General features: G+C 36.1%; 1 protein-coding gene and 1 pseudogene across 4 annotated transcripts; one reads left to right on the forward strand and one right to left on the reverse strand.

Annotated features, from left to right (window-relative positions):
• The first annotated feature begins 6,522 nt into the window (after positions 1 to 6,522).
• SCAF11 (SR-related CTD associated factor 11) lies at positions 6,523 to 100,838 on the forward strand. 4 transcript variants are annotated; one of them, XM_020973688.2, is made up of 16 exons: positions 6,523 to 6,612; positions 28,182 to 28,335; positions 45,200 to 45,280; positions 45,476 to 45,633; positions 62,032 to 62,109; positions 70,990 to 71,090; positions 71,879 to 71,943; positions 84,913 to 84,971; positions 85,075 to 85,181; positions 86,162 to 86,263; positions 90,414 to 90,520; positions 91,544 to 94,249; positions 95,309 to 95,655; positions 96,770 to 96,940; positions 97,295 to 97,414; positions 97,716 to 100,838. In XM_020973688.2, the coding sequence occupies exons 2-16, from the start codon at positions 28,305 to 28,307 to the stop codon at positions 97,860 to 97,862; spliced, it is 4,380 nt and encodes a 1,459-aa protein (XP_020829347.1). In that variant the 5' UTR covers positions 6,523 to 6,612; positions 28,182 to 28,304; the 3' UTR covers positions 97,863 to 100,838. The 4 variants fall into 4 exon arrangements, with proteins under 4 accessions (XP_020829347.1, XP_020829348.1, XP_078012584.1 ...); XM_020973689.2 differs by lacking the exon at positions 28,182 to 28,335 and having other exon boundaries at positions 6,524 to 6,612; positions 96,770 to 96,988; XM_078156458.1 differs by lacking the exons at positions 6,523 to 6,612; positions 28,182 to 28,335 and adding an exon at positions 6,777 to 6,870 and having other exon boundaries at positions 96,770 to 96,988.
• Positions 7,196 to 19,977, reverse strand: LOC144455917 (uncharacterized; annotated as a pseudogene).
• Positions 100,839 to 112,155: the final 11,317 nt, after the last annotated feature.

The following is a 112,155-nucleotide window of genomic DNA, read 5'->3' on the forward strand; positions in this document are numbered from 1 at the left end:
TGGCAGGTAGACTCCCAAATATGGAACTTTTTTTTCTATCTCTTGCTGTTGGGATTTTTTAGTTATATATATATATATATATATACGCTGATGGTTTGTGTGGGTTTATTTTATGTCCTGCAACTTTGCCAAAGTTGTTTATTATTTCAAGTAGTTTTTTTACTTGATTCACTAGGATTCTCTGAGTATCTCATGATTCTCATCATATCATCTGCAAAGAGTGATAGCTTTGTTTCTTCTTTGCCTATTCTAATTCCTTCAATTTCTTTGTCTTGTCTTATTGCTAAAGCTAACATTTCTGGTACAATATTGAATAACAGTAGTGATAATGGACATTCTTATTTCACCCCGATCTTATTGGAAATACTTCTATCTCATCCCCATAACATATAATGCTTGCTGATGATTTTAGATAGATGCTGCTTATCATTTTAAGGAAGACGCCATTGATTCCTATGCTCTCTAGTGTTTTTAATAGGAATGGATATTATATTTTGTCAAAAGCTTTTTCTGCATCTGTTGAGATAATCATACGATTTCTTTTAGTGTTGTTGTTGATATAGTCAATAATGCTGATAGTTTTCCTAATATTGAACCAGCCCTGCATTCCTGGTATAAATCTTACCTGATCATAGTGTATTATCCTCATGATAAGTTGCTGTAATCTTTGCTAATATTTTGTTTAAAATTTTTCATCTATATTCATTAGGGAAATTGATCTATAATTTTCTTTTTCTCTTTTTGGCTCTTCTGGGTTTAGGTATCAGCATCATATTTGTATCCTAAAAAGAACTGGTAGGCCTCCTACTTTGCCTATTTTCCCATATAATTATATAGTATTTGAATTGTTCTTTAAATGTTTGGTAAAATTCACTTGTGAATCAATCTTGTCCTGGAGATTTTTTCTTAAGGAGTTCATTGATGGCTTGTTCAATTTCTTTTTCTGAGATGGGGAAATTTAAGTATTTTATTTCCTCTTCTGTTAACCTAAGCAATTTATATTTTTGTAAATATTCTTCCATTTCACTAAGATTGTCAAATTTATTGGCATACAGTTGGGCAAAATAGCTCCTAATTTCTGCTTTGATTTGCTTTTCATTGGTGGTGAATTCACCCTTTCCATTTTTGATACTGGTAATTTGGCTTTCTTTCCTTTTTTTTTTAATCAAATTAACCAATGGTTTATCTATTTTATTGGTTTTTTCATAAAATTAGCTCTTAGTTTTGTTTATTAGTACAATAGTTTCCCTAATTTCAGTTTTCTTAATTTCTCCTTTGCTTTTCAAAATTTCTAATTTGGTATTTAATTGGGAATTTTTAATTTGTTCTTTTTCTGACTTTTTTAGTTACATGCCCAATTCATTGATCTCCTATTGCTTTATTCTATTTATGTAAGCATTGAGAGATAGAAAATTTCCCCAAAAATCAATTTGGCTGCATCCCATAAGTTTTGGCATGTTGTCTCATTATTGTCATTCTCTTGGATGAAGTTATTGATTGTTTCCATGATTTGTCATTTGACCCACTCATTCTTTAGGATTGGATTATTTAGTTTCCAATTAATTTTTAGTCTATCTTTCCATGGCCCTTTATTATATGTAATTTTATTGCATCATGATCTGAAAAGGATGCATTCAATATTTCTGCCTTTCTGCATTGAATTGTGAGGTTTTTGTGCCCTAATATATGGTCAATTTTTGTGTAGGTGCCATCTACCTCTGAGAAAAAGGTACATTCCTTTCTATCTCTATTCAATTTTTTCCAAAGGTCTACCATATCTAACTTTTCTAAAATTCTATTCATCTCCTTAACTTCTTTCTTGTTTATTTTGTGGTTAGATTTATCTAGGTCTGAGAGGGGGAGGTTGAGATCCCCCACCAGTATAGTTTTGCTCTGTATTTCTTCCTGTAACTCCCTTAACCTCTCCTCTAAGAATTTGTATGCTATACCACTTGGTGCATATATGTTTAGCAATGATATTACTTCATTGTCTATGGTACCTAGTTTCCTTCCTTATCTCTTTTAATTAGATCTGTTTTTACTTTTGCTTTGTCTGATATCCGTCTTGATACCCCTGCTTTTTTTTTTTTACTTCAGCTGAAGCATAATATATTCTACTCCAGCCTTTTACTTTTATTTTGCACATATCCCTCTGCTTCAAATGCATTTCTTGTAAAAATTTATTTTAGGCTTATGGTTTTTAATCCACTCTGCTTTTTGCTTTCATTTTATGGGAGAGTTCATCCCATCCACATTCACAGTTATGATTACTAACAGTGTCTTTCTCTCTATCCTATTTCCTCCTATTTATGCTTTTCTTTCCTTTCTCCCTTCCCTTCCTCTCTAGTATTTTGCTTCTGACCATTGCCTCCTTCAATTTGCCCTCTCTTCTATCAGCCCTCCATTTTCCTTCTCCTTTCTCCTCCTACTTCCTATAAGGTAAGATAGATTTCTATACCTGAGTATGTTAGTCCCTCTTTGAGCCAAATCTGATGAGAGTAAGGTTCAAACAGTGTTCATCTCCTTCCCTTCTTTCCCTCTACTATAATAGGCTTTTGTGCCTCTTCATGTGATGTGATTTACCTTTTTCTGTCTCTTTCTTTCCTTTTCTCCTAGTGCGATGTCTTTTCACACCTTAGATTTTTTATCATCACATCAAAGTCAACTTATACCCAGGCCCTCTATGTATACCCCTTCTAACAGTTCTCAAGAGTTACAAGAAACATCTTCCCATGTAGGGATCTAAACAGTTTGCCTTTATTGAATAACATTTTTTTTTCTTTCCTGTTTACCTTTTTGTGCCTCTTTTGACTCTTGTATTTGAGGATTAATTTTTTTGTTGAGCTCTGGTCTTTCCATCAGAAAGGTTTAGAAGCTCCCTATTTCACTGAATATCCATCTCCTCCCTTGAAAAATTATGTTCAATTTCTCTGGGTAGCTGATCCTTGGTTGTAGTCTAAGCTCTTTTGCCTTACAGAATATTATATTCCAAGCCCTCTAATCTTTTGATGTAGAAGCTGTAAGACCCTGCATAATCCTGACTATGGTTCCATAATATTTAAATTTTTTCTTTCTGGCTGCTTGCAATATTTTCTCCTTGATCTGATAATTCTTGAATTTGGTTACATTGTTCCTTGGTGTTTTCAACGTGGGATCTCTTTCAGGAGGTGTTTGGTGGATTCTTTTGAAGACTATTTTACCCTCTGGTTCTAGGACCTCAGGGCAGTTTTCCTTAGTGATTTCTTGAAAGATGCTGTCCAGAATTTTTTTTTTCTCATTATGACTTTTAGGCATACTGATGATTCTTACATTATCTGTCCTAGATCTATTTTCCAGGTCAGTTGTTTCTCCAATTAGGTATTTTACATTTTCTTCTATTTTTTTCATTCTTTTGATATTGTTTGACTGATTCTTGATGTCTTATAGAGTCATTAGCTTCCACTTACCCAATTCTAATTTTTAATGGTTTTCTTCAATTACCTTTTGTGCCTCCTTTTCCATTTGGTCTCTACTTTTTAAACAATTGTTTTCTTGAGTGGACTTTTTTCCATTTGGCCAACTGTATTTTTTAAGGAATTGTTTTTTTACAGTCAATTTTTGTCCTTCCTTTTCCAAGCTGTTGACTCTGTTTTGCATACCTCTCATTTCTTTTCCCTATTTTTCTTCTCCCTCTCTTATTTGACTTTTAAAGTCCTTCTTGAGCTCTTCCAAGAAGGCTTTTTGAGCTTGAGACCAGTTCATAAACCCCTTTGAGGTTCTGGATGTAGGTATATCGACAATATTTTCCTCTTCTGAATTTGTGTTTTGATCTTTCCTTTCCCCACATAAGGGATCTATGTCCGTTTCTGCTTTTTTCTCGTGATGTTTGTGTAATTCCTAGCTTTTAAAGTTGAGATTTCCTGCTGGAACACAGGGAACACTATCCCATGCTTCTTGTGCCTGAGGTCAGAGGCCTAGTCACTGGCTTTATGCGCTGGGGCCTCAGGCACTGGCAGCTGGAGGCCATAGGGGTCTGGCAGCTTACCTGGTGCTAAGCTGTGTCTTAATGGTGGTGGCTGGTGTATGCTGAGGCCAGGTAGGGTTTTCTCTGTTTCCCCAGGGCTACACTGAAGCTCTTGAGGTAGAGGTTGGGGGAGGGAGGTGTTGCCGCTGGAAAATGCCTGCCCACTGGGGCTGGGCTGAAGCAAGGGGAGGTTTGGCTGTTGGAGGCGGCACGTGGTGGTTCTCCAACCTGGAGTCTGCAGTGTCCCCTAGCTGTTGTGCTTGTCTGCTCCACCACCCTAGGGCTCAGAATCTCCCACTGGTTTGCGGATGTGGGGCTTGAAGCTGGATTGCCAGGATGCCTCCTGTTCTGTACTGCTCCCCTTCCACCAGAGTAAGAGGGACTCCTGTTTATTCCCCAAGCCTTCCCAGATAGAAGACTGCTTCACTTTGTGTTTCTGCTGGCTCAGCTGTTCCAGGATTTTTCATGGAGTGATATTTTCTAGGTTTTTAGAGGTCAATAAGAGAGGGTGAGACAGACTTACTGCTTACTCTACCATCTTGGCTCTGTGATGTCTGTAAAATCACTTTCATGGCTGGAGAATGAGTTGGATTAAGGAGAGACAAGGCCAGCCGACCCACCAAACTGACTATCGCCTGCTTGAGGTGGTGAGAGACTGCTCTTCAGTGGTAACAGTGTCAGAGGAGAGGTGGGAGCATATTTGAGAAATGTTATAAAGTTGAAATTGACAGACCTTGGCCACAGTTTGGATATGAAGGGGGTGGAGTGGAAGGGAATAATGAGGAGTTTGGGATGTCTCCTAGGTTGCTAGCTGGAGGAACTGGGAAGATGGCACTGCCCTCTACATTAACAGGGAGAGAGTTTTAGGGGGAAAGATAATAAATTCAGTTTTGGACATGTTGGATTTTAGATAACTAGTGGACATCCAATTTGAAATACTTGGAGACGTGAGAGTAGACCTCAGCAGAGAGTTTGGGACAGGAAAGGTAGATTTCAGAATCATCATACAGAGATGCTAATTGTTTGAAGCATTAACTTGCCTTCCTACTTTTGAGACCTACCTGTTCATATCCTTTATTGGTGGATGTACCTTACACATTAATAATTATTCCCTACATATCTTGAACATCAGATCTTTACGAAAAAGTTGCTTCAAAGATTTCCCCCCTAATTAAGAGTTTTACAAATTTAAGAGCATTTATTAACCAACAAGCATTTATTAAGTTCCACATGCATCAGGCACATAACAGCTAATGACATCAATTTGCTAACCAATTGTGTAAACATTGCACATATAAAACTACAAACATAGGGATAGGGACTGGACCTGTTATTTCAGTGACATAGGAAATTACTGGAAGAAGAAACTATAATTTCAGGAAACTGGCTTCTTGGAGTTCCTAGTGCATGGAGTGGTTAAGTGACTGGCTAAGGGTCACACTTGAATCCAGTCCTCTTCTCACTGAGTCTCCTATAAAGATTAAAGTAAAGATTTATAGTAGGGGGATAAGAAGAGCCCTCATGTAACAGGTAAGGCTTGAAGTGAATTTTTGGAGGAAAAAAATACTAAGTATTTTAAGATTTGCAGGTAAGAAAGGTTTCCATCCCAGGCATGGTGGCAGTCTGTGCAAAAACACCCTGAGGAAACCGAATAGTGCCAGAACGTGCACCTCTTGGAGGCTGGTGGTACTCTACTTGCTTCATTTTTCATGAAGACAAGAAACCCCACTTTGTCAAGCTCTTCCTTCAAAGTCGCTACAAAGCAGCGTGAAGTAATTTTGTCCATTTTCAGAGTTTTCCTGCAGCTTTAAATTTCCCTAGACTCCTCCCTAGCTCCAGGGACCATTTTGTTTTTGTCGCGAAGACCCAAGCCAATCAGACATCTGCCCGGGCCAGACACAGACAGGAGAAGCATTTGCAGAAGGCCCAGCCGCTGCAGAAGTGTACGTAGCTGTACAGGCGCAGCTCGCAGCTTCTTCCTCCTCCCTCTTCCTCCCTCCTCCTCCCCCCTCCCTTTCTCTAGAGTACAGTTCCCAGAAGCCTCCGCTCAGCCCTCCTTCTCTTCCGCTCCCAGCTTGTGTGACGCGACTACGTTAGCTCGCCACGCTATCCTTTAGTCGAGGTCGCAGCGCCGCCTTGCGGTCTCCTTGGGTGTCGTAGAGCAGCCCGAAGGGGAAGACGGAGGCCGAAAGCAAAGGCGGACGAGGCGGTAGCGAGGTCCGGTGGCTACTGCGTGCCGACATGTGGTAGCGTAGCTGAGCGGAGCGAAGTTGGGGGGGGGGGGATCGGCGGGGGGAGGGAAAGAAGAGGAAGAAAAGGAAAGCAGGGGAGACGAGGTGGGGAAGCAGCAGCAGCGGCGCCCGCGCAACAGAGAGGTTTAGCCCTGCTCTTGTCCCTGTTAACCCCGCCGCCGCCTCCTTCCGGCGCGGCCCAGCTCGTGCAGCCTTTAGTGCTGGAGACTCGGAGGTCGCCGGAATACCTCACGGCAGTGGAAGTGAAGGAGTCCATGTTGGGAAACTTGGTGACCGAGTGACGGTGACCGGGAGACTTGTGTGGAGGAAACACCCCAGCCACCCCGCTGTGAGCGGGAGCCTCTTCTGCAGCCTGAGGTAAACATCGGGCTCGGGGGCGGGGGGGGGAAGGGGAGGGGGAAGGAAGAGTCTGAGCCGCTCGGAAGGCCCTCGGAGCTGCGGGTGCTCGGCCGAGGGGAGGGAGTGAGGGATTCAAAAGCTGATTGGGGGCGGGGGCAAAGTTTCGGCACCACGCGCGGCCCACTGAGCACCTGGCTGGTAGTGGAGAGAAAAGTTGCCCTTGCGTGTCTCTTGCTCTCTTCCCCCTCACCCGGGAGGCTGTAGGCTGCCGTACAGGTACGCGGAGTCCGTATGCCGCCCCAGTTCCATTTCCTTCTTGAGGCCTACTCTCCCCTTACCGCCTCCCCCAGCCTGCAGCGCTAGTAGCCGGGGTGGGGGGGGGGTGGGGGGATGAAGAAGAAGCGGGTGCAAAGCCAGACCCTTTCATTTCCTTTCTTTCTTTGGAAGCCGACCCTGGTTCTGTGCTTGGTTGACTTTGGGTCTTTTAGGGCTGCGGTCGTCGATATTTTCACAGTTTTCTTGAGAAACCAAACTTTAGACTGTGACCTTTCCATGTGGGTAAGGAACTTCGGAGCATCAGTGCGTATTTCCCTTCCTTTCATTACGGCCCGCCCCCCCCCCCCCCCCCCGCCCCGCAACTCCTGCCTAGCTGATTCATTGCTGTGATAACAAAAGGTCCAGATTGCTAAACTTAGTGGGATCTCTGTACTCTGCTCCACCTCCAAACTGGAAGCCTTATCCTTTTTTTATGAACGAAAAAAAGGAATCTCTTCTCCCTTGTTTTTTGTCATCTTAAATTTTCTTTGGAATAGCCTTTTAAACTTAAATTTTTGAATTGGATTAATTGCTGAACATGTTTGCAAAATTAAATATTTTGTTTTTTAAGCTCATCAGTTTGTATCTAAATCAGTATAGATTATTTTTCAAGGTTTGACCAAGCCACTACTAACATTATTTGTGTTATGCAGTTGGACTGGAGAAAATTTTTAAAATATGACAGTAATTTGTTAAAGCCAACAACATTACAAACAAAAACCGTAAGAGCAAAATGAAATTGATCTCTTTTGGAGGTTGTAAACACTCTAAAGAGCTTATGGTTCAGTTATGAATTTCCAGTAATAAGTTTTTTGCATACAAAAAACTTGAAAATTTTGAACTAATTTCAGGCTTGTAATTGTAATTTTTCTTTTGCATGAGCGAGACTGTTTCTCATCTCAAACCTAGGAATAAAGATTTTTAATATGGAAAATCCTTTTTGAACTTTAAAGCTGTATTGCAACTAACTTGAAGATAGAGACAAAAGTAAATTTTTTAATTTAAAAAAGATATATATTAATACAAATCTTAGTAACTGGAAATTGGAAGCAAAAGAATTTCATCTTAAATTTAATGGTTTCTGATGCTTGATAATTTTGTAAAAACTTTTTTTAGTGCAGCCACTTCACTGTCTTTGAATTTTCCTTCTGATAAATTCAAGCATTTGTTAGCATCTTCCATTGCAGTATTTTACATTTATCAAATAGTTTTAGTATTCCTGAAAAAGTTGATTCAGTGAGATGTGAGCACTATCTGGCATTTTTTTCTTACTTTATCTCTTATTATTGGCAATATAGAGAAATTGAGAGAACATCATGGGGGTCTAATTTCAGCTAAAGATCAGTTACAATGTAAATATTTTAACAATCATGGTATTGTCTTTTCATTTCAGAGATTGACTTTTTGCGATGACTTCAGTGAATTTAACTATGTAAAATTGTTCTAAGATTTAAACTTAAACACTATGTTGGTAGGCTATGAATAGAAGACATCACAATCACGGATTTGACAGTTGGAAGGGAACTCAGTAGCTTTCTAGTCCAACTCACATATAAAAGGAATCCCCACGATAACATCTGAGAAGTGGTCATCAGTTCTCTTCTTGGAGTGATATAATAAGGGGAAACCCACCACGTTCCAGGTAGTTCCTTCCAGTTTTATACAGCTCTAATTGTTAGAAGGTTTTTCCTATAGTAAAGCCTAAACTTGACTCTTCATAACTTCTACCTGTTTCTCTTAAGTTCTAACCCGTGGGACCAAATAGGAAAAAAAATCTGACTCCCTCCTCCACTTTCCACGTGAACAACCTTTCAAATGCTTCACAGAAGCTATTATATCCCTCCTAAGTATTCTTTTCATCTTACACTGCCCACTAGCTCATGAGGGTAAATATTTCTCTTGTTTATTCTCCTAAGATACTACCTTGTTACTATGTTCTGAATAGAGTAAGTCAGTGATCTCCAACTGATTTCATCCATAATAAGTTGATCATGACCAAAATGTAGTAACCATCAAGAATTCATAACCCCATTGAAAGGGTTTAAAAATAAATGTCAACTGCAAATCTTTAAAAGGGAATTAGGTTCAATTTTATCTATTAAGTTTTCTAAAGCTCTAATTTCTTAACAGTAATTTAGAGAGAATCAGTACAAACAATATGAAAGTGAAAAGTCAGGTATAACTTGGGAGAAATAAATTTCACCAGGGAAACTTCGGAATTCATCTCTGCCCTCAAATAGATTCAGTTGTATTGTAAGCAGGATCAGACTGAATGCTTTTGGGGCTTAGGGTAATGAGGTGGAGGATTATGAAGTCAGAAGGTATGTGGGACTAAGGACATGGCAGGTACTCTGTTGTTTACATCTGACAGAGTTCTTGTGTGCTGTTATATGGGGCACCATTTTTTAATTCAGTCTAATCTCTGTGCCCTTCTAGTTTGTTTTTCTTCTCTTCTAAAACATGGTCTCCTATAAATAACAAATATCCATGAAGAAAAATGGGGTCAGCACAAAGAGGCATAAACCTGGTTTTCACATTTTATTGTCTGAGTAACATACTCATTATTTAGAATACCAATGTTTGAATGCTCCCTTCATACTAGCTGTGCAAATCACTTAAATCTCTTAGCCTTAGTTTTTTTCTGTGAAATAAGCGTAACTACCCACTTCATAGTTTTATTGTGAAGAAAATGCTTTACCAAACTTAAAACTATTATATAAATGATTATTGATTAATGTAATTGAACATTTGTTAGGGTATTTCATCATCAAAATCCTACTTTGTGGAGGGAGTACCCACACTGATGAAATCTGTATCCCTAAAGTAGAGAAGTATTAATTAAATGACTATCATACATTTTTTTTATCCCAATCTTTTTTTTGTTTTGTTTTGTTTTTATCCCAATCTTAAAGGTAAGAAAATCCAGAGTAACTTATCTCATGGACAGAAATTTAATTTCTTGGCCTGGATCATAAGAAGAGAAACTATAGATTGTAGAATCTTGCTCCTGAAATTACCATGTATTTACAAGTAGTAATAGAGCGCTGGCTTTGGAGTTAGGAAGACCTGGATTTAAGTCTAGACTTAACAGTTCAGCTATGTAACTATGGACAAGTGGCTTAAGTTCTCAGTTTGCCATGGAAATTCTAAAATGGTAAATTACAGAGACACTGATCTGCTTTAGTGGAAGGAGTTTACAACATGGCCATACCCAACGTAAATGAAATTACTGATTTGTACTCTCCTCACAAAAAGTACCCATTATATCCCCTCAATAGAACGTCAGCTCCTTGACAAAAATGATTTTTATTTTTGTGTTTGTATCTTCGGTGCTTATAGTAGGTGCTTAATAGATGTTTGTTGAATTCCTTTTTTTTTTGGCTAGGCAATGGGGTTAAATGACTTGCCCAGGGTCACACAGCTAGTGTTATGTATCTGAGGCTGGATTTGAACTCAGGTTCTCCTGAATCCAGGTGAGATGCTCTATCTACTGCGCCACCTAGCTGCCCTGATGTTTGTTGAATTCCTAAACATGATTGAAGATTGCCAAAACATTGTATGTGCTTGTATTCAAATGCAAGTACAAAAATTTGGCTTAAAACTATATATAGATGTTTTTGATTTATGCATTAGGTTCCTTTTTTATTCTGGTTTGGCTCCCTCAGGTTACTTTCAGTTTTGAAGTTCAGTGAATGTTAGAGGGAAGTAGATTTAGGCTCAGTTTCTGACAATTTGAGTTCAACAATGGGATGAGTCAACATGTCTCAAAGCATTTATCATACCTACTCTGTGCTAGGGGAAACAAGACTTAAAGTGAAAAAATACAAATATATACAGATAAGCTAAATATAAGGTAGTTTGAAAAAGATGGCACTATTAGTTGGGGGATGTGGAACATGCAGAAGAAGGTGCTTCAGCTGTTTCTTAAAGGAGTAGATGTAGAAGGTACAAGTAAGGAGGTCATGCATGCTACACATGGGGATGTCCAGTACAAAGGCTTTGAGAGAGGAGATGGTTAACTGGATCTCGGGGTAGAAGTAGGAGAAATGTCCAGTGAGGTTGATAAGAAAGCTGGGGTGAGTTTGTGTAAGGCTTTAAAAACTAAACACAGAAGTTTGTATTTTATCCTAGAGATAATAGGAAACCTCTGGAGTTGATTTGAGTAGGGGAGTTTAAGCAAAATTACCTTTTCAGTAGTATGCAGGTTGAACTGCAGTAGTGAGAAACTTGGGGTTGGAAGACCAATTAGGAACTGTTGTAATAATCTAGGTGACAAATGGTGAGGGTTATACAAGAGATGTTGTGGAACTCAAAATGGCAGTATTTGGCACCTGTGGGTTTAGAGGGAAATTAAAGAATCCAAGATAATTTTAGGAAATTGGAAGGATGGTGGTGCCTTTGACCGAAATTTGGAAGAAGTGAGCTGCTAGAATTAGGCAAGCAGGTGGATAACTAATTTGTCAAAGATATCTTCAGTATTTACTACTTTGGGAAGGAGCTTGGACTAAGTAACCCTGATTTTCCTTCCAAACCTAAGACTGTGTGGTTCTGTGTTAATGTTAATAGATTATAGTCAAAGATGCTTACTAAATGCTTTTGTGTTAAATGTAGAATTAAAATTGAAGATTTTTTTAATGTGCGTATTTCTTTTGCTGTAGATCTATACTGACTTGTTTGGTTAGTGAAATTTAAGGGAAAATGAGCCTTTGAATTCGATTAGCTAGGTTTTATCTAAGCAGATTCATTAAAAATCTTGAATCACTTGATATAAAATATTAAAGAGTGGTCACTTTGGTTTTGTGAGGAGAAAATCATGTACAATCTAAGTTGCTTTTGTAATAAAGTGACATGTAGATTATTTTTTGACATAGCCACATTTTTCTTGGTTTTGGGGAAAATTCTGATTCTTTCTCCCAGTATTCAAAGGAAGTATGTTCTAGTTAAGGGGGTGATCAGCTACTTTGCAGGCTAGTAATTCAAGGGTATAATTATCAATAGTGTGATAGTAACAAAAGGGCAGCATGTTAACCAATATTTTCATAGGGATTGATGCTAGCATAATTTGTTAAGCATTCTTTTCAGTCTGTCTTCCAAACATGTCACTCAACTGCAGTTGCTCTCCACATTTTACACACAAATCTATCTGTCACCTCTCTATAGCAGGTGGGTAGCATTCTTTCCCATCTGCCCTCTGGAAACATGGTTTCCACTCCTCTGACTCTTCTTTCCCCCTCATCCAGATCCATATCATACGTTCTTATCCTTTCTTTCCTTTTGAGCCCCTTTTCCCTATACCCTATTATGCCTAGTCCCTCTCTAGATTTACTATCCCTGTATTCTTCCTTTCCCCTATCTTTATTTCTTCTTCTTTTCCTGTTGAGTTGAATGTCTTTCTGCATCAAGCACTTTGTGTATGTGCATTTGTATGTTCTACCCTCCTTTGACTAGAGTGACTTCCTGCCCTCTCACCCCTCCTCATTTGTACTTGTACCTCTGATTATCTGAGATAAGTTCTCCTACTCTATTCCTCTCCTTTTTATCTCTAGTATTTCCTTTTTCTACCTCCATTTCTTCTTTCATTAAGATCATCGAAACACAACAAAAATCACTCTTAAGGCTCTCCATTTTGTTTGATTCCAACATGACCCGTCCAGTTGTAAGTTCTTAGTGGATGATTGTTTCACCCCTCCACCTGTTAGGAAGCAAACACTTCATTCTTAAGTCTTTTGTTGCTTACTTATATTTATCTTTTTATGTTTCATTTTACTCCTGTGTATTTCTGTTCTGGTCTTTCCAACAGGAATGTTAGGAAATCCTCAATTTCATTAAAAGTCTATTTTTTTTCCTCTAGAGTATTATACTTAGTTTGGCTGGGGAAATTATTCTTGGTTATAAGCCAGCAAGCCTAGATCCTTTGTGTTTGGGAATATCATATCCATGCTCTCTGAAGTAGCTGTGAAATCTTGCATGATTGTAACTGGGTCCTTGGAGAGCCTTGAGGAAGGGCAATAGACAAGCAGGCTACCTGTCCAGAAGTAGTAAGGGACTGCATGGGATCATGGTATTGTCTGAGGATAGACGAGGACGTGGAATGTATGGGAGAGATGTTACAAAGATAGAAACAGCAATCTAGACAACTGATTGAATGGGGGGGTAACATGGGGGGAATAAGAGAGTTTGAAGAGTTGAGGATAACAACATGGGTGACTGGAAGGATTTTGGTAACTCCAATAGAGGAGAAAGTTTTAGGGAAAAGATGAGTTCTGGTTTTGACATGTTGAGAACTTTGTGTTTTGCTTCTCTCTGTGTCCCTCTGTCTTTGTCTGTCTGTCTCTCTGTCTCCCCCCCCACCAATCCAAACCATTAAAAACAAAAAACAGCACATATTTGCTCAGGTTTGAAGCCACAACTTAGCAACCACGTCAGCTCCTGCATGCTGTAACCAGGCCTCTTGCTCATCTCCATCCACACTGCCAGACTTTACGTTATATCCTATTGCTTTCCTTATATAGAAAACAAAGCCGCTTGCTTCTTGGTTATTGGCTTCCCTTTTCTCAATTCCCTAACTCCCTGTCCCTTTTCTCCCTACCAAATCGTAGACTTTCTCCCCTCATGAAGCTTTCTGAACATTCTGAATCATATATGATCATGGATTGAGAGCTAAGAGAGACCCAAAAGATAGATAATTTTTAAATGATATAATCCTTTCACTTAACAGCCCCTTGGCCCCATTCTTCTCTATACCTTCTCTCCAACCCCACCCCTAACCCCCTCCCCGAAAAAAAATTATTTTCTTGAATAGGACTTGGCATCTGTGTGGAAATGAAAAGTTAAGAAGAAGAATGAGTTAAAGATCTTAAAGTTAACATTTAATGGCTTTACCTACTATCTGCTCATTTTCAGTAACTTTAACAAACTATACTTATTATACATGAGAATCATACTGGGTGCTGATGAAGAGAAAAAGATTAAATTAGACATATCTGTAGCTTTCATGGAGTTCAAAATTTAGTAGGGTGATAACATGGCCAAACAAATGTAGCATAAAAGGGGAGGGAATCAGCGTCATAGATCTAATGCTGGAAAGCACCTCAAAGTCCTATCCTCTCATCTTACAGATAGACAACCTGAAGCCCAAAGAGGTTTATTGGCTTAGTTACACATATCTGAACTCAAGATCTCTGACTCCAAACCCATCACCTACCATTTTGTCATCTTGAATGCTCCATCATTTTCTTCCATTAAAATGAGTGGAAATAAAGTTTTGCTAAGGATTTTTTTCCCAGTAGAATTAAGTTTTATTTGAAATGAGAGCAGCCTTATGGTAAATTACTCCCACAGATGCCACTTCAAGATTGTAAACTATAATCTGCTTAGCCTGTATTCCAATACTAACATGTCTGTGAGCAACAAATTCTATAACTAAGTTGCTATGTTCAATAAATAAGGGTTGTCCCTCACCGATAAGGGAACATATAAAATGAATAAGATTTTTTAAAAAGTAGGAAAAACCAAAACAAACATACTTTAATTAAATTTGCAAGACTTAACCAAATGCAATCAGGTATGTAGAAATTTACAAGTTTTAAAGTTTACACTAATTTTTAGGGTTCAATTTTTATTTCCTTTCAAAAGAAATGATCAACCATCATTTTTCTTTTACAGCTTCAAACTTTCTACACTCAACTATTTGTTCCATATCAACCTCACATTGAAATTTGTTATTTCTAAAAAGTTTTTGGTAGATTACTGTGTTTCTCAAAGTAAGTGGGCAGTTAATCAGAATTAAACAAAATTACAAAACGCCAAGTTATTTGTAAGTGAAACTTTCTGTTATGATATATGTAAAATTCATGCAAAACAAGTTTTTCAAAAACTTTTTTTCTTCATTTGATTAAATAGGAGTTTTTTTGTAAAAACAAAAAAATTTATTAACTGAGGTTTTTCTTTAAGTTTTGTTTAAGATATATAAATATTCGAAGCCAACAATAATTATATTGTCACATATCAAATGTTAAAGTAGAGATTCTAAATAAATGAAAGAACTTTTTAAAGGTTCTTAGAAGGAGGAGAAAAAAAAAGTTGGGGAAATCTAGGGGAATTTTTAAAATCCAAGTCCTCAGTAGTCACTTTTCAATTTTTCAATATTGTCTTGGACCATAGGAATGAGATATCAGATCTATATCAACTATAAAATGAAAGTAATCTTTTGCATTGGTAATCATATTCTCCATATTTACCAGTGATATTCTTTGTATCTATCATAGTCATGGTCTTAATTAGAGTAATATTTGCTACTACCTCTTCCACTGAGTAGGTCTTCCCATATAAGAATCCTATGGTGTAGTTGGGGTATGCTCTCTTAGTGATGGAATAACCCATATGGATCCTTCTACTGTCCAGTTCTATTCCATTTACCTTTTTATAAGCCTCTTTTGAAATCATCTTTTCTCACAAAATAAAGGCAGATCCTTGGGACCATCCAATTTGTTGATCATATACCACATTGACACCATTCAAAGGACCAGAACAGAAAAATGTTTTCCAAAGACTTTATTTCCTTTTATATAAACTGAGACTAAACTCTCCAAATACATTTTGGATCTGGATTAGCTCTACTGCCTCTATGTCTTCTGTTAGACATTGGATAGTGACTGTGGCTCTTAGAGGGATAATTTTTTTGCATATGACCTATTTTGTGATTGTCTCCCATGAGAATGAGAGTGCTGGATCAAATATGGCATCAATGAGAATGTCTCTTTGACCTCTACTGGGATTTTGATCTTGATTGAGAGGATGATTTGGAATATTTTTGAAGCCTTTGGTAGACTATAAGATCCTGACCTTTTCTTGGATTGTACTTGAGTAAGACTCCCTGCTGGAAATTTTAACTTAGACTGAAGCTGTCTCCCTTTTGAAATGGTTCTCCTCAACCTTACTTATGGTGGCTAGGCTCTTCCCACTGGGGCTTAATGAGAGGCAAGACTGGACTGGAATGAGGTCAGAGATGGTAGTAACAGCCAATCCATTTTATTCCTGCTGGCTCCCAGGCTTAGGCAAAATGGCAGCTATCTACCACAAGGGTTTTAACATTATGGACGGTTTTGTCAGATGTATTTTATCCATAATGTGAGGGGCAGGTCCATATATAAAATGCATATATAAAAATAAAACTACTGACTATCTAGAACTCTGAAGGTCATTGCAACTAGTCATTTTTTTAAAAAATATATTACATTACCTTATTACATAGAAGATACTGAATATTGGGAAGTGTTAAACTAAAAGGGAGAGGTATCATATTGTAGTGGATAGACTACTGGATTTAGAGACTAAAAGACCTGGATTCATATCCCAACTCTGACATTTAACTAGATGTGTGTCCTTGGACAAAAAGTTAACTCTGTGGCCCTTGATTTCTTTCCTCTTTGATGAAATGAAAGGGTTAAACTAGATGATTTCTTAATTCACTTCTACTTCTATAATATAGAATTCTATTTTTACCAGACTGCCAAAGATGTTTTTGTGAGACACACAAACATTGAGAAACCCTGTTCTTTAGTATCCTAGTTTAGGAAATGACTTTATCCAATATCCTTATCTACTTGTTTGTCTCTTAACTTCTTTCCTGACCTCCATTCTCACGTCTCTGGTTGCCTATTAGATATCTTAAACTGTAGACTTCTTGAACTCAGCATGTCTAAAACTAAATTCATTGTTTTTCCCCCCAAACTGTCCTCCATTTCAAGTTTCCCTTTTCAGTGGAGGACATCTCAGTCTTCGGTTACCCAGGCTTGCAACCTAAGTGTCCTCAACTCCTCACTCTCCCATATCCAGTCATCAAGTCCTGTTGGTTCTACTTTATAACATCTGTTATTTTCACCCTGTGCCCCTTCTCTTCTGACAACTGCTGTCACCATGGTTCAGGTCCTCAGCAGCTCATGCATGGACTCTTGCTGCTCATTGGTTTTCCTACCTTAAGTCTCTCCCCACTGTAGTCTATCCTCTACAGATCTGACCTTGTTATGCCTCCTGTTCATTAAACTCTAGTGGCTCTCTTAGATTAAATATAAAATCCTCTGGCTTTTAAAGCCCTTCATAACCTAGCTCTTACCTTTGCAGTTTTCTTAGACCTTAGCTTCTTTCCACATAATCTGTGATCAAGTGGCATTGCTATTTCTTCCACAGCACATTCTGTTTCCCAACTCTGGGCATTTTCACTCATGCCTGGAACTCTCCACTTCCTCGTCTCTGCCTCCTGGCTTCCTTGGCTGTGTTCAATTTTTAGTGAAGTCCTACTTTCTTCAATCAGCCTTTCTCTGTCATCTATAACGTTAGTGCATTCCCCCTGAAAATTTCTTAAATTTATCTTATATGTTGTACATAGTTGTTTTCATGTTATTTCCTCCATTAGGCTTCTTGAGAGCAGGAACTTTTTTTTTCTTTGTATTCCCATTGCTTAGTGTACACAGTGCCTGGAATATAATAGAAGCTTAATAAATAGTTACCGTGCCCAATTTAAAATCTAATCTACAGCATTCAAGTCAGATTCTTTAGCCTCTGAACGTTCTCAGTGACAAAGAACCTAATTCTCACACAATATAGTACATTTCAATTTTGGGGTGCTTTAACTGTTAGAAAGGGGTTTTTTAAGTATATATTGAGGTGAGATTAATTATTTTATGGCATTTCATGGTTTATAGACCAACACTTTAAACTAGACAGTGTAAGTATTACTCCATTTTGCAAAGGAACAACCTTCTGTAAGTCCTATTCTGATGTTTAATCATGGCATGGAGGTAATGGCCTACTTATGGCCAACTTGTCATACTAATTCATTAATCAGCAGTCATTTATTGAGTGCCTGCTATTTGCCAGGTACTGTGCTTGGTGCTGGGGATACAAAGACAAAAATGATAATGTCTCTGCCTTTAGGGAATTTACATTTTATTGGGGAGACAGCTTTACTCATCAGATTTCCCCTTGCCTCTTGCTTTGCTTTTGGTTTTTACTTTTTTAGAACCTTAAGAGCCAGGGGTTGAATGTAGCATATATCAGGACCAATCCTTGGTTGCTGTGTAATCTTACAGGCGCTGGAAAATAGTGGTAGCAATATGGAAATAATAGATTTTAATTGATCTGATCCTGAAGTAGCTTGGGGCCATAGAGTTGCTGCCTACCTTTGTCAGGCAGGAAAAAGGACTGTGAAATTTTTTAGTTTTTCTTTATTTTAATCTAGGATCTGATTTTTCTTTCCTCTTATATAATATATATAGAATATAATAGAAATTTGAAGGTTTTATATTTACAATTTAGTTAGTAAAATCTTTAAGCAAATGCTTGAGTGTGTACTATATGAAGGAAAGATGTGATGTAATTAGAGAAATATTTTCTAGTAACTAAGGACTGGAAAATTTTACTTCTCTTTCAGAATATAGCTTTTATAGCTTATAGTTATTAAGAAATTAATGCTTTGGAGAAAAGGGTAGGTACAGTTATTAGTCAAAGCCCCGTAGATTACTTTATGCCTGAGGATTTTCAGTCTTAAGTTTTTCAATATGGTAATATTCTTTGAGGATTGTCTGAAGTATATTTCCACTTTGGGTGTTACTATATGAAGTTGATTTTGTTGTAAGGCATGACTGAGTTAAATTTACTAGTTACTTAGTCAGGATATTGAATTCTTTGTACAGCTAAGTGAGGCACTCTGTGTTTTGCTGTGGAATTTGGTGTTCAGACTAGAAAAGTTGAATGTGGGAAGATTACTAGAAATCACTGGTACTAAGCTACTGAGTAGAGACTAAACAGCAAATACACAAATAAGTGCAATAGAACAACTTTCTGGGTTTAGTAATTATTAAAATTAAAGATAAGGTAACTTTGCTGACTTTGTTAAATTAAAGTTGTTGAATAGTCCTTTTACCTATTAATAACCAAATGAATTAGAATCAGAAGATTAAGTAAGCTATAAATCTTGGCTGTTTCTTAGATTTTCCCACCATAGATAGCATGTATATGTAATGGCTAAATACCATGTGAATAGATCTTTGTTTAGAATTGTTTGTTTCTTTGTAAAAAACAGACAAAAATCAACATGAATTAGAATATATACTAAACCATCCTTATGTTTTTGTAAATATCTTTTACTTTTCAGTTCAGTTTACTCCTACTTACAGTATTGGCCTGAGGATTTTCCCAGGTGTCTTGTTTCTCTTCCCTCTTGTTTACTTGATTCTGTCTTCAGAAAGAGAAAGATCTAATGATTTTTGCATTGTTATTTAACCTGGGTTATTTTGGACTTTGAGCTGTTTTCATCGTGTTTGAGACTTTGATATGTTGTCTGTGTTGCAAGTAAATATTCCCTACCCTCAAACTCTAGTGTTCACTAGAACTATTCATTGATTAGTAGAATCCGTGGGCATCAGACTTTCAAAGGAAAATAGTAAAATTGCAAAGAATTTAGTAATTAATCTGAATGAAACTGATAGTGTATATGTAAAAATTATTACTTTGAATTTGTGATTATTTATAAGATATAGCTATAGGATTCCAGTTTTCAAAAATGAAAAAACAGTTGTTTATGTAGGCCTCTTTGATGCCTGCTGTTTTTGCTATTTTGATACTCATTAATATTTCTTGTAGCTGACATGGGGGGTAAATAAAAGGTAAAGCTGGGGCTAGTTAATGTTGCTATTAGTTGGAAGCCCTTTATACTTTTTTTTGAAGATCTTGGCTGTAGTGAAATTTTTGTTTTCTCTTTATTGTGCTTGAGAGTTTTGTTTTTGATGGAGCAGTTTTGTGACTGTGGAGAAAAACAATTTTTAGTCTGGCTTAGATGAAAATCACTGGCCCTCTTTTTTTCCTCTTTATTTTTTTCTCTCTACCTGTTGAATGAAGAATTTCTATAGTGAGGTTGCCAGAATAGTTGCAAAGTGGGTAGAAGGTGATAAGAGCTACATAGACATCATCAAAAAACTTTAATTTGACTGTGGTATTCTGAATGTGAACTTCTTGTCTAATGAGCAGTGAGGGGGCATATGTTAGAGGAACTGAATCATATCTTGACATTCTTGCAATAAGTAAAATCAGAAGAAAGCTGCTCCCAAAGTGTGGGACAAGAAAGGCATTGTTAAAGGGGTTTTTATTGTATGCTCAATGGTAAAAGAAATATTTCTTGGAATATTTATTTATCATATATTTCAGTAATAATATTTTAGCAATAATGTTGTAGTAGTATTTGCAAAGAGACCATTTTGTGGTGTGCAGCTTGTATACCAACATTGGCTGCTGAGGCAGAAGTGCCAAATTAAATCAGTGTATGCTCTGATAGTTGGTTATTTTCATGCAGAGGTGGAAAAAAGGTCGAGGATAGGAATATGGAAAAGAATGCTTCAAGGAAAAAGGAATGAGAGACTTCAAAGGCTCGTTGATTTCACAGAAGCCTCATTCTTCTATATCAGGCCTGCACAACCTGTGGCCCTTGGTATAACAAAACATATATTAATCGACAGGAAAAGACTTATTTATTTGGGCGTTAGCCCTGAGTCAATAGTTGTGGACATTCAGACCATTGACTTGTCAGAGCTAAGATTAGAATTCTTTTAAAACAAGAACAGTAATGAGAAAGGGATATGATACACAATTGAAACATATAAACCTTTTATTTAACTATTAAGCTGGTTAACTATATATAGTGAACTATTTAAGCAAGTAATTAAAATTTTAAAATGGAAAATGGATCTCAGAAATAACATTGACACTGACCATAATTTATCCAGAAGTTAATTTATCCAATATAAATACATTATAATAATAATAAAAGTAGCATTTATATAGCTCCTGCTATGTAGCAGCTGGGATTACATGGCGCACAGACAAGAACTTATAGAAGTTCATATAGAAAATATGTAAAGAAAATAAATACAAATCAGTTAACTATAAAGTAGTTTGAGAAGAAGGGCACTAATATAATAATAGCTAGCATTTATATAGTGCCAACTATATGCCAGGCTCATAGCAACCCTGCTAGGTAGGTGCTATTATTATCCCCATTTTACCATTGAAGAAACAGAGGCAAACAAAGGTTAAGTGATTTGCCCAAGGTCACACAGCTAGAAAGTGTCTGAAGTTTATTTTGAACTCATATCTTCTTGACTAAAGCCCAACACTCTATCCACTGTACCACCTAGCTTCCTGGAGAAAAAGAACCGAAGAAGTGTAGTCAGGAAATATTTGATATACCGCTAAGTGGAGAGAGACAATGGTTTCAGGCTACTCTAGATTAGAAGATGAATTTATTTGTAAAGTCCTGAGTGGACAATTAATAATAATAATATTATCTTATAAAGTAGAAGAAATCAATGGAGGGTAATCTAGTTAAGAAATAGGTTGGCATGATATCCAAGTAAGCAAAGTTTTCATCCCAAGGGCATCCCTAGCTGCAGGAAGTTTTACCCTTGGGACAGTGGGGGGGTTGGCATCTGAGCTGGGAAAGATTGAGGGAACCTCTACTGACAAGGAACATGGTAGGGACTAGAAGGAACCAGCACACATACAGTAAGGGCAGAAGCAGTGGGGTGGGGACACCATTGGCTGTGTGGGCATTTACAGGAGGCTGAGGGGTGGAGGTTCCATTTCCAGGCTAGAGGAGAGAACTGAAGGAACATCTGAGGCCAGGTGACTATCCTCCATACCCCAGAAGCAGAGTTGATTATAAAAACTAAGCTACTATAAATTAAAAAAATGTACAAGCAAAGGAGAAAAGATCCAACCAAAGACTGTTACTGTGGAAATAGAGACGACTGGAATTTGTCCTCAGAGGAGGATACTGAAGCAAAGAAACCCTCTTCTACCCGAGAGAGTAATGTGAAATGGTCACCTGCTCAAAAACAATTCCTAGAAGAATTTTAAAAAGACTTTAAAAAACCAAATGAGAGAGATTGAGGGAAAAAAAAAGAACAATCCAAGAAAAACAAGAAGATTATGAAAAGAAAGTCAGCCAATTAGAAAAGGAGATCCAAAATCTTAAGGAAGAAAATGACTCCTCGAAAATAAGAATTAGACAAGGCAAAGCCAACAAAGTTACAAGAGATCAAGAAATAATAAAACAAAATATAAAGAATGAAAAAATAGAAGAGAATATGAAACATCTCATAAGAAAAATAGCTGATCTGGAGAACAGATCAAGAAGAGAAAACATAAGAAAAAAGGAAACCTGATACAGTTGTACAAGAATTAAAGGAAATCGTCTTGAAGTGTTAGAACAAGAGGAGAAAGTAGAAAAAAGAAAAAATCTACTGACCATCACCTGAAAGGGATGCTATGAGGAAAACTCATAGAAATGTTACAGTCAAATTCCAAAACCCCAGCTCAAGGATAAAATATTAAGAGCAGCAAGAAAAAAGCAATCTAAATATGGTAGTGTCACAATTAGAATCACGTGAGACTTAAGAGCAGTGACACTAAAAGACCACAGATCTTAGAATATTACATATTGAAGAACAAAAGAACTGTGGTTGCGGCTGAAAATATCAACTGTCAGACTTTCAGGACTTTGTTTATTTAAAAAAAAAAAACCAACCTGAACTCAGTAGAAGATTTGACATACAGGAGCCAAGAGAAATGTAGGGACTTAGTAAGGACAGATTGTTTACCTTCGATATATAAAATGTAAAAAGTGTGTTTAAGATTGTTATTAGTAATTGGGTAGTTTGTAAGAAACATTAGGGCAATCTTGAGTATAATATGACTTTAAAAAGTAAAACCATTTAGGAATAGCTAAAAAGAGTAATTATTTTGTGCAAATAAGGTCTGAGAGGAAGAAGCAACACAGGAATTAGATGGGGGAGGAGAGTTGTTAGTTCTAGAAACCTACTTTCATCAGGAATGAGTTCAAGAGGGAATAATACATATACATCTAGAAGAGTATAAAAGTCTTCTAAATTTGGAAAGAAATAAAATGCTGAGGGGATAGGGTGGAGGGAGAGGATGAAAGAGGAATCTTTAGTGGGGAGGCTGAGGGAGTAGGTTAAAGGTGGAATATAGAAGGGTGTTTAGATTTATGGGAATGGGAGGGTAAGGGAGGGATCCTTGGAGTGGGGTAGGTTAAGTAATAGGGCAAAGTAGTGGAGTTAGGAGGAATAGGAAATATGAGATGCACAAACATAAAAACAAAGACCACAAATAGAATTTGTTAGGGAGAGTTTATGTCTATGTATATATGTATGTGTATATATGTATATCTACATATATAAATGTATACGTGTTTAATTCTAACCTTTGGGGAGAGGGGAAAAAGAGGGGGAAAGAACAAAGTAAAAAGTGCACAGCAGAGAACAATCGAAAATTAACAAGGAAGCAAAGAAAAAATGGACAGCTCTCAACACAATGTGCAGTATTTATTATATAGGCTTTCTTGAAATGGAAATTTATTGCTGTATATTTTGAATCCTGTCTTACTTTCTGCTGTGCACAGCATGCTTTTTTTCTTTTCTCATTTTGTGTCTAACTTTCAATATTTAAGTTTATAATGTTTTTTTTTCTTATTATGTATTTAAGTTTCCATAAGAAAAAAAAATTCAGTATGTGGCATGCAGGGATCCTTATGTACAGTTAAGTGACCCCTATTTCTAATGAGTTTGATACCACTGTTTTAACAGGACTATTCATGGGCAGTACTAAGGGGAAAAAAAGGCGGGGGGGGGCAGGGCATTAACAAACAAAGCAAAACAAAAATGTGGAGGCATACAAAAGCTGGAGGTCCTGTGTTTTTCCTTCCTTCTTCAGAAGGACTAAGCTCAAAATCTCATAGTCTGGTCCATGTGATGAATGATGCCATGTCTTCGAAGTTCACAGTGGGTTGCCTAATGCAGAGTGGTGATGATGGACAAAAGCAGCACCAAGACCATCAGAGCCACAGCACAGATGGTGACACCCCGGTGTAGCTGAAGATTTCTTCTGAGGTAAAGTGGTAGGAACAACTCCAGGAATATCAGGGCCTCTGCACAGACTCTTATGATACAGTCAACAATTCTTATCCTGCATCAGGTTCATCTGTAGTAAAGTGATTAACAGGTCCTAACAGCCTCTTGTAGCCAGTCTATCTTGGGATCTCAGTAGATACTGAGGCTATTCCTGTACCATTACCCAGTTATTATTTCCTGGTCTACCTGCCAAAACCTTCCTCTGTTTGAGAGCTACATCAGGAAAATAATAGAAAATCTTTGCTCCTTTAGAGCAGGGCTTCTTAAACTTTTTCCACTTATGACCCCTTCAGCACTCCTTGAGCACTTTTTAAACTGTGGGTTGCAACCCGTATGGGGTTGCAGTTTAACAAACACTCTCATTCTTCTATAGTGGCTAAATATAAGTACTCTTCCTCACCCTCATCCATTATCTCAGAGTGTCAGCTCACCGAGTCAACTAAGGTCTTTCCTTTCTTACAGGTAAATACACATCTACCATAATATATGGCAAGACTTTTTACCTCTTCCATACTATTAGAAAGCAAGATATCTCTCAACCGCCCCTTGTTACAGGAAGGAGTTCCCTAAGCCATATCAAAGTATGCCAGGGGAGGAGACCTGAACTGCTTTTCCAGGATGTATGGAACCCTTTGAGGGGGCAAGGACCTTGAAGCTAAGGCAACTCAGTTCTAGGAAAGGAGAAAGGAAGAGCTTGAGAGGATTAGCCAGAAATATGTCCAAAAACATGCCATTCTTAAGAGATAAAACTTCCTGGATATTAGATCCAAGAAATCACTGGACAAGGTATTTCCTTTCTCCTTTCCAAGGAAGCATCGACTTGTTATGGACGTGGCTTCTGGGAGCTTTCCCACTGATGTGGGTAGTCAGTACTAGCAACTGTTTTACCCTGAGTTGGGAAGAGTTTCATTTTACCAGTTGGGGACAGGTCGGGGGTCACTTGTGTTAGGAATAGCTAGTAGCTACCTTGTTGTTAGTGAGGGGGACCATATGGTCATGTGCCTAGTATAATATGATATTACCATTTAAGTGTTCACATTGACACTGGACCCAATTCCTGATCTCTGCTATTCTTGTAACAGTTCCAGCCTGGTTTAGCATATGTCTCTAATGGTTGCTGATATCCCCCACAAATAACTATATGCAGTAGGTGGCATCAATAGAAAATTCCTCCATTGGTCTGGGTATTGAAGGAAAGCCTTTGATTATTCATTCGTTCTTGTGCTTTCCAGGCCCCAGACCACTTGACCTGATTGAAGGCCATTGCCAAGAAAATTATGTAGGTAAAGGTCTTTTCTGACCCATCCGTCAGATGCCAGCCATGCAGCTTTGAGATCAGCCAACTGGAAGGACTTGTTGGTATGCCAGATAACCAGGCAAATTGACATTCCTCAGGAGCCAGGTCCTTATGGGTTGGCTATTGCTGGGTCAAGGGAGGAGGAAGAGTTCTCAGGTCTAGACTGGAAGCCTTAGTCCCCAGAATAGTCAGCATCTCTGTATGAAAAGCACAAACACCAGAGGGACCCAGGGAAGTATGATTTCTAATGGATAATTTTCATTTGTTAATAGAAGTTTCTTTTGCTCTGTCTTGCTGGAAGTGCTCCCAACCAATAATAGTCAACTCTGGTTATAATCAGTGATTTCTTGCATGGATTTTTGTAGTCTGTTTACCAAGATTTTATTTGAAAATTTTAATTGATATTCAGTAATGATAATTGTTCTATAGTTCTCCTTTGCTTTATCCTTCCTTAGCTTGGGATTATTTTTGTCTCATAACAGAAGTTTGGTAGAATGCTTTTTTCCTCATTTTTTGAGAGTAATTTGTGTAGTATTGGTATTGTTCTTTAAAAGGTTGATATAAATCACTTAAGATTCCATCAGGACCAGTTCCATTTAACCTCCTCTTCACTCTCGTTAGAAGTTCTCTGTTTCTGAGTTTGGAATGTTTAAGATCTCTCTATGCTCTGTGAAATCACTTTGGGTATTTTATATTTTTTAAGGTAATCCTCTATTTTGCTTGTGTTAAGTTTTTTTTTTTAAAGCTTATAGTTGCATACTGTAGCTTAGGTTAATTTTTTCATTTCTTCTGGTTTTGTTGTGATTTTCCCTTGGTTATTTTGATATGTTGTATGAGGCACTGATGTAAACCTAATTCCTACCACACTGCTCTCTGGTTTTTCTGACAAGTTTTGTTAAATAATAGTCCTTGCCTCAATAGCTGAGATCTTTGGGTTTATGAAATATGAGGCTACTGGATTGGTTTATTTGTGTCTGTTGTGTACCTAATCTTCTCCACTAGGCAACCTCTTATTTCTAAACCAATACCAAATCATTTCCATGATTACTGCTTTATATATTTGAGATCTTGTACTGCCAGGCCCCTTCTTTCCTCTTTTTGATTATTTCCCTTGAGATTCTTCACTTTTTGTTACTCCAGATGAACTTCTTCATTATTTTTTTCACTATTTATCCTGCAACTTTGCTGAAGTTATTGTTTCAAATAATTTTTGGTTGACTCTCTAGTGTTTTCTAATTAAACCTTCATATCTTCAAAAAGTGATAATTTTGTTTCTTCGTTACTTGTGTTTATTCTCGTAATTATTTTTTGTTGTCTTATCACCACAGCAGAATTTCTTTCATTTTTTAAAAATTATTTGGTTTTGGTTTTCAACATTCATTTTTTTTCTTTCTTTTTAGACAATTGGGGTTATGTGACTTGCCCAGGGTCACACAGCTAGTAAGTGTCAAGTGTTTGGTCCGAGGCAGGATTTGAACTCAGGGTCCTTCATATTTCAGGGCCGGTGCTCTATCCACTGTGCCACCTAGCTGCCCCTCAACATTCATTTCCATAAGATTTTGAGCTTTAAATTTTCTCCCACTCCTTCCTCTCCTTCCCCTCCCAAGATGGCGTGCAGTCTGATACAGGCTCTACTTATACATTCATATTAAGTGTATTTTCCCATCAGTCATGATGTAAAGAACAATTAGAACTAATGGGAGGAACCATGAGAATGAAGCAATTAAAAAAAAATCAACAAAGGAAAAGGAGAGCCGGTAGTATGCTTCCATCTCCATAGTTCTTTCTCTGGATGTGGATAGCATTTTCCATTGTGAGTCTTTTGGAGTTGTCTTAGATCCTTGCATTGCTGAGATAGGTTAAGTTTATCAATATTAGTCATCGCACAGTGTGGCTGTTACTGTGTATAATGTTCTCCTTGTTCTGCTTACTTCACTCAGCATCAGACCATACAAGTCTTTCTAGGTTTTTCTGAAGTCTTCCTGCTTATCATTTCTTATAGCACAATAGTATTCTGTTACATTCATATACCACAACTTCTTCAGCCATTCCCCAATTGATGGGCATCCCCTCAATTTCCAATTCTTTGCCACCACAATAAGAACTACTATAAATATTTTTGTATATTTGGGTCCTTTTCATGTTTTTATGATTTCTTGGCACTACTGGGTCAAAGGGTATACACAGTTTTATAGTCCTTTGGGCATAGTTCCAAATTGCTCTCCAGAATGAATAGGCAGAATTTCTAATGCTGCTTCAATTTGTAATAATACTTAACATCATTGCTTTACTTCTGACGTTATATGAAGATGTCTGGCTTACTCTTAGTGTATGTATAATGTTGCCTCTTGTTTTATACATTTGCTACTTATTGTATTAAGGAAAGGTCCATTTAGTCTGATGTGTTCTAGTGTTTTTAGCAGAAATAGATGTTATAGTTTTGTCAAAAAAGTTTTTTCTGTATCTGTTTATATAGTCATGTTTTTTCTTATTATTCATAAAATGTATTTTGTTTATGGTTTTCATAATGTTGAACAAACCCTGCATCCTGTCTGGTCATAGTATATTATCTTTTTGGTATTTTTCTAGAGCGTCTTTGGTAGTATTTAAAAGTTTTACTTCAGTGCTAATTAGGGAATTGACACAAACTTTTCCTCTTTATTTCTCCCTGTTTTAGGTATTAAGGTCATATTTGCCTCATAAAAGGAATTTGGTAAAATAACACTTTGTGTAATTGAATGTTTGCTAGAATTTGTTTGCAAGTCTACTTGTTCCTCATTTTTTTTCCTTTTTGGAATATATTTATGACTTTCTATATAGTTTGGCAACATAGTTTCTAATTATTTCCTCCATTTCTTCATTTGTTTTGAATTTTCCTTTTTATAAAAATTGTTAGCTAATTGTTTGACTGTTTTACTTATTTTTGCTTCAGAAACTAGCTCCTAATTTTATTTTTTTCTTTCTTTTTGTTATTCTTTTATTTAATTTTTCAGAATTCCTGTTTTGGTATTTAATTGAAGGTCTTTACGTTGGTGGCACTTTTTCCTTCCTCCTTTCTACTCTTTTATTGATGAAAGTGTTCAGGGTTGTGAACTATCCCTCTAAAAACTGATTCCATGGTCTATTTCCTGCACCACACACATTTTGGTATGTTGACATTGCCTTTAATGAAATTATTTATCATTTCTGTGATTTGTACTTTGATAATTCTTTAGAATTAAGTTATTTAATCTTCATTTTATTTTTAATAATTTTTTTCAGTCACCCTTTGTTGAATACAATTTTATTGCTTTGTGATCAATAAGGAATGTTTTTTAGTACTTTTGCTTTTCTTTGTTGGTTTGTGAGATTTCCCCTAAATTATGCTCAATTTTTTAAAAGCTGCTACTATGCATAGCTGAGAAATATATGTCCTCTTTTCTCTTTCTACTTAATAACATTCAATGATCTAGCACTTAATAACTTTTTGAAAATTCTATTCAGGTCCTTAAAATATGTTGCCAAAGTGATTTTCCTAAAGTACAGATCTGACCATGGTATTACCCTCCTATTCAATAAGCTCCAATGCTGCCTATCACCTTTAGGATCAAATACAAAATCCTCTCTTCAAGGCCTTTTATAAACTGCCTCCTTCCCCCCATCTTTCTGTTCTCTTCTTCTCTACCCCCTACATACTCTACTAACCAGTGATGCTTGTCTTGCAGTTTTTTGAACAAGACACTCCATGTCTTGATTCTGGACATTTTCTCTGGCTATCTCCTATGTTTGGAATGCTCTCCCTCCTTAAGAGGAGAAGTAACATGCAAACAGATGTGTATGAGCAAGTTATATGCAGGATAAATTTAAAATAAGTATTTAAAATTTAAAAAGTATTGGGAAACACTTCCTTTAAAAGGTGGAATTTTATCTGGGACTTAAAAGAAGCCAGAGAAGCCTGAATATGAACAAAATTGAAAGTAAAAAAAAAGGTAGACTGAACCATGAGCCAATCTGTTAAATGGAGAAAAAACAAATTTTGAATATCAAAAATGAAAAACAAGGATTCACAACAAATGAGGAGAAAATAAAAGAAACCATTAGAATCTATTTTTTTCCAGTTTTATGGACAATGGGCAACTTAAATGAAATTGAAAAATATTTAAAGAAATATATCCACATTGACAATCAGCCAACCTGTAAACACTTATTGAGTGCCTGCTACATGCTAGGTACTGTGCTAAGTATTGAGAATATAAGAAAAGGCAGAAAATAGTTCCTGCCCTCAAGGAACTTACAGTCTAATGGGGAGACAACCGAATTAGAAATAGGTAACTAAAATAACTCAATCTCTAAAAAGAAATTGAACAAGATATAAGAAATTTGTCAAAGGGGAAAAAAAACTAGGACCCGATAGATTTACAAGTGAATTCCACAGACATTCAAAGAATAATTATAATTGCATAAATGACAAAAGTAGAAAAAGGGAGCCTGTGAAATACCATGTAGGAAATAAGTGTGTTTTTAAACCAGAGAGGCCATTTCTCTAATAAATTTTGATAAAATATTGTCTAAAATATTAACAAAGAGACTATAGCAACATATGAAAATAATTATTTATAGTTGTCAGGTTGGATTTATAACAAAAAACTCAGGGTTGATTAAATATTAGGAAAACTAGACAACATTAGTAACAAAACCAATAAATATCAAGATTATTTCAATAGATAAAGAGAAAGCGTCAGACAAAATACAGCACTTATTTTTGTTGAAAACACTAAAAAAAGAGAGGATCAGTAAAGATAACAGAATAGTAGGAAGTACCAAGTATTGGGAAGTATAGCTCCTCCCACAGTTTAAAAAAAGGGTACTAGACTGAGGAATGATCAGGTAATCTAGGAAAAATCTGCAGTGGGTCATTGGTTCTAACCCAAGTCCCATAGGCAGGAATTATGGTTGTTTGTTTTTTAATTAATTAAAATTTCTTTGGGGTTATATTTTAAGTTCTGAACTATCTTGGTCACATTTGACACAAGGTGGGGAGGGGGGTGTTTGTGTTTGTAGAAAACCATGCTATGCATACTTCTGTTTATCAGTTCTTTTCCTGGAGGTGGATAGCGTCTTCTTTCTATTGTAGTTGATTGAGTACTTGTAAGCAAAATAACTTAGTCGTTCACAGTTACTCTCTGAATGATATTGCTGTTATTGTATGTAGTGCTCTTTTGGTTTTGCTCATTTCATTCTTCATTTTTTCATGCAAGTTTTCCATGTTTTTCTAAAATCAACCAGCTCATCACATCATATATCACAACTTGTTTAGCTATTCCCCAGTTGATGGGCACCCCTTCAATTTCCAGTTCTTTGCCCCACTACAAAGAGAGATGCTATAAATATTTTAGAGTATATCAGTTATTTTCTTTTTTTTGCTGATCACTTTGGGAAATGCATCTAATTGTGATATTACTGTGGATTAAAAGGTAGGCGCAATTTTATAACTCTTTCGACATAATTGCAGATTGTTCTCCAAAATGGTTGAATGAAGTCACAGTTCCACCAGCAGTGTACTAATGTCCCAATTTTCCCCCATCTACTCCACACCTGTCATTTTCCCCTTCTATCATTTTAGCCAATCTGATAGGTGTGAGATGATGCTCGAAGTTGTTTTAATTTGCACTTCTCTAAAGAATAATGATTTTGAGCATTTTTTATGTGATTATATGTAGCTTTGATTTCTTCCTCTAAAAATTGACTGTTTGAACCATTTATCAATTGGGAATGACTCATGTTCTTATAAATTTGACAAAATTCTCTATATATTTGAGATGAAACCTTTATCTAAGAAACTCTCTATAATTCTCCCTCTCCTCCATTTTCTGCTTTCCTTCTAATCTTGGCTACATTGGTTTTATTTGTACAAAAACTTTTTAATGTAATCAAAATTAATACATTTTATACCTCACAATGTTCTTTATCTCTTGTTTATTTATAAATTCTTCTCCTATCTTTAAGTTTCACAGATAATATGTTCTATGCTCTTCTAATTTGCTTATGATATCACCCTTCATCTAAATTGTGTATCCATTTTGACCTTATCTTGGTAAATGTTGTAAGGTATTGGTCTGTATACCCCAATTTCTGCCAGACTGCTTTCTGGTTTTCCCAGCAATATTTACCAAGTAGTGAATTCTTACTCCACAAACTTAAATCTTTACATTTTTCAAACACAAGGTTACTAGTAATCATTTACTACTCTGTATTATATGTCTGCTTTGTGCTACTGATCCACTTTCTATTTCTTAGTCAGATAGTTTTGATAATTACCATATAGTTTATAATATAGTTTAAGAGTTGGTACTGCTAAATTCCTTCCTTTACATTTTTTTCCATTAATTCCTTTGATATTCTTGGCCTTTTGTTCTTCCAAATGAATTTTGTTAATATTCCTTCTATTCAATAAAATAATTTTTTGTTAATTGAGATGTCATTGAATAATAATAATAATTGGGAAGTGGTTAGCAGAATGGATTAAAAACCATAATCCCACAATATGTTATTTACAGGAAACATATTTGAAACAGAGGGACACACACAGGGTAAAGGTAAAAGGCTGGAGCAGAATGTATTGAAGTGAGCTTAAGTAAAAAAAGAAAGCAGGGGTGGCAGTCCTGATCTCAGACAAAGCAAAAGCAAAAATAGATTTTATCAAAAGAGATAAGGAAGGAAACTACATCTTGCTAAAAGCACCATAGACAATGAAGTAATATTACTAAACGTATATGCACCAAATGATATAGCATCCAAATTCTTAGAGGAGAAGTTCAGGGAGTTACAGGAAGAAATAGACAACTAAAATATATTGCTGGGGAACCTCAACCTCCCTCTCTCAGAACTAGGTAAATATAACCACAAAATGAAGAAGAAGTTAAGGAGGTGAATAGAATTTTAGAAAAGTTAGATATGGTTTACCTCTGGAGAAAATTGAATGAGGATAGAAAGAGATATACCTTTTTTTCGGTGGTACATGGCACCTACACAAAAACTGACCATGTATTAGGGCATAAAAACCTCACAATCCAATGCAGAAAAGCAGAAATATTAAATGAATCCTTTTAGGATCATGATGCAGTAAAAATTACATGTAATAAAGGGCCATGGAAAGATAGATAATAGGAAACTAAATAATCTAATCCTAAAAATGATTGGGGCAAACAACAAATCATGGAAATGATCAGTGACTTTATTCAGGAGAATGACAATAATGAGACAACATACCAAAACTTATGGGATGCAGTGAAAGCAGTTCTTAAGGGTTTATATCTCTAAATGCTTACATAAATAAAATAGAAAAAGAAGAGATCAGTGAATTGGGCATATAACTTAAAAAACTAGAAAAAGAACAAAATTGAAAATCCTTAATTAAATACCAAATTAGAAATACTGAAAACCAAAGAAGAAATTAATAAAATTGAAATTAAAAAAACTTGAAATAATAAATAACACTAAGAGTTGGCTTTATGAAAAAAACAATAAAATAGATAAACCTTTGGTTAGTTTAATTTAAAAAAAGAAAGAAGAAAACCAAATTACCAGTATCAAAAATGAAAAGGGTGAATCTACCACCAAGTAAGAGGAAATTAAAACAATAATTAGGAATTTTTTGCCCAACTATATGCCAACAAATTTGACAATCTTAGTGAAATGGATACATATTTACAAAAATATAAATTGCCCAGATTAACGGAAGAGGAAGTAAAATACTTAAATAATCCCATCTCAGAAAAATAAATTGAACAAGCCATTGATGAACTTCCTAGGAAAAAAATCTTCAGGGCCAGATGGATTTACATGCGAATTCTATCAAACATTTAAAGAACAATTAATTCCAATACTATATAGACTATTTGGGAAAATAGGTGAAGAAGGAGTCTTACCAAATTCTTTTTATGATACAAATATGGTGTGATTAAACCAGGAAGAGTCAAAAGAGAAAGAAAATTATAGACCAATTTCTCTAATGAATATAGATGCAAAATTTTAAAAAAATATAGCAAATAGATTGACAGCAACTTATCACAAGAATAATACACTATGACCAGGTAGGATTTATACCAGGAATGCAGGGTTGGTTCAATATTAGGAAAACTATCAGCATCAATTGAGCATATCAAACAAAACACACAAAATGATCATCTCAATAGATGCAGAAAAAGCTTTTGACAAAATACAACACCCATTCCTATTAAAAACACTAGAAAGCATAGGTATAAATGGAGTCTTCCTTAAAATAATAAATAGCATTATCTAAAACCTTCAGCAAGCATTATATGTAATGGGGACAGAAGCATTTCCAATAAGATCGGGTGAAACAAGGATGTCCATTATCACCACTGTTATTCAATATTGTACTGGAAACATTAGCTTTAGCAATAAGAGAAGAAAAAGAAATTGAAATTAGAATAGGCAAAGAAGAAACAAAGCTATCACTCTTTGCAGATGACATGATGATATACTTAGAGAATCAAGTAAAAAAACTACTTGAAATAATAAACAACTTTAGCAAAGTTGCAGGCTATAAAATAAAACATAAATCATGCATTTCTATATATTACCAACAAAGCCCAACAGCAAGAGATAGAAAGAAAATCCATTTAAACTTACTGTAGACATTATAAAATATTTAGGAGTCTACCTCTGAAACAAACCCAGGAACTCTATGAACACAATTACAAAACACTTTTCACACAAATAAAATCAGATCTAAATAATTGGAAAAACAGTTGCTCATGGGTAGGCTGAGCTAATATAATAAAAATGACAATCCTACCTAAGCTAATTTACTTATTCAGTGCCATACCAATCAAACTACCAAAAAATTATTTTATAGAGTTAGAAAAAATAATAACAAGATTCATTTGGAAAAAAAAGGTCCAGAATATCAAAGGAACTAATGAAAAGAAATGCAGGGGAAGGTGGCCTAGCAATTCCAGATCTTAAATTGTATTATAAAGCAGCAATCATCAAAACTGCTTGGTACTGGCTAAGAAATAGAGTGTGGATCAGTGGAATAGGTTAAATATGCAAGACAATAGACTATAGTAATCTATTATTTGATAAACCCAAAGACCCCAGCTTCTGGGATAAGAACCCACTCTTTGAAAAAAACTGCTGGGAAAACTGGAAAAGAGTATGGCAGAAACTAGGCATAGACCCAAATCTCACACCATATACCAAAATAAAGTCAAAAGGGGTTCATGACTTAGATATAAAGGCTGATAACTATAAGCAAACTGGGAGAAGAAAGAATAGTTTACCTATCAGATCTATGGAGAACAGAAGAATTCATGACCAAACAGGAGATAGAGAACATTATGAAAAGCAAAATGGATAATTTTGATTACATTAAATTGAAAAGTTTTTACAAACAAAGCCAATGCAACTAAGATTAGAAGGAAGGTAGAAAATTGGGAAAGAATTTTTACAACCAGTCTCTCTGATAAAGGCCTCATTTCTAAAATATAGAGAATTAAGACAAATTTATAAGAACACAAGCCATTCCCCAATTGATAAATGGTCAAAGGATATGAACAGACAGTTCTCAGATGAAGAAATTAAAGCCATCTATAGTCATATGAAAAAATGCTCTAAATCATATTGATTAGAGAAATGCAAATCAAAACAACTCTGAGATACCACATTGCACCTATCAGATTGGCCAACATGACAAAACAGGAAAATAATAAATGTTGGAGAAGATGTGGGGAAATTGGAACACTAATGCATTGTTGGTGGAGTTGTGAAATGATACGACCATCTTGAAGAACAATTTGGAACTATGCTCAAAGGGCTATAAAAATGTGCCTACCCTTTGACCCAACATTAGCACTTCTAGGCCTGTATCCTAAAGAGATTATACAAATGGGAAAAGGACCCACATGTACAAAAATATTTATAGCAGCTCTTTTTGTGGTGGCAAAGAATTGGAAATTGACGGGATGCCCATCAATTGGGGAATGGCTGAAGAAGTTGTGGTATATGAATGCAATGGAATACTATTGTGCTGTAAGAAATGATAAGCAGACAGACTTCAGAAAAACCTGGAAAGACTTGTATGATCTGATGCTGAGTGAAGTGAGCAGAACAAGGAGAACGTTATCCACAGTAACAGCCACGTTGTGCAATGACTGATATTGATAAACTTAACCTGTCTCAGCAATGCAAGGAACTAAGACATCTCCAAAGGCCTCATGACGAAAAATGCTATCCACATCCAAACAAAGAACTGTGGAATTTGAATGCAGATCAAAGCATACTATTTGCTGTTTTTTTTTCCTTCTGTTGTGTTTTGTTTTCTCCTTCTGGTAGTTCCTCCTATCGGTTCTAATTCTTACTTACAACATCACTAATGTGAAAATATGTTTAATAGGAATGTATATATGTATAGTCTATGTTAGATTGCATGCCATCTTGGGGAGGGAGGTGGGGAAGGAGGGGAGAAAAATTCCCTTGTTGATAAATCAAAATAAATTAATAAAAAAAAGAAGTGGCAAATTCCATCTCCTTTTTGCTCCTTTTTACAATGATGTATTTTTCTTTAACTTTCCTCCTCGAAACAGAACTAGTTCATCCCCTAGACTTTTTGTTTTTCTTATTTAACTCTCTAAATTCCCTTTGAAGGCATTAAGAGACACTGGTGTAAAAAGCCAGTCATTAGAGATTTCTATACACTTGCAAAGTCTCAGCAAGCCATAGCCCAAACAAGCTTTTTGGCTAGTTTGCACATTAAAACAATAACCAAACTTTTTGTTGTTGTTGTTGTTTTAAGGATGGAGGGGACATGGGCAGTTTGTAGGTAGTAGGGAAAAAGCCAATAGTTAGCAAGAGGTAAAATTTAGAGAGACAGTGAGGGCAGTATGCTGGAGGAGATGGGAAGGGTGATGGACTCAAGAGGACATGTGAAAGAGTTGTCCTCAACACAAAACTGTCTTTATGTGAGATAGAGTGAAGGAGGAATAAGTTGGGAAAGATGGATACCCAAGTAAGGTGAGAGGAGAAAGGGGAGCTCTCAGCCAATGCGTTAGCATTAATTTTTTTGGGGTGGCCAAATGATGTTAGAATATCACTAGATATAGTCATTAATGATTTGCACTTTGGTAATGAATCCATTTGTCAGTGGATAGTATTGCTTCATTTGGAATGTGGTATGGAAAGTTAGAAAAGTTTTCAAAAGATGTGGAACTACCTCAACACTTCTAAAAATGTGGATCCTGAAAAATTCCTCTTAGTATATAGAAGACAGAGAATGGTATTCTTGGATTGCCTGAGTTCATATTTAAACTTTTCCATAAGCCTTCCTGTGAATGTCTTAAAATGGCTTGGTTAATTATAAAACAGAATTGTAGGTATTAAAACTGGGATCATAATCACACCTCCAGGCAACTGTATTCTCTAAATTTTCTTTGAGAACAGACCCAGAGATGATAGATTATTTTTCTAAATTGACAGAGCTATTAAGTGCTAGGAAAGCGATTTTATTTCCTAGTGCAGTGTTAATTTTTCATTTAATTGATATGTGTATGTTATTTATACATAATATATACACGTAATTAGGTATGTATCAATATATGTAATTATGTATACTTGTATGTGTATGTCCCTTGTATATGCCTACTAGAACATATATGTAGTTTGAATATATGTGTGTATATACATACATACATACATACATATGTTAGAGTATATGTGGGAAGTAGAGCAAAGATGGCAGAGTACAGGCAGCAACCCATGTGAATTCTCCCAACACTTTTTTCCAAACAACTTTAAAATAACTCTTCAAATCAAATTTTGTAGTGACAGAGCCAACAGAAGGTCAAGTTGAGGTGTTTTTCTAGTGTAAGACAACTTAGGAGGTCAGCAGGAGAGGTCTGTGACAACCGGGTAGAAGCCAGCCTAATGTGCATCAGCTGCAGCAGCAGCAGCAGCTTCTGGAGCTCTCAGCTCAGAGACATTAAGGGGTAGGACAACTGGTCAGAAAAAGATTGCAGAGAACCTTTTGCTGACACTGGATGCAGCTAGTATGAATTGGCATCTCTATTGTCCATACCTAGTTTTGGGTTGTAATTCCAGGGCCAAGAGGAGTGCTTGTGGCTGCAGGGGAGCAATGGGCCCTTCTTGAGTAAAGACCAGAAGGTAGACCAGGAGAGCAGTGATCACATTTCTTACTGGATTACACCACCTTGGAATCACCAAAAACTTGCAGACCCCCCAGAACTAGCTGTGAAAACATCAGTATTAAAAAGCCTGAAACTTGGGACAGTGTTTTACTACCTCTAGGTGAGTGGAGCTCAACTTTCACATAAAGTTCAAAGTTAATAGGCTAAAAAAATAAGCAAGCAACCAAAAAAAAAGTTACTGTGGTGACAGGGAAGACCAAGCCATAAACTCAGAAGATGACAACAATGTGAAAGCAGCTACAAGCAAAACCTCAAAGAAAAATGCTAATTGGACACAAGCTCAAGAAGAATTCCTGAAAGAGTTGAAGAAAGAGGTAAGAGTGGTAGAAGAAAGACTGGGGAAAGAAATGAGAGTGATGCAAGACAGTTATGAAAAGAGAATAAACAGCTTGGTAAAAGAGACACACAAAAAATTTTAAAAAAAAAGAATTTGCCTCATGGAAAAGGAAGTGCAAAAATTCACTGAAGATGAGGTCTCCTTAAAAAACAGAATTGGCCAAATGTAAAAAGAGGCACAAAAGCTCACTGAAGAAAATAATTCCTTAAAAATTAGAATTTGGCAAGTGGAAGCTAATTGACTCTATATCAAGAAACAATAAAACAAAAGTCGAATGAATGAAAAAATAAAGGGGAATGTGAAATATCTCATTGGAAAAACAACTGACCTGGAAAATAGATCTAGGAGAGCTAATTTAATAATTATTGGACTACCCAAAAGGAATGGAGGACTTAGAATATAATGTTCTGGAAGGCAAAGGAGCTAGGATTACAACCAAAAATAACCCACTGAGCAAAACTTGAGTATTATCCCTCAGGGTAAAAAATAGATACTTAATGAAATAGAGAACTTTCAGGTATTCCCTATGAAAAGACCAGAGCAGAATAGAAAATTTGATGTTCAAATGCAAGATTCAGGAGAAGCATGAAAAGGTAAACAGGAAAGAGAAATCATAAGGAACTCAATAAAGTTAAACTTTTTACATGCCTATGTGGGAAGATCATACGTGTAGCTCCTCCTAAGAATTTGCTCATTATTAGGGCATTTAGAAGGATTCTGCTTAGACAGAAGGTACGAGTATGAGACAATTATATTGGAATGATCTGAAAAAAAAATGTAGGTGTGAGAAAGAGGGATGCACTGGGAGAAGAGGGAAGGGAGAGATGGAATTTTCTCACATAAAAAAGGCATGTAAGGAACAGCTTTTTCAAAAACATTGATTCTGAGGCACTCAACTTTCGTTATAGTCTGACTCTAACAGCCATACATTGCTACTAGAAAAACCATAGCTTTGATTATATGGACCTTTGTGAGCAAGATGCTGTCTGTTTTTCAATATGCTGTCCAGATTTGCAATAGCTTTCCTTCCAGGCAAGCATCTTTTAATTTCATGGCTGCAGTCACCATCTCCAGTGATCTTTGAGCCCAAGGATATAAAATCTGATGCTGCTTCCATTTCTCCTTCTATTTAATTTAAATAGGAATTTTGCCATAAGAAGCTCATGATCTGTCTCATCAGGTCTTATACAGAGCTTCTGACTGCGTAGACCTTCTTCACCTTCGACTGCAAAGTATATAATCAGTCTGATTTATATCTTGGTTATCTGGTGATGGCCAAGTGTAAAGTTGCCTTTAGGGTTGTTCAAAAGAGTATTTGCTGTGACCAGCAAGTTATCTTGACAAAACTCTGTTAGTTCCCACCCTGCTTCATTTTGTACTCCCAAGGCCAGATTTGCTTGTTGTTCCAATTATCTTTTGATTGATCCTGTGTTAGCATCCCTATCACCTATGATGAACGTGACATGTTTTTTGGTGTTATTTCTAGAAGATGTAGGTCTTCATAGGATTGATCAATTTTGGCCTCTTAGCCCCAGTAGTGGAAGCGTAGACTTGTCTGTAATTTTGAATGGTTTGTTTTGGAATTGAATGGGTATCATTTTGTCATTTTTGAGATTATTCCCAGTACTGGCTTTTCTCACTTTTTGTTGACTTATGAAGGTTACTCTGTTTTTTCTAAGAGATTCTTGTCCACAGTAGTATATATAATGATCACCTGAATTAAATTCACCCATTCCTGTTCATTTAAGTTCATTGAAACTGAAGATGTTGGGCGGAGCCAAGATGGCAGAGTGAAAGCAGTGACTTGCTTGAGCTCTTCCCCAAACCCCTCCAAATACTCATAAAAAATGGCTCTAAACAAATTCTGAAGCAGCAGAACCCACAAAAAGGCAGAGTGAAACAAATTTCCAGCCCAAGACAACCTGGATGATTGATCAGAAAGGTGTATCACGCCTGGCTGGGAGCGCAGTGTGGGCGCGCAGGCCACAGCAAACCTGGAGCAGGCCTCAGAGGACTGAATCGCAGGCAGCTGTGGAGGTTTCCAGACTTCTCAATCCACGTATGCCAAAGACAACTTAGAAGGTCAGTGGGAAAAGTCTGTTTCTGTCAGTAGTCAGAGAGGAAGGCGGGGTCTCGGCTCCATTCCCCAACAGCCTGGTGGGGGGGGGCAGCTGCTTCCCAAGCTTCCAGCCCACAGACTGAGGGGGAATCCAGTGGCTGATCAGAGAGGGACTGCAGGGATCTGTTTGCCAGTGCTGAGGCAGGAATCTCTTGCTTTGCCTGTGTGTGGATCTGGGTCACAGTTCTGGGCGGCAGTGCTGGAGTGAGGAGGAGTGCTGAGTGGAGGTTGTAGTGGCTGTGGAGAGGAATCCCACCTCACAGTTATGGGACAGAAAGGAATACTTGTGGTCATAGGCCAGGAAAGGAGTAAACACCTCGCCCCTTATCATACCACCCTGGAAGAACTGAAAATTTACAGGTCCCTATAGGTATCTCTGAAAACAGCTACACAAACCCCTGAAGCTTGGGACAGTACACTCTCCACATTGGAAACAGACTCTTACCTTAACAAGGAGTTTGAACTCAAAATATTGGCTGGGATTATGAGCAAGCAGCACAAAAAGAGTCAGACTGTATTATCTTACTTTGGTGAAAAAGAAGATCAAAATATACAACCAGAAGGAGACAACAAAATCAAAGCTCCTACATCCAAAGCCTCCAAGAAAAATATGAATCAGTCCCAGGCCTTGGAAGAGCTCAGAAGGGATTTTGAGAAGCAAGTAAGAGAAGTAGAGGAAAAACTGGGAAGAGAAATGAGAGTGATGCAAGAAAGTCATGAAAAACAAGTCAACAGTTTGCTAAAGGAGACCCAAAAAATACTGAAGAAAATAACACCTTAAAAAACAGCCTAACCCAAATGGCAAAAGAGGTCCAAAAAGCCAATGAGGAGAAGAATGCCCTAAAAAGAAAAATTGGCCAAATGGAAAAGGAAATCCAAAAGATTACTGAAGGAAATACTTCCTTAAAAATTAGAATAGAGCAATTGGAATACAATGACTTTATGAGAAATCAAGACACTGTAAAACAAATCCAAAAGAATGAAAAATTAGAAAACAATGTGAAACATCTCATTGGAAAAACAACTGACCTGGAAAATAGATCCAGGAGAGAGAATTTAAAAATTATTGGACTATCTGAAAGCCATGATCAAAAAAAGAGCCTAGACATCATCTTGCAAGAAATTATCAAGGAAAACTGCCCTGATATTTTAGAACCAGAGGGCAAAATAGAAATTGAAAGAATCCACAGATCTTCTCCTGAAAGAGATCCCCAAAGGAAAACTCCTAGGAATATTGTAGCCAAATTTCAGAGTTCCCAGGTCAAGGAGAAAATATTACAAGCTGCCAGAAGGAAACAATTCAAGTACTGTGGAAACACAATCAGGATAACACGATTTAGCAGCTTCTACATTAAGGGACCGGAGGGCATGGAATATAATATTCTGGAGGGCAAAGGAGATAGGATTACAACCAAGAATCACCTACCCAGCAAAACTGAGTATAATCCTTCAGAGGAAAAAATGGTCATTCAGTGAAATAGAGGACTTTCAAGCATTCCTGATGAAAAGACCAGAGCTGAACAGAAAATTTGACTTTCAAATACAGGACTCCAGTGGAACATGAAGAGGTAAACAGGAAAGAGAAATCATAAGAGACTTATTAAGATTGAACTGTTTACATTCCTGCATGGAAAGACGATATTTGTAACTCATGAGAACTTTGTCAGTATTAGGGTAGTTGAAGGAAAAAAATTGTATGTATGTATATATAGATAGATAGAGGACACAGGGTGAGTTGAAAATTAAGGCGTCATATCTGGAGAATAAAATTAAGGGATGAGAGAGGACGATACTCGGAGAAGAAAGGGAGAGATAGAATGGGGTAAGTTATCTCACCAAAAAAAAAAAACAGAAAAGAAAAGTCTCTCACAGTGGAGGGGAAACAGGGGAAGGTGAGAGGGAATGAGGGAATCTTATTCTCATAGGATTTGGCTTAAGGAGGAATAACATACACATTCAATTGGGTATGGAAGTCTGTCTTACCCTACAGGAAAATAGGGGGAGAAGGGGATAAGAGAGCAGGGGGGTGATAGAGAGGAGGGCAGATTTGGAAAGAGGGTAATCAGAAGCAAATACTTCTGAGGAGGGACAAGGTCAAAAGAAAGAATATAATAAATGGGAGGGCAGGACAGGATTAAGGGAAATAGAGTTAGTTTTTCACAACATGTCTACTAAGGAAGTGTTTTGCATAACTGCAACATGTACAACCTATATTGAGTTGTTTGCCTTTTCAGTGAGGGTGGATGGGGAGGGAGGAAGGGAGAAAATTTGGAACTCAAAGTTTTAAAAACACATGTTTTAAAAAAACATGTTTTCACCTGCAACTGGCAAATAAGAAATACAGGAAATGGGGTACAGAAGTCTATGCTGCCCTACAGGAATATAGAAGGGGAAGGGGATAAGAGAAGGGAGGGGGGAGAGATAGAAGAGAAGGCAGACCAGGGGAAGGGGTATTCAGAATGCATGCCATCTTGGGGTGGGGGGGAAGGGTGAGAAATTTGGAACTCAAAAACTTGTGGAAGTGAATATTGAAAACTAAAAATAAATAAATTTATATTAAAAAAAGGAAAAAAAAAGAAACTGAAGATGTTGCTCTTTAATCTTTCCAGTTTAGCTTGGCTCATAGATTCCAGGTTCCTGTGCAGTGATCTTTACAGCATTGGAGTTTGCTTTTGTCACTAGACACATTAAGTCCAAAATCCTTAATCTGGGATTCACATTCCTTCATCATTTGGTTCTCCCTTACCTAACTATTCTTCCCTCTATTCTTCAACATAGAGTTTGTCCAGTGATCCTCATTTCTGTGATGTGACGCTGAAACACTCTGCTCATTCCAGTCTTTGCCCCCTGTATTTCTACTTTAAATCCTACCACTTTGTAGGGCTCAGTTTAAATTCCTTTTCTTTCCTGATAGTTCCAGGCTATATTTATTTCTCTTTTCTCTAAACTGTTACTGTATTTACTGTTGATAACCTATAGTTTAATACTTTATGATATGTTTCCCTTCATCTGAAACTTCTTTCTCTCATATACTTTCTCTTTTAGTCTTCATAGGGACCTGGCTCCCCTCTGCCCCTATATCTGCTTTTTCTCCCTCACTGGCTATAGCATCTCTGACACCACCATCTCGTACCACCTCTTCTCTACTTCATTGGTTCTGGAGGGGAAATTGTAATATTCTTTGCTTTCCATCTTTATTTCCAGACTCTTCCTTTGTCACTTTTTACCCAGTAACCATTCCTTCTTTTAAGTGCAATTAAAATTTAAAATTTTTAAAAATGAAATTGAAAATTTTGCATATAATCAAAATTTTATCACTCTCAAATCATTCTTTTTCCTTTTTTAGTACCTACCTCAACATTTTCCTGTTTCCCAGCTCCTGCCTTTATTCTGAGGAACTTTAGTATTCATGTAGTTTTACCATCTAACTCCCCAACCTTCTGATACTCTTCAAGTTCCATGAGTACCACTTTCATTACACTTCAGACACACGTGGGAATAGTCACTGTTGAGCTTACCTTTACTCCCAGGTGTTTCACTTTACATACACTGACATTATACTGTCTTACCAAAACCTCCTATCATTATACTTCTTTTGTGTTTTTTTATACCTGTTCTTCATCCTTAATGAGACTTTGATTCTTTTTTTTTTTTAACAAGTTACTCTTTTTTTTTTGGCTAGGCAGTGGAGTTAAGTGATTTGCCCAAGGTCACACAGCTAGTAAGTGTTAAGTGTCTAAGGCCAGATTTGAACTCAGGTCATCCTGAATCCAGGGCTGGTGCTCTATCCACTGCGCCACCTAGCTGCTCCTGAGACTTTGGTTCTTTCGCTTCCACCTTTTTACATGTACATTCTCTTTAGCTCCTATATCCCTTGCCTCCCTTGTTCCATTTTCCATTTTTATTCACAAACTACTGAATGAAGCTAGAGAAAATCTCACACCTGTCTTGCCTGGTCCATTACAAATTCACATTATCCAATTTTAACTGGGTCTCGCTCTGAAGCAAGGCAGTTCTTTAATATCTCCCTGATTCCTTCAGTTCTCCCCACAGAAACTTCTAGATCTTTCTTTCCCTTCTGAAACCTCTACTTACCCAACCCCTTCTTTTACTGAAAAAATTAAGGCCGTCTGACACGAACTCACTCTTATGCCGTATCTCAAGACTCTTTTGACTCCTTTTCTCTAGTCTTTTTCTGCCAGAGGCATGTCTCTTCTTCTAAGGCCAGCCCTTCTACATATGTGTTTGATTCCTACCCTTTCTTAATCTTCTCCAGCAAATTATATTCTTAATAATTCCTTCTCTTTTGAATCTACAACCTTCCCCTATTTGCTTGTTCCTAATATACTGCTGTAAAACATGCCCAAATCTCCCCCATACTTAAAGAATCTTTATGACACCCTGTGACTCCCCTCTGACTCTCTTTCCCCCCGTTTTCATCCAAACACCATAATAATGTTTTCCATCCCTACTACCTCCACTTCTCCTTTCACTCCTCAGTCCTTTGCAACTGGAGTTCCGGCTCATCACTTAATTGAAACTGTTCTTTCAAAAAATTACCAGTGATCTCTTAATTGCCAAATTTGGTGGTCTTAATTCTAATTTTTTTTTTTGCCTTATCTGCTGTATTTGATATTGTTGACTACCCTCTCTTCCTGTATACCATTTGTGTTTTTATGACTTTCTTCTGTTTTGACCCCTGTTTGACCCGTCCTCAGTCTTATCTGACTCATTATCCACATCTTTTTCCCTAACTGTGAGTGTTCTCCCAGATTCTCTCCAAGGTCCTGTTCTCTTCTCTCCCTCTCTGTTCCCTCTCCCTCTATTTCCTTTCCCTCTCTGTCACACATTTCTCTTTTCTCTAAACTTTTACTGTATTTACTGTTTATATCCTATAGTTCGATACTTTTGATATGCTCCCCTTCACCTGGGTCTCCTTTTTTTCATGTAATTTCTACTCCTTTCTTCTCTCCCTTCCTTCCCCTCCTGCTTTCTCCTTTTCCTTCTTTTTCCTCTCCCCCAAATTACCTTGTATTTAACCTCTGTTTCTCTCTTCTCTCCCTCTCAACTTAGGAGCTTATTATGACTAGGGATTGTACTTAGTAGATGCTTAATAAATATTTATCGATTGATGCTATCTTAAATTGTTTAATTTGTGTGTGTCTTATCACTCCTAGGTTATAAAAACTGTGAATGCAGGGACCAATTTTTATGCATGTACAGAAATACATACATACTGTACTATTCCTACTGGAAATTTCTAATTCCTCTCCTACTAATGGTAGAGGCAAAAGAATTGTAAATGTGAGAAAGCAGCCATTAAATTGTCTCTCCTTATTGATCTTTTAGGAACTCCTTTCCAAGAAGAAATGAAGAAGAAAAATAACAGTATTTCAAATTTGGGGGATGAGGAGCATAAAGACGTTGAAGGTATGTTTGTTTTTTTAATTCCATCCTATTTAGCAGCAGAACCTAGGTTACAGAATCAAGGTAAGGTTACTTACATAATAGTTTTTCAAGTTGTTGCTGTCCTCAAAAGTGCATTCTTTTTATATTGACTTTTTAAAAAAATTTAGATGTGAAATAAATGTGAAATTGAGATCACATCAGTGTTCTTATTATTAGGTGAAGAAAATAGAGTGTGTCCTCATTCCATTGTCATTCCATATGAAGAAGCTGATAGATGCCCAATATGTCTTTCCTGCATGTTAGAGAAGGAAGTTGGTTTTCCTGAAAACTGTAATCATATCTTCTGCATTACCTGTATTCTTAAATGGGCAGAGGTAAGTCTGAGAGAAAAGCTAAAACCCTGAATGCTCTAATATTAATCAAAGTTATTAATTAGTTAGACAATTGTTCTCTTGGTATTAATTTGTTTTAAAAAGTAATTTTATTTTTGTTAATGCTTTTGAAGTAGGTCTGTCTATTTGTAAAAATAAACTACATATTGTAAAAAGTTTCTGAATATCGGTCAGATATTTACATTCACAAAAGGAGATGCTGCGTTTCAGGTTTTTTTTTCCCCCAGCTTCATTGTTTGAATATGATTTTTCATTTCCTTCAAATTGTCTTTTGCTCTCAAAACTTTTAATTTTTTTGATTAATTGTGGAACTGTTTATACAGACCTGGATATTTCATCTGATGAAAGTATAGTAAAATTGTCTTATAGTATATGCTTAACTGACACTTTTAGCAAAGTATATAAAAATAAAATAAAATTAAAAAAATAAAGTATATAAAACTTATAGTTTTAAAAATACTTTCCATTACATTATTTTATCTGTTTCAACAGTTTCTGAGGTTGGCACAGTAGGTATTGTTGTAGCCATTTTACAGATGAGAAAACTGAGGTTCAGAGTAGTTAAATGTCTTTTCTAAGTACGCACAGTTAGAAGATAGGATTGTTCCAGGGTCTTTTGCTTCCTGTTTTCATCATTCATTTCATCATTCTGTTAATCAGAAAAGCGTTCACTAAGTACTTACTATGTATTGAGGATGCACACAAGAAGCAAAATCAGTCCCTGTCCTCAAGGAGAATTAAATAATGCATGTTCTAAATGATAGGATACAGTATAACTTCAGAAGAGATGGAAGGCAGCATTAATGGGTATGGTTCTAATTAGTGGAACCAGGAAAGGTTATATGGTAGTGGAATTTGGGCTGAGGCTTAAGGGAAATACCAGGGTTGAAGGTTAGGAGAGATGGCATACCAGATATGGTGAACAGCCAGTGCAAATGCAGGTAGATGGGAGATGGAGAGCTGTTTTTGAGGAAATACAAGTAGCCAGAATGGCTAGGTCGTAGTTTCAAGAGCAGTGGAATGTAAGAAGGTAGGAAAAGTAGAAAGGAGCCAGGTTGTGAAGAGCTTAAAAGGCCAAAGAAAGGATGCCATATTTAGGTTCTGAGGTACTAGGGAGCCACTAAAGTTTATTGAGTAGGGGGCAACATGACCTATGCTTTAGGAAAATCATTTTGAGTAGAGGATAAATTAGAAGGCTATTCACAAATAAGTGATGATGTGAGAATGAACTAGAATGATGGCTGTATAGTAGAGAGGATGTTATATGCAAGAAATGCTGTAGAGAAAGAAATTACAAGATTTAGCAATCATTTAAATTATGTGGCGAAAGAGAAAGTGGGAGCTTGGTGATCTGAAGGATGGTGGTATTCTTAATAGTATGAAAGTTAAGAAGAATTTTGGGTTTTAGAGGAAAGATAATGAGTGTTTTGGATATGCTAAGTTTGAGGTGCCCATGGGCCATCCATTTGGAAATGCCCAAAAGTCAGTTGTGATTGTTGATTAGAATATGGAAGAGAAGCTTCATCTGCATGGACATGTTAACTGAGCCCAGAGGGAGTTGATGAGATTTCTACATTGAGATTGTAGATAAGAAAGGGGGCTCTGGGCAGAAACAGAGGGCAAAACACTTTGAGGAGTGGTTAAAGAGGTAGGAGGAGATCAGGGTCACCAGATCCAAGAAAGGAGAGAGATCTAGGAGGAGAAAGTATTCAGCAGTGTCAGATGCTGCAGAGAAGTCAAGGAGAAAGAGAATCAAGAAGAGGCCATTAGATTTGTTGTTTAAGAGATTGGTAGAGATTGATAACTTTAGAGAAAGCAGTTTCAGTTGAATGATGAGGTCAAAAGCCAGATTGCAGAGAGTTTGGAAGAACATGAGACAGGAAATGGAGGCCCTGAGTATAGAGGACCTTCTCTTTCATAAAGAAGGGGAGGGGACATAGCTGTCTTCTAATAAAACAACTTAGTTTTGTCAACTTCTTTTTCTTAAGTAATTGGTAAATATTAACTGTTACAGAAATGTTCATTCAGTGGGATTTAGTGAGTCTTTTAAGTCTTTTAAGCTGCATGGGAATGAGTGTTGGAGCAAGTAGATAGGGAGAAATTACAGAGAAAGTGGGGACAATCTGCTGGAGAAAATGTAAGGAGATAGAATTAAGAATCGGTTAGGAAGCACTTATTAAGCACCTGATATGTACTAAGCTCTGTGCTAAGTGCAGAGGATTCAAAGAAAGGCAAAAACAATCAACCCAGTCTCTATTCTCCCTGGTGAAGAAAAGTGCTGCCACTTCATTTTCATCTTCAGTGGCAGAATTGTGGAGGTTATTGTCATAGAAATTAAGGTAAACCGAACTTAAAGCTCTGAGCACATTAAATTTATTGGTAAGGCCAGCAATTACCAATAAAAGGGATCCTTAGCTCCTCAGGAAGCCAAAAAAAAATCCTGAATGAGAACTGACAGATCATTTTTATGTACAAAAACAGGAGCATCCCAAAACTAGAAGACAGCATCATAGATGGAGAAAACAGTGTGATTGGTTACAAAGCCTTACAGCATCATAGATGTGAGGGACAGTATGATTGGCTAGAAATTTGGAATGTAGGGCTAGCAGCAACCCCTCCTTCCATTTTCTTGCTGTGAAAGCTCTTTGGTGATGTCCACCTGTGTGGCTAGTTAGTGTCACAGTGATAGCAAACCAGACTTTCTTAAAGGATAGCCAGGGTTAAAGAGATAACAGACCAGACTCCCTGGCATTCACCTGTAATCTTCAAGGATAACAGAACAGCAATTAGCAGGAAAACTGAACTAAATTATAACTCAAAGACAAGAAATCATTTACAGAAAAGCTGAATTTCCAAACTTAACTCAGAGACAAATGAAACATGACTTATACAAAATGTTGGTAGTGATACCAGTAGATGAAATCAGTGACAGAATAGCATCGTTTTGATTTTCTCGGTTTTCAGGGTTATGTCAGAGGAATGTGGAGAAGGTAAGAAGAGAAAACTCTCACTGAATGGCCTTAATTTTTTTGTCAAAACATGAAACATCTTCAGCAGAGCGCAGGATGCAAAGTGTTAGAGAAAGTAGAAGAGGTTTGGAATAGCTTCTGTAGTGAATGGATTAGGGAAGCAATTTAGGAGCAATTGGAGAATCACCTTGTTAGTGACAACCTATTTGATGTTAGCTCACTTAAACTTGTAGCATAAAGTTGAGCGTGGTGTTATGCTGCTTCTTCCAGTTCCGTTCTTCAACAGTTAGTCAACTAACTTCTTAATGTAAGATGAAATAGAGACCTTTCAGAGGTTATTCTTTGGTAGTCAAGATAAAAGAAATAGAAATTTGACAGAGACACTTGATAAATGTATGAGTATCTTTTTATTTTTTTAACTAGCAGGTGACTTACAATATAAAAGGCAGTCAGGGAGGATGGTAGAATCAGGTCAGGTCCTCTGGGATCCTGGTGAGTTTGGCTACCCTGATAGGGCCCCAAATGGAATGGAGTACCCAAAACCAATGAAGTGTGGTAGGTTTGTATAGGGTTTTTATACAGGTCAAACAAGATTAAGCATTGAGGGTGTTGAGGTTTAGATGTTAGGGGTACTGGGACCCCAAAATCATAACATGCAGGTCGTTCCCGAATTTGTATCGCTAATGCAGGCAGCCAGATTTTAAGAATCTGAGCCTCTTAATGGAGACAAGACGGGCCTTATATACAGAAAAATTGTGAGAGGGATCTAGGAGTAGCCAAGTAGTTTGGGGTGACTAGAGGAGGCGTCCAAGGAGGGTCTGCATGGGAGTGGCCAGTAAGCTGGGGTGAACAGGGACCAGGACCACTTGGCCGAGGGAGAATGGAGTCTACATAGGATTAGAGGTGGGAAGTGGCCAGGGGCCATTGGGAGGTAACAGAACAGAATTGGGAGATTGGGCATAGCCATAATGAAAGGCCAGTTGAGTGAATTGCAGTCTCAGGCAATTGCCAGAGATTTGGGAAAAGTCCAGGGATTTTCTTTTTTGGGGTCCAGATCCCAAAGATTTTCCTTTTAGGGGTTTCGATTCCCATCCCCATCATTTCCCCCTCAAACAAATGGACTCATTCTTTTGGGGCAAGGGGGCAAAGGTCTTGGCTTCTGAAACTGCTTCCTACTGGCAAAGGGTATAGAGCTGTCCCTGCCTCAAGGGGGTCCCAAAGAAGTGGTTGACTGGAACCAAGCATAGGATGCATCTAGGGAATGATGAGAGGACATTGGTTGGTCCCCCCTGTTTGCTACCAACTGTAGGTGAATGGCCTGTAGTCTGGAAGACACAAATCTGACAGAAAAGACTGTAGGGCCCAGATATAGGGAGAAATAAAAGTGTAAGAGCCCCATTAAAATCATTTACATTTGACCTGCAGGATTATCTGATCTTGTTACTTTTTTGGAAGTTTAAGTAATGCTTTTGCAGGTAGAAGTTTTCCACCCCTAGGTTCAATTGTTACACAGACAAATTTGCCAGAGACTGACTTTCACTTCAGTTATCACTGAAATTCTCCTCCCCAAACCAAACTGAAGATATTTCTGATTTAATTTCTATTATTTGGGGGTATTGAATGACTACACATTCAAATCAGAACAGCAAGATCTCACACATATGTATTGATCTTTTACTGACCACATTGCTTTGATTATAGAAATTTGCTATAAAAGGATAAAGCAGGGACTAGATTTAGGGCCCAGATATGACAGGATAAAACATCCTTAGCTCTGTTTGGATTCAGATAATTCAGTTTTCCAACCATGCAATATGAAATCTGCCTTGTAGCCAGACTCGGGAATAGCCAGGTGGGTAACATTCCTTTTCAAAGGAACATGATGGGGAAACTGAACCAGGGGATTCTATCTTAGACTGAGGCTAAAAATTGTCCTCTCAGCTTTTCCCAATGCAGATTTTCCACCAGTATCACATTCTGTCTGAGTAGTCTATGGGACCTCATCAGACAACTCAAAATAAATAAAATAATTTATGGTCCCATGAGCTTTTACCTCAAACAGCAAGTTTCACTAATCACAGCTTAGGAAAAACTTTTCCAGGATTTACATCTCAAATTTTAATTTGTCTTGGTGTAAAAAGCCAAGCATTAGAGATTATTTCTGTAAGCTTGCAAATTCTCAGCAAGCCATAACCCAAACAAGCTTTAAATAACCAACAATAACCAAATTGTCTTAGCTGCAACCAAATTATGAAAATTTGCTTGACATGATTGATACAAAAAGTTTTCCCTCTCTCCATAGTTGCTGGGGGTTGAGGTGGGGGTGGCGGTGGGTGAGCAGGATGTGCCTAACCTGGATGATACTTCCAGGCAAAGGTTGCCCTAGGGCCCAAGGCCATTGCCAGTGGGGCCCATGCTGTAGTTGCTACCGCTCCCCACCTTCCTTTCTCCCTATTGGGGAGGCTGAATTCAAAGGTGGAGGGGAAGGGTGAAACTCTTTTCTCCTACTAGAGAGGTTAACAGAGATACCCTCTTGACTCAAGGGAAGGAAGTGGGAGAAGAGAGTGACCAGGGTTGTAAGGAGTTGTTTCAAAACTCCTTAAAGATCAATCATAAAACCTCCAGAATCTGCTAAGACGTTTTTAGCTATTTTCGTTTTCCATTCCCTAGGAGGATCCAGGGGTTTAGAAGGTAGGAAGTAAGTAAACCTCAAGGAACCAAAAAGCACCTACAGTTTTCCCAATTCCTTAGCACCGAGACAATTAACAGAATTAAGCATACGCTTCCAGGTAGGGCATCTGTCCATGTCCTCAAAGCTGTGGAAGGTGTACCCAGGTCTATGGCCTTAAACCGAACCGATGGACCAAGAGCCTGAGAGCATCAGGCTGAGTGCAAGACAGTCTCATAACTGTCTGTCTAAAAAGCGCCTCCAAGCCTTCCTAGGTGCTTGGAGAGTGACCCTCAGTTGCAGGGCAAGAAAGAGCGGGGAGGCTTACATACCTTGCTGTCTTGGCTGGAGAAGAATTTGGAATTAGGTAGTTTTTCCCAGTCTCAGGGAACCAAAATGTTGAGGTTTAGCTGTTAGGGGTACTGGGACCCAAAATCATGATACACATGAATTCAACCCAAACCTTCTTTCAGCCAAGACAAGGTTTATTAAAGATCAGCCATACTGGGCAGAGTCTTCTCTTCCTTTTTTTTTTTTTTTTTGGCAATTGGGGTTAAGTGACTTGCCTAGGTTTACACAGCTAGTAAGTATCAAGTGTTTGGTCTGAGGCCGAATTTGAACTTAGGTCCTCCTGACTTCAGAGCCGGTGCTCTGTCTACACTGTGCCATCTAGCTGCCCCTACTGGGCAGACTCTTAAGGAATCTAAGCATTTATATCACTAATGCAAGTGGGCCAGATTTCAAGAATCTGAACCTATGAGCTTCTATTTGGAGACAGGTTCTGTCTGGCAGTTGGCCTTCCCAATTCACATTTTATTGTAATTATGAAATAAAGAATGACAATTGATAGCAATGGTATGACAGAACTACTATAGTTAAAATTAGGGCTTATGAAATTACTAAACAGAGATCAGTATTGATGTCACAGACCCCACAGAGATTAATGTTACTGTTATAACCCCTTTGAGAAGATATCTTCTGGAAACTACTCCACCTAATGACTCCATAGTAAACGAAAGGGGAGGCTTTTTCATCTGCATGATAAAAGAAAAGTCCTATTCTTAGTATGGTCATCCTAAAATCCCCCTAATGATCTACTTACTGATTTTGCCCTTTTTTGAGGAATTACTTTGTGTTACAGGACACCATTATAATATTAATTCTTAATACTTTTTATAACACAGTTGAAGTCTCAATGTTGTATACTCCACAAGAAGCACTCTTCATAGTTGTAAGAAACAAATTAATTTTGGCACTGTGTTTGAATATGAGATTATTGTTAATGATTTAAATTCACAAATTTGTGATTTTTAAAAAATGCTTTGAATTTTCTAGTCTGAATACAAGTGGTTCCTAGTTTTAAGGAAATCGTAATTTATAAAATAGAAAGTAGTTATTTGCATTACAAAAATATTATTTACCACAGTGAAGTAGTGCTTTAGGAAGTCAGGCAAGAATGTTGAAATTATAGTGTTCATTATAGACAGATGAGGCTTATATACTACAAAGTAAATAGTTCATTCAGAACTAATTGAAAGCATTATTGCTGAGATTGAATAAGAGTTTCCAAATGTCCACAGTCCTCTTAAATCCATTTCTAATGAGTATAGTTGTGCATATTTATGCCTTGCTATATGCAAATGGATATGAGGTTATGTGATGTTTTAGAAATCAATTATTCCAGTGAAAATTAACTTTTAGAGAAATTTTGTCAATTTCTAATTTTTGAAAAATGAATTGATTCTTACATTTGAATTTTAATTTACTCATTCTGAAGCTAAGCCTCTTTGTCAAAGCAGTTATTTGGGAGCATTTAGATGCACTAGGGAAGTTCTTCTTAATGGTTCTCTCTTTGCTTCCTTCAAATTTCCTATATAAAACAAATATTCCCTAATGACTTATGTAATAAGTTCAAATGTTCGTATTGTAATTAAATTGGAGATGGGGTACATCTGAATAAAACAAGGAACATAAAATAGCACAGACTAGAACCCTGTCTTAAATGTCAAAAAACGTTAATTAAAAAAAAAGAAAATAGGTAGTTTTTTAATATGTATATGTATATTTTATATATATATACATATATATATATGTACACACACACACACACATTTTTTTTCCCCTGTAGGATGAAAAAGCTAATTTAATCCTAATTTTTCTAAAAGTGTAACTTGATTTAACAGTTTACAGAACTATTTCTTAATGTTCTTTGGAAATCATGGATTTGAAAAGTTGGGAGCTGGGGAGTCTGATTGCTATTCATAGAACTTTGCCTTGAACCTGGAATCTGTAGCCAAGTTTGTTAAGGGTTGTGCCAAGAAGATTGACTGAGGAAAATAGATTGGTTGATTGAGGGCTGGGTCAGAAGGGGTGTACTTGAGTCTTGTGAGAGCTGATTGTTAAATTTTCAGTGTGAGCATTTAATTTGAGAAATTGGCACATCCTACAAATCAGGATTTGATTTATTATTTTGTTAATTGTCTAGACTTAAGAAAGTGATGGAGAAAATGTTAAGTAATAGAGATTAAACTTAAAAGTATATCCTATGTACATTTTTTACCTGAAGAGACCTTTAAAAATTTACAGCACACTGCTGGTTGTGTGGGTCCTAGGCAAGAGTACACTGGGGGTTGGAGTAATTGGGGAGAGATGAAGGGAGTAAATCAGACCAGGCTAACTTAGAACTTCAAAAGTAGCCTGTGATAAGAAAGTATGGATAAATTATGGATTGAGTTGAACAAGGCAACATTGGAGTGCTTTGAAGAAGGGTGACATTGGTATGCATTTCCAAACATTTGTTTTTTATTTTGAAATAAATTTTTTTTTGTTACATGATACTTTACCCTTTGCAGGAGTAAAGGTTCTAAAAACCTATAGACAGATAAGCCCAAGAATATCTGAAAACAGGCCTTGTCTTTTCCCCATACTTGGATTCTCTAAAATCTCTAAACCTGTCCTGTGTAAGTTGGTGTTATTTTTCAATATTAAAACTACATAATTTTTCTTTCCAAAGATCTCATTGTGGGGGTGTGGTTGATATTTAAAGGTGGCACATAGTTTTCTCTTTGCAATATGTGACATTTAATGAAAAGGGTTTGTGTGATAAAATCTAAATACATATATATAAAAAAATTAGAGAGGTTTGTGTTTATACATTTTGAAGTAGTGATTAATTTACCTTTTTATATAGACTTTGAGGATATATCAGAAAAGCAGGTAATAATTGAGTTATAAAGTAGTTATACTTGTGAAACTATTGAGATGTGAGCTATCTTCATTCTGCAGGGCATTTGATACTATGAAAATAATAAAGATCACCATTAAAATAGACTTAAAATTGTTTTATGAAACTAAAACAATAAGCTTATAAGTGATAGAGAGAGGTAGTTTTCACCAGTAACCAACATGTTTGCTAATATTTTAAAGATAATATTTTTAAAAATCTGAGTATTTTAACTTTAAATTGCTATTAAAACCCATACAGAAAACTAAAACAATTTTTAAAAATTATTTTCTATAGATATACATAAGAAAAAACTTGAACTTTAAAAATCTTTTTTGATAGGTATCTAGGTGATGCAGTGGCAAGACCACTGGGCCTAAAGTTGGGAAGACCTAAGTTCAAATTTGGCTGTGTGTGACCATGGGCAAGTCACTTAACCTTTCTTTGCCTCAGTTTCCTCAGCTGTAAAATGAGGTTAATAACACCTCAAAGAGTTATTGTAATGATCAAATGAGAAAATATTTGTAAAGTTCTTTCTTATTCCAACCTTTCCTCACCTGATAGTGGGACCTTCCACAGTCTTAACAGCACTGGCACCTATTGATTAGAGCGTTTTGTTTTGTTTTTTTTATTCTTGCTAAATAATTATAGAGGAGTCTCTGGAAGTATTGTAAAGTTCCTTCTAGTCCATGGATTGTTTTTCAACCTATTTGCAAATTTTTTCAGGAAGGCTATTTGGCTGATATTTTTAAAAAATATATGTTTGAATGATTCCTCTGATAATTCCGTTGAGTTTCTAGTACCCCTTAAAAGTATGTGTGTAAGTTTTTATTAAAATATTGTAAAAAAATTTTAAAATCTAATAGTTTTTTTAAACAGTTTTATTGGAATATAGTTAGGCAATATAGCTCCTAATAATTGCTTTAATTTCATCTTTATTGGTTATGGATTTACCCTTTCCATTTTTGAATTTTTAAATTTGATTTTCTTTTAATCAAATTAGCTAATAGTTTATTTTTTTCCCTCATAAATCCAGTTTCTGGTTTTATTTATTAATTTAGTGTTCTTTTTATGCTTTCAATGTTAAGAATCTTTTTGATTTTCAGGATTTCTATTTTGATGTTTAATTGGAGGTTTTTGGTTTGTCCTTTTTATAGCCTTTTTTAAAAAAAAAAATTGAATGCCCAAGTTATTGTTCTACTCTTAAATTTCTTTTAATGATGTAAGCATCTAGAGATATAAATTTTCCTGTATGTACTGTTTTGGCCGCATCTCACAAATTTTGGCATATTGCCTCATTTGTTGTCATTATCTTTAATGAAATTAATCATTTTTTAATGATTTGTTCTTTTACCCACTCATTCTTTAGGATTAGCTTATTTAATTTCCAATTAATTTTTAATCTTTGCTTCAAACATTCTTCATTAAATATAATTTTTACTTAGTTTTCATTTTATCTCATGGTCAGAAATAAATGGATTTACTGTTTTTGATTTTCTGCATTTGTTTTAGAGGTGTTTTATGCTCTTAATACAAGGTTTATTTTTATGAAGATGCCATGCAGAGTCACAAAATCAGTATATTCCCTTTCTCTTTCAGTATTCTACAGAGATCTGTCATATCTGACTTTTCTAACTTCATTTTCTTAACATCTTTCTTTTTTATTTTATGACTAGAATTACACTAAGCAACAACGACAGTTGCCTAGGCCTGAAATGCCCCCCACTAGTATAGTTTTACCTTTTCCTCCTGTAATTTGTTTAAACTTTTCCTTCAAGAATTTTGATGTTTATACCATTGGGTGCAGATATGTTCAGTGTTGGTATTCATTCACTGTCTGTGGTATCTTTTAGCAAAATGTTGTTTCCCTGTTCTTAAGTTGTTTCAGTCATGTCTGACTCTTTGTGACCCCTTTTAGGGTTTTCTTGGCACAGATACTAAAGTGGTTTGCCATTTCCTTCTACAGCTCATTTTACAGATGGGAAACTGAGACAAATAGAGTTACTTGCCCTGTGTTACAGAGCTAGTAAATTTTTTGAGACTGGATTTGAACTCCGATCTACCTGACTCCAAACCCAGCCCACTATCCACTGTACCACTTAGTTGTCTGTTTCCCTGTTTTTCCCTTTTAATTAAGTCTGTTTTCCCTTTGCTTTGTTTGAGAGCATAATTGCTACTTCTCCCTTTTTTTTTTAAATCTTCAGCTCTTCAGTCTCTTCCTTTAACCCTGTGTATCTCTCTGTTTCAAGTGTGGTTCTTCTAAACAATGTATTCTTGGATTCTGGTTTCTAATCTATTCTGCTGTCGTCTTCTGGTTTGTGAACGAGTTCCTTTCATTCACATTCACAGTCATGAGTGAGAATTGTATATTTCTCTCCATCCTAATTTCTTTAGCTTTTTTTTCCTTCTCTTTTTAATTCTGTCTCCTCTTCAGAAGTCTGTTGTACTTCTGAATACTGTCTCCTTTAATGTACTCTCCTTCTTTCCTTCCTATTTCCCCTCAACTCTTTTTTTTATTCTTAACTCCTTTCCCTACTATTTCCCTGATGGGTAAGATAAATTTCTATACCCGACTGTGTTTGTATGTTTATTCTTCCCTCTTAAAAAAAAAAAACAAAAAAACCAATTCATATGAATCTAATTCAGGTATGTTTCACGTAAATAACTTTTTATTAGATTCCAATTTATAATTCATTTTGCTATCCTCTTCCTTTTCCCAGTGTATTCTTCCCCTCTTTCCAACCCTTCCTATTCTTTTTGAGATATCAAAACATAACTCTTATTCTCAGCCCCTCTGCCTAACTAGACTCATCCTCTGACCCTGATGATGATAGTACTCTATGGAGTTTCATGTATTCTCTTCACATACAGGAATGTATGTAAATAGTTTAACCTTGTTTAGACCCTTATGATTGCTCACTCATGTTTGCCTTTTATTTGTTCTTTGCCTCTTGTGTTTGCATGTCAAGTTTTCTGTTTGTTTCTGGTCTTTTCATCAGCAAAGCTTGGAAGTCACCTATTTTGTTAAAGGTCCATCCCTGTAGGAGATTATACTTGGTTTTACTGAGTAGTTATTCTTAGCTTTAAGTCTGGATCCTTTGTTTCTGCAGCAGAGATTTCAAAGTTGGGCCCATTGGCCAAGTAGCCAGCAAAACTTCTGAGTATGTCCCCAGCCAGATAAAAATATACCCCTTAATATGTATCCCTCAAAGGTTTGTTTCTATTTGAGTTTTTTTTATCACTATTTTGAAATATAGCTAGTTTTAACTTAATGTAAGTAGACTATTCTGCAGACTTACCCTCCCCTTATGGGGTTCTGCTTACCCTGCAGCTGGCATGGCTTCAGTTCTTTGGGTTCCCACAACCAGAGTGACTTAAGTGCCTAGAACAGAGGACCCCTGGTGAGGGGCTGCACTGGCTCTACTTCCTTTCCACCTGCTGGGAGCCAGAGCCTGGGTCCATGCAGAGTCCTGCCACCCATTTGCCAGGGAGTCGAATTTGTGAAAAGTGAGAACTGTTTATATAGTATACCAATCTCTCTTCTCTTTTTTAGTGGCTACTAAATGTTATGTGATCCTGACTGTGGCTCCTTTGCATTTAAATTCTTTCTTTCTAGCTTCTTTCAATATTTTTTTCTTTGACTTGGGGGCTCTGGATTTTAGCTATAATCCTGGTAGTTTTCATTTTGTCATTTCTTTCAGAAGGTGATTGGTAGATTCTTTCATTTTCTGTTTTGCTCTCTGGGTCTAAGATTTCTAGACAGTTTTCTTTTATGATTTAAGTATGGTATCTTGGCTTTTTTTTGTTCATGGCTTTGAGGTAATCTAATTGATTCTTATATTTTCTCTCAATCTGTTTTCCAGGTTAGTTGTTTTCCCTACAAGATATTCCTTATTTTCTTGTTTGTTTTTTCAGTCTCCATCCCACCCCCTTCCCCCAGCCCTTTGATGTCTCATTGAGACATTAGCTTCTATTTGGCCAATTATAATTTTCAAGGAATTATCTTCTTGAGTAAGGATTTATACCTCTTTTCAAGCACTTAAATTACTTTTCATTTATTCCTTCCCTAGCTCTCGCATCTTTTCACACTTTTTCCTCTATTGTTCTCATCTGGTTTTTACAATCATTATTTAGTCCTCTTTCTAACACCTTTTTTAACTCTTCTGTAAATTCTTATTGCACTTGTGTACAGGCTGCATTTTTCTTTGCAGCTTTGCTTTTAGGTGTTTTGTAATCATTCTCTTCTTCTGGTTTTGTGTCTTGAGCTTCCCTTTGCTACAATACAGTTATCCCTTCCACATTGCAGGGGATAAGGGGTGTGGTGCCCCCGTGATCTGGAAAATCTGTGTTAAATTTTTTGGCCCTCTCTTTACAACAGAGAAGAAGTGTGAATTTTTTCTTTTTCTTTTATGGGGCATTTACAGTACCTTCTTGTAAAAATTTGGGTTAAATATTTAATCATAGGCTATGTGTAGGTCAATGTTAAGTAAAAATACTGTGGCTTCTGCAAAACTCCCCCCAAAATTCCCATTTACAATAATTTCTTATGCTGATTTGTGATGGGGAAAGTCGCAAGGTGGAAGGGATATGTATGGTAGGATTCATTTCATTTTGGTCATTCTTCCAGCCTAATTCTTGACTTTAGATTTTATATTAGTGCTGAACTCTATTTCTGGTGGGATAGCTAACTTGAGTTTCTGTTTTCTTTTGTCTTGTTGCTTCTGCTTTCACAACTCAGGCTTGGGGCCTATAAGCTGTCAGTGCTCCCAAAGTCATGTCATCCATGGTGAAATGTTTTCACTGTCCTCCTGGTATGAGCTTTGCAATTTTCTGACCCGTTTTTGGGTCTGTTGACTTGTCCCTACTATTCAGTTTCAGATTGCTGTTGGAATCCCTCCACTGTTATCCTACTGGGAGACTATAGGTTCAGAGTGAGTGATATCAGGCTTCCCTTTTGTCTGGGACTTTTTGCCTTGGTTATTCCACTGCAAGATTCCATGTGGGACTGGAGGAATTGAGGCACTTCTGTGATTAGAACCATGCAACTACTGTTGCTTCCAAAACTTTCCTTTCTCCATACGTAACCAGGGCCAGAACTTGTGCCTGCTTCTCTGCACTGGATCTGTGACCTAGAACTCGGTAACGAGCTACAGAGCTACCAGATGGCACTTGTTCTTATACCCTGTGCTAGATTCCCTGGGATCACTTTCTGCCCTCATCCTTCCTGCTCTGGTGTCTAGTCTCTGCCCTCTTTCAGTCCCTGAATGCTAGATTCTTCTGTGCACCTCTCTTCATCTCCTTTAGCTTATCCTGGGCTAGAAAAATGACACAGTGTAATATTGTTTTTGTATTTTCTGAACAGAATTTGGTCTAGTTTATTTTTTAGATTTTTGTGGAGGAAGTTTAATGGAGTACTGAGTTGTACTGCTTCCTCTTACTGTGCTCTCTTGACTCCATTCTTTTTCTGTAGTCGTATTTAACTCAATATGTCCAAGACAGAGCTCATACTCCCTCCTTAACCCTTTTTCTTCTGAACTTTTCGATTACTGCTGAGAGCACTACCATCTTCACAGTCACCTATGTTAACAACCTTGTTGTTAACATTTACTCTTTTACTCTTATAAACCCCTCATCTAATCAGTTGCCGTCTTATCGTTTCCTATTTTAACTCCTACATGTCTTCTAGTTGCTGCCTTCATTTCTTCTTGGCTGGACTATTGCAAGAGCTTTCTCATTGTTCTCTGTCACGCATTTCTTTTCCTACTCCAGTCCTTTCACATAGCTACCTTAGTGATTTTCCTAAAGAATGTCTCACTTTATTACTCTCTACTCTGTAAATTCCAGTGGCTTCTTTTATATCTAGAATTAAATATTTTTACATTTGTTTATCACCTAAGGCTCTTCTCAACCTGATCTCTTCTCACATCCTACTCTTCTAACATTTGACTCCCCTCCACATATACTAAAATCCAGTAATAAAGCCCTGGTTGCTGGTCCTGACATGCTATTTACCATCTCCCATCTTCATGCATTTGCACTGACTGTCCCTCATGCCTAGAATGTTCTCCCTCCTTACCACTGCCTTAACATTTTTTGTTTACTTCCAAATTCAGCTTCAAAATCTGCTGTTGGGCTGTCACTCTCTCTCTATCCATATATAACTATAAATGTGTGTGTGTGATATGTATTATGATATATGTGTATAATATTTATGCTTTACCTTTATGTGGACCTTGAATGTTAGGCCAAAGAAGTTTTTCTGGGGGAGAGAGGGTTAGTTATCAGGTTGACTGAAGTCATGAACTTAGGGGCTATGTAGCTTTAGAAAACCAGCCACTTAAAGTGTTATAAAAGAATTATAACCTTTTTGATGGAGGGAGCATAAACATTGAATAAATTCTTGAAGAACTTTTATCATGTTGCTGAAAAAAAATAATTATAAGTGAAGCATATTTATTATGAAAAATAAATATTCTTTTGTATTCTGTCTTGGGCTTAGTTTTTTGGACAAAAGGGGTCACAGATACATTCTCAGGCTCTTTTGAATAAAATTTAATCTTTTTAAGGCAGCAAATGAGAGGCAGAGTAGCATAGTATGTAGATAGGGGTGTTCAAGTCCTGACTTCTGACAGACATTATCTCTGTGACTGTACATAGCAAGTTAAATAACTACTCAGTGCTTCAGGTTACTATAAGAGTTCCTAAAGTACATTTGGTTGCCTATCTCCATTGATGGAGAGAGTTTATAGACTGTTATTTTGCTATGCCTATGAAATTATATGTCAACCAAAAGGTGGGGGTAGGGCCCGCTAAAAATAAGTAAATAAATAAATAAAGGAGAATAAAGGGCATCAGCAAATGAAGTAGGAAAAATATATACATATGTATACATGTGTATATATTTATATGCATGTGTAATATCATATGTACATGTGTACATATACACATACGTGTATGTGTGTGTGTGTAGATATAGGTATATCATTCTGAACATTTACTTTATCATGTTTTGTCATAGACTGTATAATAGAATTTTAGAACTGGAAAGTACGTTCTTAAGTGGTCATCTGGCCTAACCTCATTTTACTAATGAGGAAACGAAGGCCCTAAGAGGTGAAGTGATTTGCCCAAAGTCATAGTTTTGATGTTGATGCCTAGTTTAGTGATTTTTGCTCATTATCAACCAAAGAGATCCTTTGAAAAATTTTTTGGGTCCAGACTTGTTATTTTATTAGTTATAGTGAGGAAGTTCCCTGTGAGGAAACTCCTTCAGGTCAGGAACTTTACTGTAATTTAAAGTCTTAAAGAGTTGTTTGGGGCACTGTGTTGTTAGCAGATTTGTATGTGACAAAAGTGGTTATACGCTGTTTCATATTTTACCATCTTAGCGGGAAATGAAGCTGATAATAGATTTCAAGTTGGTTGATATTTGAGGGAAAACAATGTTTCATTTCCATTTTTTGTAGAAAACTTAATATAAAAGATGTAAAATTTTTAATTTGCTAACGATTCCATTTCAGACTCTTCCTTCATGTCCAATTGATCGAAAACCTTTTCAGGCAGTATGTAAATTCAGTGCATTGGAAGGTTGTGTTAAGGTAAGTCTGAAAATATGTGTGTATGTGATGTACATATATATATTATATTCTAAACAGAATAGTCTTAATTATAGCCTAGCATTTATATAATACTTAGGGTTTGCAAAACTGCTTTGATCTTATTTTATCCTCACAGCAACTATGGGAGGTAGGTGCTATTATTATTCCCATGTTACAGATGAAGAAACTAGTTTGAGTCAGAAGTTTAGCTTCTGAGGCTTCAATTCAAGATTTCCTGACTCTAGATCTAGCACTATAATCTACTCTTCCACCTAGTTTTCTCATAGGGAGATTCATTTTATTTTTAAGAGTTTGAATACCTTTAATTAACATTTTATAAATTTAACAAACTTTAGCTGGAGTAAATGTAGGTAATATTGTCATTTTTTCTACTGCTGCTGAAAGGGTGACTACGACAGTAATTTGGCATGCATTTCCCCAAAGGAACAATGTTATAAATAGCATTTTGATTTCCAGGCTGTTCACAAAAGCTATAATGTAAATTGTACCCACGTTTCATTCGATACATTATAACATTAAGGGTCTCCACTATTCAAGGTACTTTGGTAGTAGATATAAAGTTTAAGTAAAGTATGCTTTAATTAGTCAGTAAACATTTCAGTATGTACTATGTGCCAGAAACTGAGCTGATGTTCTTTTGGGTTGTAGTGTAAGACTGAAATAGCCATAGTAAGCAGTAAGTATAAGAAATAATCCTAATAATAATAATAATGATAATAATAGTATTTATATAGTACCTACTGTGTGCCAGGCAATGTGCTAGATGGCAGTATTCAGTCAGCATCAATTTATCCATCAACAAATGAACCTTTATGCCAGTACCTGGTTAGTAGTACAAATATTTTAACAAATGTGTATAATTTATTTCTGCCTTTAAGCCTTCAAATCAACCATTCTCTTCCCTTCCCTCCTCTCTCTTTTCTCCTCCCTCCTCCCCCCAGAAGAAATTTGTATTCTTGTACATAGGGTATACATAGGGTGTGTTCAGATAAGGCTGCAGAGCCCTTTTCAGTGCTGATTTCCATCTTTGGTATCCACTTATTCCATCTAACTCTTAGCTGTGGCTCCAAGAAGCTGTAGCATCCACAGTGGCCACACCCTGGTAAACCGTTTCAGCGGATGGACTAAACCAGGTTGAGGGTAACCAAGGGGGTCTCAGACCTGTTGGTGAGTTAGGAGGGTATCTACCCCAAGCATGTGAAGACTTGCCCTGGTGGAATGGGCAGATGAAAGTAATCTGTTCCGACAGCCATGAAAGTAGCTAAAGTAGGCTCTGTGGAGTGCTTAGCGTTTGGTTAGACATCAGAGACACCTAGGTCATTCACTGCATCACTCGGGAAGAGAGAGTGAGGCTGATAACTTCGTGCAACTCTGCCTCACTTAAATCCAGTTTACACACAAATCAAAAGACATCACCCATACCATTTTTACCAATTCTTGTACATATATAGAACATGTATATTTATATATACTTCTTGTATACACACACATACAGTAAATCTTGATTAAGATTTGAAAACAAATCAGAAATTGTGTAAACTCAGTGCAGTTGAAGAACAATTATATTAGACACAATGGGGGAAAGAGGTGTTGCTTCATTTTATATGATCTGACCTTTTGTTTTAGTTTGGGGAACAGCAACATCAAATAAGTCTAATTTATGACTTTTTCTTTGCTCATTAAGTGCCAATTTCTAATCATCAAAGAATCCCAAAGGTTGACATGACTTCTTGGGAATGCATAGTTCTTTGTTTCTTCTGTCTCTTGATGCATTCAAAGATAAGTTCCTGTTTGCAGGTATTAGGATAAGTTGCATAACATGTGGTCAGTGAGAACATGAATAAAGTAATACATATTGACTTCTGAAGATAGTCTTTTGGGCTGGTCTTGATCTGCCTTTGAGTTGAGGTAAAGAAGATATACCTGAAGGAAAAAGTATACTCTCATCTAAAGGGAAATAGATGCCTTAACTCAAATACCACATACTACAGAAGCAATCCCTTAGTCTTAGAGAACCAATTTAACGCTAAATTCACGTTTAAATCCTTCAGTTGTCCTAGTCTCATCATATTCTTTATTACTACTCATATACAGCACACTTCCTTTTGTGTCATTGCACAGCTACTCCTTGCATCTAAAAAAATCAATTCTCAAGTTGGCTCATTGAGACTGTATTTAAAAAAAAAAAAGGTAGTGCTAGTGTTTTCCCTTGGAAAAAGGTTATAAAAAGCACGTTATATTTTCCATTATTCCTCATTATCCCAGGAATTGTTGATGACTAGCAACAAGTCTGAAAATTCAGTTGTGTAAGTATGTATAAATCTGGTTCATCAAACCCATGTTGTTTCCCTAAACTCAGTGTGTCTGTATCACTGCACCATTTACCTCCTTCTTAACATTTTAAAAATATTTAAGTAGATAATTACCCCTTGAAAATATCTCTTTTTTGGCTACTGTTTTACGGACTGCTTTATGCTCCTCAGCTGCATCACAGCTTTCTCAACTCCCTTACCCCTTCCCTTTGCCCACCAACCTCCACATCCCCAATACTTCCTGACTGTTGTCTCCTTGAACAGATGGTTATTTGTTTGGAAAGTGGCTCTCAACTAAGTCTGGTTCAGCTTGTCACACTAACTTTCTTTTTATCGTAAACAATTTTTTTATGCTGGGTGTTGAGATAGGTAAAAAATGTTTTCAAATTCTTTTGTCTTTTGTCTTCGAAAACATTTGTTGCCATAGCTGAAGCTTTGAGTGGTAATACCTTGTAGCTGCTAATACAACAAATGTAAAGGCCATTGCAAATTTCAGATTGGGTTGGGGACTAGATTTGAGATCAGTAGCTGTTCCTCGGGTCAAAATCACACAGCTGATGTTTGTTTTCATACTTGTTCCTCACTGAGCCTGCAGCCTGCAATTACTCCTTGTTCTGGATCACCATCTGAAGAGGCAGGTCTCCCTCCTCATTAGATTTGTAGATCCATGAGTGGGTAATAAGCAACAGAGCTACCAGTTGGTACATGTACCTGATTCCTACACAAGGGCAGGACCCTCTGTGCCACATCTGGGTTCTCTTCTTTCCCTTGTGCATGGCTACAGGTAAGTACTTTTTTTTAGTCCTAGCACCAAATGGCATGCTCCTGACTGGTGGCCCATCTCCACTGCCCACAGACCTTTTTGTCTCTTTTAAAAATTTTTTTATTCGTTTTGTGGGCAGCTAAGTGGCACAGTGGTTAGAGCACTGAACCTGTGTAGGATGTGAGTTCAAATTGGCCTCAGACACGTTAATACTTACTAGCTGTGTGACTCTGGGCAAGTCATTTAACTCCAGTTGCCTCAACAAAAACAAAAAAAAACCCCAAAACTTTTTTTATTCATTTTAAACTTAAATACAAAATGAGAAAAGAAAAAAAAGAATCCTTCCACATACACAGCAGAATATAAGAGGATTCAATATAAAACAATGTATTTCCATTTCAAGAAGACCTATGTAATAAATACTGTACACCCAGCTTTTCTGTACTTCCTTCTAGGTTTTCTTTTGCTCTCTGCTGTGTGCTTTTTACTTTATTTTTCTCCTTCCCACCTCCATATCAGATTATAATTAAATGCAAATATATATACAGCATGTAAACAAATACACACATATGTACATTCCTTAATTGAAGAGCATCCATCATTTTAGCAATCTGATAGGTGTAAGATGATACATCTAAGTTGTTTTAATTTGTGTTTCTCTAATAATTAATGATTTAGAGAATTTTCTTTATATGAATATATATAGTTTTGATTTATTCATCAAAATACTGCTTGTTCATGTCCCTTGGGGTATGACTTGTATTCTTATAAATTTGACCAAGTTCTTTATATATTTCAGAAATGAGACCTTAATCTAAGAGATTGGCTATGAAAGTTTTCTCCCAGTTTTCTGCTTTCCTTCTATTCTTGGCTACATTGGTTTTATTTATACAGGAACTTTTTAAGTTAAAGTAATCAAAAGTATCCATTTTACACCTCAGCAATGTTCTTTATCTCATTCTTCATGTATTATTCTCCTATTCATGAGTCTGATAGGTAATATATTCCATGTTCTAATTTTCTTGTGATGTATCCCTTTATATCTAGATATTGAATCCATTTTCACCTTATCTTGGTACATGGTTTAATATATTGGTCTATACCCAATTCCTGCCAAACTGCTTTCCAGCTTTCCCAGCAATTTTTACCAAATAATGAATCCTTATCCCCAAAACTTAAATCTTTACATTTGTCAAACACAAAGTTACTATAGTCCTTTACTATTGTGTATTGTATGTCTACTCTGTTCCACCTTTCTATTTGTTATCCAGTACCAGATATTTACTGCCTTACTACTAAATTTCCTTCCTTTCATATTTCCCTTAGTTTCTTTAAAATTCTTGACTTTTTGTTCTTTCAAATGAATTTTATTATTTTTTCTAACTCAGTAAAATATTTTTTAGTAATTTAATTGGGATGGCATTGAATAGATAAACAAATAGGTAAAATTGTTATTTTTATTATATTAGTTTTGCCTACCCATGAACAATGGATATTTCTACGGTTATTTAAATCTGACTTTATTTGTATAAAGAGTATTTTATGTTTATGTTCATGTAGTTCCTGTGTCTGTTTTAGTAGGTATACTTTCAGGTATTTTATACTGTGTAGTTTAAATGGTCTAAAACAATATTGAATAATATTGGTGACACATAGAGTAGTTTCCCTGTTTTTCTCTTTTAGTTAAATCTGTTTTAATTTGAACTTTGTCTGATATCATGATTACTACCTCTGCTTTTTTTACATGAATAAATTCTACTCCAGCCCTTTATTATAACTCTGCGTCTCTCATTTTTATTATATTTCCTCAAAGTGACATAATGTTGAATTCAGATTTTTAATCAATTCTGCTGTCTGTTTCCATTTTGTGGGTAAATTTCTCCCATTCACATTCAAAATTATAATTACTTGTTGTCTATTTTCTTCCATCCTATTTTTTCTTACAATCCTTATAGCCCTATTTACCCTATCCCTCTTACTTGTCTAATCTATTTCTACCTGCTGTCTTGCCTTCCTATTCCTTAATCTACCTACCTCTCTAAGAGTCACTCCCTAATCTTATCCCCTTGCTCTCTTATTTCTTTCCAAATTTAGATGGCTTTTATACTCTTCTAGATGTATATGTTCCCTCTTTAACCCATTTCTGAATAAGGTTCCAGCACTGCCCACTCTTCCCCATCTCCCCACATCTTTCTTTCGTGACTTATTTGTATAAGATAATTACTCCTTTTTATCTCTCCCTATGCAATTTTATTTTTCAGAATCACTCCATCATACACAGCTCAGCCCAAGCCTTTCTTTCAAACTACCCAAATAATGATGACAATCTTAAGAATACTGATAACATTTTTACACATAAGAAGTAAGCAGTTTGACCTTATTGAGTCCTTTATAATGGTCTTTACCTTATATTTCTTCTAGATCTTATATGTTGAGTTTTCCATTCCATTCTGTTCTTTTTATCACAAATACCTGAAAGTGTTTCAGTTCATTAAATGGCTTTTTTTTAAAATTCAGGATTATACTTAACTTTGCTGGGGTAAGTTACCCTTGATCGCATCCTCAGCTCTTTTGCTCTATGAAATATAGTGTTCCAACACCTGCAGTCCTTCAGCATACAAGCTGCTATAATCTTGTAATCTTGATTGTAGCTCTGTGATATTTAAATTGTTTTTGTTTTTTGTTTTTTTCTCATTGCTTGCAGTATTTTTCTACTTAACCTGGGAGCTTTGAAACTTGTCTATGATATTCCTGTAAGTTTTCCTCCTTTGGATCTCTTTCAGGTGGTGATTGGTGGATTTTTTTCTATTTCTGCTTTACCCTATTCTTCTAGAACTCCAGGGCAGTTGTCCTTTAGGATTTCATTTAACATTGTGTCAATATTTTTTTAATCATAACTTTTCAGGTATTCCAACAATTTTTATATACTCTCTTCAGTCTGTTCTTTAGTCAGTTTTTCTGATGAGATATTTCACTTTCTCTTCTATTATTTTCATTCTTTTTATTTTGTTTTATTATTTCTTGGTGTCTTATAACATCATTACCTTCCCCTTGACCAATTCTAGCTTTCAAGGAATTATTTTTCTCCTTAAGTTTTTGATTCTCTGTTTCTAGTAGGTTGACTTTCTTTTCATACTTTTCTTGAATTTCTTGGATTGCTCTTATTTCTGACTTTTCCTTGCTATCTGTTACTTGATTTTTAAAGTCCTTTTTAAGTTCTTCCAAGAACTCCTTTTGGGTTTGTGATCATTTGATGTTTTTCATTGAAAAAGGAGTGGCTTTTTTAACTTCAGTGTTTTCATTTGAATATGAACCCAAGGGACAGCTAGGTGGCACAGTGGATAGAGCACCAGCCCTGAAGTCAGAAGGACCTGAGTTCAAATCCAGCCTCAGACCAAACACTTGACACTTACTAGCTGTGTGACCCTGGGCAAGTTACTTAATCCCAAATGCCTTAAAAAAAAAAGAATATGAACCCAGATAGATCTTCTGTATCCCCATAGTAGCTGTGGTTGGGTTCTTTCTCATTTGCTTACTCATTTTTATTTTTGTTTTATTTTATTATTAGCAGCTTATTATTATAATTAGATTCTAGTCCCGAGGTATGGGGAATGAGGGAAAAATGATTTATTGAGATTTTTTTCCTTTAGATTTTTCCAATCAGAATTCTGTCTGGTACATCTTCTAAATCTTTGTAGAATAATTGTATGGAATTGGGCAGAGTGGGTACCTGGCTGTACTGCTTCCTTCTACTTTGCCATCTTGGCTGGTACAACTAAACATTATTGCTACAAAGAAATAACAGCCATGGAGAGTTGCTCCAAGTGAAGGATATAGATAAAAGGTTGGAAGATGCTTCTATTCATAGATCAATTATTTAGTAGTCTTTTCCTGTTCTTTCCCCTCCTCACTGAGACCACAATCTTTGGTTCTTATACTTTATTTTTTTCTTTTTGATACCTTTCCTTTCCCTTTTATGATTTATCCTCTGATGTTGAAGTTTGTTTTATTTGTGACTCTGTGCTCTCTACTTTGTCCACCTAATTAACTGCGTCTTTCCCAATCTACATTTCTTTTCTTTCTGTCCTTAATAACAATTAAAGTTGTCTAAAGGTGGCTTTCTAAGAGGTAGTGTGTTCCCCTTCCTTTTAAGGTTGAAACTTGAACCTTTGACTTCTTATCAGGTTTATTAAAGTGTGTTTCTTTTGTGTATGGGTTGTACTAGATGGCCACTGAGGTCTCTTCCAACTCTGTAGCTCTGTAACATCTAGATAGAAACATCCTATCTAGGTATTCGTAAAGGCCTATGTGGAGCTCAGGAAAGGTAACTGAGAGCTGGAAATGTGTATTTAGAAATATCTACACAAAGTTGTAGTTGAAATTATGTGAATGGTTGAGATTACTAAGTGAAATTAATTAGTCAAACAGCATTTATTAAATGTTCTTTGACAGTCATTGTGCTAAATACGGTAATTCCCCTCCACCAAAAAAAAAAGCGAAAATAGTTTTTGTCCTTAAGTATTTTACTACTTAATGGGGTAGAAAAGATAAACATAAATAGATATAAGATATGTGGATGTATCTTATAGATAGTGGAAGGCAGTCTTGGAGGGGAAAGCTCTGGAAACTAGGAGGAATAAGGCCTATTGCGGGTCTTATACTAGCTGAGTCATGAAGGAAGCCAGAGATTCCGGAGAGGTAAGAAAAGAGAAAATTTTCAGGTAAGTGGACTGAGGGTGGAACTTTAGGGAAGACTCACATTGATGGGTCAGTCATAACAAAAGAAATCAGCAAAAGAGAGAAATGTGATTAACATGGGGTTGTCAATAGCAAAAAAGGAAACATCTGTTTTTAGCATCTTTTGAATTAAGTATAATCTTTTTAAAATTAAAAAAATAACTTCATTTTGTTCAGCAAAGGAAGTAGAGTATCATCTGACTGTTAGAAACTCTTCAGTATGCTTTACTAAAGAATCATAGTAGTTCAGGGGTAACTAATTATGTTTGACTTTTCTTCATAATCATATACATATATTTATTTTAAGACTTTATTCAGAGAAGGGGTACATAGGTTTCACCAGATTGCCAAAGGGTTCCGTGACATAAAAAAACTTAAGAACCCCTTGTATTAGATGGATGGTTTACATTGTTTGCTGTCATAAATTTCTGAGAGCAAGGGAGACAGTGTGCTAATGTCTTCTTGTTTGTATTTGATGTTCACAATTTGAATGTGTGTAACTTGAGAAATATGTCTTGATAAAAGGGAGTTGAGACTGTCAAACACTTGAACTGCTAGCATAAATGCAAATTAATGATCATACCAAGTTAAATGTAAAAATGTTAATATTTTTCTTCTTAAACTGTTTAACAAGCCACTCATACATATTAGTTAAACCTGGGTTTCAAATAAAAATTGAATGCGATTATTTTGGTAGAGGTTTTATATTCCGTTAGGTCACATGATATCAGTAAAGCTGTCTTAGCATGAACAGTCTTTCAAAGATATTTTTCTGAGTACCTAAAGCCAAATACTTTCTATTTTTAGATTGATAACTTGTGTTCGAAAGGCATATTTCATATAGGGACGATAATTGAATCCTCTAAAACCTATTTCTGCCTCCTGACTGTTGATATTCAAGTCATATCATTAAAAATCAATCTTTGGGCAACTTTTTTCAATGAAAACACTAGTTCTCATGTCTTTCATCATTTTGGGAAAGACAAAGTTAAAGCACTTTTTTTATCATGTTGAATTCTAATGTTATGAATTTGGTTTTCTTTATAGGTTCAAGTAGAGAGACAATTAAGAGAAACAGATGATAAGAGAAATGAATGCTTCTTTAAGAAACAGGATTCCTGTTCTGTATATATTAAGAGCTGTATGAGGTCAGTGATAAATTCCAGAAATAGAAATCAAGTTGGCATGGTTCCATAAGTTTGTTCAGAAAAGCTTGGTTTGGTATTATCTGCTCTCTTAAATGAGTAAAATAAAATGTTTTTAAGCAGTTGATGTTTTAAAGGCAAATTACCTGTAACTTTAACAGGTGGGTAGAAATACCCTCTATCTCTTTGGCAACAAAAGATAATGGTAACCAAAGGTAAAACTGAGGATGTTCCACAGGGATATTTGTGCAAAAATTTAAGGAGTACTCCTACATTTTCACTCTTTTAGTGATAATGGATTTGATACCACTTACTCTAATCAGTCCTGAATTTTATGTAAGTAGAAGTTTTTTATACTAGTGAGTACAGTGTGAGCTGCTCTATTCCATGTTCTCCTTTGTTATATAATTTTCTTCATTTGTCCCATGCACATAATTATTTTTTTCTTGTGTTCAAGTTGAAGTGATATTGCATTCCTGAACAGGCTCAACTGTGTGTGTGTGTGTGTGTGTGTATGTGTTTTGTAAACCGTAACGTGGTATATGATCTGGTCATTAAATTGAAATATGTTATTTACGCATAAAGCCATTCTTTCTGCAGAGAGATTTAGAAACATTATTTCACATTTTTGGTGATCATAAGTTTTAAATTTTAATTTTGATTATTATATGGAGAATTGATGAGACACAGAATTTTTCCAACATAGCTACCCTGTCATAGAAACTTAGTTAATATGAAAAAAATAAACTATTAGTTTTTGATATTTTTAATTTCTTTCTTGATATTCACAGAAAAAGAACAGATGTGAAAAGAGATCTAAATGCAAAGTTTTATAGAGATTTGAAGAAAATGCGTAGTAAGTAATTTTTGTGTATTCTGTTCCTGCTTTATCATTCCTGCTGTGGTTTCCTAATTCAGGTCCTTGCACATTTTATGTTGTAGCTCTTTAAGTAGCCTCAAATGATTTTTCTTTACCAGTTTCTGTCTCATGTTACTGACTCATGAATATTGCCAAAACTTTATTTTCATCTTACTGTAATCATTTTTTTTCATATCATTCCCTAGCTCAAAACCTTCAGTGACTCCCTGCTAAGTCCCCATAAATTCCTTAGTTCAGTTCAAGACCCTTATGCATCTGAATTTCCTTACTACCTTCCTCTATTGCCCTACATGAACCTTTTTCATTACCTTTTCTTACAGTGATGGCCTCTATTTAAAATGCCCTCTTTTCTTCCCCTCAATATTGAACCCATTCTTCAAGGCTCACTTTAAATTTCATTTCCTTTGTGAATCCATACCTGGCCATCCTACCCCGATACCTTTACTCAAATTCTTAAAGGAATTACTATCCGTACCACTTATTTGAAAGGCCCTTAGCATTTCTTTTTTTTTTTTCCCCATGTGTATATCTAGCTTTCTCAACTAGATTATTATTTCCTTCTTGGTGCAGTATCTTTATTAGTTACTTTACCTTGAATGTGTTATGTAGTCAGAAAATGATTGTGAATTACTTGTGATCATAAAACAAAACAAAGCTAACTGGACCATACAAGTTTTAAACTTGTGACCTGTGCTTGGTTAGTGTAGCCCATGAAAGATTTAGGGGCTCTTATTCTAACTGTTTCTTACACTGACAAGTCAGATCTCTAGATGGCAGATATTTCCTCTTGAGGGTTCTACTAGAGGTATTGTCGAAATTGGAATCTAACAACAAGATAACACTTATTAGCAGGGGCATCTTACCTGTCAATAAATGGAAGAGTGACTTGCCTCCATTTATGCCAAAGACCCCAATCAAGAAGACAGTTCATCTTGTGTAGGTTTTGGGGAGTACAGAATAAAGAACAGAACAGGGTAGATGACATCATGGAATTGGGAGCAATATGACTGGTTATAGAGCTGAGGCACAGGGACGTGATTGGTTGGAAGTTTGGTATATGAGGGCCAGCGATGACCTTCCTCCCCATTCTTCTCTCATGAAACTAAGTAAGACGTGCTCATTGTTTGAGTCCAGATGCAAGATAGCAGCCCAGACTTTTGGACAATAAACCACACATCCTTGAAGGGTAGATTGGTGAGGTAAAGGTATCAGGCCCAACTCCCTTTCTTTTTTACACACTTTCTCCAAGGTCAGTTAAATTCCTTGAGACAAGAAAGCTGGATCTTTAAACTTAACCTGTTATAGGCCAGCTGAACTCTAAACTAAGTTCAGAGACAGAACTGTGACTTAAGCAGTTACAGGACAAAATCAATTAAGGGTCAATAAGAAAATGATGCTGGATCAATCTTAAGCTTCTCAGAACCTGCCCCTTAGGGGTTGTTGGTGTCTTCCTAATAACATTGACTTCCTGTTCTATTCTGTCCCCTGATATTGCCCAACACGGAATATCACCCCACTATCATTTTACCCAGCTAACATCTCCAGAATATCAATTAACCAATTAATATCAGTTAGTTTTATAATGATATTTATTGTAAAAGTATATCAAGAACCAAACTACAAAACTTTCACCCTTGAAGTGGAATAAAATCTCTCCTATCTACACATCTTTGGGGAGAGTGGGCTCAAACTTAAAATTTAAGATAGTTATGAATATTCTTATCAAGTTCAATTTCTGCGTGTGATATAGCATGCACACATTTGCTTACATAACAACAGTATCTTGATTGCCAGACCAGGCTAGGTCAAACAGATCATTTCTCAAGGACTGTCCCATTCTGGGAGGTGTTTTTTTTAGAGATGCCACTTGGCCCTATTCAGTAGGAAAGAAGAATAAAGAAGAGGCAGCTCTATCTGAGACACAGGCTTGCTTGGGAATCCATGTGCTCCTTGGTCAGCCCCTAGGTAGAAAAGTACTCATTCTCCTACCTGGGCAACTCTTTGGAGATCAGAAAGTAGTACTTGAATCTAGTGGCCAACAAGAAACAAAAAGAAATTTGGTTTGTTCCTTTTGAGTATCCATTCAGTTATGGCCAATAATTAATATTTCTGTCATCATACAGTAATATGAAGTGGAGGGCGGGCTCCATTCCAGTATTTTGGAGATAGGCCCTGCCAAGCATCAGCATAGGCTGAGTCCAAGCAGAGGAGACTATGTGTGCTTGCGGGCTTTGACCCTCCCAGTCCACTGTTATATTTGTATATGAGTCTTATAAAAGATAGAAACAGCTTAACATCCAAATGAAGATGCCAGTAATTTTTGTCTGCCTTAATTTTCTTTATTTATTGTCATCTATAATCTTTGAAACTTTAAGGTATTATTTTCATTTTCTGATGCCTGTTTGTTTTGAGAATGCTTTTGTTCTTAAGATAATTCTTAATTTAAATGTTTTTTTCATATTAAATTGTCTTGTGAAGTCATTAGAAAATTACTTTTGTTATATACTAATTACGTCTAGCAGTGTTTGCTCTCTGCTTAGTACACACATAAGCCACATTTGCATTAACAAAGGTATATTTGGAAAATACCTTGCTTTGCATTAACAAAGATATATTTAGTGAATTTATGTAGAACAACATTTATTGAAATAGAACTTCAAGAATTATAACTGAGTAAAACCTTTTAGTTTTTTATTGATATATTTTTTAACATTGTCTAAATTTTACCCTATATTCTCCCTGCTTCAGTCCTACAGAATTTTAAGCATTTTTAAACTTTAGTTTTTACATTACACATGGTACTAATTACCTGTTTTGATAATAATGGTCTCATTATAGATCAAGAATTTTCAGATAGGTTACCTGGAATTGTTTCCTAAGGTGGGTAGAATAATGAATCTAAAATTCTAGGAAGAGGTGCAATTTAAAAGTAAAAAATATGCAACTTGAAAATAAAAAGCCACTTAGGTTAGACTTAGCAGGTAGAGAAAGATGCATAAGGTAAAAATGACTGCCTGCTAGGTTTTATCTATTTCTTCTTGTCATTCAGTTCACTTTCCCTTTTTAAATGTATACCATTTGGTTCTCATATATGTAAACATACAAACACATATAGTATTGATACTGCTCTATTAGCCATAGTGCCTTTAAGCATAAGATAAAGTTTATCTACTTATCTCTTTTAATCTTTTTTTTAAACTGTTACTTGATCTGAGATCTTGGTTGCTACTTCTACTCTTTTTATTTTTCCTTTTTGCATTTTTAAAAAATCTATTTTCACTGAGTGATCTAGGGCAAGTCCCTTAACCCCAATTGCCTCACAGAAAAGTAAATATATATATATATATATATTTTATTAAATATTTTCCAATTATATGTAAAAATTTTTAATTATTTAAAAAATTTTTTGAATTCCAAATTCTCTTCCTCCTCCCTGCCTTTCCCCCACCCGTTTAGAGGGCAAGCAGTACGATATAGATCATATATATGAAGTCATATAAAATGTTTTTCCATATTAACCATGTTGTAAAAGAAAACCCACATGCACAAAAACAAGAAAAATAAAATTGAAAAAGTATGCTTCAATTTGCACTCAGAGTTTATCAGTTCTCTGGAGATATATAGCATTTTTCATCATAGATCTTTTGGAATTATTTAGGAATATTGTCTTGATCAGAGTAACTAAATCTTTTGCCTTTAATCATTGTTAGAATATTGTTGTTACTGTGTACAGGGGTCTCATGGTTCTGCTCACTTCACTTTGCATCAGTTCATAGAACTTCTCAAGTTTCTCTGAAACTATCCTGCTTCTCATTTCTCATAACACAGTAGTATTCTATCACAGTCATATGCCACTTTTTCAGCCATTCCCCCATTAATGGGCATTCCCTGGATTTCTAATTCTTTGCCACCACAAAAAGAACGATAGAACTATTTTTGTATTAATAGGTCCTTTTCCCTTGTTTTTGATCTTTTCGAGATACAGACTTAATAGTAATATTGCTGGGCCAAATGGTATGCATGGTTTTTATTGCCCTTTGGGCACAGTTCCAAATTGTTCTCCAGAATGGTTGAACTAGGTCACAACTCCATCAGCAGTGTATTAGTGTCCCAGTTTTTCCACATACCCTCTAGCGTTTATCATTTTCTTTTTCTGTCATGTTAGTCAGTCTGATAGGTGTGAAGTGGTATCTCAGCTATTCCCTACTTTTTCGAATTTGGCTGAAAAATAATAGATCTTATTCCAGCCCCTCATTTTAATTTTGTGAATCAGTATGTTTGAAGTCTGTTTCTTCTTCTTCTTCTTCTTCTTCTTCTTCTTCTTCTTCTTCTTCTTCTTCTTCTTCTTCTTCTTCTTCTCCTCCTCCTCTCCTCTCTCCTCCTCCTCCTCCTCCTCTCTCCTCCTCTCCTCTCCTCCTCCTCCTCATCCTCCTCCTCGGCAGTGGGGTTAAGTGACTTGCCCAGGGTCACAGAGCTAGTAAGTGTTATGTGTCTGAGGCCGAATTTGAACTCCTGAATCCAGGGCCAGTGCTCTATCCACTGCATCACCTAGCTGCCCCTTGAAGTCTATATTTTGTAAACAACATGTTACTGCATTCTGCTTTCTAATCTATTTTGTTCTCCTTTATAGGTGAGTCCATCTCATTTATATTCATGATTGTTGATGTCAGTTGTGTATTTCTTCCATCTGAACTTCTTAAACTTTTTCTTCTCCCCTTTCCTGTCTCATATCCCTACACTTCCCCCTTTCCCACAGTGCCCTTCTTTAAAAAGAAAAGGATAGTAAAAGGAATGTGCTTTATAGTAGTGATTTGTAAACAAAGCGGAATGTTTCTACTCCATTACCTTTCCTGTTCTCTTCTATTTCTTCTCTTTTGTTTTTTCCTTTTAATCTCCTCCTCATGATGCACCCTCTGACATTGGAGTTTGTTTTGGTTGTGATTTATTCATCAACTTTATCTTCTTCCAACTAAACCCTCTTCTCCCCCTACCAATCTATTATCTTATTATCTTTCTACACCATACTCTTTGGGTGTATTCAAATACATATGAATCTATTCAACCTTCTTTTGTCTAGTGAAATTGAGATTCATGTGCTGCGCATTCACCTGACCATGTCATCTGTTCTTCTCCTTGAACCTCTTTATTATGGAAGAAAGTAAATTATCTCCCTTTTTAAAAAATTCATTTTGTTTTTAAATTTTTATTTTTATTTTCTAACATTCATTAACATTTTTTATAATTAATTTCCCCCAATTATATATTTTTTTAAAAAATTTTTTAACATTCATTTAAAAATTTTTTTTGAGTTCCAAATTCTTTCTCCCTCCCCCATCCTTTATTGAGAAGGCAGGCAGTTTTAATATAGGTTATACATGTGCAGTCATGCAAAATATATTTCCATGTTAGTCATATTGTGAAAGAAAATACAGACAAAAAAACCAAGAAAAAGTGTGCTTCAATCTGCATTCAGACTCCATTACTTTTTTTTCTGGAGATGGATAGCATTTTTCATCATAACTTTCAGAATTTTGAAATAGCTAAGTCATTCACAGTTGATCATCATACAGTATTGCTGTTACTGTTTACAGTGTTTTCCTGGTTTGCTAATTTTATTTGCATCTGTTCATGTAAAACTTCCCAGATTTTTCTGAGATCAATCCAGCACAATAGTATTTCAGCATTATCATATACAGCAACTTGTTCAGCCATTTCCTAATTGATAAACATCCCCTCAATTTCAGTTCCTTACTACCACTAAAAGAGCTGCTATAAATGTTTTTGTACATATAGGTCCTTTCTCTTTTTGTTTTTATCTTTATGGGATACAAACCTAGTAATGGTTCTGCTCGATTAAAGGGTATGTATTATTATAGCCCTTTGGGCATAGTTCTGAATTGCTCTCCAGAATGCTTGAGTATGTATAGCACTTCACTAACGGAGCATTAATATCTCAATTTTCCCACTTCCCATCCAACATTTATTATTTTCCTTTTTTTGTCATGTTAAGCAATCTGATAGATGTTTGGTGGTAACTCAGAGTTGTTTTTAATAAACATTTCCCTAATGAATAGTTATTTAGAGCATTTTTCATATGACTATAGATAGCTTTGATTACTTCATCTGAAAACTACCTCTTCATATCCTTTGATCATTTATCAGTTGGAGAAGGGCTCTTATTTCTATAAATTTGACTCAGTTCTCTGTATATTTCAGAAATGAGGTTTTAATCAGAGAAACTTGCTATAAAATTTTTTCATAGTTATGATTCCTATATATTTCCCTCTATCCTGCTTTCTTCTGATTATCCTACTCTCTCCTTTTACCCTGTCTATTCTCAAAAGTGTTTTGCTTCTAACTTTTACCTGCTCCAATCCTCCCTTCCTTCTGTCAGTCTCCTCCCCACTTTATTTATCTCCTTCCCCTCCTACTTTCCTGTGTGGTAAGACAGATTTCTATGTTCAACTGAGTGTATATTATTCCCTCTTTGAGCCAGTTCCAATGACAGTAACATTGACGTGCTATTTTCCATATTCCACTGCACTATAAAAGTTCTTTCCAGCCTCTTTTATGTCAGATAATTTACCCCATTCTATATCTCCCTTTCCACTTCTCCCAGTGCATTTCTCTTTCTTACCCTTTTATTTTTTTTTAGATAATTATCCCATCGTATTCAACTCATATCCATTCGCTTCTGACTTCTCTAATAATGAGAACGTTTTTAGGAGTTACAGGGATCATTTTCCCATGCAGGAATATGAACAGTTTAGTCTTATTGAATCCCTTGTGATTTCTCTTTCCTTTTTGCTTTTTTATGCTTCTCTTGATCTTTTTTTCTCATTTAACTAAGGCATTTATTTTTTATTTCTTAATAGCTGCAAAAGAACAAGACTGTAGATACAGATTTGCTAACAATTGTCACAGTCAAGCTCTTCACTAACCTGTTCAAAATGAATCCATAAGATTTTGAGTTTTAGATTTTCTCCCCTTCCCCCAAGATGGCATACAATCTAATAGAGGCTCTACATATACATTCATGTTAAGCATATTTTTCCATTAGTCATAATATAAAGAACAATTAGAACTATTGGGAGAAGCCACAAGAATGAAGCAATAAAACAAAACAACAAAGGAAAAGGAGAACAAATAGTATGCTTCCATCTGCATTCAAACTCTGTATTTCTTTCTCTGGGTGTGGATAGCAATTTCCATCATGAATCTTTTGGAGTTGTCTTAGATACTTGTGTTGCTGTGAAGAAGCAAGTCTCTCAAAGTCACTTATCCCATAATGTGGCTGTTACTGTGTACAGTGTTCTCCTGGTTCTGCTCATTTCACTCTGCATCAGTTCGTGTAACTCTTTCCAAGTTTTTTTGAAGTCTACATGCTCATAATTTTTATAGCACAATAGCATTCCATTCCATTCATATACCACAGCTTGTTCAGCCATTCCCTAATTGATTGGCATCCCCTCAATTTCCAGTTCTTTGCCATCACAAAACTGCTGTTATGCTTCTCTTGAGTCTTGTATTTGAAAGTCAAATTTTCTATTCAACTCTGGGCTTTTCATCAGGACTGCTTGAAAGTCCTCTATTTCATTGAATATCCATTTTTCCTCCCAAAGGATTATACTCAGTTTTGCTGGGTAGATCATTCTTTTTTGTAGTCGTAGATCCTTTGCCTTCCAGAATATCATGTTCCGTGGTCTCTGATCCTTTAATGTTGCAGTTGCAAAGTCCTGTGTAATCCTGAGTGTAGCTCCATGATATGTCAGTTGTTTCTTTCTGGCTACGTGCAATATTTTCTCCTTGACCTGGGAGTTCTGGAGTTTTGCTATAATATTCCTGGGAGTTTTCGTTTGGGGATTTCTTTCAGGAGGTGATAAGTGGATTCTTTCAATCTCTATTTTACCCTCTGGTTCTAGAATATTAGGGCAGTTTTTCTTAACAGTATCTTGCAAGATGATGTCTAGGCTCTTTTTTGTACGTGACTTTTAGGTAGTCCAGTAATTCTTAAATTATCTCTCCTCTGTGTTTTGATCTTCCCTGGCATCATAGTAACTTTCTGTAATAGGTAGTTTGTTTTCAGATAAGCTTCTAGAGACCTGAAAGTTTTCAGTTCTTCCAAGGTGACATAATCTAGGGAGAGGTGTATTTATTATTCTCCTTCCCTGTTCTCTGCTCTGTGAGTGATCACAAGTACCCTTTTCTGCCCTGGAACTGTGACCTGGGTTCCAGCTCCCCTGAGGTTGCAAGTTCTGGTGCTATTCCTCTCCTTGTGACTGAGACCTAGATCCAAATATGGGCAATGCAATAGAGTCCTACCCCCCTGTGCCAGGAAAGGGACCCCCGAAATCCCAATTATATGGCCCTCTTACCCTCTCTGGGGCAAGAGGTCCAGAAATTGGCAATGCTGCCATGATTCAGTTGGTTTGCTGTGGGCGGTGTGAACTGGACTGTGCTCCAGTCTCACCGTGGCACAACAATCCTTTCCTGCCGACCTTCTGAGTTTCTGGGGGCTAGAAATTTTTTTCACCCCAGTCTTTTGTGGCTTCTGCTGCTCTCGAATTTGTTTTGAGGTATTACTTAAAGTTTTATGAGGGACTTTGGGGAGAGCTCAGCCTTGTCCAGGGGTGGGGAACCTGTGGCCTTGAGGCCACATGTGGCACTCTAGGTCCTGAAGTGCAGCCTTTTGACTGAATCCAAATTTCACAGGACAAATCCTTTCTACTTTGTTTTCAATTTAATCTTCTTGTTTCATGGAGACTGATTTGTTTGATCCACTAATTTTCAGGGAATCTATTTCTAATCAACAGGTTTTTTCAATTAATAAGCATTTATTTTCTTTCCTCAATCCCTAATGTTGTTCACAGGGTTGAACAAACCTTTGATGAGCGTATGTCTCCTCATTTTATGTCTCACAGGATGTTTATGAACTTCTAGAGGGTTATCAGATAAGCTCATTTTTGTTGTAGTGTCTTTTTAGGAATCTCAAATGATTTTGCCGGAAGAGCGCCTGTAAGGTAGTGTTTTGCTCAATCAAATCAAATGCTTCTTATTATCAACTAATAACATTCATAGGATCCCTTGTATTCTTTATATCTTTCAACCAGTTGTGTTAACTTATGGATATGATCCACTGTGGAATATGGCTTGTAAAATCCTGCCTATTCCCTAATAAACATTATTATTGAAGCTACCCTTGCTGTGTGTGAAGATTTCCATATGAAGTGTATGTAAATTTGTAAGTAAGCATATGGGTTGGCATTTGTCACATAATCACAGAATTTGAGAATTGGAAGCTTCTTAGCAGCCATCTGTTTCAGCACATACACAAAAGGAATCTCAAGCGCAACATATAAGTGATTGTCTAACCTCTTCCTGAAGACCTCCAAGGAGTTAGGAACCCACCACTTCTTAAAGCCCATTCCCTCTTTGGATGGCTCTAATTGTTAGGAGATTTTTTGCTGACATCAGGCCTAAATTTGGCAAACAGAATAGAGCTAATCTTTATTCCACATGGAGCAGTTATATCTCTTTATCAGCTCTATGCCTTTTGCCATTTATATTGATGGTTACAGGGGGAGCTAATAACCAAACAGTTTTTATTCCACCTATGAATTTTACCTTGGCTATTGTTGACGGCAGCATGTCTTGGTTTGATACTTCGTTGGTAAACTGGTACTTAATTGTGCTTTTTCAAGTGCTGATTCTATATATAAGAAACAAAAAGGCTAACATTTAAAGGACTTAATATATTTTGCTCACCAAAGAGAATACGCTTTTTGAAGGGCCTCTTTAGAAAACCTTTAGACTGATCTTGAGAAAATCACCTAGCATCTTATTGTATGTCAGTGATTTCTATAACTATGGAAGAAACACTTATGAAAAGAGTTTTGGACCAACTTGTAGATTAAATATAGTATAGTGAGATTCAAATAAACCTTGGGTCTTATTCCATCCTTTATTGGATACAAAATTATTTGTTTTTATCCAGAACAGAATCTTGAAAGTTAAACAATATTATACTAAAAAGATAGCACTATAATAACATACTATTAGACCAAGAAGTAAATTAATGCTGTGTCCATGACAGATATTAGATAAATGTTTATCGAATAAATGGAATTTAAATGAGAAATCAGGATACGTTTTAGGGGAGTATCAGTATTTATTAATTCCATCCTTAAAGAATGATAAATAATGGTCATTATCCAACCATAGGACACCTAAACCAGGCACCTGCAACTGAATTTTTTAAATCAAATTTTCCTTATTATTATCAACTTGACAGTCATAAAAAATATGTTCACCAGTACAATGAAGAACAATAAAAGAGCATGTGACGCTGTGAATCTCAGCTTGGTTTTTTTCCCTCCTGCACTTCATATTTAACATGGTAGTTCCAGCACTTTCTTGTTTGTCTCTGTCCCCTTCTGAACTTCTTCCCTTTGCTAGCCTATTTATTTTTTCAAATGATTAGGTGGTGCTATTTTCTTTTCTCCTTTTTTACAAGAAATAACACTATCACTATTTCCCCAGTCCTTCTCTTTCTCCTCCAAAAAAGAAGCCTTCACTTGTCATGCAAGTGTCTGAAAATGTATCATTTTGTACTTGGAGTTATCAATCACCACTTTACCAAGGGGTGACAACCATGATTCAGCATTAGTCATCTGGAGTCATGATTGTTTATAGTTCTTAAGTCTTTCAGACTTGTTTCCCTTTCCAGCGTTTTAGCCATTGCTTAAATTGTTCTCTGGTTCTACTCATTTCACTCTGTATCAGTCCACCTGGAAGTTCTCCTAGGCTTTTTTAGAATCTGTCTTTTTCATTTCTCACCTTCACAGTGATAGTCCATTATAGTTATAACATAATTGATTGACCTATTCTCCAGTTGATAGGCACTCATTTTGTTTCCAGTTCTTTGCTGCAATAAAAAGAGTACTATACATTTTTGTATGTGTTATGTCCTCTTTCTCTTTTGCTTTTAAATTCAAATGCAAAAAAAAAAGGATTACAAAAGAGTACAGTTGTCAAAATATATTTTATAAATTTCATACTCTCCAGGTTAAGAACTCCCTGTGTTCAAAACCTAATTTCTGTCAGACTGCTTTTCAATTTCTCAGCAGTTTTTGTTGAATAATGAATTTTTACCTTAGACATTTGAGTCTTTTCACTTACTGCTTCTGGGTCTTGTGTACCTAATGAATTCCACTGATCAATGTTTTTATTTTTTAATGTACCAAATATTTCTAATGATGACTACTTGTTAGTATAGTTCCCACCTCTTTTCTTTATTTCCTTGAGAATCTTGACTTACCAGATAAATTTTAAATGTATAGTGTAATCCTTTGGAGATTTGATTGGTCACAGATGTTATACTAGTTGTTCCAACAGTTTGATCAGTACTACTTGAAAACCTTATTTAACATCAAAGGGCAAGACAGAATGACTGAAACTCATATATCTGTGCAGAATGGGTAATAGATAGTCAAGCTGCTATTATATATGATCAGTTTAAAGAGATACAAAGTTAGTGCTTTTAGTAGTCACAGCTGTATTGTTAACCAAGCAGAACAAACATTCTTTTATTATATGTAATCTTAACAGTAAGAGGATACAAGTCTAGCAATAGAGAGTGACCCATTTTGAGCAGTCACTGGTTGGTTTATAAGACTGTCCTTGTGCATGTGAGGGTAGTGGGTTAGTGGCAGCATCTTTTAATAGAAAAGTAGTAACTCTGGTCCGTAGGTTACAAAAAATCTAAGAGCATTGTGTATAGTGATATCTCTAAAAGTAACAGATAAAAATTAGACCCTTACCTTCCCTTTTTGGAAAAATAATTCATGATGGAATTATATGAATTATCCTACTCGTGATAGGTGGTAGGAAAAGGTTTTTTTTTTTTTGAAGGAAGAGTGAGGAGAGCCAAAAAACTAATATGTTAATAATACAATTCTGTTGCATTAAAATTTTGTTTTCTTCCATTTAAGAAAAGCACTCATTATTGTAGACTTGATCAACCTCAACATGAATGTTTTCTATACATGAAGAAGAGAAAAAGAGACTTGAATGCTAACACAGTGACTTTTATACAGGTTTTTTAAAAACTATATTCTGTGGTGGCCAAGAATTGGAAATCAAAGGGATGCCCCTCAATTGGGGACTGGCTAACAAGCTGTGGTATATGATTGTAATAGAATATAATTGTGCTATAAGAAACAGCAGTGGGGTGATTTCAGAAAAACCTAGAAAGACTTACATGAACTGATACATAGTGAAATGAGCAGAACCAGGAGAATGTTGTACACAGTAACAGCAATATTGTTCTGTGAAGAATTGTGAATGACTTAGCAATTCTCAGCAATACAATGATACAGGACAATCCCAAAGGACTAATGATGAAGCATATTATCCACCTCCAGAGAAAGAATTGATACTGTTTAAACACAGACTGAAGCATGCTATTTTTTCTTCCATTTTTTTCCTTTTATTCAAGTCTTGTACAAAATGACTAATATGGAAGTGTTTTAGATGATTGCACATGTATAATCTGTATTTGATTCCTTACTGTCTCAGGGAGAAGGTAGGGGAGGGAGGGATAGAATTTGGAACTCACAGCTTTAAATAAAAATGTTAAAAAATGTTTAAAGTATATACTCAGTTTTATCATGGTTGTTCTGTTATCTTGGTGTTGATATTAGCCATACAAAACAAATCTGTATCTGAAAAATGTGTTTCTTTCTTGTGCCTTTAGTCCATTATCTCATAGTCAGTCCAAAGATTGGAAACTGTGAAACCTAATACAGATGAGAAGGTCTTATGTTGAATTGTAATTTTAGCCTAGTTATATATACTTTTCATCTTGTAACTAGTTTAAGTACCACACTGTTGTCCTAAAATAAAAATTTAGGAAAGGTTACCAACCCCATTGTGTTTTTTATGCAGGAAATACTTCAAACAGTGAAATAACGAAAAGGAAAGCTACATCAATTAAGATAAATAAGGTCTGTTGAAATACATGAAACATTTTTCTTGAGCGTATAAAATAATTTTAATATGAATATTATTATTTGACTCTGTTATAATATTAACTTTTTACTTTTCTAGCCTCAAAGACAGAACTGCCCAAATCACTGCTTCCGAAATTATTTTTCCAGTGTATTTTCTTCTGATAATCACACTGGAGAATCTTCTTGTACCTTTAGAAGTTACTGGTTAGTATTTTCCATTGATCATAATCTGTGATGTTTCAGTAATGTTAAACAAGTTTTTGTATAAATTTAAATTAGGGCTTCCAATTAAAAAAGAATATAGCTTCCCCCTTTGCCATGTGTTGTTTTCAATTAAATTGATCTTGAAGCAACTTTTATTTGTGGGCCATGCAGTTATAAAAGACACATGTCTAGAGCTCATTACTTTTTTTTTTAATTCCGAGAAATGGCAAAAAATGTGGGTTATTGTTACATGTGGCATTTTTTTCCATGTGATATGAAAGGTATATTATATGCTTAATTTTAAACTAATCCATAAAAGAATACAAATCAGTAGGGATTCTGTCAGATCAAACATTTAGTTATATTTGTAGTGGTAAATAAGCGTGCATCAATTCAAATACTGTGTCAAAATAGGGCATTTCTGCTTAGATTTTTGACACTGTTAAAGAAGCAAAGAATTCTGAGTGACTTTTAAAAGTTTGTGTTATATCCATTACAATAAACAATAGACTCCATTGCATACCTTCTTTTGCCTTATTTAGTTTCAGCTGGAAAATTATTGTGGTAAAATTATCACTGTTTGAACTTTCGTTTTTTGAATTTGGGGATAAGCAGCAGTTGAGTAGTCTTAAAAGACATTGTCTTGAGGGTTTACATATCTTTTTTCAATTTTACTTCCCTGTAGGACTGTCTGCTTACAGAAATTGTTCTTGCTATCTCTGTCTTGTGGAGGATGGAAATACACACATTGTATTTATTGCATTATTTGCATTAACTATCAGAAATTTTTATTGTATTGATGTATACTCTGTTAATATGGAATATTTAAATAATTTTTTGTATAATGAATTCTACTTTAAAGTTTCCTTTCTTTTTGGCAATGTTTTAGTGAAAAAGAATTTTTTTTTCCTACTCTGTAGTGTTTGGCAAGATTAATTTTGTTTTTCATAATGATAGAATGTCTAAAATTTGTCTTTTAGTACAGGATTAACAGAAGTCACTGAAATTAATTCAGTGATTAGGCAAAAGAGACAGGAACTGCAATGGTCATGGTTCCCTGATACATTACCTGGAATTGCAAGGTAAAATAAAAAATTTTGCTGTAGTAATTAAATGTTGACAGTGAATCAAGGAATTAAAGACTTAAGTATATTCTTGAAAAGTTATACATAAATCAAGTAATTTTAAATTCAGGACAGTTACTGTTCAAGGTAGCTCTGCAGTAATTAGTTTTGTTACTTAAAAAGCTCTTTGATGATATTAACAATTGTTAATCACCTATGTAATTTGTTTCAGAAGATTTTTGGTGTTCCATAAAATTGGGTGGTGAAATTCATCCATAGATAACTACTGCAATAGCCTCTAAACCACTCATTTCTACCTTTAGATTCTGTTTATTCAGCCTTCCTTTGTTGGTCCATTCTAGTTACTAACTCTAGACTAATTTTGCTTAATACAGTTTTTCTCTTCATTACTAAAAACCTACAATGCCTTCCTATTAAATCAAGTTCCAACATTTATTTAGGCAGAGTGTGCTGGAAGTACAAAGATAAAAGAAAAAAAATTCTGCTTCTAAGGGACTATACAGTGTAGTAAGGGAAAGAAAAGGCTCACAACTTATACACATTGAAATGTGACACAGGAGGGTCAAAGAGAGTGGCATAAAGATTGAAAGAGGAAAAGATATTTTTTTCCCAAAAATTTTTTTGATTTTTTTTTTTAAATTTATGGAATAAGACAAACATTTCTGTAACGTAGTACAATACAAAAGATGATTGTATATGAAACTTGCAAATCTGTTGTGCACAACTTGCTATTCCTTTCAAATATACAACAAAATTATCATGTAAATTTTTTTTCTTCCTTCCCCCTCACCCTCCTCCAACCTTAGAGATGGCTACCATTAAATATAAATATGTGTAAAATTATTCTATAAATACTTTTATTTATCGTTTCTTTCTCTGGATGCAGATAACATCTATTTATATAAATTTGGGTATTTATAATAGACAAAATAACTTATTCACTCAGAATCATTCTCTTATTTTTTTTTTTAAAGGCAATTGGGGTTAAGTCACTTGCCCAGGGTCACACAGATAACAAGTGTCAAGTGTTTTGGTCTGAGGCCAGATTTGAACTCAGGTACTCCTGACTTCAGGGCCGGTGCTCTATCCACTGCACCACCTAGCTGCCCCCAAATAGGGAAGTTTTGCCTTTTTTTTTTTTTTTTGGTTAGGCAGCAGGGTGAAGTGACTTGCCCAGGGTCACACAGCTAGTAAGTGTTATATGTCTGCAGCCAGACAGAGTCATTCTTAAAACTGTATTGCTGTTATTGTAATCAGTGTTCTCTTGGTTCTACTCATTTTGCTCTTCATTATTTCAGGTAAGTCTGAAATCATTGAGCTCATCATTTCTTATACCACAGCTATATTCCATCATAATCATATAGCAGCTTGTTCAGCCATTCCCCAGTTTTAAACTTATCCACTGATTCTATTCTTTCTATCTAGCTTTGTCTGCAATGTTTAATCTATCCATACCACACTTTATACTCTTATTTTTATGCCTTTCTCCACAATGTTTCCTTATTTGGAATACAGTTTTTTACTTTTCCATCCTTTAAGACCCAAAACCCATTTTTAAGTTTCTGAATGTGTTGAGTTTGAGGTCCCTCTGGGACATCTACTTCCAATGTCCAGTGGGAGGTTTGTGAGGTCAGACTGGAGCACAAGAGATACTAGGGTCTAATATATATGTCTGAGAGTCATTTTCAGAGGTCATAATTGGACCCATGGGAGTTGGTAAAATCACCAATCAGGACAATATAGAGAATAAAGAATAAAGGGCACAGGACAGAGCTTTGGTAATTAGTAGACATGACATGTATGAAAATACAACAAAAGAGAAATTGGTTCTTTCTTCCTCTGATGTCCTTATTTTATCATTTATTCTTTTCATGCTTGCATAATCAAGGGGAAGAACCATGTCTTTTTGCATCTAAGCATAGTACTTAAATTTTCTGTAATGTTGAACTGAATTAAAAGCCAAAGCAAATGAAATTAATGGCCTCCAAGTCAATTATTTCTTTATTGTATGTCTGAAATATGCTCAAGAGCTAGTTTTATTTGACAGTTTTCTTATAGTACTGCATAGAACCATGACAGTCTTGCAAGAAGTGTTGGCACATTTATGGAAGGTGTGAATTAGATTTAAATAAGCAGAGAAGCTAAAACATTCTTTAAAATAAATTCTATTCTATATGCCACTTTGTATTTTTGTACATAAATAATATTGTATGAAATTTGATTTTTGAGCCTTTCTCTATTCTCCCAAATATCAAATCTATGTATCTAAAAGAAACATAGTCTTAAATCAGGAGACCAGAATTAGCCATCAGAATACAGCAGAAAAGAGAGAAGGCAAAATGGATTGTTTGGAGTCAACAACTGTGAATTATTTGGTTGGTCCCATAAAGATGTGAAGAATATTAAAGTATCTAGTCAACCTGTGAGTGAGTAGTTTGAATGTATGAGCTAAACAAAACATTTATAGAAGGGTGCAAAGTAACTGGGACAAAGTAAAGTAATGAAATTAAGTAATGTATATTAAGTCTTACAACTTTTTATAACTTTGGAAAACTTAATACACAATATATCCCTTTTTACCCATCACTTGTTTTATATGATTTAGCTTTGAGTTCACTAAATTTTAGCACACATGCTTTAATTCTTAATCATGAAATCATACTTTTATCATATGGAATATTCAAGTGTGTTTTAGACAGACCGTCCCATTTTTTCCATTTCTGGCTTTGCTCATAGCCCCTTAATAGGATTTGTTCTGTGAAGTTTGGATTCAGTCAAAGAGCGTCACTTGAAGATCTAGAAGGCCACATGTGGCCTCAAGGCTGCAGGTTTCCCACCCTGGTTAAACCATTGAAGCATAGATATCTCCATCTCTTGGATAAATTTCTTAACCGTTTATGATGTGTGGCATGGTATAGGGTCATGTTGAAGTATATTATCTCCTTTTGAGAATTTCTGTAATTCTGAAACAGTTCTTCTCAGCGGAAATATACTTAATCAGAATTCATCATTCTCTCAATGGGGATAAGACTTGGAGGTACATTGGAGGTAAAAAAAAATTGAAGAAACATTTTATTGTGTGGATGTTTTACAGTCTGACGAAGATGACAGAACAGTTTTAGTATAGGCTCAATTGAAGAATGAATTTCATCAGTAACAATTACCTATTTCTTGTTCTTAGAACTCCAGTTTATTAAATTGTCTTGTTGATTACAAGCAGTTAAAAAAAACCCAACAATAAAACTGTTCTCACTTTTCTTCCAACTTCAAGATGTCTATGTTGCAATGTAGAGTAATCAGTAATAACCTTGCTAGCTACTAGGTCATTCTGAAGGTCTTCCCTTATTTTCTGAGGATTTTGAGGCTATTTAAAAACAGTAGTTTGGTTAGTTCTTGGTATTGTTTTTTGTTTTTGACCACACTTTCCTTTTTAGTTTCTGCAGTTCAACCAGTTTCATTATGGGCTTTAATTATTTTTCAAACATTTGATTTTCTCATACCAGTAGCCACTGCAGTAAATTTAAGTCATTGAAGCATATTCCTGAAGAATGACTGCCTTTATTTGTTGATGTAATATCCGGTCTTTAAAACCAATGAAAACACAACAAAAGAGATCAATGAAACATGTTTGCATGCCATTAAATCCAATCTCAGCTGATAGAGAAATAAAAAATAATGTGAGGCAACCAGCTTGATCTAGTTTCATGCAAACATTTTTCATCAGTTCAGTATCGGTAGAAGCACACATGCATGGCCATTGCTATCATAGAATGAAGCCATATTGGATATATTGCTTGGTACCAAGTCATTTGCACATCTCTGTAGGAAATGTGTACAGCTGATTATAACTTAAATGTTTTTAAAAACAAAAACTGCTGTAACTATTAATTACTGTTAATCTCTCTTTGATATACTGAGCACAAAAAGAAGTCTTCAAAGTTAATTTATTTGTGGCCTTTTGACAAATAACTTTAAAAACCTGCAGATCTTATTGATTACTTATCATTGGGCATATACTTGCATTTTAATCACTTATATTTCAATAATTATATATGTTATCTTGATTTGAATAAATTTTACTTTAAAACTTTTTGGTATATTTTTTGAAATGTTAACATCGGTTTGTTTGTATTTCAATTTTTTTCAGAATTGGTTTCATTCCCTGGATGGCTGGAACTGAAATCCTTCCTCTTGTTTCCTCCATGTTGCCAGGAACAATTTTACCAATGAATACTATTTCTTTGGAAGATTTTGGTAAAATGTTAAAATATTTTTATTTTTTTAAAAAAAAAGCTTTTCCCTTTCAGTTGCATGGAAAAGTAGATAAATTATGAAAAAGTAGCTGGGTGTGGTGGCACATGCCTGTAATCCCTGCTACAGGGGAAGCTGAAATTGATGGATCATTTGAGCTTGCAAATTTTGAATTGTAGTGGGGCTAAAGCCAGTTAGGTGTCTGCACTCAGTCCAGTACCAATATGATGAGTCTCCAGGAGTGGGGACCCAACAGGCTGCCTAAAGAGAGGCAAATGAACCCACATTGGAAAAGTTCAAAGCTTCTGTGCTGATCAGTAGTGGAATCTGGCCTGTGAGTTGGCACTGTACTTTCAGTCTGGGCAAGATAGGGAGACCCTGGGAAGGAAGGAAGGGAAGAAGGAAGGAGGAAAAGAGAGAGAAAGAGATTACAAAATAGTCGTAGTAAGTTACATTGAATCTTAAACATCGCTTACTGAATTTTTTAACAGTGAATTTTGTTTCTGAAGAAATTTAAAGATTGACTTTAGACTTTTTCTGATTGAATTCATTAAGAATATAACAATATAAGTTGGAATTCAAAATTTTAAGCCCACCTCCATTACCTTTTCTTATTGACAAAGGATATTGAATGCCTTCATTGTTTAACTGGTCATACAACTGGAATTGTGGTGGGCTCCATAATTAATTTCTTCTTATAATTACTTTTGAGTAAATTACTTGGAACTTTTTGTGTGTTGTCCCATGGTCTCTTCTTCATAACTCATAAAGCTGGTGATCTGTACTCAACATTTGTTTTCCATATATAGCTGTGCACTTGGACTAAAATATGATAGTGATTTGAGTAGTATTACTAAATAGATTGCAGAATATATTTCTGAATTTTAATTTGGATTACTAGTGAGGTCTTTCACTTTAAAAAAATACTATTGCTATGTAATATTTATGTAAATTATGTTAGGTATATTTATTATCTAATAAATGCTATTACATGTATGCACATAATTTTTAAAATTTTGTTACTAGGGTCATCTTGTGAGCAGCATGTGCTAGCACATACACAAGGGGGAGAGGAGAAGAAGCAAACTTCTGGCACATCAAATAGTAGAGGAACAAGAAGAAAACCCACAGAAACAACTCCTAGGAGAAGATCTGCTCGTAATATGAAAACTGAAACTGTCAGTCAGCCCCAGAATTCACCGATTTCAAATAACTCTGAGTGTGATGCCCCGGGTAGCAATAATTCATCTCTAAATGTTTCCACTTCAGCAGATTCAAAGAAGCAGATTAGATCAGTCCCAAAACGAAAGCCTAAGAGAAGAACTAGAAGGGCACCTATAGTTAAAAAGAAGCTTCGAAGTTCATCATCTCTCCCTGAAAAGTCATCTTCTAGTGATTCAGCAAATGAAGAAGTTGTAGAGTCTGATACACTCCCTGTATTGGATAAAGAATATATCTCAACTACAGGAAGTTGCAACTCTTGTATCATTATGCAAACAGAAATAGAACAAGAATCTGCTAATGGCTTGGAAAGTTTCATTGAATATGCAGACAGTGAAGGATTTGAAAAAAATTGTGAAAAAGAACTAGATACTGTAGAAAAGTCATATTCAGATTCCTGTAACCAAGGTCCTTCTGTGCTAATTGAAGAAGAAATTAAGGAAATTGAGAGCAAGGGTACTGAGGCTGACATTTTGTATTTAGAAAATGAGCTTTCTAAGACTGTTACAGAGAAAATAGATGAACCAATAGAAACTCCAGTTAAAACGCCTGAACATTTAGAATTTGAGTTAAAGGCAAGTGCACCCATAGAAAGTCCTCAAAATGAATTGTTTGCACATTCAAAATCTGAGGATGATATACACCAGGTAAGTGCTACTCTCAGAGATGAGTTATTTGAGAGTACAGAATCGAAAGTAAATGAAGAGCAATATAGAGAGAATCTCAAAGTGAATAGTCTTGGCCATACTGATTCTGAGATAAAAATACTGTGTATAGAGAGTTCTGAGGCTGAGTCCCTTGAGTGTGAAGAAGCACTACCAGTAGAAGATCATACTCCTGAGAGCCCAAAGGTTGAATTGCTCGATCATACAGAATCTGTTGAACTGAATTGCTCTGGAAATGAAGAATGTGCAACAGTTTGTTCAAATAAAGAAAATTTTAAAAGTGTTCAAGATAGTAAAAATTTATTAAAAGAAAACCTCCCGTCAGACAGTGATAAATTAGACAAGTCTTTAGAAGAGAAGTCTGAATTTCTGACTGAAGAGAACAGGACTACAGAATTGTCTAACTTAAATACTGAACAGTTCCCCAAACATTTTAATGAAGATAATAATGAAACAATACCTATGGAATGTGACTCATTTTGCAGTGAACAAAATGAATCTGAAAGTGAACTGACTGTCAGTATTGAAACCAAACTGGAGGAAAATTCTCAAGATAAAATAAAAGATTCTGATCTTATAAGTGAAAAGAGTGCACAGCTTACTCATGAGACTGAAAATTCTGCATTTTCAGTAGATAAGGCTAAAAAACCTCGAACTAGAAGGTCTAGATTTCACTCTCCATCTACAACATGGTCTCCTAGTGAAGACATTGTACGGGAAAGGAAACGATCTCAGTCTCGGTCTCCTAAAAAAGACACTGGAAAAGAAAGCAGAAAATCTCATTCACAGTCTCCCAAAATGGAAATTACCAGAGGTCGGAGGCGATCTCGCTCTCAGTCTCGGTCTCCAAAGAGGGATGTTGCAAGAGAGAGGAAGCGATCTCAGTCTTGGTCTCCAAAAAGAGAGGAAGGCAGGAAGTCTCAGTCCCTCTCTCCTAGGAGAGACACTTCAAGAGAGAGCAGACGATCTCAATCAAGAACAAAAGACTCCCCCCCAAGAGAAAAATCTAGGTCTCGAAGCAGAGAAAGAGAAAATAGTAGAGATGGGCAAAGGAGAGATCGTCTTAGGGAAAGGAGGGCCAGAAGGTGGTCTAGGTCCAGATCTCGTTCTAGATCATGTTCAAGATCTAGAACAAAAAGTAATAAGGCCTCCTTCAGTAGAAATGATAGAGACAGTTACTCTCCTCGGTGGAAGGAAAGATGGACAAATGATAACTGGAGGTTTCTCAGGGGAAATGATAGGTACAGAAAGAATGAACAAGACAAACAGAATGAAAATTTGAAAAAAGAAAAAAATGAGGTTAATCCAGGTATTGACGAACAGGGTTCTGCTGACAAACATAGAAATGACTGTCCAGATTGGATAATGGAAAGAATAAATTCAGGTCCTGACCCGAGAACTAGGAATACTGAGAAATTTAAAGATTCTCATTGGGAAGAAAATAGACATGATAATGTAGGGAAATCTTGGAATAAAAACTTTGGTACCGGTTGGATGTCCAGCCGGGGCAGAGGCAACCGGGGGAGAGGCACCTTCAGAGCAGGTTTTGGACATGTTGAACAAAATGAAAATAGATGGCAAAACAGAAAACCCCTCTCAGGGAATTCAAATAGTTCAGGGAATGAGTCATCAAAGTTCATTGAACAGCAACCTTACAGGCGTAAAAGTGAGCAGGAATTTTCATTTGATACCCCTGCTGATAGATCAGGGTGGACTTCTGCATCTAGTTGGGCTGTAAGAAAGACTCTGCCAGCTGATGTACAGAATTACTATTCAAGAAGAGGGAGGAATTCTTCAGGCCCACAGTCTGGATGGATGAGGCAAGAAGAGGAAACACCTGACCAAGGTAATTTATTTTATTACTTTCTTTTTTGTTCACTAATTTGTTAATTTTTAAAAGAAGGTGATTGTTAAAAATTTGATCTACCATCATTACTCTTCCTCCTACACAATTATTTATGAGAATGGACTAAAGTAGAGCATCATTTATAGTTTAGGAAACACTTAAACTGTAATATAAAGGTCAAGTTCTATTTTTTAAAATTTCTGATTAACAGAATGTTTTCCAGGCCTTCTCAAAAGCCTACTTAATTCAAGCAATATCAGCACAACAAAACTTGATACCAAATTCTTATTCTTACAGAATTTGTCATGTAAAGCAACAGGAATTTGAGCACTTTCTAAAATTCATTAAACAGTATGTTATTCAGATGGGTGTACTAAAAATATTTCTGATTGTAGCTTATATTCAAGCTGACATTTGTTGAAAATATTTTCTCTGTTTTGAAATCATTCAATTAATGAGCATTTATTAAATGCCAGTCAAATGTGAAATCATCTCTCCCCTTAAGAACCTATGGTAAACATTCGTTTTTTAATTTTGTGTGAGAAATGTGGTGAGAAAAACACTAAGCTAAAATCAGAATTGACCATATTGAATTCTAATCTAAAACCTAATAAAATCTTATGTTTCCATTGACTAATAAATAAATTTGTTGGATTCTTATCTGGCATTTATGGGCCACTACCACTGTTTCTTAACATTGTTTTTGTTAAGTGGCATCAGAAAATCATCTTGTACCAGAAATTACAAATATTAGTAGGAGTTTTGTTGTTATTGGTCATAGTATTGACCAAACTTTAGATTTCTTTAACAGTTTTAATAGATTCCTGATTAATTTTTTTGAAGTGAGATTAGAATGTAATATTTAATGGTTCTTTATTATCTAAAGGAAGTTGTAATTTTGAATTTTTTCAGTTGCAAATAATTGGGAGGCTTTATTGTGACTTTTTTTCTGGGAGTGTACTTGGTGATGGTAGGGGGAACTGTATGTGTGTTGGGATACATCTGTGGAACAAAATGTATTTATGACATTTTTTAAAGGGAAATTTTTTTTTTTGATAGATCAAAACCTCAAAGACCAAACAAACCAACAAGGTGATGGTACTCAGCTTCCTATAACTATGATGCCGCAACAAATGAATGTAATGCAACAACAGATGAATGCACAGCATCAAACTATGAACATCTTCCCATATCCAGTGGGTGTTCATGCTCCCTTGATGAACATCCAACGTAATCCATTTAACATTCATCCTCAGCTACCCATGCATCTCCATACAGGAGTGCCTCTCATGCAGGTAGCTGCTCCTACCAATGTGTCTCAGGGATTACCACCACCACCACCCCCTCCCCCGCCATCCCAACAAGTCAACTACATTGCTTCACAGACAGATGGAAAGCAATCACAGGTATGTTTTTTAGCAGCTAAGATTTAATCAGCATAGTTACTTTGAAACAAAATTTAGCTAATAGTGTCAGATGTCAAAGAAGGAGCTTCTTGACATACAAAAAATTATTCTGATTAATCCCAACCATCCTCTCTCCCCCAATATTTGATATAAAAATGAATTGATGAACTCCAAAATTTAAATCTATTCACACAGATTTCTGATAATCACATTTTAAAATAATAATTATTTTGATAAAAATTGCAATCAAGTTGAAAGCTAAATTCTCTATATTTTATTCTAATATTGTCTCCACATTGAGGAAACATTTGATGATGAAATAATGTGATGAAGCTTGTGTTGTCTTGTTCGGACAAACTATAGGAAAATATGTTCATTACCCATTAATGTCTGTCCTTCATATTCACATAGAAACAAGGGGGAAGGTGAAAAGAAATTTGCAGTTATTGTCCTGTGTAAAGGTTTGCATGGATAGTAATAAGTACTCTTTTGTTGTTTTCATGCAGCTGCTTCTACAGAAGTGTACAGAATTAAATAGTTCATACTGTGTTATGATATAAAAAGTCAGTGTTATATCTGCATCCTAGAAATTTTAGAAATCTGGCAATAATTCAGCATGGTTTAGTGAGAAGAACAGAGGATTTGATGTTTCAGAATGTATTGGATTTTTTTTATCTTCATGACTACTGAATTCATTTGACCTTGATGGCTTGTTTGCTTCATCATTAAAAAAAAGGGGGGGGGCATTTTCACTTATAGATGTGATAAGTTAATTTTCTTGAAAGGTCTTAGCTTGAAAGGGACTATTGTTTAAACTTACGAAGTTGTTGTAGTGTTGTCACGAAACTACAATGCAGGTACATCTTTAAAATAATTTTGATATTTTAAATGTAAAGTATTGTTGTGAGCTAGTTTCAGAAAGTTACTTATTTGTCTTCAGGAAGTCCTACATACAGTAATAAAATGTCCTCAAACACATATTTTCTAAGTTCTATGAAACTCCAAAATTAAATATGTTTCACATAGTATATTGTTGATGTTTATATAACTTAAGTTTTAAAGTGTCAAATACATGAAGAATAATTCATTAACTACTGTTAACTCTTTAAAACAGGGTATTCCTAGTGCTTCTCATGTAGGTAATAACACGAGTACACCAGGTTTGCCTACTCCAATAGCAACCCCTGGAAATATGGGACCATTTCAGGGACCAAGTTCTGGTAATGCTTCATCGTCAAGTCACAGCAAAGCTCCTAATGCTGCTGTAAAATTGGCAGAAAGCAAAGTAAGTGTTACAGTGGAAGCCAGCGCAGATAGCTCGAAGACAGACAAGGCAAGTTCCAAGTTGAGAGCTACACATATTTAATTCTATGATGCTAAAAACGTAAAGGTTAAATTATGTCAATTTCCTATCCTTGAACTTTCAAAGTTATTTTGTACATGATAGTTATTTTAGTGCTTAATAAAAATGAGCAAATATTAATGCTTTTTTAGAACCTATAGAAACATTATATTTGTTAAAACTAATTTTTAAGGAGAACTTTTAATATTGTAAATTTGCTGTGTTTTGAGATATATTTTTAAAAGTGTGATGTTGGCAATATATAATTGAACCAGTTATTTTTTTTTCTCTTATTAGAAATTGCAAATTCAAGAAAAAGCAGCACAGGAGGTAAAATTGGCCATTAAGCCATTTTACCAAAATAAAGATATTACCAAGGAAGAATATAAAGAGATTGTACGGAAGGCAGTAGATAAAGTAAGTTATACCCTTGTTGTAGTTCTATGTGATAGAAGATTGAGCCATCTGTAGTTTAATAAATATAATTTAAACAAGTATTAAAATCTGCCAGATCCTTTTTGTAGCTAATTTTCCAGATAAATATGGGGCATTATAGTTAAATTATAAAGTATAATACTTTGGAGTCATTTATTTTTCATGAAACCTTCTATTTTTCATTCAGTAAGCTTGGTTGGCTCTAGGTGTTCAGGTCAAAGGTTAGTGTTAATTGCCTTTTACAAATAAAAATCTTTTCCCCCTCCCCTCACTCCTGCTGTAGGTTTGTCATAGTAAGAGTGGAGAAGTGAATTCTGCTAAAGTGGCAAATCTGGTTAAAGCCTATGTAGACAAATACAAACATTCGCGGAAGGGGAGCCAAAAGAAAAACCCAGAAGAACCTGCTTCGACTGAAAAAAAAATAGGGTGAAATAGCAAATGCTAAGAACACTATCAAGATTATCTGCAAAGTGCAATTTCAACATGTACCATTAACTGAAAATTATACACAACTGTGATTGAAATTTGGTTTGATAAAAAAAAATTTTTCAATGTAGGATATAATGGTTTGTTCTAAATGAATAGAGTTCTGCACTGCAACTTCTTTATTTCTTTTTTGAAAAACAAATTGAAAGGAAAGTGAAAGGTTTGAAGGAGAATGTATTTTAATTAGGAAGGCGCTATAGTGTGGATACTGGAAGATGTACAGCATTTTGACTTGAACAGTGGAGTGCATAAATTAGAAATAAGTGCATTGGTTTTGGAAGAGGTGTGTACATGTAGGCTATAAGCCTAAATATTTTAAGGTAGGATTTTCTTCCTTATGTCTATCTCCCTTTAATTGTGGTAAAAATTAAAATAATGTATTGCCATGGGTAATATTTCTAATATTAACTAGACTAGGGGTAGGGATCCTGTGGTCTTGAGGCTACATGTGGCCTACTAGGTCCTTGGGTACAGCCTTTTTGCTGAGTCCAAGTTTACAGAACAAATACTTTTATTAAGGGGATTTGTTGTGTGAAGTTTGGATTCAGTCACAGGGCCTCACTTGAGGACCTAGAGGGCCACATATGCCCCAAGGCTGCAGGTTCCCCACCCCTGAATTAGAAGGACTGGTTGCTGGATTCATTGTGTGTGTGTTTGTGTGTGTGTGTGTGTGTGTGTGTGTATATACACACATATACATATATATTTTTAAAAAGCACATGACTGTCAAAACAGAGAAAATGTTTAGATAGAAAAATCATAGACAACAGTAGTACTATTCAGATCCACAACTTTTGGGATACTGTTGAACACCAAATAAAGATTTTGCTGCTTGTTTTTATTTTGTCCTCTCCCTTACCCCCATCACTTTTGGGTTATTAGTATGAAATAGCATAACTATTTTGTGATTGCTAAAATTTTAGCAGTCCATTGTCTCTGACTGTACTTGGAAGGACAATCCAGAGAACACTTTAGAAATCGTGCACTCTTTATTCACATCCTCTACTGGCCAGAAGCAGCAGATTATGCCACCTGAGATATATAGTTATGTGTAGGACTTTTATGTTGACCTTTTACTTGGAAATAGGGTGTAATATAAATTTACTTTTTGGTAGCTTGGTTTACACAGGTCAAGAAATGGTATTATTGTCATTCTTGTGGAATTTTTTAGTGTTTCACAGTGAGTGAAATACTTAGACATATTGTAAAGTCCTAGGCATGAAACTTTGTTTTGTGGTAAGGGAAGAGAATAGTACAGTTTTAATAATGTTTTTTGGGACTATAGACCTATTATTTTAGAAAATGGTATAAAACCTTCTGATTTGAAAATACTGGCTTAAAAGACAAGTTTTCTTTCCTTTCTTTAAAGGATGATGCTAGTACAGTACAAAATTTCCCTCCACTTCCAGCCAAGAGCAGCTTTGGATAGAAATCAAACACGTTATAAATGGTATTTATACAAACAGTCCTATATTCTAAGGCAAGATGATATTTCGTTGAGTTTAATTCGACCCTTTCATTTGCTAAATTCTTCAGCTTGAGCAATATGATTTATTATTTTGCTGTCTTAGAGTAAAGATTTTCCATTTCTTCAATTTTAGGTATATAGTATGTGCCTGGTAGGCTTTGGTAGGCACGGTTATTTGAAATGTAGGATCTAATTAATGCTACGCCACCCTTGTCAGATTTTAATAGGAAAATCCTGAGGCATTGAAAAATAATGACCTTTGCATTGTTTTTTTGGATATCTTTGTTTTGTCATTCTTCTGATTTTTTTGTTTGTTTGTCTAAAAGCTCATCATAACTGAAGTGTAATAGGATGTGGAGTTTGATATTGATTTTTTTTTCCCTTCCCTAAAGCACATTCAAACCATGTCTTAAGATTTCCACAATACCGTCTTTCTCCCCCAGTTGAGTTTTGACCTGTGGCAGCAGTTGTGTGAACTTTCAATCTATTTTGAACTAAAACTGGTTAGCACTTTGAAGAAATTTGTAGCAAATTGCTATGCCTATGCTGATTAAATCACACGCTGTGCGTATTTTCCTGCATTTTCCTTCGAGGAGTTTTTGGAGTTGTTTCTATAACATTTTCCCTCTCTCTTGCTTTATATATTTGAGTCTCTTTGCCAGATGACTCTTGGAAACCTGTAAAAGGGCTTAACAGAAGGGCAGGTATGGTAAGGATATAAAATTTAGGTTTAGGGTAGGAGGGTTTTTGTTTTGTTTTGTTTTGTTTTGTTTTGTACCCTGCTGAGAAGCAATAAGGATAGCTGCCATTCTCTAGTTGGGGCAGTGGTTACATTGGAGCTCTGCTGTGTCTGTAATTCCTAATTAAGAATGTCTTATAAATTAGAAAGCAGTGAGTAAGCTTTTTCTTGTTTTCTTGGAAATATTTAAGAATTTATCAGAAAATGCATGATGTATATTTTTAACAAAATCTATTGCCTTATATGTCCTTTATTTTCCCAGAAATTTAAATTTACTTTGCACATATCTGATGTGTATTCCCCATCACCATTAGTTCCTGATTCCTTTTGGTATTATGACTTCAACTTTATAATTTTGGTCTAAATACAACAAAATGTTATGGTGTTTATTAACAAGTGTTCTGGGCCAAAAGGTTCCCAAGATTTTGAAGAAAATTATTTTTAGAAACTAAAGATATAGTAACCATTAATTCTTGGAATTATAAAAGTATTGTGTACCTTTCTGCTAATTACTGGGTTGTCCCCTTACACTGTTTGAAATGATCACTGTGCCTACTGCTCGAATGTCTTGTCGGGATCACAGTGGCTGCCCCAGGGTCTCTGTTAAGTTGTTTGTAGCATATGGCTCGAGTGCTGCCTACTAAAACAGTACTATCGTAAACAAATTATGTAGTGTATAATATTTTCTAATAAATTCTTTTGACTAAAATAAATGCCGTCTTTAATATTTTATTGTCTCAGTTTAGTAAACCGTATCTTTTTATACGTGGGATAATGTATTTAATGCATTGGTACTACAGTTAAGGTCAAGCTTACATGTAACACCCAGGGTAAACAAGATTATCATTCTAAATACATGTGTTTTGTATATCAACCTCTGATTTTAATTCTTACTACTTTAGCACTTTACATAATAAACCAGATGCTTAATTTATAATTATTTTAAAAAATGGGTAGTAGTTCATAGTAATCGTCTTTGGTACACTTTAACATGTAAGTGTCTTTCTAAAATATTGCACTCTGACTGATTACATGTACTGCCAGTATGTCCTGAGAAAGCCTTCATTAGAAATACTTCTGATTGAAGCATTTTAGTGCCTCAGTGGAGAACATTAGCTTTTTTGGTTGCAATTCATATCACACTCTTGGCTCACTGAGCTTTCAGTCCACAAAAACCTCCAGATTTTATTAACTATTATTTAGCCTTACCTGTTTCATCCTCAAGTTTGTGAACAGAAGATTATAATTTCATATTACAATTTTATATTTATCCCTATTAAATGTAGTCCATTATTGTGACCTGTCAAGATTTTTTTTATATCTATCCATTATTCATTGTATTAGCTATCCCTCCCAGGACATTTGACAAGTGTACCTTCACCAGATTCAGTCAATTCATTATTTAAAATGTTGAGCTGCAGAATACCATGGACAGAATCCTAGGACACTCCGTTAGTGCATTCAAGCTGACATCTGTTGGTTAGTTGAGGTTGGTCTTACTTTGGGGACCATTCCTTCAACGAGGTCTGTATCTACATAACTCATATCTTTATCAGGAAATCAAGAAGTATTTATTATGTATCTTGCAGCATGTGCTAGATGCTAAAAATTGAGATAGAAAAGAGACAGTCCCTCAAGAAACAACACTCTATTGGGAGGATACAGCATGTTCACAAAATGAATAAAAAGTAATTTTGGGTGGTAGGGGAAATTTTTAAAATTTCCTAACACAAATATCCTACAGTGGAAATCCACTGAAGCCTCTTCATCAAGTGAGTAATACAGTCAGATTTGTACTTTAGGATAATCAATTTGGTATCTGTGCAGAGAATGGATTGGAGAGGAAAGATCAGTTAAGAGGCTATTGAAGTAGTCCATTCAGGACAGTATCAGGTTTTCAAGGCTCAAGGAGAAAAAAAATTATGGTTTTTCTAAGGTATACTCCATTTTTGGCTTATCATGCCTTCATTTTAGAATTGACTCATGTTCACCATGTGCTTCTTTGTTGCCCTTTGGGTGACTCAGACCTTTAGTTCTTCAGAGGTTTGTGTGTTGCCACTCTGGGACATTCCTGTTCAAAAAACAATAAGGCAGTCTGGTATTGTCCATTTTTAATGAAGTCACACTGGTGTTTGTAAGAACTGCATTTTGTCTTTCTGAGGCCTCTCAGGATTATTCTTAGGCTGTATTTACTGCTTCTTATATTAGGTTTGACATATATGCAGACCGTTTGTTTTCCCTTTCCTGATCATATCTGCCAGGCTCCAGATAATTTTTTTCCCCTAGGGCAAAAGCTTTAACTGTAACTGTTCCTGTTTTTTTTCCTTCTTTCTCTTTGTGTCACATTCACAGACTCTGCATCTACAATTCTGCTTCTTTTTTTGTTTCTTCCTTGAAATATTTCTTCCAATACTTCTTCCATGCTGATAACATGAAAGTAAAGAGGTATTATTATTTTAATCTTATTTAGTTATTTTTCAGTCATTTCCGATTCTTTGGTGACCCCTTTTGGAGTTTTCCTGGCAAAGATCCTGGAGTGGCTTGGCTCCAGCTCATTTTTACAAATGTGCAAACTGAGGCAAACAAGATTAAGTGACTTGCCCAGGATCACACAGCCTATAAGTGTATGAGGCCAGATTTGTACTCATATCTTCCCGACTCCAGGCCCAGCACTCTATCCATGGTGCCACCTAGCTGCCCTTCTTCAATCTAGGAGGCCACAAATTTTGTGTGATATTGATGCAAATATGTGATTGATTGCAAGACTCTCCTTGCTTGCCTTCCATCTTGCTATAATTCACATTCTCAGTCCTTTGTGTTCTGTTCAGTAGTTTTCATGGCTCACATTGTAAACTTGATTTGTCCTGTTTCCTGGACTAGTAGTTAAAGGCTTCTTGCCTTCTCTCAGAATAACACTTAAAAGATCAGATGCTTTTGAAGATTCACCCATTCTGTACCTTAATGCAAATAATCTAATCCTGTACAACAGACACCTTACTGAGAGTCTAGTGGGCTTCCTTCAAGGAGCTTATATTTTACTTGAGGAGTAGGGGGTAGTGAGGAATATATACCTGTCATCAGATTAGTAGATAATTTGAGGAGGGAGAGAGCATTAACTAGCATCTGGGATGTTCAAAAAAAAGGCTCCTTGTAAGATAGGATACATAAGCTACAGTTTGAAGGAAGCTAGGAATTCTAAGAGATGGAGGTAAGGAAGCTTTGGGGACAAGCCTGTGCAGATACCAAATTCAGGATACAGCCAATTGGAATGGAGTTTGTGAAGCAGAACAGTATGCAGTAACCCTGGAAAGGCATTTTGGAGTCAGATTGTAAAGGGCTGTAAATGCCAAGATGAGAACTAGAACTTGAAAGAGTACAAATAGTTCAGTGGCCCTGAAGTATTGTAATTGCTGGCTGCTTCTTGCTGCCCACAAACATTCCCCATCTTTAGAAAACCCTCGCTGGTTCCATCCATCCCTCAAATGTCTTTTGTGGCTAAACTTCTTGAGAAGAGCACACAAAGTGCCTCTGTTTCCTTTCTTCTTACTCTCTTCTTTACTCTTCAGCAGTCTGCATAATGTCTGCAAGTTTAATTTAACTGAAGCTGCCCTTTCTCTCCCAAATTAACAGTGATTTCTTATCAAGTCTAATGGCCTTTTCTTATTCTGCGTCTTTAATGCCCTGTGCTGTATCTTACATTGTCAATCACACTGTGCTCTTTGATGTTCTCATCCTTCTAGATCTTTGTGATCCTGCTTCTCCATCTCCTTTACTGGATGATTTCATTCAAGTTATGCCTCCTAATCATGGGTATCCCGTGGATTCTGTCTGATGTTCTCTTCTCGTTCTATACTGCTTCACTTGGTGGTCTCATTAGCTCTGTCAGATTCAACGATCATCTCTATGCAGATGATTCTCAGGTCTGTTTATCTAGTTCTCTAGTCTTATATCTCCAAATGCTTGTTGGGCATTTTGAAATTAGTATCCCATAGACATTTTAAATGTCCAAAACTGAACTCAATCTTTCTTCCTAAACTCTTCTTGTTTCCTACCTTCCTTGTTACCTTTGAGGGCATCACTATTCTCTCACTTACCCAGGCTCAGAACCTCTCATTCATCTCTCTGTCAAATCAGTTACCAAGTCCTATCAATTCTACCTTCACAACATGCCCACTCTCTGATACTTGCCCCCACCTTGGTTCAGGCCCTCCTTACCCTAAACCTGAATCTCAAGTCTCTTTCCCTCCAGTCCATCCTCAGCTGCCAGGTTGTTCTTCCTAAACTGACCGTGTCCTTCCCCATATTCAGTTGACTCCAGTGACTCATTACCTTAAGGATCAAATATAAAATGCTATACTTAACTTTTAAAGACCCTTATAACGCGGCCCCTTCCTACATTTCCAGTCTTCTTACTGCTTACTCCCCCCTCTGTGTACTCTTGAGATCTAGTCATGCTAGTCTCCTTGCTTTTCTTTACACACGATATTCCCATTTTCAAGTTCCATGTTCTCTGACCTCCTGTGCCAGAAATTCTTTCCCTCATCCATACTTCCTGGCTTTCCTGGCTCTCTTCCAAGAAGCCTTTCTCAGTCCCTTTAATTCTAGTGCCTTCTTACTGTGATTATCATTTATCCTGTATGTTATCTTATAATTGTTATAAAAACATAGTTGTTTTCATGCTTTCTCCTTGTTAGACTGATAGACTGCTTGAAAGCAGGAGCTGCCTATTTCCTCTCTTTGTATCCTCAACATTTAACACAGCTCCTGGTGTATAACAGGTACTTGAATGTTTCTTGACTTGAGTTAGAGTGGAAAGAAGTTGACAGCTGTGAGATATGTGGAGGTAGAAAGGACAAAGGTTAGTAACTGATTTTATATAAGGGAGGTTTGAGAAAGGAAAGAGTGTGCTCTGAGGCTTTGATGCTATATGACTGGAAGAATCGTTTTCACCTTAATAGAGAACTTTGGAGAAGGGTGGGTTTATGATACAGGAAAAATTAGTTCCATTTTTGACCTTTTGGGTTTATTTCGCCCTATTCACGTCCCTACTGTTATTAGCTACCAACTTCTAGGTTACTCCCTCTTTAACAAGTTCAGTACCAGCCTCAGAATATGTCCTGTCCCCCTTCACTTCCCCTCCTCTTTTCTTAGATGATCCCACTTTTTTTGTTTCTTTTAGGCATTTAGGGTTAAGTGACTTGCCCAGGGTCACACAGCTAGTAAGTGTCAAGTGTTTGGTCAGAGGCCAAATTTGAACTGAGGTCCTCCTGACTTCAGGGCCGGTGCTCTATTCACTGTGCTGCCTAGCTGCCCCTTATCCCACTTCTTTACAGAGATTTATTACCCTACATGGGGAGCTCCCTCATCTCTCCTACATACCTTGGAGCCTTACCTTTGTTCTCCTTTACTCCGGTCTTTTTTTTAAACATTAATTTGTTTTCACTTCAGGGAACAAAACAAACATTTCCGTAATAGTGCGATAAAAAGGATGATTGCACATAAAACTGCAAATCTACCATGTACAACTAGCTATTCCCTCCAAATATATAACAAAGTTAATCGTGCAAGTTTCTTTTTTTCATTTTTTTCTTCCCTTCCTCCTCACTCCCCCCATCTTAGAGGTGGCAACTTTTTAATTTATGTATTTATAGAAGTCAGAATGACTTAGTAAAAGTTGTTCTCGAAACAGTAATTGTTATTGTAAACAGTGTTCTCTTGGTTCTGCAAACTTCACTCTTCATCATTTTGTGAAACTCTTTCCATGCCTTTCTAATATCAGTGAGCACGTCACAACCATACACCAGAAGTTGTTCAGCCATTCCCCAACTGATAGGGATCCCTGAAATTTCCAGTTCTTTGCCACCACCTAGAGAGCTGCTAAAAGCATCTCATTGATATTCAAAGTTATAATTACTATTTGTGAATTTCCTGCTCTAGTCTTTAAGGAAAAGGTGGGCCCTCTCAGTAATTTGCCCCATTGTCTTCCTTTCCCTTTCACGTGTATAAATCCTCATTCTCTGTTATCTATGCGCACTCTCTGAAGTCTTAAAGATTAACAAAACTGTGTCAGCCAGGTAGCACAGTGGTTAGAGCTGTGGCCTTGGAGTCCGGAGGAGCTGAGTTCAAATGTGGCGTCAGACACTTGACACTTAATAGCTACGTGACCCTGGGCAAGTCACTTAACCCCAGTCACCTGGGGGGGGGGGAACCAACAACAAACATTGTCCCAATCCTTCCTCTTTTATATCCAGAAAAGTTAATAATACTTGTTGGCTCCACTTTAACTATCTACTCACAGTCTGGCTTCCATTCTTGTCAACTTGACTAAAAATATTACTTCTGCAAAGGGGGAAAGATGTTATTTCTCCGTGCTTATCCTGCTTCACCTCTGTAATTTTTGATGTTATCTTTTTGTATACTTCTCCTTTGGGTTTTATAAAACTCTCTCCTTGTTTTCTTCTAACTATTACTGATGTCAGTTGCCTTTCTTATATCATTCTTTTATATTCCCAAAGTTCTTGGGCCTTTATGATCTTATTGTTCTCTATTAACACAACTTCCCTCATCTTCCCTAAGTTCTAACCCCACATTTCCAAATACTTTCTGGACATCTATATCTGGATCTCAAGAGCACCTCAAAGATTGTCCTCACCTGAATTAATCTTTACCCACCCCAACTTGTACTTTTTACAAACTTCTTTATTTCAATTGATGACAGTCAACTTGTAGTTGAGTCTCTTAGAAGAAAACTTCAGTGATACCTACACTTTTATCTCATCTCATTACTTACCTAATTTAACTCCACATATAGTCCCTTCTATCCATTCACATGGCCATCACCTTAGTTTAGGCCCTCACCACTTCTTACATGAATTATTACAATCACCTAACTGGTTTCCTTGTTATCAGTCTTTTTCTTCTCCAGTCCATCTTTCACATATCTTCCTAAGGCTCAGAAAACTTCAGTAAAATTTGTTGTGGGCAGGGACCATGTTATAATTGTTCTTTGCATTCCCACATGTTGCACACTTCCTTGTGTATAGCATAGTATTTAGTATTTCCCTCCATATATTCAGTCTTCCAGATAGACTGGACTACTTTTGTCTCCTAAATATGCCATGGATTAAAAGAAAAGTTTAGAGCTGGGAGAGATCTTAGAATACAGAGTTCAGTTTAATTTTCTAGAAAAGAAAGATGTTCAAACTGGTATTGAGAATGAGGATTTAAGTCCTGACCTTATGATTTCAGATCTCTTTATAGTAATACCAGTGGGTTTTACCTCTTCAATGCCTTTGCTGATAGCATCCTCTATGCTTAAAATACCCTCCTTCAAGGCTCAAATCAAATGCTACCCATTCATCTTTCCCTGGCCAGTCCTTTGCATTTTTTTTTTAATTCTCTTCAGTGTAGGTGAAGTGACTTCACTTAGGGGTAGGACTAGATGTGGATGATTTCCTAGCTCTAAATCTGTGATTCTGTGATCAGTCATTGTAAAGCACTTAATTAACACAGTGTCTGGCAGAGTCGACAATGTATAAATGCTTATTGTAACCCTTCCCTTCTCCCATAAGGTAGATTTGGTGACCTGACTTTAGGGAATATTCCTTTAAAGGAGGGAAACAAAAACACCACTTGGCTGTTAGTTGGGAATGATTTTGTGTCAAATAATTCTGTTAAAAAATTAATAAAGTGTATTTTTTTGTATAAGTTTTCTTTGATAATTTACATTATACATACTTTGATTATGAAGAAGCAAAACTTTGATCAACTTGTTTGCATTTGGCCCGAGTTTTGTTGCCTTGTTTACATTGTTCAAAATGTTCTCCTCCCTATTCACATTAAGTAAATGCTTTTTGTTTGCCACTGATTTCATTGTTTCATAGCAAGTCAGCTCATATTTCTCTGAACTCTTCATATTTGCTGTAACTCACAGGTACAACATACTTTTATTCTAGTCCTTTGCCAATACAAATGATAAGTGCTTATAGGTCCTTGGTATAAATCTGGCAAAATGGAAGGTGGTAAAGTAGTAGAAATGCAGTCAAGCTCTACCTCACAGCTCCTCCACCCAAATCTAGAAACCACACCAGAGCCATGATTGGGAAATCCATGAAAAAGTCTTTGAGTCATTTTTCCAGCTCAGATCTGCATAGGGAGATGGTGAGGTCTGTAGACACTGGAGACAGGCCTTAGCCAAAAACGTACTGCTTGAAGATGTCTAGCTCAGATTGAGGCTGTATGTTCAGGCAAGAGGAGATCCCAGGGCAGAAGCGCCCAACTTCGGAAGGCTGCAGGAACATGTACCAAATAGCAGCTCTGTTGTTCACTACGGTTCTGGGTCACAGATCCAAGGCAGACTGAGGAGGGGAACAGCAACTAGGAGTGGCATTCCAGGGCTCAGAGTGGTCATGGACCCTAGGCTCCTTTACAAGGAGGAAGTTCAGAAGCAGGTAGCAGTTGGGTAGCTCTGACTTAAAGCACACGGGGGAGCTCAATTCCAACTTCTAGCCCACTCTTAAGCCTGTGCAGGAATAACAGGGGTAGAAATCCTAGATCAGAGGGAAGCTTTCCATCTGATAGTGGCTGAGTCCAGTAGCAGTCTACTGAAACTCCAGATGGGGTAAGCCCACAGCTATGTTGTCAGACCCAAACCCAGTTCAAGAACTTGCAGAGCCCAGACCAGGTAATCAGAGATCAGGATCACTTTGCCCTGGCTCAGACGACTTTGGGAATACTAAAAGCTTGCGGATCCCTAGCCTAAGCTGTTGCTGAGATCCTGGAATAAAACAACATTCCCAAGATGAAAGCAGTATGACCAACCCATACGTTCCATTCAGAAACAAGTCCAAAGTCAAGAAGTAGGCTGGAAGAATGAGTAAACAAACAAAAAAAAATCCCACCAAAAAAGCCATTATCATGATAGTGACACTCAAGACACGAATACAGAAGAGAATGACTCCAAAATGATCTACTGAGTGTCCAGGAAACACACAGCTTGGGCATAAGTTCAGCTTCCTAGGACAGAGGAGGCAACGGTTAAAAAAATAAAAAGTTTAAAAGGTTTTTCAGCTAAAAAAAATGGAAAAAAATATTAGAAACGTAACAGCTTGTAACAATAGGTTAAAAAAATAAAAGTAAGCAGAGCCATAGTTAGGATCACAGACAATTTAGTAGACAGCATATAAAGAAGTAGAGAGCTTAGAACATCATAATTCAAAAGGCAAAGGTTGTAAACACAACTAAGAATTTATCCATTAAAACAGTATAATCCTATATGGAGGAAATTGACCTATATATATATATATATATGTGTGTGTGTGTGTGTGTATACACATACACCTTTATACACACACACACACACACACACACACACACACACACACACAGAGTTAGGTTCCAGTTACTTCAAATAATTCCCTGAAGTAGTTGCACTTATTATTTGAATTCATATTGCATATATTCAGTAGGGTAGCACCAATTGCAATATTATACAGTAACAAATTCAAATACATGAGACACTTCAGAGGATTATTCACATTAATTGGGACCTAGCTCTAAAGGATTTCTCACATTCCTGATGAAAAGACCAGAGTTGTTTAGGAGCTTTGAAATACAAACACAGGTCTCAGGAGAAACAAAAAAAGGTAAAGATAAGGAACTAAACAAAGATAGACTGACATGATTACACGTGTTCTTTCAGAGCCCTATAAAGGGTCATAGAGTAACTAATTAGACATAGGACCTGCAAGCAGTTCCGTCTTAAGAAAAGGGAGAGAAACAAGGAAACGGGTGGTGGATGGGGAGGAATTATAATTAGGGTATGAAGTTAGAAATAAGAAAGGACTGGGAGGAATAGGTTGCACTCATCTGAACTGGTCAAAGGAAAGAAAAACAGATAATCGGGTACAGAATTACATTTCACTCGGTAGGGAGAAATAGAAGGGGTGATAATAGGGAGGACAAGTTGAGGGAGTAGTCCTAGGCAAAACAAACGCTGGAGGACTTGACTTAAAAATATTTATGGCAATGGCAAGGAATTTGAAAATGAGGGAATGTCTGTATGGAGAATGCCTGACTAAAATCTCTCCCAGCCTCTTAATTCTAGTGCCTTTCCTCTCTTATTTCCCATTTTTCTTTCTCCCTCATTAGATTGTGAACTCCTTGAGTGTCTTTTGCCTGCTTTTGTATTTCCAGCACTTGGTTACACTTGATATGTGTTTGTTGGCTGACCATATAAATATGATGGAATACTATTGTCTTGTAAGAAAAAACAGATGGTTTTCAGAAAAACTTGGGAAGGCTTGTATGAACTGATTCAGCAGAGTGATGTGAGCTGTATAGGAGAATGGTTTATACAGTGGCAACAGTATTGTAAATACAACCAACTTTGAAAGTTAAGGAACGCTGATCAACAGAATGACCAACCATGATTCCACAGGAATAATAAAACATGCTACTCAAACGCCTGATAGTGGCCAAAGATTCAGTGCAGAATGAGACTTTTTGGGGGACATGGCCAGTGCAGGAATCTATTTTGTTTGACTATGCCTTCAGCTGGCATGGGGAAAAGGGATGGACAGAAGGCAGCTTTTTGTTGAATGAAAAAATATTCCTGATAGTACGAACCTACCAATTTAGTAATTTTTTTTTGCATAATCAGTTATCTTCTCCCACAGCACTGCCAACACGTAATTCTCCCATGTACACTAACTTCATGGGTGTGAGGTGTGGTACCATGGATCCATTTTATTACGCATTCCTCAGATTTCTGGTGATTACGAATGATGTCAATAATAATGGCTAACGCTTATGGTTTATATGAAAACATGTTATCTCATTTGATTCTTACAACAATCCTGTGAGGTAGGTACAGTAAATAGGTAAAATTCCCATTTTACCAATGATGAAACTGAGGCTGCATGAGGTTAAATTTAGATTTGCCCAGGGAAACGACTAAGGAAGGATTTGAACTGAAGTCTTTTTAGTTCCAAGCCCAACTATCCACTGTACCTTTGAAGATCATAGGATCTAGAGCTGTGACTTAAATCATAGGATTTAGAAAGCCAAACTACACATTTTATAGGTGAGATGTTAAGTAGCTTGTCCAGAGTTACCCATCACATCTAACACTACACCCTGTCATAACTGCCCCCTCCCTACCCACTGTTGACAGTTTGCATTTATTTCCTTTGAAAATGTTTCTTGTCCTTTGTGTCAGTTACTTGTTTTGTGTACCATAATTCATCAGCATTGAAGGTGTCTTTTTCCCTACCATAAACCTAGAACTAGATAGGATAAATCTAAAACTAGTCCCTTTAGAACTAGAATTTAGCTCATCCTTTTTGCATCAATACTCTTATTAGAAAAGGTGGGACTTCTTATGGCCAGTATTTTCTCCTAATTGCATGTGGTCTTTTGTTTTCCTCAGTGGGGAGAAGGGATGGCCTGTTGGGTTTGCATTTTAGAGAACCTAGATTTTAGAGAACATCTTTCTTAAAAAAAAAAAAATTGGACATCAGATTTTAAACCCCTTGGGATCGTCCATTTTTCTTGGCTTTTAGATAAAGTGTTTGTTAATGAGCAGTCCCACGACTTATTCCTCCTTGCAGGTTGTAAGACTTTTTACACCTAAAGCTGTAGTGCTTGGTCACTGTATGGGGATTTTGACATTCAGTTTCAATATTTCCAGTTTTCTTTTTGGGGCTAGGAGGCTGATTATCATTTTTGCGCCAAGCTGTCAGTGACATTTGCTTTGGTTTTTAGAGATTTAATGTCCTAACTTTGATGAATTTTAACTTTTGGTTCTAATATTGTTGAAACTCTTGTTTTCTGACCCTGCCATTCTCTTGATCATTATCAAGAGAAGCTTTTTTTCTTTGTGTCTGTTTTTCTACTGTCTCTGGAAAGAGAAGTACAGTGTGGCTACTTTTTGTCTTTTCAAATTATTGCACTTTTGACTCGGGTTCGGACCCTGCCTCTGATTGGCAACTTCCCAGCCTTAATAATAAGTAGCTTATCACCACAATACCA

The sequence above is a fragment of the Phascolarctos cinereus genome, unplaced genomic scaffold (genome assembly GCF_003287225.1).
Source record: "Phascolarctos cinereus isolate Bilbo 61053 unplaced genomic scaffold, phaCin_HiC Scaffold_1;HRSCAF=81, whole genome shotgun sequence".
Classification (NCBI taxonomy): Eukaryota; Metazoa; Chordata; class Mammalia; order Diprotodontia; family Phascolarctidae; genus Phascolarctos; species Phascolarctos cinereus.

What these genes read in the sequence shown, in the direction of transcription:
- SCAF11 (XM_020973687.2), top strand. Translation starts at nt 28,305, where the DNA reads ATGGTCTATTTCCTGCACCACACACATTTTG. An exon ending in CCTGCACCACACACATTTTG is followed by an intron (nt 28,336 to 45,199) that starts GTATGTTGACAT and finishes TTGATCTTTTAG; the next exon opens with GAACTCCTTTCCAAGAAGAA. An exon ending in CAGATGGAAAGCAATCACAG is followed by an intron (nt 95,656 to 96,769) that starts GTATGTTTTTTA and finishes TCTTTAAAACAG; the next exon opens with GGTATTCCTAGTGCTTCTCA.